This window comes from Silene latifolia, chromosome 6, assembly GCF_048544455.1.
Source record: "Silene latifolia isolate original U9 population chromosome 6, ASM4854445v1, whole genome shotgun sequence".
In the NCBI taxonomy this organism is placed as follows: Eukaryota; Viridiplantae; Streptophyta; class Magnoliopsida; order Caryophyllales; family Caryophyllaceae; genus Silene; species Silene latifolia.
In genome coordinates this window covers 3,416,725-3,556,610 of record NC_133531.1, presented here as the reverse complement: position 1 = coordinate 3,556,610, position 139,886 = coordinate 3,416,725, and the positions used below count along the sequence as shown (strand labels likewise).

At 37.1% G+C, this 139,886-nt stretch overlaps 10 protein-coding genes, 1 long non-coding RNA gene and 1 other non-coding gene across 15 annotated transcripts; 7 read left to right on the top strand and 5 right to left on the bottom strand.

Annotated features, from left to right (window-relative positions):
* Positions 1–23,799: 23,799 nt before the first annotated feature.
* On the bottom strand, positions 23,800–27,513 carry LOC141586009 (uncharacterized). 3 transcript variants are annotated; one of them, XM_074407101.1, is made up of 3 exons: positions 25,450–27,513; positions 24,214–24,478; positions 23,800–24,170 (listed from the first exon to the last, which is right to left on the bottom strand). In XM_074407101.1, the coding sequence occupies exon 1, from the start codon at positions 27,363–27,365 to the stop codon at positions 26,214–26,216; it is 1,152 nt and encodes a 383-aa protein (XP_074263202.1). In that variant the 5' UTR covers positions 27,366–27,513; the 3' UTR covers positions 23,800–24,170; positions 24,214–24,478; positions 25,450–26,213. The 3 variants fall into 3 exon arrangements, with proteins under 3 accessions (XP_074263202.1, XP_074263201.1, XP_074263200.1); XM_074407100.1 differs by having other exon boundaries at positions 26,161–27,464; XM_074407099.1 differs by having other exon boundaries at positions 23,800–24,478; positions 26,161–27,464.
* A 2,600-nt stretch (positions 27,514–30,113) lies between these two features.
* LOC141586008 (brefeldin A-inhibited guanine nucleotide-exchange protein 2-like) lies at positions 30,114–44,571 on the bottom strand. The gene is made up of 11 exons (XM_074407098.1): positions 43,207–44,571; positions 41,341–41,658; positions 40,641–40,986; positions 39,812–40,234; positions 39,421–39,710; positions 37,064–37,337; positions 35,635–36,131; positions 35,215–35,536; positions 33,709–34,090; positions 32,464–33,149; positions 30,114–31,120 (listed from the first exon to the last, which is right to left on the bottom strand). Exons 1-11 carry the CDS (start codon positions 44,463–44,465, stop codon positions 30,512–30,514), a joined length of 5,406 nt encoding a protein of 1,801 aa, XP_074263199.1. The 5' UTR covers positions 44,466–44,571; the 3' UTR covers positions 30,114–30,511.
* A 10,101-nt stretch (positions 44,572–54,672) lies between these two features.
* On the top strand, positions 54,673–55,305 carry LOC141586965 (uncharacterized). Its single transcript, XM_074408371.1, has one exon. It carries the CDS (start codon positions 54,673–54,675, stop codon positions 55,303–55,305), a length of 633 nt encoding a protein of 210 aa, XP_074264472.1.
* A 4,977-nt stretch (positions 55,306–60,282) lies between these two features.
* On the bottom strand, positions 60,283–62,942 carry LOC141586007 (uncharacterized). Its single transcript, XM_074407097.1, has 3 exons — positions 62,773–62,942; positions 62,546–62,606; positions 60,283–62,032 (listed from the first exon to the last, which is right to left on the bottom strand). Exons 2-3 carry the CDS (start codon positions 62,582–62,584, stop codon positions 60,935–60,937), a joined length of 1,137 nt encoding a protein of 378 aa, XP_074263198.1. The 5' UTR covers positions 62,585–62,606; positions 62,773–62,942; the 3' UTR covers positions 60,283–60,934.
* A 9,402-nt stretch (positions 62,943–72,344) lies between these two features.
* Positions 72,345–76,461, top strand: LOC141586006 (LOB domain-containing protein 19). The gene is made up of 2 exons (XM_074407096.1): positions 72,345–72,979; positions 75,863–76,461. The coding sequence occupies exons 1-2, from the start codon at positions 72,575–72,577 to the stop codon at positions 76,235–76,237; spliced, it is 780 nt and encodes a 259-aa protein (XP_074263197.1). The 5' UTR covers positions 72,345–72,574; the 3' UTR covers positions 76,238–76,461.
* A 2,476-nt stretch (positions 76,462–78,937) lies between these two features.
* Positions 78,938–81,300, top strand: LOC141586005 (uncharacterized). Its single transcript, XM_074407095.1, has one exon. It carries the CDS (start codon positions 78,949–78,951, stop codon positions 80,989–80,991), a length of 2,043 nt encoding a protein of 680 aa, XP_074263196.1. The 5' UTR covers positions 78,938–78,948; the 3' UTR covers positions 80,992–81,300.
* A 6,927-nt stretch (positions 81,301–88,227) lies between these two features.
* LOC141586004 (AT-hook motif nuclear-localized protein 7-like) lies at positions 88,228–93,621 on the top strand. 2 transcript variants are annotated; one of them, XM_074407093.1, is made up of 7 exons: positions 88,228–88,543; positions 89,402–89,860; positions 90,998–91,065; positions 91,201–91,332; positions 91,732–91,893; positions 92,822–93,108; positions 93,292–93,621. In XM_074407093.1, the coding sequence occupies exons 2-7, from the start codon at positions 89,509–89,511 to the stop codon at positions 93,299–93,301; spliced, it is 1,011 nt and encodes a 336-aa protein (XP_074263194.1). In that variant the 5' UTR covers positions 88,228–88,543; positions 89,402–89,508; the 3' UTR covers positions 93,302–93,621. The 2 variants fall into 2 exon arrangements, with proteins under 2 accessions (XP_074263194.1, XP_074263195.1); XM_074407094.1 differs by lacking the exon at positions 88,228–88,543 and adding an exon at positions 88,650–88,776.
* A 6,173-nt stretch (positions 93,622–99,794) lies between these two features.
* TRNAK-CUU (transfer RNA lysine (anticodon CUU)) lies at positions 99,795–99,867 on the top strand. Its single transcript has one exon. It is a non-coding gene; the product is annotated as a tRNA-Lys (tRNA).
* Positions 99,868–100,356: 489 nt separating this feature from the next.
* On the bottom strand, positions 100,357–107,037 carry LOC141586003 (uncharacterized). The gene is made up of 10 exons (XM_074407092.1): positions 106,655–107,037; positions 106,436–106,541; positions 105,369–105,429; positions 104,980–105,269; positions 104,406–104,545; positions 103,738–103,812; positions 102,845–102,935; positions 102,113–102,316; positions 101,416–101,460; positions 100,357–100,859 (listed from the first exon to the last, which is right to left on the bottom strand). Exons 1-10 carry the CDS (start codon positions 106,871–106,873, stop codon positions 100,774–100,776), a joined length of 1,317 nt encoding a protein of 438 aa, XP_074263193.1. The 5' UTR covers positions 106,874–107,037; the 3' UTR covers positions 100,357–100,773.
* Positions 107,038–108,045: 1,008 nt separating this feature from the next.
* On the bottom strand, positions 108,046–113,763 carry LOC141658475 (protein transport Sec1a-like). The gene is made up of 21 exons (XM_074465420.1): positions 113,544–113,763; positions 112,525–112,577; positions 112,150–112,231; positions 111,963–112,041; positions 111,622–111,672; positions 111,426–111,522; positions 111,313–111,345; positions 111,090–111,218; positions 110,824–111,006; positions 110,652–110,735; positions 110,476–110,574; positions 110,314–110,390; positions 110,030–110,126; positions 109,763–109,888; positions 109,577–109,672; positions 109,362–109,481; positions 109,188–109,268; positions 108,863–109,068; positions 108,693–108,774; positions 108,529–108,618; positions 108,046–108,436 (listed from the first exon to the last, which is right to left on the bottom strand). Exons 1-21 carry the CDS (start codon positions 113,620–113,622, stop codon positions 108,383–108,385), a joined length of 1,998 nt encoding a protein of 665 aa, XP_074321521.1. The 5' UTR covers positions 113,623–113,763; the 3' UTR covers positions 108,046–108,382.
* A 14,043-nt stretch (positions 113,764–127,806) lies between these two features.
* On the top strand, positions 127,807–131,903 carry LOC141586002 (putative protein S-acyltransferase 14). Its single transcript, XM_074407091.1, has 7 exons — positions 127,807–128,248; positions 129,413–129,635; positions 129,719–129,810; positions 130,584–130,707; positions 130,987–131,072; positions 131,253–131,318; positions 131,437–131,903. Exons 1-7 carry the CDS (start codon positions 128,039–128,041, stop codon positions 131,584–131,586), a joined length of 951 nt encoding a protein of 316 aa, XP_074263192.1. The 5' UTR covers positions 127,807–128,038; the 3' UTR covers positions 131,587–131,903.
* Positions 131,904–132,345: 442 nt separating this feature from the next.
* LOC141658474 (uncharacterized) lies at positions 132,346–134,411 on the top strand. Its single transcript, XR_012549272.1, has 3 exons — positions 132,346–132,388; positions 133,866–134,030; positions 134,194–134,411. It is a non-coding gene; the product is annotated as an uncharacterized LOC141658474 (long non-coding RNA).
* Positions 134,412–139,886: the final 5,475 nt, after the last annotated feature.

The following is a 139,886-nucleotide window of genomic DNA, read 5'->3' as shown; positions in this document are numbered from 1 at the left end:
CAGATTGTTTTTTTTTTCTTGAAGTGCATGAAGATTTAAAAAGGTGAAGTGTTAATTAAGTGGAGTTAATCTTAATTCAAAAATCTTACTTAAAAATTGTAGTTTTTCATTGTTGAATTTTTTTTGATAACCGTTGCTAATTAATATGAAACGACTAACGACTCGATAATAATTCGCATTTATATTACCTTTGAAAAAAAAAAGTAATTTTGCTACTATGTATCGACAAATAACAAAATTATTCGAAACTTTATAATAAGACGAAAATATGATCAAAGTAATAACAAAACTAAGCTAGTCTACTTAATTATCGAGGTTAACTCTCGATTTCTATTTTAAAAATTTATTTATAATAATCATTTATGTTGAGTTTGGAATCATCATATTTTGTATAATACTTCGTATAACAATTCGCAATTATATTACCTTTAAGGAAAAAAAAAAGTAATTTTGTTACTCTGTATCGGGTAATAACAAAATTATTCAAAATTTTATAATAAAACAAAGACATGATCAAAGTAATAACATGACTAGTCTTCTTAATTACCGAGGTCAACTGCCGATTCCTATTTTAAAAATTTATTTATAATAATCATTTATGTCTAGTTAACTAGTTTATGGTATCATCATACTTTGTATAATACTTCGTATAATGATTATTTTAACTCTTTATATTTTAATAATACTAGAAATATAATACTCTAATACATTGTTGGTCCTAATATTTTTATTTCTTCTAATTTCATTGGGGCCCTTAAAATACATGATACTTCCATATTATAGGAGTATGTCCTTGTCTTAATGCTTGTTGAATGATTGTGATTTGTGATTGATGCATTACATAGTAAGACTTGAGAGGAGTATATAAGACTGGATTTTGGTCATATATAAACATCCCCATTATCCCATTATTTCCCCCTTTTTTTTCTACCTCGTAGATTTATTCACATGTGATAAATTCAAAATTATAATATTAAATTAAATCATATATTATAATTTCTATGCATTTCTAGTCTTCCTCCTTACAAATAACCACGTTCAATTTTGCCACCCATATTATCACGAGTTTGGTGTACCATACTACATTTATGTATCAACTCTATTTTTTTTGTTACTAAAAAGTTTAGGCCTAAATTATTATTTGACCTCTTAGTTAAAAGAATTACATAAAAAGTACGAGCACAAACCGCACAAACATCCTCCTGTTGCGGTCTTGTGTGTTTTGAGAGCGTAATGTAAATCCAATGATCGAGTTTGGTTCAGGTCATTTCATTGGTCTAAATATGACATAAGGTGGCGCACTTGACACGTCCAATTTTACTCTTAGGGCGAATTATTCATTAGTATTAGTAAATGGACAACAAAAATGAGAGCCATTACTAATTAAGCTTTAATTCATGTTTAAAGGGAATTATTAATATACAAGCATGATTTCACGAGATTGGTTACTTAAAACCTACTTAGGTGTTGTTTGGCCTAGTTTATGTGAAATAGCTTTTACTTTCTAGAATGAATTTTTTCATAAACTACTTTTTGAAAAAGTTGTGGTTGTTTGACCTAACTTTTGTAAAAGTAGTTTCTTAACTGATGGGGCATATTCTGCACCCGCTGACCAGTCAACATATTGAGCAAGGTCAAAGATATCCACGGCAAGTCAACGGCTTAGACAGCCTAACCGACGTAGCCTGTCGGCCTGTCTCTTGGGTCCCGGCTGGGGCAACTAGCCAGCCGAGGCACACATCCGCGAACTCATATCCAAGACCCCTCGGCGGTGAGTCAACAGGGCCCGCCGGCTTCCCATGGGTCCCTCGGCCGAGGGTAGATCAGTCTTTCCACCTGCTAGCCACTTGGCCACTTGGCCACTACGTGACAAAAGGTGAAAGTCTATAAATACTCCTCAACTCTCATTGAGGAGGAGATCGACAATTTAACCTAAGAATCACTATTCATCTGGTAATATCTTCCTTATCTCTCTACAATACATACTTCGCCAAGTAACCACAACTTACCTCTCTAAGTTACTGACTTGAGCGTCGGAGTGAGTTCGCTCGGTCCAAAGCCGAGCCCTCAGTTTGTTCATCGTTTCAGGAGACCGCAAGGAGGATTCAACTAAAGACGTCATTCTACAAGCACGGGTGGTAACGTATAACTGCTCTGGAATTACACTCGGAATAATTGGCGCCGTCTGTGGGAAAAGATACTAGAAGCTAGTCACATTCATTCCCAAACAAAAAAAAACTCAAAACAAAAACCCACCCAAAAAGCTAAGAAGATGTCAAAACAACAAGAGGTATTCGTGGCGAATCGACGAAACCGAGTTACGCCAAGATAATACCGTCCACGATTCGGGTTGCGCGACCCTCCCACCGGCCGGGTAATTCAACCGAGTACGGGATGCCAATAATACCAGATCGCCGCGCACAACCAGTCACCATCATGGGACATGTGGTTGATGCAAAAAACCGGAAGCTACTCCCGGACCTCATTGGTAGTACGTCGGCTCACACATCACACCGACAAGAGCGGCGGAACCCGTCCGGGAGACCAAGGCCCGAATGTGACTCCAAGAGACTTGAATGGAGCACTTTGGAAGAAGGCGGCCCCGTCAAGACGCCGGAGGAGCCCAAAGTGCTAGTGGTAGACCTAAGTCCTTCCCGGACCCGCGGGAGGACGGCGTCGCGCAAGCGGCCGACGAGGCCCGCCTCGGAGGAGTGAGAGAAGTCCGACTCGCCGAGTCGGAGAAGGAGTCCGACTCACCGAGTCGGAGAAGAAGCCCGACTCACCGAGTCGGAGAGAAGAAGCCCTTCCCGCCACGGGGAGAGGAGCCGGACTAGGAATGCGAGGAGTCGATCGCCGCGTGTCGTTCGACACGTGGTCGACACCCCTCAATGCCTACGTCCTTGAAACCGCCGTGCCAACCAAGCTAAAGTTGTCGGCGTTCACATACAAAGGGGATAGCGACCCCACCGACCATGCCGAGGCCTTTGAGTCGTACATGTCGGTGTGGGAGCAACCCGACGAAGTCCAGTGCCGAGTCTTCCCAACAACCTTGCATGGGATGGCTCGAGTTGGTGGAGGGGTGCCCGACGGCTCGGATATCTTTATTCGCCGACCTAAGGGACGCCTTCTTAGCCCAATACTCTTGCAATAAAAGGAGGGCCGTGGAGACATCGGACCTCCCGACTATCAAGCGGGAGGGAGGCGAGTTTCTCCGAAGCTATGTAAAGAGGTTCGACGCCAAGGTTCAGGCAGATTCGTGAGTGAACAATGAGCCGGCGACCTTCGCGGCGATGAAAGGCCTCCCAAGGGGAGACTTAAAAAACGAGCTCATCAAGTGCGGCGGCTTGGGCTTAGACGCCACTAGGAAGATGGCCGACCAGGCCATCAAGGTGGAAGACTATCACAAGACCTGGGTAGGCCGCAGCGAGGCTGGGCACTCAGAAAAGAAGAGCCACCGGGAGGACAACCCGGATGAAATACGCCGTGACAATAATAGGTCACGGTCTGATAGATCTGCCAGGAAGCAGAACTCGGCGGGCGCCGGGGGGAGTTCAGGATCGTACTACCAGAAACGGTTCAATGGCCACACCCCCTTGGTCGTATCTGCCGCCGAGGTCTTCGCCCTGAGTAAGAACGAGCGCCAGAAGTGGGAAAGGCCCCCCAAGCCGAAGGGAGACGGTGACACGAGCCAATACTCTGAATATCACGGCCACACCGGTCACCTTGCGACAACTCCGGCATCGAAAATGCCATTGAAGAGCTAATCCGGAAGGGGAGCCTCGGCAAGTATGTTGCCAAAGGCCAAAAGATCGAGGCGGCGGTTCAAATAAGAAATCCGTCTTTGAACGGATAGGAGTGATCCATGTTGTCATCGGGGGCAACGAGAACGGTGGGTCCGCTCATGGGCACAAACGGCACCTGAACGAGCTGTATCAGGCCATCAACTTTGTGCCCAGCACAGCGATCCCCGCTTCCAACATCCCCGATATAACTATTGGGAAGAAGGACTACGAGGGAGTCATCGCCCCTCACAGCGACCCACTCATAGTCCACTTGGACATAGCCAACCACCTGGTGAAGAGGTGCCTGATTGACACGGGCACCTACACGAACATCATGTTTAGAGAGTGCTTTCTCGGCCTCGGTTTGAAGGTTGAAGACCTGAGTCCCTGCACCAATCCGTTATACAGCTTTTCCGGGGCCGACCTGGTACCCATGGGGTCAATCAGACTGCCAGTGATGTTCGGCGAGGGGAATGCGGCCAAAAATCTCCTATCTGAGTTCGTGGTCATTGACGGCTCGTCCGCCTACAACGTTCTCATTGGCCGAGTCACTCTGAGCAAGGCCGACGCAGTGATGTCCATCCGGGCCCTGACACTGATGTATGTCTCGGACCGGGGAGCGCCAAGCTCGTCTCCGGGGACGAAGGATGAGGTGGTCAACATCCAGATATCTGCCAGAGGGTGTAACATGCAATCCCTCAAAGTGGCAAAGAAATCAGAAAAGGGAAAGAGCCCATCCTTACAACAGGAGGGCGACCTCATGGATGCAACTGACGGCTAACCGGGAAGGTCCCGGCAAAGTGGCTGAAGAAATAAGGCTGGGTACACACCAGCTGACAGACATGGAGGATGGGCCTCGGATGAGCCATTAGAACACTATCTCAGGAAATATTTTGTATAGCGGCGGAGGTGCCCAAGACAACTGTGGGCACCCCGACGCATGTTTATATCTAATGAAGAATGGTCCAAGTTTTCCATCAAAGTGTTCACTCCCCCCCATAGTCACTATCAAGAAGCAGGCGCCGTCGCAGTCACCCCAAGAAGTAGACGCTACGGCAGTCACCCCAAGAGGTAGACGCCGCAGCAGTCACTCCAAGTGGTAGACGCCACGACAGTCACTATCAGGACGCAGGCGCCGTCGCAGTCACCCCAAGAAGTAGACGCTACGGCAGTCACCCCAAGAGGTAGACGCCGCAGCAGTCACTCCAAGTGGTAGACGCCACGGCAGTCACTATCAAGACGTAGGCGCCGTCGCAGTCACCCCAAGAGCGACGCTACGCGGCACCCCAAGAGGTAGACGCCGCAGTTAGTCACTCCAAGTGGTAGACGCCACTGCAGTCACCATCAAGAAATTGGCGCCGTCGCAGTCACCCCAAGAAGTAGACGCTACGGCAGTTACCCCAAGAGGTAGACGCCGCAGCAGTCATTCCAAGAGGTAGACGCCACGACAATCACTATAAGGAAGCAGACGTCATGGCAGTCACTACCAGCGCGGTTGATACTCGCGAAAGCGATCAGCACGCCCTAGGAACGTTAAACACAGTTGAGATACGCATTCTAACTGCCTCGGTCAGGCCGAGGTAGAAACAAAAGAAGCGCTCAATTAATAACGTAAGAAGACAACTCAGACGAAGACAAGAAAAGACCTCGGCCAAGCCAGAGGCAAAATAAGCAAACTCTTATTAAAAATTATAGGATAAGCCAAAACACAACCTACCAAAGTTGTACAAAATACAAGGGAAAGAAAGGCAAAAGGTTACAGACATATCATTTAAGCGCCAAAAGATGGCAGAGAGGAAAGGCTTAATAATTGGCCCCCGAACAGCTAAAGCCATCCGAAACGCCGGGTGAGCCTGGTGACGACCGCCCGTCTCCCTATGCCTGTTGCCGCTTGCCATCAGCAGCGTTAGCAGCATCGTCCTTAATGGGCGACCCGTGAAGTGTCTCGGCCGTCTCGGCTTTCTCGGCGGCCTCGGCCTCGGCCTTCTTGGCGCCTCGGCCTCGGCGGGCTCACCGCCTTCATCCTCTCGGCTTCCTCTTTGGCCGCCTTAGCCTCCTCAGCAAGGGCTGCCTTCTCCGCGGCCGCCTCTTCCTCCTTCTTCACCCTTACCTCCTCCTTGGCCTTCTCCTTCGCGGCTTCCTCCTTGGCTTCGAGCTTGTCATCAAACAGCTCGTCAAATTTGTCCCACGGAAAGGAGCCATCAAGAGGGAAGAGCTCCCCAATCACTTCCCCTCGGCGGCTTCTTCGGCCGGTCCCGTGTTGGGCGCACATCTTAGGGAAGAGAACGGTTTGGAGTGTCTCAATGTCCTCCTCCCTTTGGGCGATAATAGCTTCCTTGTTCCGAACCACCTTCCCCTGGACCTGGAACAAGCCCCTAAACTCGTCCCTCTGCGTACGGTAAAGGTCGGCGTGCTTCGAACAAGGTCACGCATCTCCAGCGACTTAGCGGCTTGGCCGCCGCGACCTCGGCCTTGGCTCTCTCAGCAAGGACTTCCTTTTCAGCGTCCTCCCCGAGTTTTCTCTCGACGGACTGCCTCTTCGACCTCGGCCTTGGCCCTCTTAGCCTCCCCGGTTCGCGCGTTGAGTTCCGGCCTTAGCCGCTCGAGCGTGGGGCGACTTCGACCATGGTCTTCTCTTGCTCCATAATGTGGGAGCCAGGCTTAGCCGAGTCCATTTCGCCCCTCTCTACATATTCTCATCCCCTCTGCCACAAGCTCGGTGGGGGAAACCTTCTAGAGTAGGGAATCGACGGTGACATTTCTATCACCCGCCTTCTCAGTCCGCTTCTCTAATTGCCGCACAGTGAGAACGGCGGCGCCGCCGACGATTGATCTACAAAAAAATCAATTAAAACATCCGTGTCGATATACGGGAACATATCGGAGAGCTTTGTCATCGGAACGCCTAATGAACTAGGCTAAGTCGAGCCCACTGGGTATATCCGTACCATGCTTGACCTTCTTGCTCGAGGACGCATCTCCTCGCGGCGGCCGATTCGGCAATAAGCGGCGAAGCATCGGCGGGTGGGGGCTCTTTCCTTTTTTACGGACAAGGGGAGATCCTCCGCATCGAGTCCCCCATCGGTAATGTCAACGATCACCACCGTCTCCTTCTGGACTGAAGGGATGGAAGGTGGGACGGATGTCAACGCCGTCGCCGCCGAATACTTCGCTTTCCGCGTTCGACGCGGCATGTTACTAACAACCCTCGCCTGGCCCGCCTCCACATCCAAGCTTTTCAGCTGTTGATCCATAAGATCATTCGGCGACGTTCTGCGATCACGGGCTAGAGCCTTAGGATGCAAATCAGCAACGGTCTTATCCTTGTGCAGCCCCATTCTCTTAAGAATACCCTCAGACAGGTCCGGCCCGAAGTGGTCTGCAAGGGAAACAAAGAGTTAAGTAGAAGAAATAAACCAAAATTTAAGAAACCAGCAACATGGAGAGCAGAGATGGGCCTCACACCGACCCCACTCACCCCGTGCTAGGGCCGGTATGAGGCCGACATGGCAGAGCAGCTCATCCTGAAGAATGATCTGCGTTGGGGGAATCCATCTTTTCGGCACCCCACTCTTGTCCGCCTCAAAAAGCCTCATCGCCAGCTTCTCATTCGCCGTAAGAGGGACCTTGCTGGCGTCCATCTTAAGCTTCTTCCGGGTGACCCATTTGTCATGCTCCGCCTTGGTCTCACACCGCAAATTAACTTGGTGCTGGAAGGACCGGGACAGCGGATAGTCATCCGGCACCTCAACGTACACCCACCGATCTTTCCAGTCTTTGCAGGACGAAAGCTTATCAACGGAGATATAGCCCGGCTCCATCTGCACGCTATACCACCCCACTTTACCGGAAAACGACGGCCGAAGGTGGTGTAGCCGACAGAATAAATTAACCGTTGGGATTTCCCCCTTGAAGAGACAGAGCCAGACAAAGCCGACTATGGTCCTAATAGCCAACGGGTGCAGCTGGGCCACGGCGACGTTCATGGCTCTAATGATGACCATAACGTATTCATTCAGCGGAAAACGGAGCCCGTACTCCAAGTGCCGCATATATACGCCGGTGCAACCCGGTGGAGGGCAACAAACGGCCTGACCCTCCTCAGGGATGACAATTTTGTATCCTCTGCCGAAGTAGAAATGGCCCTCGAAAAACGTCTCGCCGGAACAACTGGCGAACTTATGGGTCCAAGCACGGTCAAGGCGGACCTTACAGGCCTCGCCGTGGTCCATGACGTATTGCCTCCCCTCATTGGGATGAGCCCTTCCAGCATCCTCACCGTCATCGTCAACATCATCCTCATCCTCCCAATCCTCCAAAACTTTTGGATCGACTTCGGGAGAAGGCGACCTAGGACCCCCGGACCTTAGCGGGACGGCGGCCAGTGCCTCCTCTTCGTCAAGACGCGACGGGGAACCCCCCGGCGCACGGTTACTAGGACCGGCATCGATAAAGACATGATTCACGAATAAAACTTACAAGTTAAAAAGAGAAAATTTGTTTGTTTACCTTGAAGAAAAATGCTACGCCGGAGTAATGATTCTGAAAGCTAGAGAGAAGTTTCGTCAAAGAGGGCTAGTAAGAAGAAAATTTAAATTGGTGCCCAATTTCAGGGATTAACTGCCTTGTTTATAGGGGAAGGCCCATGAAGAAGGACCAATCAGGGCACAACCCATGAAACGCCAGCCAATAAGCAAACAGACACGTGTCGGACATGCAACCACGGAATGTCAATCGTTGCAACAGTTGAACGTCAATCAATGCAACAGTGACCAAGCGTCTTCAACACGCCCCTTCAAATCTCCCTGCCCATTCATCTTCCTCAACAAATTCCTAAGTATCCGTTTCTCTGCCGGCCACATGATCAACCAAGCCGTAAAGCACCGGCCGGGGGCAATCGAAAACAACCAAGACTTCCACCCGGTCTCGGCCAACATTGCCTTTTCCACATCGGATGTCCATTATACATCCATGTGGAGGGGGATATGGTACGGCCTAAGCGAGCCATGCCGGGAAGAAGAAGCCGGCGAAATTTTTACTTGCGCGAGAATATCGCTCAACATACATCGAGCCCATACCACGGCATAGACTACGGCGGGGGCAAATTGATGGGGCATATTCTCGCACCGTGACTATCAACATATTGAGCAAGGTCAAAGATATCCACAGCAAGTCAACGGCTTAGACAGCCTAACCGACGTAGCCTGTCGGCCTGTCCCTTGGGTCCCGGCTGGGGCAACTAGCCAGCCGAGGCACACATCCGCGAACTCATATCCAAGACCCCTCGGCGGTGAGTCAACAGGGCCCGCCGGCTTCCCATGGGTCCCTCGGCCGAGGGTAGATCAGTCTTTCCACCTGCTAGCCACTTGGCCACTTGGCCACTACGTGACAAAAGGTGAAAGTCTATAAATACTCCTCAACTCTCATTGAGGAGGAGATCGACAATTTAACCTAAGAATCACTATTCATCTGGTAATATCTTCCTTATCTCTCTACAATACATACTTCGCCAAGTAACCACAACTTACCTCTCTAAGTTACTGACTTGAGCGTCGGAGTGAGTTCGCTCGGTCCAAAGCCGAGCCCTCAGTTTGTTCATCGTTTCAGGAGACCGCAAGGAGGATTCAACTAAAGACGTCATTCTACAAGCACGGGTGGTAACGTATAACTGCTCTGGAATTACACCCGGAACATTAACAAATTGATGTGTTTGGCCTATTACTGCTTTTTAGTTTTTTTTTTTTTTTTTTTTTTTTCCATAATCGTAAAAGTTTTTGGGAGAAGTAGAAGCAGAAACATCAATTTGATGCTTCTGTTTCTAGTAGTTTTTTATTAATTTCTAACTTTTCAAAATTAGTTTTTTATCTCTCTAAATTATAGTATTTGACCTTGCTTCTACTTTTACAATTAGAAAAGCACTTAAAAAGCTTGGCCAAACACCCCTTAATGTATTACTCCCTCCAATTTCACATATTTTTTTACGTTTTATTAAAATACTCTTCACGAATGAATAAAAGTGTAAAAAATATATAATCAGAGGTAATACAAATGTACAATATTCTTATATGATATACATACAATAATAGACATAAAAATTTACAAGAAATAAAATTTACACACTTTTTTTTATTGATAATAATTCCATTTTGATCACTAAAATAAAACATTTTTCTCAAAATTTGTCAAAATTAAAGACATAGATGATGAAACAGAGAGTAAATGGGATGATCATGGGAAATGGGAGCGGTCTCCTTGGTGGGTCTGAGTCTATCCGTCAGGCCGTGTCTTATGGGCGTTTTTATGTGGTCCCACTTTTCTAACCCATTCGTTACTGTTGCTCTCGACATACCACGTGTCTCTTCCCTTGACCATGTCTCGTTTTTTGTACTCTTACCAACCTCTTCTTTGAATCTTTTTTTTACGACATTCTCATTTTTTTTTCTTTTTTTGGTTAATAAAAAAATTTTTGGTTAAGACGGAGAAATACATTCTTGACAAAAAAACGGATTGAGTATAGTAAATGAGATCAAAGAAATATGCCAGAAAATAATAAAAAGATTTATTCTAATCAGCTTCGGTTCAGACTAAAAGTAGAAGACTAAATCGATGAAACTCAAATTGAGTTTTAATCAAACCAATCACAAAAACATATCGAACAAACTCAACTTATTGGGGGCACAGACTAATCAATTCACTTTTAGTTAGAATAATTTGACCTAACGAAACTACCAAAATTATCGTTGGATAACTCAAATAAGTAGAAGCATGTTTTACTCAGGATTCACTAGATTTGTAATTGACCGTGTTTAAAATAACTCAACCTAATAAACCTCTCCCTAATCTCAACCTAATATCTCTTTTACAGTTGCCAAAAAAAAAAATGTAATCTCGATCGCACCCAATAACCAATAACCTAACCACAACTTTTAGCTTGATCTAAAATACAAGAAAGGTAATAAACTTAAAATGATCCAATGCAAACTCATCTAAACAGGCAATTTATTCGGGTCTCTCGAAAAAATTAGAATAAAATAGTATCGAAATACAATGAATAGAAGGGAGTAGAAGCAGTAGTCATTACTCATTAGTCATTAGTGAATGAATATTAAGTGATGCACGTGCGGGGAGGCCGGGGTAGTGAATGGGAGATAAAGCTCAGTGGATTGATCAGCTAACACGAGCCCTCCTTATGCACCAATGTCACGCCTTTGATGCTAACTTAAGCCACCAAAATAAAGGCCTAATCCGACAATTTTAATTACATCCCTCATCTAGCTTAATATATAAGCAATATACAAGCATTCTTTTTCTTGAAAATTACATTATTCTTGAATTATCTTGGTTCACCTAATATATAATTTAAAAAAGTTTTAAATTTTTTTGATGAATAAATTAAAGGTTAGATCAATTAGGTGATTATTTCCGAAGTGCATATAAATTGTATATGAACGCATCGGTAAGAATATTTTGTCCAAACTGTTTCCAGGTTATGAAACTAATCAAATAACAAATACTCCATCAGATATACTACATTCGAGTACCTTTTACTCTTATATTTATCCAACCACCAACATTTATATACAACAACCAACATTATTTTGGTGGGCGAAGATCAGTGAACAACCTGTTGAGATCTAACTTTTTCCTTCATACCCACCGCTCAGACGACCACCACATATACTTTTTTAACCTCTGCTCTAAAAGGGTTCACTAAGTCCAATTTTATTCAACCCCTTTCAGTTCAGCTTTGTTTAACTTTACTCAAATTAATTCTTAGTTCTACTCATTCATATATCCGCCAACTTCATTCAGTTGTATTATTCAGTTTAACTAAACTCATGTTAACGAAAAAGAACAAAGCCTAAGTGTTATGTAGTAAATCTAATAACAATGTGTTAGGGGAATATTACAATAATTGTTAATTGTTCGTTCGTCTCTCGAATGATTACATTGGCTCGATATTTATAGTACTCACGAGATCTAAATCGTATCAACTAATATCACAATATAATATAATTATTCTAATACATATATTATTCCGGTTACGATAATATTATCGTAATATTCCCCCAACACAATGTTGGCCAAACAACATCATAAACTATATAAATGGCAACCAAGAATGATACTCATACATACAAAGTGAAAGTGAGTGTAAAATGACAAAACAATGCATGAGAGAACTGGTCACTTTGTCAGCGACACCCACGCCTATTTATCACGCCCCCCAAACCTTAACTCTTAACGTACATACTTTCCTAGTCCATAAGTTTAACTCCCAACCACAATAATCCAATGTGCCTTCTTATAAATTCCCTTGATTTAGACTCATCAATCTTTATTTCATTTTCATGTACTTCATTTTTGTTTACACTATTTTTGGCTAAGTCTTAGGTTTTGGACTTTTCTATTCCCATTTTTGTGTGTGCCCTAAAGGTAATAAATGATGATAAAATGATTTGTCAGGTTTTTGTACGGTAAATATTGAGTAGTGATTATGGTACAAATTGACACAAAAAGTCTTATTTTTTCCCTAGATAGAAACTAGTCAGGTTTGGGTCATTATTTTACCTAATACTCCCTCTGTCCCGATCAATTGTTATCCTTTGGTTTGACACAAAGACCAAGGAAAAAGGAGATGACCAATAACTAAATGACAAGTGGAACAAATTGGATGAGTATGATCAAATTACTCATCAAGTCCATTCTTAAAATAGAAAGGACAACAATGACTGAGACATCAAAAAAATTGAAAAGGACAACAAATGACCGGGACAGAGGGAGTATACTACTAACTCATCCATTGAAATATGGCTTAAGGTTATGACTTATGAGTGGAGTGTTAGATCGAACCAACAAAATATGATGATTTTACTAAGATGTGCTCAAAACAAAATATGAGAAAATTCCTGAGAATTTGAGGAAGTATGTTGCAACAAATAAAATAGTGAACATACATTTTAGTCAAATATGATTAGCTTCATCATGCATTAATACAATTATCTCGACATATAAAGACTTTACTCATACATATTATAAAATTAAAAGATTTTTCATAAGTCGCCCAGGCGCCCACTCATTACGAGAATTCTCTTATAAGTACGATTTGTAATTAATTTGATCTCAATATGAGTTTCAGAAAATAACAATACAATATTTGAGAACACCATTAAACACGTACTAGTAAGTAGTAACGTATAACATCATTTCTTTATAGAAAATGAGAGAGTTTCACCCTAATAATTTAAATCGAGTTTCAGTACTATTTTTATTTCACAATTTACATATACAAAGTCCACCCAATCATTTCTACTTCTCTAGATAAAGTTTACAATATATACGTAACAGAGCAATACTAAAACTCAATACTATTCGATTGCGCTCTATCATTATCGATCATTTATTTCGTTACTCAATTCAAGGAAATTGTTTACATAACGCGTTCCAAAAATAGATGCCTAATAATCGAGGTTAATGAGACAAAACAGTTGTTATAAAAGAGGCAGTCAACGGTCCATTTCATCCAAATTTCCCACCTCATTGGCAGCTGAATTTCATGCTTGTTTTAATTTAATTTTATTTTAAGTATTTGATTCTCTTAATTTTTTAAAGTTTTGTTCAGACACTAGTGATCTTCCACGGTTTCCCATTAATGCTTAATTATGTCCATATCATATATACCTACTTCTATTAATTTCTTATTAACTTCCTCTCTAATCATTTTATGTCACTAATTTAACAACTTTCTTAATTATTGACCTATCATAACAATTAACAAGTCCTTCAACTAATGACATTATTTAATTAAGGGTTGTTTTGGTGATGATCCAAGTTAATTGGTACGATTTGAAACCGACAAAATAAATAAAGGAAATAAAAAAAAATCTAGTACAATAAGTTTAATACCCTAAACTTAATTTATCATGGTCGATATGGACAAGTTATATGTAAGTTACGCAAAAAAATTACATAGTTTGTTCGGTATATTAATCTATACCATAGGCCATAAATGACAATATTACTTAAAACAAGCTCCGGGTATGATTACTATATGTAAAGGTTAGTTATCAAATAGGATGAAAATTTTGTAAACCAATGTACATGTTTGTTATCTTCCTCCTCGAACATGTTAATGTTATAATCAATTGATTGGTTGATAAGATTTAGAAGCGAAAATTAATTATGGTAAGAGTTAATGTGTGAGGAGATGAGTTAAATAAATTGAGCTGGACTGAAATGCATAAAGCTAAGTTGAATTGAACTAAATATAGTTGAGCTGAACTTAAATGATGAGCTGAAATTAAGCCAGAATGAACATAACCAGCTCGTGTATTATTGTCTTATCGATAATCGCCTCAATCATGTATCATAAAAAGATCTTATTAATAAGTCTTTAGTTATTAGGTTTTTAAATATTAGGTTCTACAACCCGAAAGTACTGAAACTATATACTACAATATATAATCACACGTATGTTTAGATTAATAAAATAAAAATTGACCTAAGAAATTGATAAAATACACAAGGGCACCATACTATCTTTAATTCTTAGCCTTTTGGGTTGTATACTTATATGTAAGTGGTTACTATTATTAATTTCTTTAAAAAAAGTTTTTTAATCATTGCGTTCAGTTAACCAGCTAAATGATACAGTATGTTGTCATTTTATGTAATTTTAATAAATGAACAACTAATTTGGACGACAGTTTTAGTTATCTAATATATAAATCAACAACTAAGTGGTTATGCATGTAATTATCTTGAACTGCGAAGTACACTTTAATTATTAAAACATGATACCAACTACTAAAACAGCTACTTTACCTAACAAATTCAGTAAAAGAGACGCATTCAATTTGTAAGACGTTGTTTTGACTCGATTTTTCTTCATTTATATACATTACTACTTCTTTCTTTCAGAAATTATTTTAATTTTATAAAGACGTTTTATTTTTATTTTTATTTTTATGATGAACGTAAATATTTATCGTCATTTTATGAATTCAACTACTAGTTCAATTTATGGTCAAGATTTTAGGACTTAATCTATAAGTCAAACTATGGAGATCATTATGAAAGGAAAGAATGATTTAATTTTATAAAATGAGTAATATTTATATTTGCATATTAAATTTACATGGAAATAGATATAAATTGATCAAACATTACAGAAGAATGATAAATACAACCCTTAGGCTCCGTTTGTCAAGACATTTCAGGTACCTGATTTGGTCAAAGTAGCTTATTTGACCAAAGTTTCAGGTACCTTATTTTTTTTTGTAAGCGTTTGGCAAGTAGCTTATTTAATCAAATAAGCTACCTGAAATGAAATGCTACCTAGAGTAGCATTTGAGATTTCAGGTACCTGATTTGGTTTGATTTTCCGTTTTTACCCTTTAAATCTATACTATTAAATAATTATCATATCCTTTTACGTCATTTCATCAAAATCAGTTACCTTTTCAATTAGTTTGCCAAACATTTTTTTATATAATCAGCTATCTTATCAGTTCCTAATTTTCATTACCTTATCGATTACCTTTTTTCGATTTCGGTTAGCTTTTTCGGTTTTTATTCACCTTTTCAGGTTTCAGCTACCTTTTCAGGTAATTTTACCAAACATAGCCTTAAGGATGTATATAATGATCTAATAATAATTTCTTAAAATAGGTAGTAAATTGAAAATGTATGATAAATTTACAACTCATATCTACGTTTAGTTTAAGTTATTATTCCCTTTTTTGTCTCCTTATATAAGTCTAAGGCTCTGTTCTTTTGGGTTGAATAGAGTTGAAGTGGGTCAACTAAGCTGGAGTGTACTAAATTGAACTGAAATTTGCTGAGATGAATAAAGTTGGAATAAGTTAAGCCGAACTAAATTGAGCGGGATGAGAGCTGAAATTAAGTCGAAAAAAACATGGCCTATGAATTGTATTTATTATTACCCAACATTAAAACCTTCTCTTAAAATCACAAATTCTTGTATTGTATAACACAGCGTATTATAGTAAAACCGTTTTATAGAAGTCGACTTTTAAACAAAAAACATACGTACGGAGTAGATTAGACGAATAAGAAGCCAAACACACAATCCCCACTAATCAAATAAACTAATACAAGTCCTTATGAAAGCTACTTTTGATTTATATGCAAAGTTTTTAATGGGCATGTGTTGAGCACCATCAAATTAAACCCGGCTCGAATCTCGTATAATGTTTTATTTTTTATTTTTTCTTGCTGGAAAGTTGGTTTGAGGTTGCTCCAAATTTCTAGTCTTACCACTTATCAACCAATTAAAAGACTCAACTAGTATAAAAAGTTGTCTTTAATTAAGGTGGAGATTAGTTTAATAATTTAGGTTAAGAGGAAATTATTAAATTATTAGGGCACTTGTAACAAGATTATTAATAATTAAGGGCATAAAATGGACCGACCAAAGAAGATGATGAGGTCTCCATGTGAATGGAAAACGACGGGTGCAAATGGAATCATCAAACTTCAACTACTACTTTGTTGTCAATTGCCTTTTTATTTTATCGATCAATTTTGTTTAAGACGATAATATATATCCGTTTTAAAATAGTAAATCAGGGTTAAATATTACTACAATTTTTTATGATAATAAGACAAAAATTTTGCTATTATTTAGACAATTAATCTTGAATTTGTTTTGCTGTTAAAATGGTTATTGTCGTCTTAAATAAGAATTAGTCTTATTTTAATTATATATATATCTAATGTGTTTTGCTAATGTCATTGGGTGGCATTATGTCAACGGAAATTGCTGGACATTGATCATAGATTCCCTTGTCGCTATCCTTAATTTAACCTTATTGTTGAGTTTAGGTTCATTTAATGTTTAATTTTATGATGATAATAGGTTGAGATTGGTGATTTAATTTGTTAAGTAGGTCAGAGAGAAATTGGGTCGTGTCGGGTTATGTTTTGTATCAAGACCTTTAAAATGGTATTTCTCAAGCATGGTTAGGAGCCTAAGCTACACGTGTCATGTCGGGCAGTGTCGATAACAAAATTGAAGTTAAGGTCAACGCATAAGGCCAGTTCCTGTGTTGTTGACCTTCCTCGTGACTATGATTTATAGCCTTGAGACAAGAGTCACCAGTGTTACTCCCCAATTTAGTCCATTGACACCAATGGATCACCCTTAAAACTTGATAGAATCCTTCTTAAGGATTTATATATGATTTAGCAAAAAGATTCATAAAAAAAATACTCCGTACTACTAGAGAGAATTGTACTCCGTATTCAAAAGAAAACTAAAGAGAGAAACTCTTCCTAAGGATTCGAAATTATCATTATTGTTTCTCTTCAAGTCACACGATCATAACATTGATCGACAATACTCATTAAGTCTATAAATCCAAGGAGGTTACATTAGTATTATGGAAAAACCAATTGATATTTTATCTAAATAATCTACTTAAATATTATTCCGTATCAACTAACCATCACTTATATCCATAATAATAAGGGCATTAAGATCTATATTATATGGTTTTATAATATTGTATTACAATCGTTTTACAATAGATTTACTCATTTTGAATACCATAAAATTTTTTTTGGGTAAAAGAGAAGCGGGATTAACCCTTTACAAAAAAAGAGAAAACCAGAAAACGGGAAACTACAAAACATAAACAAACTAATACGCATAAAACGGGACTGAGCGTGGCCACGCCACCCCTCTTGAATCTTGCTCCACCAAACGGAATGGGTGCCCTCGGATATTAGCATGCTCCACAATTTGTAAACTTTACTCTTGTTCAACTCCAAAATTGACTAACCAGTCCACACAAGCATTTGCCTCGCGATACATATGCATAATTTTCGAGTACTATAATGAGAGTATATATTCTCTTAGCCTTTTCCCTTAGGCCGGTATCTAACCAGAGTTAGGAAGGGTTGACATTTTTTTTCTTTCTCAAAATACCTTTAATGTTGTTACAACTCAAATTAGAGCCGGGTAGGATAATTAAGGCGGTACAACTCTCCTTCATGAGTTTTAACATTGTTGTATTCCAAGGTCTTAAATTCGTACCCTCTAATTAAAATAGAACAACCATTTGACCTAATAAGTACCCTTGCTACATATGCTAGACCTTAATATAGTGGATACACAAGATCACAATTAACTCCACAAGGCATTAAGATCAACTCTAATGGTTGTATTTAAGGACCTGCTTGCAAATATTGTTAATTGTCAAGCAGTATGCTTACCATTGGAGTACAAAAAGTACGTCTTGCTTACGAGAGGGTGTAACTTTGTCAAGCTACGTAGCTTGGCCTTTAAAATAATAAAATAAATAATTAAAAAAACAATAAAAAAATTGTATTATAATGTTTATTTGTTAGAGCATCTTTAATGGTAAACTACATTGTATTGTAGCTTGACATGCCACATAGTTATTTTCAGCAATATTGCTCTCAAACTACATGTTCTCCCAATGGTAAGCTACTATACCTTGTAGCTTGAATAGACCCACTTCACATTAATCAACCAATAAAAACCAAGCAACAAAAATCAAGCATGTAGCTTGGTAGAGCAGGTGTAGCTTTCAAGCGGGTCATGATTTTCCATCTCCAATGGTGAGCAACCTGCTTGAAATTTTTACAAAATTGCAAGCAGGTCCCTTTTTGTAACCATTGGAGATGCTCTTAGTGGGACATTTTAAGCTGTAGCTTACCATTGAAGTGCATTGTAGCTTGAAAGTTTTTTTTGCTTAGAAAAAAATATGGGGCAAGGCAAGCTACAAGGTCATTGAAGTTGCTCTAATAAAATAATGATTTAGATCTATTTCATAATAATACCTCCCACTTAATTTAATAAATTATATTTTTCCAAATTCCTTCAAATGTGGAGCTACATAATAATAAAGCTCATGGAACAATCCACCGTACACATCGTACATTTCCTAGCATTTTATTATGCATAAGTAGTAGGCCATATTATGGATAAACTATTTTAACAGTTTTAATTTTGTAGTGCATTTTTAGTTACAATATTTTACTAGGATGCATTTACCTAATTATTATATTTACTTAAGAAACTATTTTATTTATACTTCACTGAAAAGTATGAACAAATGATGATCTCAAAGCAACATTATAAATAATTTTACAGCAGAAAAGGCAAATCATTGCCGTCAACTACTAACTATGTTCAAAGTCTTTAATCATTAATAATTTTGAAGATATTTTATTTTTATTTTCTTGATATTAATTGGAAATATTCTCTACCGACAGTTGGTGCAATCTCCTTTTAATACTGAAGTCTAAAGGCAACTGATCGATTTTTTCATTTGCAAGATACTTTATTTTTAATTAACTTCTTTATCCAACTTAATTAATTTAGTTGTAAAAGTGTACTTGATCTTGTAATAATATAAACATATATGTAACTTACATTTGTTGCAAATTAATTGTTATGTGACTTATGTCTTACTATTTCAAGAAATAGATCTTATCTTAATTCTTTAAATGGTAACAATAAATTAAATTAAATAAATATACCTAGGACAAACAATGAGACAATTGTGTTCTTTAGTCAGAAATGGTTAATTAATTAAGAAGGATGAATTGGTGATTAACTGATTATAAATCATGTATAGGAGTACTATTTATTTTTAAGATCAATAAATAAGATTATCACATTTGAAAACATTTGCCAAGTGGCTAATGCATAACCATTAATTAGTAACTTGTGTACTAAGGATGGAATTTTATTAAATTTGATGTTGCTACTAAGATCTTATTCAACCATTATTGTATTTGTTGTTGATTTGATCCATGAAATCATGAATCAATTAAAATTTGTAGGAGTATATATTCAATAAAGATTCTCACATTTTGGTTGGATTGAATTTGTTTTCTCTTTGAATCAAGTGACTATTTGGTTTACTATAATGCTTACAATATACGGAGTATTTTTTTATTTTTTTTGTGAATTAACAGACAAGGTCAGTATTGTTTGGTTATATAAACTACGGCTAGACAACAACACGAGTTAGCAGGTTCGCTCACCCCCCGAGGCTTAGATCCATTTGCCGAGCTGACCCGATCCCATATGGGGCCTAGCTCGCCCAAAAAAACCATAGAAGGCGGGTTTAAGGTAAATCTTGAGCCAGCCCAATCCTACCATCTTAAGACCCAAGTTTTTGGGCCTGGCCTGCTTCGACTTGTGGGCTAGTTTAATATAAACAGGCCTTTCAATATACTCCTCCTGCCCTCGTCCATCTTACCCTGCTTCGACAAACAACAAGGCCCACCTTCACAATGGCGAGGTCACGACAGTCGACAACCAACGAGTATGATAAATCTTTCTAACAGTCAAATTAAGGGGGCTCATACTTCCACGGGCTTAAACGCAAATGCCACGAATTATGTAAGGCAATATGTCAAGTCAACCAATTTCCACTAGATCAAATTTCGTGGCATTAACAAAATTGCCGGTGGCATTATCATCGCCCCAAATTAAAGGTGTTGGCATAACTTAAGTCTCAAGGGGACAATGGTTATGGCCATAGTGAAGATGACAAGTTTTGTGTTTGTTAGCATTCAATTATAGAACAAGTTTCTAAGGTCACAAGGGCCCAAATTTGGACCCATTTAAGTGGCCGCTTTATCTGACCTGAGTAATCGTTCATGTGATTTATGGACATTTTTGTTCCGTGATCTTAGAATCCCGAAAATGTGTATTATACCCTTAAATTTGAGCCGTTTGGGAGGTCGTACCGGGTCATGTTCCTTTTCTTTCTAGTTTTTTTTTACCACGTGTCAGGGGTCACTTCACGAGTTACTGTATTTGTTTTTCAGCCCTAAATAAGAAGCGTTTCATCTATTTTTAAGGAGTACTTAATTTTCATCCGAGACTTGTTTATCGCGTACCAACATCCTCAAATGTCTTTTATTCCTTCTCAAATTTTGCGTGAATGTTTTATCTGACCCGAGAAACCATCTGTGTGATTTGCAGAGATTTTTGTTCCGGAATCCTGAAATCTCCAAAACCTTGTATTATACTCTTAAATATAAGTCGTTTGGAGACTACTTTCAACCAAGCACGCTTAACTTGTACTGTGCAGTTCTTTCACATGGATAACCAGAAAAGAAAGTGTACTTTGTTGATATGAGTAGTACTTTCAATTCCTTTAAGCACTAGTCAGATTTTAAGCCAAACAATGAACCTCTTCAAGGGGTTACCCCACCCGAATAACGTCTTCGGTTCAGTGGAGTATTACAGTTACGTATTCGATTTTCAAAACTAAATAATAAATGTTCATCTATCTTTTCCTTCTAGTTTTTCAACCATCCGTGTGATTTCCAGACATTTTTGTTCCGGGACCCTGAAATTCCGAAAACCGTGTATTATACACTTAAATTTGAGCCGTTTAGGAGGTCGTGCTAGGTAATGTTGATTTTCCTCCCATTCCTTCTACCACATGTCTGAGGTCGTTTCATGAGTTATCGTATTCGATTTTCAGTCTTAAATAAGAAATATTTCTCTCTTTAAGACGTGCCCGATTTTCGCCCGAGACTTGTTTATCGCTTACCGGCACACTCAAATGTTTACTATTTCTTCTCAATATTTATGTGGATGCTTTATCTGACCCGAGAAACAATCCGTGTGATTTACGAACATTTTTGTTCCGAGACCTTGAAATCCCGAAAACGGTGTATTATACTCATTTAAAGTTGAGCCGTTTAGGAGGTCTTACCGGGCCATGTTTTTTTTTCTGCCGGTTTTTCCACCACGTGTTTGGCATCTATTCATAAGTTTCCGTATTCGATTCCATCCCTAAATAACAAGTTATCATCTATTTTTAAAGAGTGCCTGATTTTCGACCGAGACTAGTTTATCGCATACCAGCGCACTCAAATGTCTTTTGTTTCTTCTAAAAATTTATGTGGCTGCTTTATCTGACCCGAGTAACCGTTCATGCGATTTACGGACATTTTTGTTCCGGGACCTTGGAATCCCGAAAACCGTGTATTTTAATAGACTTAAATTTGAGGCCTTTGGGAGGTCGTACCGGGTCATTTTTCTTTTCTTCCTAGTTTTTCTACCACGTGTCAAGGGTCGCTTTATGAGTTATTGTATTTGTTTTCCACCTCTAAATAAGAAGCGTTCATCTATTTTTAAGGAGTACCTGATTTTCGTTCGAGACTCGATTATCGCGTACCGGTACCTTCAAATGTCCTTTATTGCTTCTTAAATTACACAATTCTTCTGGTCATGCCTTTTTTTCTTTACTTTCTTTCGGCAAGGCAGGTGCGGTATTCTATTGATTACAGCTTTTCTAGATTTCACTAATAGAATCAAAAAAAGAAAAAGATTTTTTAAACAATGTGGATGCTTTATTTGGCCCGAGAAACGATCCATGTGATTTACGGAGACCCTGAAATTCCGAAAACCGTGTCTTACACTTAAATTTGAACCGTCGGGAAGGTCGTACCGGGCCATGTTTTTTTTTTCTCAGATTTCCTACCACTTGACAGGGGTCGCTTCATGAGTTATCATATTCGATTTTGAGACCAAGAAATATTCATTTATCTTTAAGACATGCCCGATTTTCATCCGAGACTTGTTTATCACTTACTGATACACTAAAATGTCCTTTGTTGCTTCTCAAAATTTCTTTCCTTTTTTCATCTTAGGAGGTACGTACCGCACAGTTTCTTCGAGTTAAATTTTTTTTGTGGATGCTTTATCTGGCCTGAGAAACGATCCGTGTGATTTACAGACATTTTTGTTCCAGGACCTTGAAATTCCGAAAACCGTGTCTTATACACTTAAAGTTGTGCCGTTTCTGAGGTCGTACCGGGCAATGTTTCTTTTTGTCAGTTTTTGTATCATGTATCAGGAGTCGCTTCATGAATTATCGTATTCCATTTTCAGTGCCAAATAAGATGCATTCATCTATTTTTAACGAGTACTTAATATTCATTCAAGACTCGTTTATTGCGTACCGACACCCTTAAATATCCTCTTTTGCTTCTCAAAATTTGCGTGGATGATTTATCTAATCCGAGAAACCATCTATATGATTTAAATACATTTTTGTTCCGGGATTCTTTATCCGACCCTAGTCTCAGGAGGTACGCACCGCACCATCTTCTCAGTCTTTTTTTTTATTATTTTTTTAATGATCGGGGATGAATTGTGAACGTTCAATTATCTAATATATGAGCATGGGTATTATTTATCATTGAGGAGGGTTATCGGCCATTCGATATGAAAGTATTTGTGGTTGATCCTGATCAAGTACTGGATGGGCCGAAGAACGAAGATTTGGAGGCAGCTTCAGCCGCTTTAGCATTCTTCAATTCCAAATTCCCTGATGTAATCCCCCCACCCGCCTTCCTTCGTCTTGTTTTTAGTTTTTAGGAGGTTGTTCACTTGTTCGGTCCGATTCTTAACATTTCTTTTTCTTGTACCAAACCCCTTACATAGTTGAGCAAGTTTTCGGACAAGGTTTAAGACGACTATGACACTGTAATTGCATCTTCTTACCGTTGCCAAAAAAAAGTGTCTCAACACTTTCAGAGAATACAGATTTTGAGCGAGGCAGCATTAGACGAGAATAAAGGAGGTACAACTGATAGGAGGGACAAAAGAAAAAGACCCTGTACAAAGAGGAAATCCAATACTTTAACGGCAAGTTAACGGATTACCTATAAAATCTCAACCAGGTAAGACCAAATAAGAGCAGGCGCAGCATTACATAAGCAATCAGTCAGTATAAGATCGTCTTACTCAAGAATATACGGAGTATGATATTGCACAATTAACTATACGAATGAAATCTGGAAAAAAAAATACGGAGTATATGGATAATTGCATGGTTGATTTAGTCTCTAGACAAACAACCGTTGACAAAAGAAGTGCATCAATAGTTCCGCCAAAAGAAAGGTGGAGGCCGGAGGGCTCATTGATAATGCATCAACCAAAGTAAATGACGATAAAAAGATCGTCAAGAAATAACACACAAAACCGAGGTTATAGCCAGAAGCTCTGTTATTTCAAACGAAAGACTTATTTAACCTTTACACTAATTATCTGTTTAGTTTTCCTAAAAATGGCACAACAGAGCTGCCGAGATAATCTATATGATTCCGTATGCTTGCCATCCTTGCTACGAAACCATATGAACTAAACTCAATCATGGCTGACTATAGCAGCCACAAATCACAATCCAAGGTCTCCTTCATTTGTATACATTAGATTAGATTAAAATACTCCTCACAAAGAATTAAGACGGTCAATAAATGATTTGGACAAAGGGAGTATCCTGACAAAAAAATCCAACTTCTAAGATGATCATACATGAAATCAAGATCAACAGGATTGTTGCAGAACAGGACCCACTGATACTTTAAGCATTTCACTCAAATCCAACTTCTAAGATGATCATACCTGATCAATGTGGAATGCAGAGGGAAGAATCTTACCAGAACCGTCTTCGAAACTGCATATAGCCTGTAGTGTGGCCACAATGAGGGGCCCACGTGCTGCCAATTCTCTACGTCTCCTAGAACCTAAGGGAACCTTCCAGTGTAGCACTGCACTTTGGGATGACTGGATTGCCACCTCAGATGATGTTTCGATATAGGTATGAAGCACCTCTCGGCAGAGATTAACGAGGTAGGATTCTACTTCTTCCTCGTTGAAGTCTTGAGGCCTATTGAGCATCAGGTTTTGTAATAAAGTGAGGCACATTTGAGTAAGGGGACTAAGGAGGTGGTCAATCGAATTACTCATAGGTCATAGTCACTAATATGAGGAAAAATATGCTAGATGTACACTTTAGAAAAAAAGATAAACATTCCATAAGAACATGTCATTTCCATTTTCAATGGAAACAAAGACTTGTAATTCTGTGATGAAGATAGAATAAAAGTAAAATCACTCGTTAACCAGGCAATTGACTACACTCCTTCAAGTTTCAATCATAAAATAGCTCATGCAATATTCGACGGAGTTTATATTATGGGTCATTTGAAAAGAATCTTCCTTTCTATGCTATTAAGTATTAACAACTTAAAATACAGGTAAGACCGTAGGACAATGCAAATCCAAAACCCTTACTCCGTCTTTTTTGGTAGCCTTTAAGACATTAGGGTGGCGTTGTTATTCTAAAATGCTCAAATCTAAAAGGCTCATATGAGGAGAGCTTTATACAATAGGGCATATTGATTAAAATAAATAAAAAACAGTATGATGTTACAAATTAAAGTTGAAAAATTAAATAAATAAAAACTAATAAATTGAACCAAGCTCAGCCCAATCATCATTTTTTAGGGTTTGTGAACATTGAGCCAATTACAAGCTCGAACTTAAATTTATGACCCGGGTCGGTCACATTTGTAGCTATGGCTAGACCTTGGAATATTTATTTTTTTTTGGGATGGGAGGGGCGGTTATTCTTCATCGATTGTCATCTGAACTGGCCAATTAGAGAGCAGACATACTCATGAGACACTCCTGATATGTCCTAATGCAACTATGAAATATATAATGTAGGATCCGAACTGAAATCCCTGCCTCTTTGTCATTCACTCCTAATTCTTAAAGTTTTAAGTTAAACGCACATAAAGAAAGCATTCAAATCTACAGATATCATCCGTTGGATAAAAATCATATAAAACGAACCTCTCGCAACTTATCTAGGGTAAACTACGTGTATGAACGTCCTGAATCCCTTAGTACTGCTTGATGGCTGACGCTTCATAACAAGTTGATACAATACTCCAATTTGGTTTTAAAACCACAAAGACATTTCATCAGCTTCCATCGTTAGTCTCTCTTTAACAAGTTCTGCCGTTTATAGTCTCCACACTCCAACTATCCATACACACCTCCGCCATTCAAAAGCTGGCAAGCAAGCTACAACTACCTCACTCTTTCAATTCAAAAACAATCTCCACAATTCACACCACGAGGCCACCATAATATCCATTAGAAATCATTATATAGTCTCCATGTTCGAAAATCCCGAACCAGAAGCTCAAAAGAAGAAACAACCAAGAACATAAGTAAGAGAGATCATAGTTATACTCAAATTCATATGCTAATACTTCAACAAAGAAGTTAATGCATAGAAGACGAACTATAGAAGTTGGACGACAAGCACACAACACGATCAGGAAGTTAGGTAATTCCTAAAGAACCAGAATCGAAGACAGCAACCAGAGGCACTCTGGCTTCCAATATTTCTATACTAATAACAAAACAATGACCATGACAACGTGAAGAATGCACACCGTAGAAAACAAACCATGAGGAATGTCGTTTCAATCATATGTCATGTCATTAACCAAATACAGCTATAAAGCACATTTGACAATAGTTAGAACAACTAACCTTTGCTACTTTGGTAAATAACTATAGACTTGGCTACGAGCCTACGAGAGGGATTAGCATCGCTTCGAAATGGTGTTGCAACAACCTTTGCTACTTTGATAAAGTTCAAGAAGACCTGGTACATCCTCCTTAAAAGATTCAAGCATCTGTAAGAACTGCTTCTCATTTTTAAGGACCGCAGTATAGAAGGTGCAATCTAACAAATCCTTCTCCTTCAAAACCGACAACACCCGATGCCTAGGCGCCAATCGCTTCTCGAGGCTAAAACCCAACAAACAAGCACGTGTAGCTATGAAATCAGGCTTGTAACCAAGCTCAGTCATCAAAAAACCCAACTTTTTCCTCATATTTTCTTCAGATATTACGAAAAGATTAGGCTGTCTCCTAATTAATTCAGAAATATCATATTCAGTCCATCCAAAGCTTTTTAACAGCTGACATTTCGAGTCCATCGTCTCCTTACTATAATTACACAGCAAATACACACCATACAAAAACATCCCAGAATTTCGAGGAATCCCTAATTCCTCTTCAACCCTAATCAATATATTTCGAAAAAACTCGGGTTTTCTCAAATAAGATGCGGAATGATGAAGAATTCCATTCCGAATAGCGTTATTATCAACACCATACCCATTCTTCAACAATGCAATATTAATCAAACCAGATGAAGTCATGAAAAAATGAGATGATCTAAAAAGTTTCACCATGTTTTCATTACTGCCCATAATTTCCTTGAGATCATTGATAATTTTATCCATATCTGTTGATAAAAATTTAGGGTTTTTTGAAATAACAGAAATTAAATTAAACCCAGAACAACCATAATCTTGAAGAAGCTTAAATTTGGGTTTTAGGGTTTTATCAACATTATAAGTTAAGATTTGAGGGTAAGAAAATACAATCTTTATAATATGGGTATCATCAAAATCATGTTGTTTTAAGAAATCAACAACAGAATTAGCATTATCACAGAATTTGAAGTAATTACCATACTTGAAACGTAATCTAGTGGAAGCGGAGAGAGCTTTTTGAGGAGACAAACCCAGATTATTAACTAAATAATCAGAATAAATTTGATGATTTTCGGGTGAATTGTTTGATTGATTTGGGGATTTGGTTGAATAGAGATGAAAATGTTGGAAATTATTATGCACATAATACAGGCTTGATTGAAAGCTGTATCTGCAACGAGAACTCAGCATCTTTCACTTTCACACTTTCAATTCTAAATGAATTTTTAGGGTTCAACACTCTGAGTCTCTGAACACTAAAACTCAAGTAGATGGTCAATCTGGGTTGTATCAAGTATGCAAGAATTCGGATTAGATTGAGTTAAGTCGGGTTATTTTGCTTTTCGGTAATTTTTGATGATGTATTATTTATCTAGATAACGGTTAATTTGAGGGGTAAAAAAGAATATTTGAGCTAGGTCTCATACTTGTTCGGATAAATTTAGGTTAAGGGCTAATTTGGGTGTTGGGTGATCAGGCAGGTAATTTGGGCCAAGTCAATTTTGTGATCTCTAATTCGATGTAATGGTGAAAACAAAATATGGTTAAAGTTGAAATTTATTTTCTTAATATGCTTTTTGTTAAGCGATTTTTTTTTAGTATTTCTTATTTACATGTCCTTAACTAGGAAACCCTGAAAGTAGTCCTCTCACATAACGACGGAACTTAAACTCATCAAAACTATGCAATTATGGATGATAAAAATGTAATACTCCCTCCCAGTCACTATAATGTTCCCTCTTTCCCAAAACGGATTATTCAAGTAATGTTCCCCTTTCTATTTTTAGAAACTTTTACTCTTATTTTATTCATTTCTCTCTCCTATCACCAAACCCCACACAATCTTTTACTCCTATTTTATTACTTTCCTTTATGTTTTGGCCCCACAATTCTTTATTTAACTACTAATAATTCATCCCTCTCTCCTATCACCAACCCCACACAACTCTTTTACTCCTATTTTAATACTTTTCCTTAAGTATCGTGCCATTATCAAAGGGGAACATTATGACGACTGGGAGGGAGTATGTAATTATGGATGATAAAAATGTAATATGTAATTAATTCGTTAATTGTAAATTATTATCAGACTAGTTGTTTACTTTGTATCTTTGTAAAGTCTTAATAGAACCTTTTTTCTATGATTTGAGGTTTTGGGTTAGGGATTGGTTGTTGGATGACGATCACGAGGTCGTGTGGGTGAAGGGCAACAATGAGGGCGCGAGGAGGAGAAAGTCGTGGATGATGGCGGGTGTGCGCGAGGGGTAGCATGGATATGTTTGGGCGTGCCGCGTGAGTAGATTCGTGGATGATGGCTGTGGGAGCATGGAGGATGGCGGTGGGGGCAGGATGACTTGTTTTCCTCAACTTGTTACAAGGGAAGGAGTGAGGAGTGGTGCTCGATGGTCCTCACCAAGGCACAGTGAGTGGTAATTCGTTGGTGAGATTGGTCGCAAATGGGGTTTTAGAGGTAGGGTCTTTGATTGGAGGAAGCTGGGTGGGTTTGGATCCGATTATCATAGGGTGGCCGGAAAGGATCGGCGGTAAGGAAAAGTTGGTGATTGGCGATAAGAGCGGTTGGGGCCGGGGGAGGTTGATTAAAGGGTCTATGTTGATTTTTTTTATCCAATCATAATTGGGTTTAGGGCGAAGCTTGAGCCAGCCTGACTGTGCCCATGAGACTGGTCACTTTAGAACCCGAGTTTTTGGGCTCGGCCTGTGGCCAAGTCTAATATAAACAAGATTTCAACATACTCCTCGGGACCTCGTCCATCTTACTCTCTGCAACCACTATGAGCCAATCTCTATTCACATGAGCCCACACCAAACGATTTATATCCATCACAAACCGGCCAACCTCGACAACCAACAAAGGCTACCTACGGAATGCCAGGTCCCGCCAACCCACAAGTATGAGAGACCTTTCTAACGGTCCAATAAAAGGGGACAATGGTTATGGGTGTGGAGAAAATGTAGAGTTTTGTGTTTGTTACCGATTCAATATGGAACATGAGTTAATGATTCTAAGATCACAAGGGCCCTTGTCACCAAATTTGGACCCATTTTTTTGTAAGGCTGACTTCTATCAAATTAGTAGATGAGCCATACCTTAACTGTCGTGTGGTCTATCAAAAAATCAGAGTTGCTGGAGATCATCAGAAGCGACATCCCTCGAAGATTCATGTCCATGCAACTGCTTTTAATCAGTTGAGTTTTGAATATTAATAGTAGTTGTAGATTAATCAGAAGCATCGAAGCCGAGACCTGGACAGAGACCCTAAATATGAAACAATGCTAAAACTTGCTACAGATAGCTTCATTGTCAGCATGACCAACCCGACTCAAATTCAGATTTAACCAAATAACAGTATTTCAAGCCTGTGCAAAGGGCTCAATTTCGGACTAATGATACTTACCAAGTTGGCAAACTACGAAGCCAGGCCGCGACCATTTTGCCCAATGTTAAGCACTACAAAAGTCTGTACGTTGAGAGGTTTTCAAAGAAATTTAACATTCTTCGACGGCTAGAAGCTTGAAATGGAGCAATCAGAACTTCACAGGTCTCATGTGCTATCATGTCTCTATTGATCAACAGAAGAAACTTTGTGCAATGTGCATAGGCAAAATCTCAGCGAAAGTAAACATAACAGCAGCATTACATAAAGCAGTCAGTATAAGATCGTCTTATGAATGAATATATGATACGGGAGTATTCCACAATTAAAAATACAGATGAAATCTGGCAACAACAAAAAAGTACTCGGTATATGGATAATTGCCTAGAAGATTTAGTCTCCCGCCAAAAAAAATGTCGTCAACAAAAAAAAGTGCATCAATGGTTCCGCCATAGGAAAGGGAAGGGTTAGATTGAACAACCTTACTCCTCCACTTATAATGCATCGACCAAAGTAAATGTCCAAAAAAATCGACAAGAAATAACACACAAAACCGAAGATCTGATATCTCAAAAAAAAAAAAAAAAAAAAAAAAAAAAAACTTCTTTACACTAGTTACCTGTTAAGTTTTCCTAAAAAACATACAACAGAGCTGCCGAGTTAATATATGGTTCCTTGATACGAAACCATATAAACTAAACTCAATAATGGCTGACTACAACAGTCAACCACAATCCAAAATCTAATACACTCCCTCCGCCTAGTTCATTTGTATACATTAGATTAAAATACCCCTCACAAAGAATAGAAAGGTAAACAAATGATTTTGACAGAGGGCTGAGGGAGTATTCACTAAAATGTATATTAAAAATACAGACGACAACGAAATCGAAGTTGTAAAATGATTATACATGAAATCTGAGGGATGGGGCTGAACCAAGATCAACAGGATTGCAGAAGAACAGGACCCACTGATACTTTAAGCATTTCACTCAAAGCAACCTGGACATCCTTTGACCCATGTTCACATCTGATCAATGTGGAAAGCAGAGGGAAGAAACTTACCAGATTTCTCTCAAATGAACCGTCTCTGAAACTGCATATAGCCTGTAGTGTGGCCACAATGAGGGGCCCACGTGCTGCCAATTCTCTACGTCTTCTAGAACCCAAGGGAACCTTATAGTGTTGCACAACACTTTGGGATGACTGGATTGCCACCTCAGATGATGTTTCGATATAGGTATGAAGCACCTCTCGGCAAAGATTAACAAGGTAGGATTCTACTTCTTCCTCGTTGAAGTCTTGAGGCCTATCGAGCATCAGGTTTTGTAACAAAGTGAGGCACATTTGATAGGACTCGTTTTCGAGGCGAAGTAGTGGTGGGTCTTGCATTTGGGTCATAGATCCAAGTTCCAGGAGCTTAGTGCATAGCTTGGCATCACTGTTTATCTTATGTGCATGTGATGCCACGGCGTGTAATGCATGAATAAGGACACTGACATTTTTTGCCAAAATCTGGGTTCTATACATCGAGTACATCTCCATCACAGCCTGCCAAATAAACATAAAGAACAATCATTATATCAAGATAAAGAGTGTTGATTTCTGATGATGGCATTGAGGAAAGTTAAACTCGGCTATCAAAAAATGAGAAGAGCTTTAAACTTCTTCAGTTCACCTGCATAATAATTATAATAGCAATTACTTCCTCCACTTCTAAATGTTCTTCCGTATTCTTTATTGGGAGGTTTCATTTCTTCTTCCGATTTTCTTTTTGAGCAAGTACCCGATTTTTTTGTACAAAATGACAATTTTGTCCTCTTAAAGTGGCTATATGAGCACACACTCTTCTAAAAGCAAGCTCACTTTCTCTTTCACCGTACTTTTATATAATTCTTTGATCTTTGAGCCAATATTGTAAGAGCAGAACACTTAGAAGTGGAGGAAGTCCATTATGCATCCCCTCTTTTGAAATAGATTAGAATTGATACAAATGCACTGTACGGATGCTTTTATAGCAAGGGGATAAGGAGGTGGTCAATCGAATTACTCATAGGTCATATTTGGAACAATCTGCTGAAAGTACTATCAAAAAAAGATGAACATTCCATAAGAACCTGTCCTTCCATTTTCAATGGAAACAAGGACTTGTAATTCTTTGCTGATAATAGAATAAAAGTAAAATCACTCACTAAACAGGCAATTGACTACACTTATTTCAATCATAAAATAGCCCATGCAATTTTTGATGGAGTTTATATTATAAGTCACCTTGAAACAATCTTCCTTTCTATGCTATTAACAACTTAAAATAGGGGTAAGACAATGTAAATCCAAAACCCTTACTCGGTCTTTTTTGGGAGCCTTTAAGACATTAGGGTGGCGTTGTTATTCTAAAATGCTGTGACTCTGAGTGTTTGGGAAATTAGTGCTCACACAAAATAAAAAACTAAGAAAGTTTATAATGACAACTTTAAGAAGCCGTATTTGACGTATGTCTACTTCATAAGCTAAGAACTTCACAACCCTCACTCAGACACGACCGCCCTAAGAACCCAAGGATTTGATTTGGAAACATCACATTAAACTCACTTTATGTTATTGCTACGCACACCACACTACCAATCCTCACAATTTGACCCTATAAGGATCCTAGTACATTCATAATTCTCATTCAGTTAACATCTCACATATATGAACTATACCTTAGTCATTAACAAACTAATACATGTACACTACAATACATGTATCAACATAGATACATGTTCTAACACATTCGGGTGCACACCAACATACATTGTATGTACAGATAGATGCTTTAACAATATGAACTGGTGTATTAACTGATCGACAACTAGTTTAAAAACAATTAAGATACTATCAATAATGCTTACCTGGATCAACAGAAGTTGAACAGCAGAGCGGCACTTGACATCAGATATGGCAGCATATAATTGCTGCGTGCTTAAGCTCTCAATATCAGAATCAGGTGTATCAGTCTCAGTTGACTCACCGGCGCCTTGCCTACCAACTGACTCTTCGTTAGTACTTGCAGAATTGTTCTCATCAAGGATATAGGAGAAGTCCGGAAGAGTAGACACGGCTGCTTCTTTCAATGATAAAACTACATCAATCCACTTTTCTTCTGAAAAGAGATCACCAGCATTGCTAATTAACCGAACAAATGCAGCAATACCAATTCCAGCTAGGCTTTGATGGGGACGCTTGATGAAGTCCACCAAGAGCATCAAGACTTTCTTTAGAAGCGGATGGACAGTGGAATAGAATTTGATAAAAAGATCGACAATTAGCTCGAGAGACAATCTGCAAGTCTCATAGAGCCATGAATCTTGATCGAAGTCGGCTATATCACTATCAACACACTCCCCAGATGAGTTTTCTGAGGTAGGGTCAACAGCATGACGAATATAATCAAACATACGAAACAAGACAGATTCAAACACCTTCTCCCATAGAGAAAGTGAAAAGTGGTGGCCATAGTTTCTTAGTGTGTCGAACAAAATCTGCAGCGCACTTTTTCTAATTTCAGGTCTTGGATCAAAGCTAAGCTCTGAAAGTCCTGTAAAGGAGAAAAGACATTCATACAAGTCAGGTGTACTCACTGGCCAAGCTGTACTCCATAAACCACAATGTCGTATTCAATGAAAAAAAAAGACAGTGAAAAACTGGGCAGTGAATTTTTTTAGCAAGACAAAAGTCATCATGCAGGAGGGGGACAGAAAATCGATCAGACAAAAAGCTGTTGGATTAGAGTAACAGACAGATGATCAAACTAGCTCACTATAACTAGTTTCTCAAAGTAGATTAATGTAATTCCCAAGTTTTATTCTAGGAGTAAAAAGTGTAGCCACCCCACCCAGACGAATCTCCTTCCGATTATGTTTGAGTAATCCTTTTATTTGTATTTTTTCTTCTGAAACTATTAAACCTTTTTCCTGAAGTATGTTCACTGAAGCCAAGATATTTAACTAGTATATAGGTTCAGGTGCATATAGTTCAGCTGTGCAAGACCAAACAACAGCAGGACAAATGTCAGGTAGAAGACTGTCATTTAGTTCCACAGTTGGTAGAATTTAAACTTGGATTTGTTTGTTACTGTAGTAGGTATTAGCTCTTACCGGCCAGTAAAGGGAACCAAAAATATAAATGATCACCCTTATCTACCAACTCTCCACTATCCGCCTTTCCTTCCTTTGCTGTATAGGTGAAAGATGGCGAGATGTCTCCTGAGCTTTCTTTGTCCTTACTTTTTCGTGTTGAGCCAAGATCTCCTTGAGCAAGCTTAGCTGCACAGTACCGAAGGAAGCCAATAGCGCCAAGGCTGATGTCCTTATCGAATCTGCTATTCGTAAATGCAATAAGACAATTCACACAATCTGTGAAGGTAGTAGTCTCTGTCTCGGTGATATATGGAAAGTAGTCCCGAACAATCTTCTCTATTATCTCAAAGGCCAAGAGAACTATACTTTTGTGCTCATCATATGCCGCTGTGGTGAAGACCTGCACATGCAAATGCCGGAGGTCACAATTAAATGTTAACTGCAATACAGTTAGCTTCACATTACAAAATCACAATGATTTTCGAGCTCCAAGTATCCTCGGACATTCGAGACAGCACTGAATTGTCAGAAGAAAAAAAAAATGTAACTGCAGAAAGAACTATTAACAAGCAGCCTTGTTATAAAGATGCACAGCAGAACCAAACAACACCAAACAACTCTGGAGATTGCTAACCAGCCCTTCCACCATAACTTCCAATGCCCAAGAGAATATCAAATGCAAGAAAAGGGAAACAAAATACACAACAAATGGTAATATACATCCCTAACTCTCCTACCAGCCACTAGTAGCTCAAAGGAGAAACATACAGAACATATATCTTGATGGACAGAAATATGATAATATGATTAATAAAAAATAAAGGACAAGAGATATTACAACTGTGCTAAATATAGGAGACCAGAAATCCCTTGACTGTAACAGCGGAAATTGCCCATAAAGGAGCTAGATTCATAGATACACCACCTACCCAAAATATAATTCAAGAATAAGCGGGAATTATTCTTCATCGGTCACTTACAAGAATGATAAAAGCATTTGATGCACCTTTCCAAATGATGTAGCCCCTTTTGGTTCTTTAAAAGGGGTGTGAATAAAGATCACTAGAATATAGCCAGTAGTGCATAAAAAGTCATTACCAATAAAAAAAGAGCAACCGCAGAGATAACATGCTTAGGTACACTTAAACACAGCCAGCGGAGGACTCAAAATCATCAAACGAAGCAGGCTGGCTAAACTGGTGACAGTTTCAGTGGCTATACTTACTAAAAACAGAAAAGAAAAGGTCAGATACACAAAAACATGACCAGCAATGCACAAAAATTCATTGAATATGACCCGAATGGGTGGAGTAGTCACTCATAGCAACAGACAAGAGAAACAATATTACTCAAACTTATTTAGTACTGGTATTAGTTAGCTCATACATTGAGCAGAACAAAATATAACATCTTCAGTTGGCTGCACTAACACCACATTATGGGGAAAAAAATCAATAGAGAAGCAAAAGATAAGTTAACATAAATACATAATGTAGCAACGTGACAAGTCAAGTAAGCATATACCATGAACATGCTCTTCCAACCAGATTTGACATTATTCACACGTGACAAAACCATCTGGGACACACATCTTATGATTAGTTCCCTGATCTCAACAGCGTTACTCTTCCGCATGACAATGACAAAGGGCTTCATGAACTCATTTTGAAAGTTATAGTTAGTCAATTCTTCACGTTCCAGGAACTTCATTGATAATTGACGCAAGGAATCCATAGCAAATATTGCGATTGATAGATTCTCAGAACAACCGATTGTTACAAAGAAGTCGGCAAGCACATGCCAGATGCTTGACCACACAAGCCTGATGCGATTCATATTGTAGTGCCTGATTTAGGAAACAAACAATAATAAGAGACTTAAACAGCACATAATTTAAATAAAATAAAATAAAAAAGTAGCTGAAAAGGTGCAGAAGACGCTTACGCAATCTCGACAATCTTAGTCAGGCTAAAAACTCGTGGATCCGAAGCAGATCGAAGTTCCTCCACTGAGACTTTGCATAACGCCTTCACAAAATCGACAATTGCCTCACTGTTTAATTTCTGACTACGAGTAAATATCCTACTCATTTCACTGCTTCCAACTTGTTCAAGCATGTTCAGATTAGACACCAAGTTACTCATCTGCTCTGATGTAACAGAAGCACTGCCTCCGATACTAGCACTATCATATGAACCTCTTCTCACAGCTGCAGCTACAGATTGCATTTTCCCAGGTCCCTTCTTCAAAAGCGGAAGAATATTCGACTTGGACTGTTTTGACTTATCTTGATCAAGTTGAGGGACCGCAAAGAATGTTGCATCAGGAGGAGCACCCTCACCAAGGAGGTGCAAATGCTCAAAACGAGAAACACATGTCAAGATATGCTCCCATGCTTCTTGCAAATAATTCCCATCTTCATCTGCAATGGCCACTATAGCCTGAGGGAGCATAGAAGTAAGAAAAAACACTTATGTGAGAAAGCAATGTGAAATAATTATAATAATAACTGGAATTTTACTTCAAATAATAGTACTCCACAGTATTTAATCTGTGATGTAAACCAAATTGATCTTTCCAAAACACCAGCAATAAGACTGATTTATTAGCAGGCATTGTAAAAGAGCAAACATTTCCAGAGAGCAAATTTAACGCAAAAGTTTGAAATGTAATAAAGCAGACGCACTCTATATGTGAAAACTTAGCATGAACACTTATCTTTGCACTTAGTTCGCAAATTATAGTTTAAAAAGCAAACAATACTGTCAAAACTTCAAATTTACAGGTTAATCGAAGTGGATAGTTAGCAAGAACGGTGTCAACAGTTATTTAGGGAGGCTCAAGAAAAGATCTGAAACCCTCCATAAGAAGTCAACTATTGTTTCTCAAGCCAATATATCAATGGACAAAAGAATTTCATACACCGCAGATGTTAAATACAGGAAAGTCAACGAAAAGAATAGCATCAATCACGGCTTTTTTTCACCTTCACAAATTTTTGGTAAGTGTTGCCTATTATGAAAATTGTGCGCGCGCATTAATTGTGGTAGTGATCTAAGCATGAGTACTGACAGGGTGAAAGTAATTGTGCTAAGACTAAGCTTCCCATCTTACACAGGTAGGTCTGAGGCAAGAACCATTATAAATTAGATTAGATAACTAATTCAATGACCTAATAGTTCATGATAAATACGGTTACATGTAAACGATAACTTTACACAATCAAGATAATATAGTCCACATTCACAGCTCCAATGCATACTTATATTACACTTATTATTATTTGGCCAAAGCAGTAACCAATTTTTAGCTACAACACGAACCCAAACTATTTTTAAACTGCTTAGCATGGAAATTCAAGTATAAAACTAACCTTGATAGCATATATGTTCTTCTGTTTGATATCAGCAGGTGAATGAAGAGAGGTGAACTTAGCAAGGGATGTCACAAAAGCATCCCTATGAGTCTTCATAGACATCACGGAAGTAACATGAATTGCATAACGGAAACCTTCCAGACACAACTCTATAATAAATTCATCTTCGGTCTGATCAAGAGGAACACTGAAGGCAGCCAGCATAGGAGCCCAACAAACTTCGATCATGAATCTGAGAATTACAGCGTCTGTTGCTGCATAATAAGCTGACCTACAAATTGTTATATGATGTTAATAACTGGCAATGAATCAACAATACAATCGCAGTAAGTCTTGTTTTGAGAGAGAGAGATTTAAGACATGAAACATGAAGCATGAAACCAAGAAGGATATAAACAGTCAAGGACAGCCAAAACAAACAAATCAACTCAGTGCTTGAATCTAATTGTCAGATAGTATAGTCAACAACCCAAAATATTCAAAAACGATACCAAAACCACTCCAATAGACGTAGCCGAATTCGCACCTCCAATACAATTGAAGAACAAGCAAGCCCTCTCCCTCAGATTCTCTTTACCCCTTACCACCTTTCAAAGAACTTTCTAATTCTACACTTCTTTATCAACACATAACATTCAATGCTTTGTGTGTCTTTAATAAGCATTCATCAGGACAAATTCATATTCCCACAACTAATTAATCTGATATAAACCACATGAAAGGGAAACATAAGCCCTATGTTGCCAAATTGACATACACGTCATAAACAAACTTAATACATAAGCAGTCTCAAAGAAGATTTGGATCCTATATCTCAAACAGGCATTATCATCAGGCTAAACTCTCACACAATCATATAATTAATCAACTATCAATTTATCCAATGACACAGCCGAATACTATACAAAAAGATATATTGACCCAAATTATTTCTTTTGTAAAGAATTTAACTCTAAAAAAGAGGGGAAAACGAATTTTTCAGACACTACTTAGTTATTAGCCTATTTTGAGTTTCACAGCCTAAAATATTTTCGCACACAATCCGACTTTTTTTCCGAATACTACCAAAATCTAGCATATGGCAAAAAGAAAATGTTATGTTTCACACATTGACTTTCTAGAGTCCCGTGCTTAAGGGCGTCGTTTTGCCTTTTCCCTCACTTTTGCTCCTAAATTCATAACATGATACTTTGATTTTTGGGTGGAATAGGGGAAATAAATAAACTATTTTTGGATGAAAAGAAAGAGTAAAATAATTCAAGAGGACAAAGGAATGAAACTATAAAACCGCCCTCTAAACAAAATACTCCAACAAGTCAAGCTGAAAACATGTATTTTTGGGCCGGAATAGTAAATTTGGTAGTGTGCAACAATTAAAAAAAAAAAACTAACGCCAGTAGTTCCAAGCGACCAAGTTTATGTTATGTGGTAGAACCATGATTGCATGGGTCGATCATCAAACCGTATCTACCGCTCTAGAACGGAGTTCATTCACTAAACTAAATGGCTAAAATTCCTTATATTAATAGCATTCTACGAACTTAAACCCATTCCTGGAACCGAATTGAACACAAAACCATGCAAGTTGCAACCCCGAGTGAAAATGCCCTTTTAATTTTGGGGACGTCTATGATACCTGGGCCACTGCCACTGCCACTGGGGACTGAGATTCTTTAGACCGGTTGGACAAGATCTTCTATTCTGGTTCAGTCCGGGAAAAGAATAGGAAACGAGGCCCAAAAGTTCCAGGGTGGACAATTAGCTAGAGCAGCAGGTGCTGTGGAAGAAGGTTCTCTTTAAAAAAAAGTTTTGCTATCTTCCGAGGTACCATGACCCTCACCAAAAAAACCAAACTGTTACAGTGTTACATAGTGACTGGCAAAAATTAACCATGCTAAAAGTGTCACGAGCTTCTGTGTAGAAGCTCTCCTATTTCTCTTTCAATGCCTCATTAGCTCCCTTTTCCTTTCTTTGCCCTCCAAACCTTCGCTCACAACAAGCCTAGCCCAACAAATTTAATCAATCCAGATATAAATTATCTTTGTCCATGGGAACACAATCACTTATCCCCCATACCACTCTCAGTGGCATATGCCATTTTACAATTTATGAAGTCCACTTTACATATTTTAGAAACTGAGAGAAGTGCTGTTATTTAAGTCCAAGATAATGAGCTAAAGTGTTAATATCAGATTGTAAGAAAAAGTTTGGTTCACAACCATAAAACAAAAAAGGGGATCACTGAACGTGAATAATTTACAGAAAGGTGAGTCTCGGTGAAAACTGAAGTGACTGAACAAAAGAATTTCACTAACTGTTCATGCAAAAGAAAATGAAGCAGGCTGAAAGCTTACTCAGACTTGCGGGCTTTTTCTTTAAACTGCTCTTGCATGTGCCTGATTAGGTCATCGCTGGACTCCATATAGCTTTCATCTCCTCCTTTACGAATCACAATATTCAAGATACTATCTAAGCCTAAGATTCTATTGGTATTTACAGATTGCTTCTGTTGAGAAGCCAAGTCATCCTTCAACTTTATTTCATTTTTAGTAATCCGCTCATACAAAGACCTCAAATACACCTCAGGAAGATCTTTTCCATCATCTATTCCACGATTGTTTCTAATAAAATCTTCAGGTGACATCTGCATTATTATTAGAGAAAGTAGGGGGAAAGAGAGGTCAGTGACGACCAATTTAAACATCTGACGAGCACCTAAAGTGAATTACATGCATCCAATATTACCTTATTTTTAACCATGGGATTATGTGCATCAGTGTTAAGCAATATAACAGAATAGGCAAGAACATAGGCAGTGTCCGCACTCGAAAATGCTTTTGCATTACATTTCCAGTAACGCTCAGCAAACTTCTCCAAAATTCGATCAATTTTCTGGGCCTCACCAGGCAACCTGAATCCTTGCAGAAACACCCTAATCGCTTCATCTAGCTCCATACCTTGAAACTCAAAAGAATCTATATAGGCATGCATCACTTTCAATGCCATTTCTTCTCTTTCCCCAAGATAATCACCGATCATCGTTTTATTGAGATTGGAAGAATCTTTCAAAAAAGTTGCTATTTCTTCGGGTGAGCTGCCTACCTTGTTAGCATTAATAAGAAACTCAATCCCCTTTTTCGGCTTCTTATTAAAAAGAGAAATACCTTCCTGTCACGAAGTACATATCAGAAATCAAACCAAAGGATAATAGATCGTAATTCGCAACTTCGCAAGTTATATAGGAGTTGATGTATGTGCAAAGAAACACTTGGGTTAACTATACGGACCCAATACATTACTTAAAATACCACGATTCGATTTTCAGCCTCGTGGGTGATATACAGGAAGAAGCATGAGAAATGTTGATTCGTCAGATTACAACAACAACATCAGAGCCTTAATCCCAAAATGATTCGTCAGATTCGTTAAAGAAAAACTCTCATTGCTCAGATCATATGACAACTTCGTATTGAGAAACAAGAGACGCATCCGTTTCCATAGCATCTCTCTCTCTCTAATATCAGCATATCCCTAGTCCCTCCTAAAAACGGTGTACATGTGGCACGAATTTTACCTGAAGTTCAAGCTTGTAAGCTCGACGCTGCTCTATAGTTTGCACATCAGAAACATCAGTGCAAGATTCTGAATGACTACCAGATCCTTCCGTAGGCTCGTACCCAGTTCCATTTGCCAAGTGAGAGCTACCACCTTCAGGACTGTTGTCAGCTGACACAGAACTCTTAGCTAAATGAGGATCTGGGATGCGCAATTGCTTGTTCATCCAGTCACCCATAGATCTGAGGATAGCCACCAAGCATTTCATTGCTTCAAACTTCAAACTTTCTTCTTGTGGAGGTAACAATGTAGTAGTAGCACCAGGTGGAATACCTTGGGCAGTTTTAAGAAGGCCATTTACCATTCTGTAGCATAGTCAACGAAAAATAGAATCACTTTCAACTCCAGAAAACAAATGAGAATAACTCTGAGGATCAGCATTTATTACTATGCATATATACAGAAATTAAAACAGATTTTCACTTTAACTAACTAAACAGGTGGGACACACTGGGGGGTCTTAGGAAAGCTGTATAGCATTCTGTAGCAACATAGTCAATAGATAATGAATTCACTTCCAACTTGGGAAATAAAAGTGAACCATCTCATCGGATCAGCAATAATTACTAAGCACAGATATAGAAATTGAAGAGGTTTTCCCAGACAACCTATTGGCATGACCCAAAGATGATGCATTTTAACGCAGATCTAAAACGTACCTCTCAAATATGTTAGATGAATTGACATCACAGTCATAATTTAAGAAAATGTCCACCAAGATTTGTGAATCATCGCAGAGTCTTTCTAGAAACTTCAGCACTATCATCTTCTGCTGGAAATTAGGTTGTGCCACATTTTCCAAAACTCTTAGAACTATCATAGGGAAAAAGACACCAATCTCTGCCTTCAGTCCAGCTCGAAATCTGACTACCAAACTCATAAAGATGGAGCATGAAAGCTGGAAGACAATCATAAGGGTCGAGGCGCTGTTCTTAAGCAACGATAAGCATAAATATTGCTTGATAGCGCCCAAAAATCTGCTACATCACAAAAAAAAAGGACGGTATGAATTAGAACCTCAAACATAAACAAAAAAAAATGTACAAACTAAATTCACAAGAAGCAACATCCGATAACCAATGTCAATGAGAATTGCTTTAAAAATAGAAGGCCAACTATTCGAAACCAAGCAACGGTGAAATGGAAGACCAGGAAAGTTCACAACAGCCATTGTTCAAAAGTATGAGGATATGAAAGCATTTGAATAAACAAGAAATATACTACACAAATCGGTGTAAGTAGGTTTGATGGCACTTTCAACCAGGCTACGGGCAAAATAAATCAATTCACGAGCCATCTTTGCTTAGTACATGAGAAATGCAACGCTAGAACAACTCTAAACCAATTATCTATTGAACATTAACTTTCCGTTAACAGTTAGACAGACTAGTAACAATCACAACACTTTGATAAGAATCAGCCTTCATTTCTTTGCTCCACCATCCTGACCCCACTTTTACACATGAAATAAGCTTAATATACTCAGCCTCTAAGTCAGCTAACCACCAACACTACTTTCTCCACAGAGCTTTCTACATATAGCAAAGATTACCAAAGAATCCCAGCCCTTCTTCCATGAACATTATAATTGACTCTCGGCCAAACTCATATCCTTAAGCCATGAGAAGACTAGTTCAAATTTCTCCAGATATTTATTCAAATCGAGACAGAATGGTGAATATGTAATTGGTGTACAGGTACCTATTTGATAAAAGTTCAGATTAATACCGACCGAGGTTCCTGTGGAACCCTTGACTATTGCATTCACCATTTCACCCACCTTATGAATGAACCAACAATTTTTTAGCTGTTTCGTCCACTTCTATCTTATTCCATTAATTATTTAGCCCAATCCTAGGTGATTCCTTTCAATCAGTCCATGCTAGGTTCATATCACTAGCATATCAACTACTCAGTTCAACAACTAAAAATCGATCATACCATTGTCTAACATGATTACAATTAACCAAGTACAAAACATCTGAATGAACAATAACTTTCATAAGGCGGTTTAACTAGACTATTTCCCTAAACCAAGAGGTTCCAAAATAAAAGCTGTGAGGTTAAAAATAAAAGGGCTGCTATAAACATTGAACACACTAATAATTACTATTACTCCCTCTAGTCCAATTTTATTGTCTCATTCTTTCTCCCAATTTTTTCCAAATTAAATGTCCTCCTATTTTTGGAAAAGAGTGGATTTTCAATATTATCCCCTTCTACATCACTGTTTCTCAAATGCTTCTATAATCGAAAGTAGGACGACAAAAGTGGCATAGAGGGAGTATCATAAAACCTTGCACGCTCATCTTCAGAACAAATACACAGTACAAGGTTTGAAGGCAGTCTATTGCAGAATTTCTCATCGGCATGACATTTATTTGACAGCATACAATATTACAGTCCTGTTCTGGGTTTCTGACGCATTGCATACAAGGAGACATCACCATCTATGGTAATAAGTACTAAAATCAATCTGCAATCGGCTTTCATACACCAAATCGAGATTAGGCTCAGAATTATACCTATCACTGGTCCTAAAGATGGCACCGGCATTCTCCAACAAAATCTTAAGCAACTCCAAAGCAACAATCTTACCCCTCATCAACTGAGGATCATTAAGTGCCTCTTTCGGAGGCGTCTTCATAGACAACTTACACAACGCCCTAAACACCAAAAACGCATCTCTCCTCAACTTATTCCCAATCTGTACCTCCAAATCCTCATCCCTCTCACTCCCACTCACACTCACCACCGCGGTCTCACCCTCCCTTGTCCCTGTCGTCTCACCATCCTCCAACTCGCCTTTCCTCCCTTCCAAGGCCGACTTATACATACTGACCTCCCAATACTTGGCATCCAACATATCCTTATCAGTCGAATCAAGCAAATCAGCTGGATTTGTCCCTTCCACTGTCGCATTCACCTTCGTCTCAAACGCTCCATCATGAACCACCACACCAGCTCCTCCATTCGCCTTCTCGGTACCTGCAACAGTACTCAAAACACCATCAATATCCTGCATAATCCTAGTAATAAATCCTTGTACCTGAACCGTCACACCGGTATCACCACCACTACCGCTGCCGTCCTCCGGCGGCGACATGAGCTCCGCAACAACAATCGGCGTCACCGGAACAGTCGAAGAATCCGCCTCCATTCTCCGAAACACAATTACTAACATCTGAATCAACGACGCCTTCGCCGTCGTCTGATTAACAACATTCCTACTCCCTAAATACAAATCATAACAAGTCCGTACAATCTGAAGCAAACAATCTCCATGAATCCCGATACTCATGGACGTAACAGCAGACAACAACGTCTTCAACACCAGAAGCTCAATCGCCTCATCTTCGACACAAACTTCAACACACTTACACACCGAGTCAACAACTCGTCTTAACAACTCGGACTCGTCCGCGTCACCTCGGAGATAGCCATGGGAGATGAGCTTCTGTAACGCGGTAACTCCGGCGGCGGCAATGTTAGGGTTAGGGTTTCCGGCGGCGGTAAGGAAAGGGGAGAGGATTAGGTCGGAGTCGGAGAGAGAGAAATCGTGTGCGGCGCCGTCGTTGAGCGGTCCCACGGCTGTGTCGACGGCGTCAGCGGTGATGTCATCGGTGGTGGTGGTGGCGGAGGGAGAGGAGGTGAGGTGGTCAAGGAGGGATTTGGATTGGTGGACGAGTTTGGTGTTTTTGCGCCAAGAGCCGTTGTTGATGATGGTGTGTAAGGAAGGGAGGAGGACGGAGTTTAGTCGGGATTCGGGTTCCGGTGACGACATCGTTCACAGCTTACACTGGGGAAGTCGAAATGAATCGGAACCGGAAGGAGTAGTGGTGGTTTAGTGATCACTGATTAGTGACTATTACAATAGAATTGGGTAAATTATACCATGCACCCAGGTGTATGGTGCATGGTACTCTCACTTAAATTTATTTTTTAATACTTTTAAATCTTTAATTTTATAAATTAGAAAAATATGAAAATTATACCATTATTCATAATTTTCATTTCTCTATAAGTAGAGATCACATTTGATATATATTTTTGTGTTTAAATTAATTTTACTCACTTATTCACATCACATAAGTAACATATTCATAAGACTGAGATATTCACATCACATAATGAACATATTCACACAATTAATATAGAATATTCACGCATTTTAACAAATATACTCACAAATTATCAATTCATAAGAATAACAAATGTATTTACTAAGCTAATCATAGATATTCATTTAATTAAACAATACATATTCACACAAGAACACATTCAAATATATATAAATTTACTTTCACAATAGATAATTACATATTCACAACGTATAAATATTACATTCACAAAGTATTATTGCATATTCACTAGATACAACACGTGAATATGTCACCTTAATTTTGTGAATATATATTTATATATCATAAATAAGCATTAAAACATATTATATGTGAACTCTATTTAAAGAGTAAAAAAAACTATGAACACTAGTAATAATTTTTAATTTTTTTAAGTAGCATTTTTTTTAGAAAGTCATTTAAATTAATGTACAATTTTTTTAAAACTACCCACTACAATAGAAAAGATCATGGGTGAAATTATGGGAGTACCATACACCATGTGCATGGGTGTATGGTATAAGAATTGATAGAATTGTGAGGAATGAAAAACTCAAACTTGCGAAGGTCAATCCATTAAATTGTCACCCGGTCAATATCAAAAAAAAAAAAAAAAAAAAAAAAAAAAAGGAAAAATGTACGCGGTGTTCTTGAAGTTTCAATTTTTGTCCGAAATATCCAATTTTTTTGTTCCAGAATATTGTAAGGGCTTGCCTGGAATCCATGAAATTATTAAGGGGTTAAGTTTTATTGGGTGATAATTACTGGGGAAATTAATTAGTGGGGTAATGAGTTCCTTGATGATATGTTTGGCATAAGAGTAAGAATTACTGAGTAGATCTTTTACTCCCTTAATCATTACCCAGGGGGAGGGTGGGTAATGTATTACTCCTTCACAAGGGTAATAATTCCAGGAGGTGAATAATTACCCGCATACCAAACATGGGAAATACACCTCACATATTACTCCCCTATTCATTCCCCTCCTATTACCCTCAATCCAAGCAAGCCCTAAGAGTCTATAACTCGTATCTACGAGTTCAGAAAGTGATATTTTTTTTTTCGAATCGATTATCTTTTCGAGAGCTACGATTTGAAAAAAAAAAAAATATTGTTGTATTTGGATCCCGTGGCTATGAGTTTTTGTAAGTCAAAGTTTTTTTACCGAACAAACTTTGAGTGACCATATCTCTTGGACACTAATTCCAAACTCGACAATTTTTTATTTCAAGTCGTAGTTCTCGAAAAGACAATCAATTTGAAAAAAAATCGTCACTTTTTGAGCTCCTAAACACGAGTTATAATCTCTTAAAGTTTTCCGGATCAAAAATTTGGTTATTTCGAGCAAAACATCAAAGTTCAAAGACAACACCGTACATTTTTCCAAAAAAAAAAAAAAAATTGTGAGCAATGACCATGATGCACCCTACTTCTCTCTATAATTTTAGAGAGAGAGTGAAAGCCAAAAGTCTAAAAATTCTTAGAAAGGATAATGAGCTCATGATTTTCTTCTCTCTCTAGCAATTTTCCCCCTTTTTTCTAACTCTGGCAGAACTTTTTTTGAGAGTATTATTTTGTGCCGTTTGTTTCCCTTGTGTTTTATGTTCTTTGAGTAATTTGAAAGTTTGTTACTTTCAATTATCGTTCTCATTCGCGGGGTTGTTATGGTCGATTTCGATTGATTAAGTTTCCTCCGCTTATAAAAAAAAAAAGAGTATTGACTATACTGCTCAAGACATCTGGTATGCACTGGGTTAGTGAGTTGAAAAAAGTTCTACTCCCTCTGATCCAGACAAATGTCTTATGATTAAGGTGTATTATTATGTACCAAATACGCTTACAAATGTTTCCATAATTGAAAGACGACGATAATGGACCGTTTCCAAGTTTTCAAACTTTATGCGAGGACTCAAACTCAATTGTTTATAGTTTAACAAGTATGCAAGGGAATGAATGGGTGACAATTGACATGCAGGTCATTTATATAGTATTAGAAATGCGGTTAAAGAATTTTGTTATGTCATGTACTTTTTTTTTTTGACAACAAGGTTGAATAACTTACATTATTCCAAATGATACAAAGTAAGCTATTCGACTAAGTAACACCAGAGACCTACCCACCAAATCTAGTGTTACCAAGCCAAGACTAAGGATTACATAAACATGAAAACGATAACAACAGCTAGAAGAGCGACAAGGACGTGATGGTGAATGCAAGCGAAAGAGCCATGGGCCGTAGAACGAGCTTCATAAACACGGGAGACCTCCAAAATACGCCGATACAGACGAGCCGCAGAGTGACAATAGCAAGGTATACTTACAATCTTGCGAAAAGATCGTAGAAAGACAATGTGGTAAGCGAGACGACTAAGTCCGCCCCCAATGGAGATAAAACTCCTACACCTTAGAGATTGAACCCTTTGATCGTAGGACCAACATACAAAGAAATCCGACATGCAATGTCCAACACGAACACGAACCCAAAGGGACAGGACACCCACGCTCAAAGTCGGGTACGAAGACACCATAACCCTAGTTGGAAAAGGAGACATGGCACTACGAGCCACCCCAAAGATTAAGGGACAGGACACCCATAACCCACAGGATGTTATTATTATAAACAAAAACATATAATAAAACCACAACATGAGATAAAAGACAAAGACCACCGAAGCCATCCAGTCCAACGCCACAACCAACCCACCTCAGACCAACCCGAACACACCTCAAAACGACTCTAACACCAACACTGACCCACACCGGACAAGACCACAGCGGTACATCACAACACTCAAGGCAGACATAGGAGCAACCCACCAACGCCAAAGAACCCCAAACGCCAAACGATGACCACAAGAAATCCAAACGAAAACCCGACATCACCAAAAAGGACATACATGCAACCCCACTAAAGGACAGAGACCTAGACATAGACAAAACCACGCAGAAGGAAATAGAAACACTACATCGAAAACCATTTCACCAACCGGCACCTCCCAGGACCACCGTCAAACAACCAACCAGACCCGAAGCAAAACAAACGCACACGAGAGGTGGAGGAAAAGGGAACGAAATGGTGGGGGAAATGGGGGGATCACCAAAACAGACCCAAGACACACCCTCAAGGAGCCACAGACGGATGAGCTATACCCATCGACTCACACGGAGAAACAGACAAAGAGAATCAGCCAAGAGGTGGGGGAAGTGGGGGGATCACCTCTGGGATGGAACCAAAAGCGACGGTGACAGGACAAGGTGACGGAAGGGCGGTGACGACAAAGAAACGAGACTCAACTCGAAGGGGAAACACTCCCCAAAGACCGAAAACACCTTACCGGGGGCGGGGGAGAAACCCAGGGGCCGTGAATCACACCTCACAACCGCATGCATGTCCGAAGGAGCAAGGAAAGGGAGAACGATGGGGGAAAAGCGGGACACCGGGCAACCACCACAAACAACACCCACACACACCCAAGCACCACCCCGGATCAAGAAACACCCTGATGAACAACCGTCAAATCCAAAAAAAATTGATTGTCGGATCAGTGAAGGGAAGACAAAGTCGCATAGGTGAGTGTTCACCGGAGATGGGCCAAAGGAAGACCCCATCTCCGGCGAAAGGGTGGCAGCAGGTGGGAGGTTGGGGCATGGATGGAGGCGGCGACGGCTCAAAGAAAATTAGGTTTTTGGTTTTGGGGGTTTTTTGAGAGAAAAAAGGAACTTGTTTTTAAGACAGAGAAATTTTTTTGTCATGTACTTTAGTACACACTACCTTTTACGTAAATAATTAGATGTTGGACGTTTGTTAAGAAAATGTCTTATGATTAAGGTGTTTTCTGTTTAATTCGTTTTGTTGTATGTTACCATAGTCCCTATTTTGTTATTGCTTGTTTGTCACTTAAGTACGGAGTATTGTTTTTCCTCCTTTGATACATCAAGCCCATTTTTGATGTAGACAAACAACACACGCTTAATATTGGTCATAATTAAACAGGTCCGTGAATTTTTACGGGCTATAAAACTAGTTTTAACTTTTAAGTTTTAAAAATCATTCACATACCCTTCTATACATATATAACATGTTAATAGAAAAACAAAGATTAGTCAATAAAATTCTCTCTTATTTATTGTCTTCAAAACTCTAATAAATATCAAAGTACATCAATTTTGAAAAAAAAATTAAACAAAGATTTATAATTGTTCAAAACTACCTACATAAAATTACATAATGTAGATTAAAAAATATTGGGTTTTTCTAACCTATGGCCACTAGGCATAGGATAAAAAATCCAAAAAGGAAAGAAATAAATGGTGTTTTTATGGGAAATTGTAATATCTTATTACTTTTATTTTTCCTTACAAGAAAATACATTTCTTTCTTTCCTTTTTGAGTTTCTTATCCTATGTCTGTTAAATTATGTAATCTAGAAAAATCTAGAAAAATGTAAAGAAATATCTCAAATAGAATGGTTGGAGAATTGTGTAGACTATGAACATAAATCAATATGCTAGAAAAATCTAGAGGAAGGAAGGTAAAAATATGGCCATTGTAACCGGCATAGATGGCCTATAAATAGGCTTGATGTACTGCAATTTGTAATAAAAAAAATAAACAAATCAATAAATAACAAATCATTCACATACAAAAACAATCAACTCTCCCTCATTCGAATATCTTGCACACACTTACATACAGCATAAAACTAACAGTGGTATCAGAGCCACTAGAAAACTCCGACTACCCAAGTACTCCAAATAAAAAAAAATACATTCACAAATAAAAACTAGTCCCAAATAAAATCACACATTCAAAATAATGTCAAACCCATTACAAGTAAATTGGGTACCAACATTCAAAGGCGAGAAATACGACCTTTGGAGTATCCAAATGAAATCAATATTTATCTCACAAGGACTACGGGACTTAGTCCAAACAGGGTACGAAAAACCCAAAAATACCGTCGAGGAAGCATCATGGGATGCCACAAAGAAAAATTTATATATCGAAAATCAAAAGAGGGATCACTATGCCCTTTCTTTGATTTATCGAGGACTCGACGAGACAATACTCCCACGAGTCATTTCCGCTGCATCATCAAAAGAGGCTTGGACGATCCTGGAAAATACATACAAGGGCTCTGGCAAAGTAATTACTATTAAACTTCAAACTTTATGGAGAGATTTTGAAAATTTACTAATGCCGGAAGACGAGAATATAGAAGCATTCTTTAATTGTACCACTAACATTGTTAATCAAATTCGTTCATACGGTGATATGATTGAAGACACAAAAATTACTCCAAAAATATTAAGAAGTCTTCCGAAAAAATATGAACACATAGTGGCCGCCATAGAAGAGTCAAAAGATTTAAAAGAACTTACAATAATTGAATTAATGAGCTCACTACAAGCTCACGAAGAAAGAATGAAAAGATTTTCCGATGAGCCACTAGAACAAGCATTTCAGGCCAAATTAAAATTTAACGGCCAAAACAATAATAAAAATTACCAAAACAAAAGAAATTCAAATATTCACATTAGGGGGAGAGACGTTTATAACAATCTAGGGAACCAACCATATAATCAAACAGAATTTTATTGTCAACTATGTAAGAAAAACAATCATAAAACAGAAAATTGTTGGTATAAATGTAAGAGGTGTACAACACACCCATTTTGAAAAAGATTGTTGGTTCCAAAAAGAAGATGAGGCAAATTTCATTGAAGAAAATGAACCTAGGGGACAATTATTTTACTCTTGCTTAAATGCGGAGGAAAAGTCCACGGACATTTGGTATATTGACAGCGGTTGTTCCAACCACATGACTGGCAATAAAAATGCATTTGTCAGTTTAAATGAAAGTATAAAATCTCAAATTACTCTTGGTGACGGGAGAATCCAAGAAGTTGCGGGTAAAGGAATTGTAGCCGTTAAAACAAAACACGGCTTTACTAAATTCATTCATGATGTCTTATATGTCCCGGGCCTAGCACAAAATTTACTGAGCGTTGGACAACTGATACAAAGAGGTTATATGGTGAAATTTGACAGCAACAAATGCCTCATTTACGACAAGAAAAATGGTCAGCTAATAGTTTCAGTACATATGACCGCAAACAAAACATTTCCATTAAAAATGCCCTTAAACACACAAAAATCAATTACAAAAAAACAAACACCTCAAATATCAAACATTTCAAACTCCTCAAAAACAAAAACTTTAACCCCATTTTCAAAAAATCAAAAATTGTCAATCAAACAATGTTATCAAGAAAAACCACCTCCGAGTTCGCAAAAAGACTTGGATTGTGGCCAAGCCATCATGGTACTTACCGCTCGAGAGGCAACGAGTTTACAAGAAGCAAATAAAAAAAGAGTTGAAGTCAAGGAAGAAGAAATAAAGAAAAAGGCCAAAACAAAGAAGTTCAAAGACAAGGAAGATATAAGGCAAAAACAGGTATACAAGAGCAAGAAGAATGTCAAAAACTCCATTGAAAAATGCAATGCTCGACTCGTCGCGAGACAAAATCATCGTGACTACAATAAATCTCGTCTTTCACAACCGGTCAAAGCACCTCAAGATACATCATCATTTTACAACTGGTGGAAGACCAAGCGATCGAGTTACAATTCACCAAGACGGGGGAGTAGTCAACCAACAAATTCACAAAAGTACTCCCGAGAAGAAATTCTCCGAATTCAGTCAACAAATCGGAGGTCAAGATTTTTCAGATTAGGGGGAGTGTTAAATTATGTAATCTAGAAAAATCTAGAAAAATGTAAAGAAATATCTCAAATAGAATGGTTGGAGAATTGTGTAGACTATGAACATAAATCAATATGCTAGAAAAATCTAGAGGAAGGAAGGTAAAAATATGGTCATTGTAACCGACATAGATGGCCTATAAATAGGCTTGATGTACTGCAATTTGTAATAAAAAAAATAAAAAAATCAATAAATAACAAATCATTCACATACAAAAACAATCAACTCTTCCTCATTCGAATATCTTGCACACACTTACATACAACATAAAACTAACAATGTCTAGTGATCATAGGTTAGAAAATCCGAAAATATTTTATCAAGTTAAAAAACAAAACAAAAAATATAAGCAATGCATTGCTTAAAATAAAGTTTCTAAAAGACGCGCTTATGAAATTAGTTGTGATCGAATATTTATAAATATATATTATTTAAAGATGTAGGTGAACCAATAGCAAATATACACGTCTTAATTTTAACAAATCCGCGATTTCCGCGGAATTTTAGCTAACCACATCATCAAGTATTTATTTTTTATTTAAAAAAACAAACAAACAATATGTTGAAATTTTTTGTATGTAGCATTAAATACAATCATTAAATTTTTTTTTTCATTTTAAAAGTAAAATAAACAATCATTAAACATCAAAACAAATACTAAATTAAATTTGGCATTTTATTGTTAGAATAAATTTTACGGACAAATTCATCATTTATTTTTTCATCGTTTGTAGTTCGCACATTAGTTTTGCAAAGCAATGTTTACCTTTCAATCTACATTGAATTATAGTTCACAAATAATAGAAATTTATGTTTTTAAAAACTTCTATTTAGTTGAAATAATTACGTATCTCAACTGTTTTTAATGGAAGAACAATAAAAGGTAAACACATAACCGGAATGGAGGTAATATATTTAAAAAGACGAAAAAAATCGAAGATAACAACAATAATAACAATAATCGTAGCAATATTTGTGGAAAAATACTAATAATATGTGACAAAAGTTTAGTAATTGTGGTTATATACATAACATAATTATATTTTAACGATATATTATGTCAATAAACGTATTGACTACTATAAATTTTTTCCTTACAAAATTATTGTGTCCTTAGGATCTGTGGGATCGCAAATCTGAGCTTGCAGAGCACTACCAATTTCACAACATATTTAGCCCCGTAAATTTCACGAGAAAATATAACTAGTTGTTGGTTGATTAAGGAAAAGTAGTTATCACAACACGTGGATATTTATGATGATATTTGGCGTCAAGTAAATGCAACAAAACAATTTTTTTTTCGACAACTAATATGAATTATGGGGGTTTAACCTTTTTAAGGTTGTAACTATATGTAGTTTGCGGCTCAGAACATGAACTAATGTCCTTTGTGTGAATAAACTCCGTCGAGTTACGATGACATTGTCAAAAAAACAAAGATTTTGAGTTATGACTCATGACTCCAAAAGAGGACCTAATACATCCAAATAAACAACATAGAGAATTTATTAAATTTCGAATCGTAGAAATAGATGGTATCGGCAGCGGATCTGGAGCATGTTGACAGGCGTCTTTAACTAAGTAGAAGACCGTTCTAATATCCATAGGTATACAAATTTCATTAGTCAAGAGATAATTTTGGTGGATAGGCAATATACATTATGCAATCATCCGAATATACTGGAGTGTGTTAACCTTACACATCCTATTTGAACTACTTTTATTTCTAACAAAAGCATAGAATCTTTTTTTCTCAAGAAAAACACAATTTACCGCTCTTAAAGAAGGTAAATAAATAGTGTTGGACTTAATCCATATGTACTAGCAGCTTGCAGATTTTCAACCATTTCAAAATGAGACGCATCAGCAACTTCAAACATTGTATCATCAATAATTTTCACTTTTACCTTTTTCGGATGAATGCTTTTACGCTTTCCAGTCGTGCGCCCGTAAGATTCCGCCATAGAAGTGGCTATGCAATGAGAATTAGAAACCCGGATCCGTCGACAAATAAAGTGTGAGACGAGAGATTGAGAGGTACTTAAATCGAAGAGGGTGAGATGAGAGAACCCAGTTGAAAGTTAGTAGAAGTAACTAAAAAAAAAGCTGGTTTTGGGATTGAAAGATGTAGTGACGGCGAGTTTGGGGAAAGCTCTATGCAGTGACGGCGAGTTTGGTGTTCGGGTAGTTTGGTAAATTAGGGAAAACTCTTTTGTTATCTAGAAATTTATTTTTCTTTTTTATTCAAAATACACAAACTAGAATAAGTTGACCGCGAGTTGATGTTCGGATATTTGGAATATTATTATAGAATAAGTTGGTTTTATTTGGAAATTGGGTAGTTTGGTAAATTGGGGAAAGCTCTATTAAAAATTATTTTTCTTTTGCAATGGAATTTGCGACGGAATTTTAAAAAAAAATTGATGGATTTTTTTTTTTTTTACCAATTTCATTTCTACTCTCTATCAAGTTCATTATTTTACCAATACACACTTGCACATAGACCCTTATAATCTTTCTTTTTATCAAGTTCTTTCATAACCATCAAATTGAAACAACACTTGTATGATGACATGTCCATCTTTTTAGAAGTTTGTCTACAAACCTTCTATTGTTGGTGATGGGGGTTGAAGTTCATGGATGAAATGGGTTACAAATTAGTATCCAGGTTTGTGGAAAGAGAATGTGAGAGAATAAATAGTATAGTGGACCATGTTATGAACCTTCAAGAGGTTTATCTATTGTTGGTATGAGGTTTGTGAGTAAATGAGTTTTCATATTATCTTATGTGGCATGAGAACAAACCTATTGAAGGTTTGTCTATTGCTAATGCCCTTATAAACTGTTAGGAATATCGGTTATACCGATATTACGAGATTATTATGCGATCTTATTAGTCAACAATATCCCGTAATTATAGGCAAATATCATCACAATATTATTGTATTCACACGTTGGATTGTAACTATATAAGCCAGTGCATTCATCAATAAAACTCAACCTTTCCCCTCATACGATCTTAACATGGTATCAGGGATTTTTTCACACACAACCCTAAAAATTACACAAAACTAAAACCACGAAAATCCTCAAGTCGGTTGCCATGGGCGACAAGCTCGATTCCACTGTCGAATTTCCAAAAATCGACCCTTCGAGCCCGTATTATCTCGGATCCCAAGATGGACCTGGCGCAAAAATATCTCATATCATGCTTCGTCGTGATAATTACCATGACTGGCAACACTCCATGACGATGTCTTTGAAAGCTCGACACAAATTCGGGTTCATAGACGATTCGATAAAAAAGCCAACAAGCAAATTTGACCTCGACAATTGGGAGGTCGTTCACTGTACACTTGTGCAATGGCTTCGTAATACAATCGATCCCTCCATTCTCCATAACGTCTCCTATGTGGCGGATGCATCGGTGTTATGGGCAGAATTAAAAGAGCAGTTCGATGTCGTCGACGGCACCAAAATTCACGGTTTGAAAACTCAACTCCATAACTGTAAACAAATCAAAGGTATGGACGTAACCACTTACTATGGTAAATTGAAATCTCTCTGGGATGCCCTTATTGTGCACGAACCACCATTTGCGTGTCAGTGTGGCAAGTGCGAGTGCGAAATAGGTCTGGCTGCTCTTAAGCGTCTTGATAATGAACGATTGCACCAGTTTTGTATGGGTCCTGATTCGTCTTTGTATGATGAAGGTGTTAGGTCTCAACAGTTCTAACTAAATCCCCTCTCAAGCCTAAGCCGTGCCTATAGTGTGGTTGTTCAACAGGAACGCTTGCGGTCAGACCCCACTCCTGACGTGTCTGAAGTCGCGGCCTTCGCTGTCCCTAATTCCTCTGTCGACTGGAGGGTGTTACGGGATCAGAAAAGGGGTGAGCGACGCCAACTATTTTGCTCTTTCCGCGAGACAAGGGGCCACGAGGTCTCGAAGTGTTTCTTAAAAACTAAACGGTTCCCGGATTGGTGGGGTGAAAGGCCACGAACGGTGGCTGAATATCGACGTTGGAGGAAGGAAGGCCCTCGTGGGAAAGACATGGGGACCTCGAGTGCCTCGAGTTGAGGCTCTGGGCGTGACAAGGAACCCGCTGCACATGTAAATGCGCTCATATCCGGCGCTACTGCTCATTCTCTCCTTGCTAATGATCGTTTCAGTGGTATGTGTTCTTGGATACTCGATACATGAGCCTCTAACCATGTTACAGGTACCCTAAAATATTTGGAGGACAGGTACACAATTCCAGGTAGACCCGTTTGTCTACCAAACGGACAACAAGTGACGTCCACGATAATGGGTTCCGTGTATATCAATTCGTCTCTCACCCTTCGCAATGTGCTATTTTTTCCAACTTTGAAATGCAACTTGATTTCTATATCTTAACTTACGACAAACACTGACTATTATTTTGAATTCTCCCAAAATTGTTGTCTCATACAAGACCGTTCCCTGAGGACGACGATTGGAGTCGGTGAGCTAAGGGATGGACTTTATTGGATTTGCGCGGGGGAGCGACCTTTGGTGGTTCATAGCATAACCGATCAAGGTACCTTTGATCTTTGGCATAAGCGTCTGAGGCATCCGTCAGATAAAGTTGTCAAGACCATTCCCTCTTTGAGTAGTTTAATTTGCAATAAAGACTCTGTTTATGATGTGTGTCACTTTGCGAAGCAACATCGTAATACTTTCTATTTGAATAACAAACGTGCTACTGCTATTTTTGAATTAATACATTGTGATTTGTGGGGTTCTTATCGTGTCGCATCCTCATGTGGAGTGAGATATTTTTTGACAATCGTAGATGACTACTCCCGAGCTACTTGGGTCTATTTACTGCTCGATAAAGTTGAAGTTACAGATATGTTCATGAGTTTCATTAATATGGTCGCTACTCAATTTTCTAAAACTATTAAAACTGTTCGTAGTGATAACGGAACAGAATTCAACTGTATGGCCGGGTATTTTTTCTCCAAAAGAATTCATTTTGAGACCTCTTGTGTTGGCACGCCCCAACAAAATGGACGTGTTGAACGCAAGCACCGACATATTTTGAACATAGCACGGGCCCTTCGATTTCAAGGTAATTTACCTCAATCTTTTTGGGGTGAATGCGTCTTTTCCGCTGCTTATTTGATTAATCGCACCCCCACTCCATTGCTTAATAATAAAACCCCTTATGAATGTCTGTATGAGAAGCCACCTACTTACACAAACTTGCGGGTGTTCGAGTGTCTTTGTTTTGCGGATAATCAAAATACTAAGGGAGATAAATCTGAAAAGAAGGGTCACAAGTGTGTTTTTGTCGGGTATCCTCACAATAAGAAGGGATGAAAATTATTTGATCTTGACACAAAATCATATTTTGTATCTCGGGATGTCGTTTTTCATGAATCCGTTTATCCATTCAATGACATGGCTGAACCCACTACGTGTGACCCTCTTGCACCCGAATTCTATGACTCGGACACGGATTATACTTATTTGGAGCAGCCTGTCGAGACCGACACAGTCCCAAATGACGAGGCCACTGATGACACGACCTCAGGTCCCTCGGTTTCTGATATGGTCTCTAACGAACCCAACCATGACATTCCCGAATCTAGCACAACTACGAGCAATACCACGGATGAAGCAATGGGTCGTGGCCAGCGTCAGAAATTCCCTAATTCCAGACTTCGTGATTATGTTCTCGAGACCGCGCATAGTCCATCTCCACCATCCAGCGAACCGAGCTCCCCCACGTCGCCCTCAGGTACATCCTATGCCCTCACTAATTACATTAATTGCAATTCTTTTTCGGACAAACATCACTGTTTTTAAAGCATATCACAAAGAGTCGAACCCCGACTTTCAAAGAAGCAATCCGAAATAAAGAATGGTGCGATGCTATGAAATCTGAAATTGAGGCTTTGGAAAGAAATGAAACATGGGAGCTTACAACACTTCCACCCGACAAGAAGGTTCTTGCGTGTCGGTGGATTTATAAAATTAAATACCAATCCAATGGAGAAATTGAGCGTCTAAAAGCGCGTCTTGTTGTGTTTGGAAATCACCAGGTGGAAGGTTTGGATTTTGGAGAAACTTTTGCCCCAGTCGTAAAAATGATTACGGTACGCACTTTTCTTGCCGTCGCTGCAATAAACAAATGGGAGCTCCGCCAAATGGATGTACACAACGCCTTCTTGCACGGTGACTTGGATGATGAAGTATACATGAAAATTCCTCCGGGCTTCAGTCGTGGGAAAGACGGTCAAGTGTGCCGACTCAAAAAGTCATTATACGGCCTCCGACAAGCGCCTCGCTGTTGGTTTCCTAAGCTCACCTCCGCTCTAAAAGAGTATGGTTTCAAGCAGTCCTATTCGGACTATTCCCTATTTACTTACTCGCAAGGGCAGGTACGTCTCTACATTCTCATCTATGTCGACGACCTCGTCATTGCGGGCAATGACTCTTCTGCTGTTGCTCAATTCAAGACGTATTTGGGGAACTGTTTTCACATGAAGGACTTGGGTCCTCTTAAGTACTTCCTTGGTCTCGAAATAGCACGTAGCACCGAGGGTATTTTTATTAGTCAACGGAAATATACGTTAGATATCATCTCCGAACAGGTCTTCTAGGCTGTAAACCGTCTGCTACTCTAATAGAGCAACACCATGCTCTCGGTTCAGCCACATGGCCTATTCTTGAGGATGTCGAATCATATCGACGTTTGGTTGGGAGACTCGTGTACTTATCTGTCACTCGGCCTGATGTGTGCTACGCGGTTCACATTCTTTCTCGTTTTCTACAACAGCCACGCCAAGAGCATATGACCGCCGCATTGAGAGTGGTGCGTTATCTTAAGGAAAGCCCAGGACAGGGAATTTTATTGAGTTCTAATAGTAGCACGTCCATCTCGGGTTGGTGCGATTCGGACTGGGTGGATGCCCCTCTTCGCGCAAATCCGTCAGTGGGTGGTTCATCTTTTTGGGTCACTCGCCTATATCGTGGAAGACGAAAAAGCAAACCACGGTGTCACTTTCTTCGGCTGAGGCAGAATATCGGTCCATGGCGAATATCTTGTGTGAATTAAAATGGATAAAAAGTCTCTTGTATGACCTCGGTATCGATCTGTCTCGTCTCCTATGAAGGTTTTTAGTGACAAAGAAATCGCTATTGACCTCGCTCGCAACCCCGTATTCTACGAGCGTACGAAGCATATCGAAATCGATTGCCACTTTATCGAGATGCTATCATTGATTGCACGATTACGACGACTCATGTTTCCAAAGACCGCACGATTAGCCGATATCTTCACCAAAGCATTGGGCGCGCCTCGGTTCAATCTCTTCTCTCAAGTCGGGCATTCTTGATCTACATGCTCCAGCTTAAGGGGGGGTGTTAGGAATATCGGTTATACCGATATTACGAGATTATTATGCGATCTTATTAGTCAACAATATCCCGTAATTATAGGCAAATATCATCATAATATTATTGTATTCACACGTTGGATTGTAACTATATAAGACAGTGCATTCATCAATAAAACTCAACCTTTCCCTTCATATGATCTTAACATAGACATATGGAATGAGTGTAATTATTCCAATGTGGGATGGAAAAAAAACCTAAGGTTTGTCGCAAATTCCGTCGCAAAAAATAAACTCCGTTGCAAATTCCGTCGGAACATATAATCCATCACAAATTATGTCGCAAAAATAAAGTCCGTCGCAAAATCCGTCACAACAATAAAGTCCCTCGCAAATTCCGTCGCACAAATAAAGTCCCTCTCAAATTTCATCGCCAAAAAAAATCCGTCGCAAATTTTGTCGAAATGTTTTTGGCGCCAAACTATTTTGTCGCAAGTTACATCGCAAATACAAGCCGTCGCAAATTCTGTCGCAAATGTCATTTTTGCGACGAATTTTGGTTTCCGTCGCTTAGTGCTCTCGCAAAGATCCTTTTATTTTGTAGTGTTTAATGTAGACAACAAACTAACATAAGCTCTCCGGGACTGAGATGGAGAGCAAGTCAATGTCTACAAAAAAAAGAAATCGAAGGAATGAGCAAGAAACCGTAATCCAAAAAAATCAAATCCTCAACACGTACATTTTTTTAACCTATAATATACAACGAAAAAGGAACTTCTCTCTAAAAAAACTAGAGATGAGAAATCCCAAAAAAAAAGAACTCCAAATTCTGAGAGGAGCGAAAAATTGTAGTCGGACGCAACAAAAGAGACGAAATCAGAGTGCAAACAAAAGGGACAATCCTCTTTTAAAATAAAACAGGTAACAAGAACTATAGCAAGGAGAAAGGAGAAACCATGCTCTTTTGTTAACTCCAAATTCTGACCATTGGGGGGACTAACAATGCTTTCATCAACACAAATTCTTATTTGTGACGGGTATATTCGTGACAAGCTTGTGACGGGTTAAATACTACCCATGTGGAGTACATAAGACAAAAGCAAAGTGCCAAGGAAGTAGAAAACTGTTTTGTCTTATCTATCCACATGGATACTACTTGACACGTCGCAACTCGCAAACTTGTGACGAATATGTCCATTATAAGGGAGACTTGTTGTTCATCAAGAGCTCCTCCAAAAAATTGAATACTTGTAATTATCAAAAAATAAAGGGAAAAACTAAAATAATAGGCACACAACCTACATAGAGCAGATAAATCATCAAAGATTTTCCGAAATACTAAAACATACCACACAAAAAAACATTTGATTATCAAAGAGATAAACATTAACCAACGTTATCAATAATCAAAACAAACTTATCTATGAGATTACTAGCGAACGTACATAAGACAAAAGGTCTAGGAGTGAAGTGATTCCATTTCAGAACAAGTGACCAAATAAGGTCAAGGCTATAAAAAGTGACAGTAATTTTTGGCTTGGACCGATCCTATGTCATGACAATAACTTGCAGCACAACTAGACCTGGGAAAAGCAACCCGACCCGAAAAGACTGACCCGAAGTACATCACCCAAATGTGACTCGTAAACCCGAATTGGACCCGACCCGAACACGACCTACCGCTTGACCCGAAACAGACCCGACCAACAAACCCGAAATGACCGGCCCTGGCCCGAATTAACCCGAAATTAATGAGAAACCCAAACTGACCCGACCCGAATTGTCCCGACCCGAGCCCAACGTGTTGACCTGTTCTGCCAAGTCTGCACAACTCATCAAGAAAGCATCCTAATACCACTTGCTTAACCGCAACCGATGTTTGCAAGTTCTCCACACAAATTTCATCAGGAAGAAATATCTAATGATTACTCGTCGTATGAAGAAAATTACTTTTAGAAAAAGAGAATTATTACAGTAGATGAATTGGTTGAAGTCGGAATTTAATTAACCCAATCTTTATCGGAGATCATGGAGGCAATTGATTTATATCCACAATCTGGGAAAGCCACATATTTTTGATACTTTTTGAGGTGTCTGAGTTCTCGAAACCACGAATTCTTCCAAATGATAGTAGGATTCTTCAAAAGCCTACGCATAACCTTGTCAAATTTATTCGAAGGAGGGTAGGCAAGGGCGTCAAAGTCGGCCTCAGGGAGGAGCGTACCACGGTGAGCATACCTCAGCCCAAGCCATTTAATCTCCACTTCCTCAATATGAGCAACATCTCTTGCAGATATTTCGTAGTGAATGAGATCCAAGTTATACAAGCGGCGAATATCACCGACACTAGAGTCTAGAAAGGCTACGATGTCAAGGTCAGCAAGATCATAGTTAGTAACGGCCACAATGGGCATGTCTGGGAAGCAGTCCCTGAAAAGCCTGAGGAACACATATGACAGTAAGTCGATACCAATACGAACAACCACGTATCGTTTCTCCTTGCTATTTAGCTCATACAGTTTCTTCAAAATACCATCATTGGTAGCCAAAAGGACGGCAGAAGCCGAAGTGGCAATAGAAGCGAAATCCCAAACCTTGGAAACAGGGATTGGCTGATCATTATCATCCATCAGCTCAATATCACCATCAATGCCTAGGTCTGCCATGACAGCAAATTTTGGTTCCTTTGCCCTCTTACCTTTGTAGTAGACAGGACACATATAACCGTCATTATCATCCTCTTCATCATCTTCTTCCGTGGAAGACGGCTCAACATACATGTCAGGGTCCTTTCTTTCAGGTATCCCAAGCAGCTCACCATTAGCATCACACCAAGGAGGAAACAACACCGTCTTAATGGTGTTGGGAATGCACATGTCATTTCCAGATGCTCGATTGACTATATCTGCTAGGGTAGTGTCCGGTCTCAAATAGGGTCCATAAAGTAACTTTAGCATCCATCCCTCCTCCGGCTGAGGACATAGGATGCCAAGATCCTTGAATCTCTTAACAATTTCATCCAAGACATGGCGAACAGTAACCGACAAACTTAACCCCTCCAACTCAAATGCTGGTGCCCAGGTGGGTTCTACGTTTACCTGCATGTGAGCCCATAAATATATATCAATCAGAGAGTAGGTCTCCTGAGAGACAGTCTTTCACTTAACTTACTGAGAGACCTATAACTTCATGGAAAAGTGGTATAAAAACTATAGGTACGTATGCTATAAAATCAGCTACTAATAAAAATGGTTACAATATATGATAAAATAGGTACGATTGTTATGAAAACATGTACCGTACGAAAGAGGCATTTTGAGTCACGACCAATAATAAAAGAGGTACGATAAAAGTGGTCTCTCAATAAGTCTTATTGAGAGACCGTCTCTTCAAAGTTTTAGTGTCAATCAGAAGCACATATTACATAATTCGTCAAAATAAAATTTACAATACGAAAAGAAACGGCAACAACTAGACAAAGACTTGTTGCATACAAATTTAAGTTCAAAATCGATACCAAATATTTAATAGTTTGAAGAATTACATGATTAATCAATTAAATTAAATTAAACCTAAAATCACATATTTTATGAAGGCATAATGATATTTACCGTGATTGATTTTTTTTCGGGCAAACTGCTAGCATCCATCTCTCGACCAATCACCAAAACCCTGAAGAAAATCAAATGGATGTTGTAAAAAATGCTCCGTCGTTAGTAATAGTAATAGTAATAGTATATTAGTACTACTTCCTAAAATTCGATTTGAATATTATGATGATGAACCCTAATTTGGCAAAAAAGAAACAATACGATACGAACGAGAGAGAAGATATTACCTTGCTCGAAAGACGATTTGTGTAGCGGAACAGAGAAACTACACGGGGATGTACTGGGTTGTTTGGGAATTAGGGTTGATTTCAGGGATTGGGAATTAGGGTTGGAGGATTGGTAACTACAGTTACGCAGTCATGTGTAATTAACAATTTTTATTTTTTTTGAAGAACATATGTAATTAAGATTTGAGAGTCTAACCTTCCACCAAAAAATTAAAAAATAAAAATTGAATGTCCGAATTATTTAGTTACGGTTTTAAAAAAGTAAAAAGAAAAAAAAGGTTTTATATTAGTCGTTGTTCCGAGATAAGCGGTTTTAAAGAATATCAGCATCTTCTGAGTTAGTAGCTAGAGTTACGATGAGTCAAAATTTATAATCTCGAGTTGATTAAAAAAAGTGAGATAAGTCTAGCAAGAGTGTTTTAAAAAAAGTCGATTAGGAAGAAAAAAGTTTCGTAAGTTTAGAAGTTACAAATAAATAGATACTCGAATATTTTTTTATAGTTGGAGCTTTTGAGTTCTGATAGTTCACGAGTTTTTAATGCCAAACTGAAAATGTGCTCGACTTGGCTAGTTATATATTTTTTTATAGTTCGAGCTTCTTGAACCGTCTTACTGTGGGAAACTACCTAAATACTTAGCTTGTAGCAAACAATTTACATTCAAACAGATTCATTGTTAAATGGCAATCTGCTATTGTTTGGCCGGCTTACCGTGCTAGCGCGCTTCATAAATATATCAATGATGCAACAGACAAACCAGTAAGCTCAGAAACTCAGAATGCACATCAATTTCCAAAGGACCTTGTGCATGAACCATTGATAGTTGTCGATGGTGTTTGATGTAGGCGCGACTGTCTTAGATAATAAGACATCCGCCAACACATCTATCTATTGTCTAGGGGATCAAGGTCTGATTACACGGTCTCAACACATCGATCTAGTGTTAACTAGTTTTGTATCCGGTGTAAGTTGTTTCTGTTGCCAGCATACGAAAGGTGAAGAGTGTACAAATTTCGTAAGAGAAAAACAACTTACACCGGATACAAAACTAGTTAACAACACTTAGACAGACGATGGAAAACAAGAGACAACTACGTAAATCGTAATGCTTTTCAAACGATTATCTGATTAAGGAAAACAAGAGACATGGTTTGAAAATACTCTCCAGCAAGTTTCATTAAGAAGAAAAATCTAAAATTAGGGCTGAGCAAATTATCCAATATCCGAACAAATATAAAGCATATCTTAAAAATAACATAAAACATTAAACACAAACAAAAACACACACACAGTAGAGGATTGGTAATAAAGTTGGCTGGTGTGAGTGGTAAAAGCTCTCATCTGTTAAACGAGTGGTCAGGGTTCGATTCCTAAGACTTGCATATGATAAAGTCAAACTTGGGAGAGGTCAATCCATCAAATTGCCTTCAGTACCTCGAAGGAGATTACTCCAGCTGTGGTGATGATTGTCTCGACTACCATAATATTAGAAATGTTGACAGGCTGGTCGTTTTCGTCTAACAACTGAATATCACCGTCAATGCCTAGGTCTGGCACGACAGCATATATCGGAATATTTCCCTTCCTGCCTTTGTATTTCAGGGGTATATATTGGCACGACAGCATATAAGTTTAGAAGTTACTATTAGTCAATATCTTATATGCTTAGTATCTTGGTGTATATATTTTAGTTATTTGTATATATTGTTATTAGGCTATAATATAGGTAACAATATAGTGTAACAAACAGTATATATATATATGCTATCTCACAATACCCTAAATAAATAGATACTCGAATACTTATTTGCCTTTTTTGGATTTTACATTTTTTAAAGGATGATTCATGTAAGCCGATCTCAAATCATTTTGGGTTGTTGTTGTCGTGTTATTTCGATAGCTTCTGAGTTATATACCCTCTCTGTCCTGGTCAATTTTTGTCTTTTGGTTTTGGCATAAAGATCAAGGAGAGGAGGGGGCCAATTACTAAATGGCAAATGGAACAAATTGAGTGTGAATGATCAAATTGCTCATCAAGTTCATTCTTAAAATAGAAAGAACAACAATTGACTGAGACATCCAAAATGGAAAAGGACAACAAATGATCGCGACATGGAGTAACATCTTAGAATAATGAAATTTTATGAACTACAAATGTTAATTTGACATTAAAACATGAATTTAATTATGTAATTGTAAATTATTATGCAGCAACAAATACTTAGGGTGTGTTTGGATTGAGAGATTTAGAGAGAAAGGAAAGGGAGGGAAAGTAATAGATTTAAAATCTTTTGTTTGGATAATAAATATTGGTAAAGAGAAATGGAGGGGGAGAGATTTGGAGGGATTCATTTTCCTTTCTCCAAGGCCAATTAAAATCTCTCCAACATAGGAAAGATTTGGAGGGAAAATGTATCCAAACAACCACTTCCTATTCTCCCTCCCCTTCTCTCCCCTCCCTTTCCTTTCCCTCTATCCCTCTCCCCTCCCTTTCCCTCCTATTTTGCTATCCAAACAAGTCCTTAGTGAGAAAATATGGCTGACGGCAGTAATGAAAGGGTGGTTGACGGCGGTGGTAATGATGGTTGTTGACTATGGTGGTAATGACAGTTATGGTTGAGAAATTAAAGGAAAAATAATTAAGAGGTGAAACGCTAGAGAAAAAAGAGAAGCAAGGAGAAAAATCATGCTTAACCTGGTCGAAATACAAGAGCTCTAAAATTCAATTTGAAGATGAACCCGGAATTGCGCCTAAGTTGCATGTAACTGAGATCCTACTATGATTCACAAATCACAAGTACGGATGATTTTTGTTTTAAAAAAAAAAGTCCACGAATTCAGTGGCGGAGCCAGGATTTGAACTTAGGGGGCGAAAAATTTTAGGGGGGGCGAACGACTAATTTCATAAGGCACCCCGAAAAAATTAGTTAAAAACTTCGAAAATTTCATCCGTCAGGGGGGCGACCGCCCCTGCTAGCCCCCCCTAACTCCACCACTGGTCGACGATTTCCTTACATGATAAAGTTATAGCCATTTTTACTAAACTAATGATGTACTATAAATAGAGCCTTAAACTAATGATGTGTCCTTCATTTCGTATCAGTATAAAGTAGTATTCCATGTATTTAAGTCAAGCATAAAAGCGAGTGACCGATTATATGTTTGATTGTGTGTAATGGCCATCCAAAAGTTGCGTTGGCCTGTACGATGATAAATCGACTACATCTGCTAGGGTAGTGTCCAGTTTTAAATGAGCATTTTATCTTCGAAAGATTATTATAATTTGTATTAATAAATTGAATGGATAGTAACCCGTAGGAATAGGGTTGTTCATTGGACAGTTCGGACCAAAGACCGGACCGGACAGTGTAATTTGATCCAGACCAGATCGGACCATACTTTTATTTGGTCCGGTCCACGGCCCTCCTATTTACGTTAGTTTGGTCTGGTCCTGGACCAAACCGAATGGACCGCGGACCGGACCGTGGACCAAACTTATGTAACGAAAATCAATAAAAATGTATAATTAACAAATATTTCTCTTAATATAACAATAGTATTTTGTTATGTATTTTTTTGACATATTTTACTATCATACGGATTAACAAACTAAACCCTAACTTCCTAATATAAATTAAATACATAATAAAAATAGTAAATCAAAGAACCCAATCCATTGTTTGGTCCATATGGTCCGGTCCATGCTTTTAAACCAATAAAAGTATGGTCTGGTCCACTATCCAACATTTTACCCTTATTTGCTCTTCGGTCCATAAATTTTGGTCCGATTCGGTCCCAGACCGATGAACACCCCTACGTAGGAATGGTAGTGAAGCGGTGGGTAAAACAATAAAAGTAAGTAATGAACATCCAAGTAGGAAGAAGAAGCATATCGAGTTTTAGTGGCCGTCAAGGTAGAACGGGTATCAACTATCAAACAGTATTCTAAGTTTCTAACTACTAGTGTTAGGGGCACTAGCAGAGTTAGGATTCGAATTCAGCTGCGTGAAATATTTTAGCAGGGATAAACGAGTAACGATAATAAAAACCTTACATTTTCCTCCACCGACCACAAACCTTTTGGTCCGATCTCTAGGCAGTAACAATTCAAGTACACAAGCAAGTCAGCCAGTCTTGTTTAAGATGGATAGTCCGCCTTGTGCAAGTACACAACTAGTAAGAGTACATCTCCTATCTTATTCTAGCTACTCTGCCTATTTAGGAGAAGTGTCACAACACTCACAAGACTCATACTCACGAGATACAAGATTTCAACTTTCAACTTCAACAGACATTCTCGTGCTATACTAGCTTGACCGTTGAATAGTTTTGTGACCCGCAATTCTCAATTAAAACGGACACTATTTTTCGTCACAAGCTGCAGACCGATTAAATATGGTCATTTTAACGACAAAATGTGATCATTTTAATGACAAACTGTTATAGCTTAGAAAATTGTTATGGACACTTTTTATCTAAAAATGGCTACATTTTCATCTTAAATGAGTCACATTTTACCCCGTATTCAGCTTGTGACGAAATGTTACCCGTCTTCCGCAAAACTTGTTTGTTGGTTAACAAATTAAAGACCATTACCTAATTACTTACAGGAAAGTGGTACCTATACGGCTATGCATGATTAATTTAGGGAGAAGTACATAATTAGCAAGCTCACAATTATTGTGTCATAATTAGCTCGAGTTTTAACCTAATTTTACGACCATGACAGACAGGACCCCATGAAAATGATCAAAAGTTTACTAAAATAAAGCATGTGGTGCGTCAAAATGTTGTTCTATGATTACGGATTAAGGGACCGTGACATTTTTGTGTCTAATAATAATAATAATAATAATTATTATTATTATTATTTAATTTATATACCTTGGCTAACAAGAAATGACCGTCTATGTCGTATGTCTCATGGCCCTAACCAACTTTTAGAAGCTTCTAATTATGGAAATCATTACCAAATAAAGTTAATCATGTTTTCTGGAGTATCTTGTTTAAGTAATTTGCACCAATTTTCGATAGTTGTCAATTTATATTCCATGAAGGACTGATCCATGCATGGTCCATGGATTCTTCGAGCAATTGTGAGGTTCTAAACCTTATATTTATATGGTGTAGGTCTTATAATTTGTAGCGCATTTAACAGACGAAACAATAAATTATTTACGGCGATTTATAAATATAACTAATAGATATTTTATTTAGTAGTCTTATAAAAGTACTAGTATTTGTTATATTGAAGTCTTGTCAAAAACCATAAAAACTTGTATATGAGTGTTTTAGGTAAATTTTGTTGTAAAATCTCCTTTTATTTTACTTACTCGTAGTTAATAATTTTATGAAAGCAGCTACGTAGTAGTAAATTATTTTATATCAAATGTTCCTGTACTTTTATATACAGTTATTCTCTTTTAATACCGCTTTATAATAATAATAATACCAACCAAAGTTGGCTGGTGTGAGTGGTAAGGGCTCTCATCTCTTAAACAAGTGGTCAGGGGTTCGATTCTTGACTCTTGCGAATGAAAAAGCCAAACTTGGGAGGGGTCAACCCATTAAATTGTCTTCAGTACCCCGAAGGAGATTGCCCCAATTGTCGGTAGGGGATACTCCTGGTCAACACAAAAAAAAAATAATAATAATACCATAAACGCAGTGGTGCCATGGTGGAGTTATGGTGGCTAGCGGGGGGGGGGGGGTGGGAGCGGCACTTGTCCCGGCGGATAAAAAATTCAATGTTTTTTTGTTAATTTTTTTAAACTTGTTTTGAGTTCTCTTATAGAAGTAACATTATCCGTTCGCGCTGAGTTCAATTTATGACTTTGCCAATGCATACCCTTTGTCTAATGTCACAAGTTTGTGACGGGTTTTGTCCGTCACAAATGTGAATTTATAATCTCTATATATGAGAATCGGTAAAAGTAAAATAATTAATTGTTTTGAAAGTGAAAGTAAATTCAGTAAAAAAAAGACATGGATGGGATGTCCGACCCACGTGAGGCAGGACGCACGTGGACACTCAAGACTCAACAGCTAAAAGACTAAAAACAAACAGTGATGCAAGTATAGGCAGTACTTCAGCAGTTGGAAACAAACAAAACTCCAACTAAATGCCTTACTCTACTTCTTGCTTCCCCCGTCGGACCTATTCTTTTACCCGCTTTCCGTCAAAATAAGTACCGTTGATTTTCTTCCGTTGGTCTCTTAATTCGATTATCACAAATTCTTATTTATTAATGGTATTTCTTTCATTACCTTAAGACAGCTCAAGTATCATACATAAGATAAAAACAAAATGCATTGAGATTAACAAAAGGTTTGTCTCATCTACATAAGTGATTTTTTATTTGACCCATTTTATTCATAAGACTGATGTGGAAGACCTATTATACTGTTATATCAGTTAAATGAATAAACGGGCTAGATATTAGTCACAACGTAAACGCGTAATTCTTCTATTTCAAATGATTTGTCACCTCTTAAGTCTTAAGTCAGTACAATTATCATTTTTTACCATTAATTCCCAATTATGTGTGAGAATACATTGTAGACTTATCGAGCTTGATATACGAAATTGAATAATATTATATATACTTTTTTATAATAATTACGAGTACACATTGTGGGAAGATATATAACTGTATGTCAAAAGTGATTATCAAATATCATATGGGACGATATAAATGAGGTGAGAGATCAGTTAAATTTTAAAAAAAATTGTCTTTATCGGTTCATCGTATATTCTAATTAAAGGCACGTACATATAAACCTTTTACGTTCTATTTTACAATAACAAAAACGAATTTTTGGTAATAACATTTTCGTATGAAACGTGAAAAAATAGAGTTAACTCGAACTCTATTCGATAAACCATTATAGTACTCCCTCCATTATTTTATAATATGACGTTTTCGTTTTACGAGATAAGCCTTTGACTTTAGTTTTTATGAAAAAAATACTTTAGAAAAAATTATAAAAATCATATCGTTAGATTCGTCATGAAATTTGCTTTCATAAGAGTATACATTTCATATTATTAACTCATATATTTTGAGAGATATTGAAGAGAGAAGTGACTGTCTCGAAATGTGAGAATGACATATATAAAATAATGGAGGGAGTATAATACAAGTAATTAGTATTGTAATAAATCTTTCAATAAATAATTTGACCAAGCAAATGTACATGAAATAAAACAACAATATGTCTTCCTTAAGACGAATATACCATCTTAAGCTTAAAACGGGTCATACATCACCCAGTTGAGAATATAAGATAAATTTATTGTTTTTCCTTATGCATTCTGCTTTTGGCTTATTAATACTACTTGACATGTCTTAAACTTAAAACGAATATACTCGTCTTAAATGATAATTTGGGATAAGACAAAGCTAATAATATCCAGAAGTTTTAGACAAAATTTGATAGATAATATAGTTGTACTATTAGACTAGTAGCAATATACAAAAAATGAAGAGAAATGTTTGCTTCACGCAAGAGTATATCCCCTTTTCTCTTGATATATTCTCCTGCTTGTCGTGGCTTTGAAGTTTACTTCAGTAAGCTAACCCTTCCATTTCTCAGCCATTTTTCTTCTTCCCATTACCATAATCTTTCCTTCTTTTGCCTTCTTCTTCCTTTGTGTCTTATGTCACGTCTACTCTCTTTTTTGTCACTTCGATTTTGGTGCATGTTTGCTAAAACCTATACATACATGTATTGATAACGAGAGAATTTACAGTTGTTACCTTTTTATCGATACATATAAAATTGCGTACCTGATATTTGAAAATTACGTAAACTTGTATGGATACAGATAAGTCATAGATGCATTATATGTCATTTAATTTTTAAAAAAATGTAGTGTTGAATTTAAAATATTTACGAGCTGGTTTATTTATACTTCGTATATTATATGAATTTCTGTTGAGGATATAATTTTAAAACATTTTAAATAACAATTTTACTTTTGTACAAAAAAGGTTCTAACCAATAAAGTCGAGTTGTCGATGATCAAATAATTACCATAATATACATTATTTGTCATATGATCGGAATAGTATACAAATCTAAGACGAATCAAACAATTATTACAACTTGACGATGTGATAGATGCATTATTAATAAGATGTATCTAACTAGCAAGCTACGCGTGGGTTGATCATAAGAGTTATTAACACGATATTTTTTGACAAATTTCTAATTTATAGAAAAAAAATAAAGCTCATTTAGACATTTAAATAACCCCATTGCGAAAAAAAATCGAATATATTCACATATTTATTTATTTGAGGGATATATATAGAAAAATAAAGAACAAGTACTATACTACTATACACCGGCGGTGTGTGTCTTGTAGACACATATAAATCTTTGAGAATTAAATTGCAAAAAGATACGATAAGACATTGGAGTGTGGTTTATGTAAAATTTCTTGAAGATGTAGAAAGGTTATTTGGCATCATGTATTGTTTCCCATGCCTACAAGCAACTATAGGGTAATCTTCCACACCAAAGATTTCTACTGTCCTTATATACGCATAAGATATTACGACTACAATTTTACATTAAACTACTTTTTATCTTAGCTCACCATTATTTTCAAATATGTTTAACTAACCATCTTATTATTTACGCGATCTATACAAGTTTGTATATTATTTACGCGATCTATACAAGTTTGTATATCGGACTCGGTATTAATAAAAGGGACTCGATAATAGTACGTTTTGGAGTAGAGAGAGTCACGAGAGCGAATTTGTTGCTGCCAGGATTTAAACTCAGATCATAATATTACAACCTGGTCATGATTTTACCAGTTATGCTGGCAATAATTGACATATCTGCATTATTGAATAGTTGAACTTAGTACTCGGTGTTTTATAATGGCTTATTTTTCATCATTGCATCGTGTGCATAATTTGTTGTTAACGTGATTTGAATCCAGGTTATCAATACCACTCTTCATGACTTTGTGAGCTATGCTAGTTGATCACATCTGCAATGCATAAAAGGACTTGATCCTCGAGTTTTGTAGTGGTTTATTTCTCATCCGTGTATCTAGTGTATAATTGATCGACCTGTATTTCCTTATCTCATTAGTTGGACCATAACCGGTGACATAATAACCCTCCGATCGAATTTCTTCCATCATTATAAATAAGTACTCTCTCTACCTAGTAAAACACTAAAACATGTAGCCGATACAATGAAACAATGATATTGACATAGTATATAAAAATGGAAATATAAAATGGAGTATATAATATGCTCACTAAGACGTTGTTTATCCAATCGTTAGTTGGCGCAGTGGTAGCATGGGGCTGCGCTTGGTAGGGAGCTCTGTGGCTCGATCCCCCACAACTGCGATTGGGAGGGGTTTAAATACCGTAATCCTTGGACACGCCCCGAAATCCGAATTAGTCGATCGGCCCAATGTGGTTCGGATTACCGGATAATTTAGACCAAAAAAAAAGACGTTGCTTATATTTATTTCTACCAACAATGGATTGTTGAACAAATAAAACACACCTCCACAAATTTATAAATTCCCTAAAAAAATGACCCACCACCAATATTATAAAAAAAAAAAAAAAAAAAAATCTCACATGTTCTTAATCTCAACAAGTAATCAATACAACCTTTTCAATACACCCTTCCCTTAACTTCTTTATATACCCTTCTACACTCTCAATCTCCTTTCTTTATTTCTTCCAATCTTTCTCCAAACTCTCACCCCACAACTTTGTCGTAAAACCGTCTCTCGCAATAATTACTGTTTAAAAAAAGTCATGAGTAACAACATTCATCATCATTGGCAAAACAACAACATTAATAATATTAACAATAACGAAAATATTAGTAATAGTAATAGTAATAGTAATAATAGTAGTAATAATAATAATAGTAATAATATTAATAATAATAATAATGGACCGTGTGGAGCATGCAAGTATCTAAGGAGAAAATGCGTAAGAGGTTGTGTATTTGCACCATATTTTGACTCGGACCAAGGAACGGCTCACTTTGCAGCGGTTCATAAGGTGTTTGGTGCTAGCAATGCGTCTAAACTCCTCCTTCGTATTCCGGTTCATAAGCGGCTCGACGCGGTTGTCACTCTTTGCTATGAAGCCTTGTCTAGGGTTCGTGATCCTGTTTATGGTTGTGTCTCTCACATTTTCTCCCTTCAACAACAGGTATTTATTTAACGTAATTTTCATTTTGAGTCATCTGAACGTATTATTTAGTTGAAAATGTGTACATGACACTCATTGTTTTGCTCTAGGCGGGAATTTTTGAGGCGTTACTGGTGGTTTTAGAACTTATGGTAGGATTAAAGTGTCAAATTATTTTAGGTTATAAATTCTTGAAATTTTTAATTACTAGTCTAATTAATTAAATTTGTATTTCTTTGATTTAATATGAAATTAAAATTCTTGTATAGTAGACAACAATAATGATTAATGAGCTTGAAGTAAGGATTTGACTTAGCATCATCTTGTAAATATTTGAATTATTTTTCTGTCTCAATCATTTATTTAACTTTAGTTAAAATATCCTCCAGAGAAGATAAATGGTAAGCAAGTAATTGAGACGGACTATTATTTTAGGAGTTTTGGTGAGTAAATTAAACTTTGAGGTAAGGTGATTAGGTCTAATTAAGCTTATTGATCAATGCTTGATAATATCACTAATTATGTAATTATACAATCACTCGGTTTTAAAGGATGATTGATGTTAGTCGAGTCCAAATTATTTTAACATTAAGGTTCTAAAGTTGTGTAATTATGCTACAAGGCAAGAAGCATTATTTGATTGCCTCAAATTATATTGAAAAGACACTTGATAGGATAAGGTGATGATGGGAGTTGATTGTAAGCTTTTAATTCATTTCTTTTAGTAGTATGACTCAAAAGAAGGACAAAAGATTTGACATGACATGAGAATTCCTACAAGGGAAATGTTTAAGATTCTTACTAGTACGTTTCTTTTACAAAAACAGTACAAGAATTTCAAATGTTCTAACTTCTAATCATCACTTTTATTTCAATGATGATATTAATACAATCAAAGCGTTTTGCTTATGACGGGCTAATCCCGTCATTGAAGACATCTCACAAAAAGGGAGAGAGGACAAGATGGGGCACACCCCATGTGCTTCCCCACTCACTTCTTATGGGTATTTTGTGAGAGAAAATGGTATCGCCGTCTTCAATGAGATTTTGTGTAATACAATAGGAGTAACTTCATTGTTGTCAATTTTCATTATTGATTAAGAAATGTTTTATTTCTCCTAATTTGTAGTATATTTTTTCAGTGGTTTATTTGAATTCGTGCCGTGTAGGACCAGTAGAATGGTAAAGTTTTCTCGTGAGTCTTAACATGTACTCCGTATGCATTATTATGAGGGTCTTAACACAAGATCTCTGATTAAGCTGGAACAACCGCTTTGCCAGTTATCTTAGTACTCATAAGTATAATTTGCATGTAATATTGATAGGAAATAGACCCGACCCTAGAATGTAAACATCGTCCTATATATCTAGATCACCGTAATGGGAAGGTATTATAAGAGTTAACAATTAGGTCAATCGAGTTTGTTTCATTAAAGATGGTTCAATTCAAACTAAGCAATACTCGAAATAGTTTTCATCATGGTTCATCTAGGAACGTCTCTCAAATGCGTATCCACGGTAAAACAATATACATCTAGGGTAGGATCGGTTCTATCAGATTATACTTAATAGTACAATTATACTAATTCTATTCCCCCCACCCTAGTTTTTTTTTTTTTTTTTTTTTTTTTTAACCTAGAACATTTATTAAAATTCAATTGAATAAAGTGGTCAAACATACAACTTAATGCAAGTAGAAATTCACAATTTTGGGTTTGGTACGTTTGTTATTCCCTAGATCGAACATTTATTATTATGAACATGTATATGTTGACAATAGTTGTTATTCAGTCTTATTTTCAAACATTACAAGAATTTCATGAGACCGACCTAAGTTTATATTAAGTCACTAGTCATGTCTATTTGTTTGGAGTTGTATATATGAATCTTACTTAGCTCATACTCCATGTTGCTTGCCGGAACTAGCAAGTTAATTATATTTGCCAGCTCGAGAAAATTTTCCTACATTTTTATTTTTGTTTTTTTGTTTGACTTTTGTCACCAATTTTGGTTTATCAATTAGCAAAATCGTAAAGTTTGGGCAATTGATTTAATTTGCATTATTGGGTGAGTTTTAATTGTTTTTACTTCAATGTTTAATTCAGATCGCATTAATTAGTGGGAGTTGAACCGTAAGGTCATATAACTCTCTTTCAAGATTTACAAGAGTCTAGCATTTTATAGGCTCTCGGAATATAACCCATAAAATAAAATGTTCTATACAAATTATCATTTCAGATCGCTCTGTACGTTGTTGTTAGGTAAACGGACTTAACTCATTGAGTTAATAATCATATGAGCTAAGTAACTTCTAATTTTGAGTCGGATAGAATAAATAATTTTACAACTTTATTAATAGCTAACTAACTTCTAAATTAGCTCATAAATAGGGTTTTTGGATCCATTTTATAGTTGTAAGATATATAAAATGGTTCTATATGAGACTTGTTAGGGTCCTAAAGTCCTTTCAGAAAAAATTATGCGAATTTGGGACGTTTTTTTCCGAAATGGACAATTTTCACAAATTAATTATCAAAATGGGTTAGTTTTGAAGTTTATTACCCAAAATGGGTCAACGTCATCACCGAAGCTAGGTTCGGAATCAAGTCGCCAACCCGGCTGGCGACTAAGGCTATTTGCGATTTTTTTTGGGAACGAATCTGGGAAATGGGAGGGGGGGATTATACTTCGAACCAAAACGCTACCCGCCGTGTGGCGACTTGACCTCTCCCCATAGGTTCGGTAAATCCGATCATACGTGGACCCATTTTCGACAATTAATTTGAGACTCGACCTATTTTGATAATTAATTACTGAAAAATGCCTATTTTGGAAAAAAATTGCGAATTTGGAATTGAAATGTTGGTGAGCTCATATATGTGTTTTTACCATGCATGGTGGCAGGTACTTAACATGCAGGCAGAACTAGCCTTCGTCCAAGCCAGGCTTTCGACCTTACAACGCGCACCACCACCGTACCCAATGCTAATGGACGATCACGCTTCCCCGGAAGTCTTACTAGATCAAATCTCGTCATGTTCTACAGCCACGACCACTTCTACCACGGCCACTTCTATACCATTTTTCGACAATATGTTACATTCTCAACTAGTAACATCATCAACAATACCACCAACTACTGAAATGGCCGCTTTTTACAACACGGCCGATCAACAATACGATGATATGTTGTTAGAGGACGGTGATCTTCAGACGCTGACTCGTGAATTCGTGTCTAAGTACCTGCCCGGGGTTAAGTTCAAGTCCGAGCCTAACTAATCGTGCAATTTAGAGCTGATATCGCTCTCATTATTTTGTCTCGTCTACGATATATTATGCTGATTATTGTACGAGCCTAACAATGTATCTTTTCTTATGGAAATCAATACATTTGTAGATCGAAATTAGTGGTTAACTCCTTGTATGAAATATTAAACACTTTGCCTAGTTATTACTCATACTATGCTCGTTTGTTTTGGGTTGTGGGCTCAAAATTAATTGTATATGGGCTGAACAAAAACAATGGGTCTGCTATACGTCGTCGACAATTTACTAATTATCGTCGACAATTAATGTAAATTTTCAAGTTTGCCCTCCATAACATAACTCCATTTTCGTCTCACTAAAATGCAATTTCCGTCTCACTAAAACACAAGTCAATTTCCGTCTCATTAAAATCTTTCAAACAAAAAAAAATGACGGTTTTTCAAAAAAAAAAAAAAGCGGGATTTGTAATTAACAACATGAACGAGAACTTAGCGATTATCGATTACCGCACCAAAAATTAATCTAAGTCAGAAAATGATTTTTTTTTCAAAAAAAAAAAAAAAAAAAAAAAAAAACGAAAAACATTTTCGTCCTGCACAGGTCCGGACAAAGAAAATTTTCGTCCCGGACCATGGTCCGAAAAGAAATTTTTCGTCCGGACCAGTCCGACGGAAAATATTTTCGTCCTGCATTCCGTGTCCAGGCGAAAAATATTTTCGTCCGGATTTTTTTTTTTTTTTTTTTAAATTAAAAAAAAAAAAAAATTTTTTCCCGGAGGAAAATATTTTTCGCCCGGACCTGGGTCTGGACGAAAATATTTTCCGTCTGGACCTGGGTCTGGACGAAAAATATTTTTGTCTGGACCATGGTCTGGACGAAAAATTTCTTTGTCCGCACCTTGGTCTGGACGAAAAATTTCTTCATCCAGGCCTTTTTTCAACAATTTTTTTTTTTTAAAAATTATTAATTTCCGTCTTAAATTAGTTTTGGGTGCGTGGATCGATAATCGCTAATTAAAATAAGTTCCAATAAATTAAAAAATTAAAATAAAACGAACTATCCCCGAACGGGGTTTATTAGTAATTATTAATTATTTTTTTACGAAAACAAAATAAGACGAAAAAAATATAAGGGGGAGTGTGAGGGAGGGTTAGTTTTGGAAGTTCATTAAAATTGTCAACGATAATTAGTAAATTGTCGACGACCTTTAGCAGGCAGGAAAACAATCGCTGCTAATGTGTGAGGTGGGCTAATGTTGGCCATGAGGCCCATGACTGATTTTTGAGACAAGTCACAACTCACAAGTTTAATCAAGAGATCACAAGTTCGATCCATTTAGAATGCTCTTAATTGTTGATCCAATGTCACGTTCTTTTGGACTGAAATTGATTTGACTGAACTGAATAGATTTAAACTAAGACGATTTGAACTGCACTGAACTCCAACTGAGGTGAACTGAACTAAATTTATAAGAAATGAAATTAAGTCCAAAAAAATAGGGGCCTAAATCTCTCTACGAAAAGGGTGAATATAACAAGTCGACCAACAACAATAATAACATTATCTTAGTGTTTCAGCGCATTGAGTATGAAAAAACTAAACTTTCAATAAGAAAAACATCTCACAAGTCAAAACTTTCTTTTTTTTTTTGAAAGGAAAGTCAAAACTATTTACATGGGTATAAAATAGACTTATAAAAGAGCAACGAACTAAAGCTTCTTAGATGGTCTATCGTAACACGAACATATTCATCTAATATTTAAACAAGTCAAACAACATCACACTTCACCCTTGGATATATGAGACATGTTTTTTTTTTGTTAGTTCTCAACTCTCAAGCATTCCGCTTCTATTGTTTTTACGATTATTCAAAAATTGAGCCTACTCGATAAATTTGACTGGACCAAACGCTTGCTCTCCGAGTCTCTGATCCAATCTCTCGACTCTTGCTCCCTAAAATTCAGTCATCCGACCTCCAATATGTTCTAGCCAAAGCAACTCCTTCATTGTGTCGAAAAGCTTACCCCTAAATGACTAAATCGGACTGGTATGAACTGACCGAGTCGGCGTGATTTGACTAATCCGATATTCACATTCTTATTTTTCGTTCCGGTATCGATCCACTCAAACATTGGATCAATAAACTTTCATAGTACTCTATAGAGATGGTAGTGGCCACGTAAGTCATTGAGCCGGCACGTCCCATGGCCCATTTTTAGCACGACACGAGATTGGCACGACCCAGCACAACACAACAGACCATGGGCCGTGCCTGGGCCGAAATTTGAGAAAAATGACCCTAGCCCAGGCACGACACAACCCACTTGGGCACGACACGCTCAAAATATGAAGAAATAAGGTTAAATTGGAGGTTTTGCATAATTGCATGGACACGAGTGCCTGTGCATGACACGTAGACACCTCCCGGAACGCCATTGGTTGTGCTTAGACCGCCATTTTCAATTCAAAGTTACTACCGACACAAAGCGCACCTTTGCATGCCTCAACGGTCCAGCCATACCATTTTCTTCTCCCAACACGGTGGACTGACACAAACCACAATCCACTTATACCTCTGGTACTCTGTTATCTATTCTATTTGATCAGTTTTAATTTCAATCAATATTTCCATAATTCCATGAACTTGTATATGAAAATACTTACAAGTTACAAGGATAAAACAACAAGTAAACAAGTCAAAGTAGACAAAAGGAAACACCCATATGTCCCACCACCAACCTTCTCCCCCTCCCTACCTTCCCCTCCCCTCTTTCTTATGTCACCCCCACTCTTTCACCCATACACATTACACAACACAACCTCCTCAAAACACACACACACCTAACTCCCTTCACACCCACACCCACACCAACACCAACACCAACACCAAAAATCCCACCAAACACACAAACACTTTCCTCATTTCCCTCTCAAACTTAATGAATCCAAATAAACTTGAACATGATCCATTCCCCCAATCCCATCCCCACCCTCACCCTCACCCTCAAACCCTAATCTCCCCTCAAAACGACACCGTTTCAAAAATCAATCCACTCCCACACATCTCCTCCCAATTCTACACCTTCAACAAAGACTCCCACACACTAATGCTCACCTGCCTCTCCCAAAACCGGCTCGCAACCCCTGACGAAATCCGAACCGTGACGTCACCTGACGTTTTAAAATCATGGCGGTCCGTTTGGAAAGACCGGAACGAAGATACCGCGTATTTAACCGCTTGGAAACGGATTCAAGATAAACTCCAAACTTCCGTTGACGGTAACGGTTTCCGTTATCTTTGTTTTAAGAATAATTTAAGTCAGTTTATTTCGCATATTAATCAATGGCAAGATATCATTATCTCAGCACATTGTAATAATAATGATAACGGTTTTTTCAGTAGTCAGGGTGATAGAGCGAGGCATTTAGGGATTAGGGAAACGATTGATGGGATTAAGCGGGTTTGGACGGTTGGGGCGAAGTTTTATGGGATACCCGAGAGTTTTATTAGGGTTTGTATTGGGTCGTGTCGGGTTTGTGCTGGGGTTGGGGAAGGGGGAGGGGAACGGGAGGGGGTGTGTAGGAGGGGGAAGAGGAGGAGGTTTGAGTATACGGAATCGATAGAGGTGGAAGCGAAGGATGTTGCAAATAGGTTGCAAATGTTGGCTAAGAAGTATAAAGTTGTGTTGTGTATTAGGCAGAAGTATATTAGGTATAAGCCGTTTATGGCGGAGGTTAAGGATTATGCTTGTCATAGGGCCGGGGAGCCGGTTAATAGTGGGAGTGGGAGTGGGAGTGGGAGTGGGAGTGGGAAGAAGAAGGTTTTGAAGAGGGAACCGTATGCGTCTAAGAGATGTGGGTGCGGGTTTAGGATTAGGGCGATTGTGCCTATTAAGGATTATAATGAGAAGGATAAGAGTTTTGTTTATGAGGAGGAAGGTGTAGCGGTTTTTAAAATGTATGCTGTGCATTCGGGGCATGAGCCTGGTCCGTTGGATGGGAATGCTAGGATTATGCATCGGGTTGTTGGGCATAATGGGGTGTTTTTGAGTGATCAGGAGGAGTATGGGGTGGATGAGGAGGAAATGGAGGGGGACGGGGACGGGGACGGGGAGGGGGATTGTGATGATGGGGATTTTCGTCGTTCTGTGATGCAGCAGGTTCATGAGTTGAAGTCGGTTGTTGGGTCGCTTGAGAGTAGGGTTATGAAGCTGCCTTTGGATGTGTTGGAGTCGGTTTCTCAAGATTTGTGTGATATTGTGAATAAGATTAGGTTGTTAGGTGATGAGACTACTAAGTCGGATTTGTTGAATTGTGATAAGCCGCTTTCTGATGATATGTTGGTTGGGGATGTGGAGTTGCCTCACTGGAATGACCCGCATGATGACCGATTATATGGGGATGGGAAGGATACTGATTTGATTGACGAGGAAGATGACAGCTTTACCCGTTCGTTGCATGATGTTGTACCTTGGGGATCATTGAGGGCGCATTGTAGAAGTGCAAAAGATCTGATTAGCGGAAGTTGTAAAGATGATAAGTGGTTAGTTAGCAGCGAGTTTGACGAGAAGAGCATTCTTAACTGCGGTGAAGTAAAGCTGAGTAAGCCTATGAGGCATGACAGTTTAGATGAAGATGTAGGTCTCGTTAACCTTCAAGTAGATAGTTTCTATCAAGAGAATCCGAAATGGTATGATTCTCCTTGTGGCTTGGACTCGGGTACAGATTGCGGGGATAGTGAATTCCGACATGGGGAGATTGTGTAGATTCTATAGAGTTGAATTGACCACCCAATTTTAGCTCCAAATTTTTTTTTTTTAATGATTGCCGCATTGTTAGCTGTGGTGGTGTGTCGTAGGCATTGTAGCCTGTAATTTATGCATACGGAAGTGTGAGATTGTAACCGTTAGCTTTTGAATTAGGTGCCTTTCTTCAGTGTAACCATGTAAATTGTGACCTGTGGTCTGTGCTGCACATATTTATTTAGTTACTGTTGACCCTCTGTAATCTGTCGAGACGCTTCAGCTCGAATTGTAATCGCTTATTGTTGATCAATGTTCTTTTATATTGGAAAAGTTGGATCGTTCAAAGTTGCCTCATTCCTTGGCTATATTTCAGTGTCCAGTTTGTAATTCTTTTGTCGTAAAGCATTTGTATTCCTTTTTTCCTGGAGAATGCGTCATTTTGCTTTCTGATTTAAGCATCGAAACTGGGTCTTGGATCTGTAAGGGTAACTCTAGTTCTGCTTAAGCTTGCTGATGCCATGGGTTTTCAGTTGATCAAATGCTCTAATGCATCTCTATTTGCTTTTGGAAGTCTATCTTTTTGAAGGGTGCTACTGCATTCGTATCTGTCGGTTGACTTCATAATCGGTAAGTGCCTTGAAAATTTTTACTCGCGTAGCTTTGCCTCCATTTTGTATCAATGTGATTCAGTAGCTGTAGTTATTGAGAAATAGTGTACTGGGTATGTCAGATATAATTAGTCGACGTCAGATGGTTGCTTTTGATGCTACATTGCCAGTTGAGCGAGAACCTATGTTACTCCGACACTTCACTTAACTGACGTGTCGCGTGTCAGACACGTGTAGGTGTCCGACACGACACGACACTTTGACACTTCAATTTAGACCACAAAATAGGAAAATTCACCCAAAATAGCCGTGTCCGACACTCCGACACGTGTCATACACGACACCGTGTCGGAGAGTCGGAGTAACACAGGCGAGAAATCAATTTTTGGAGGTTCTGGTGTAGATGCTTTTGGCACTACTTCCACAATGTCTCCATTGCTCGTGTTTTCAACTGTAATCATTTTAGCGAACTATACATCTTTTAGGAGAATCCAGTGTGCAGATGCAGTGCATTAACTAGTGGTATTAACTATTATATTGAAGTTGTCTGTAATAGCCAATCAGCCGTTTTGTACATTATAGGGTACAATAGATAAAAAGGCGTACGACTTTGTGATTGGATTTTCATGTCCAGTTGTTTGTTGGCGGTGTATAGGAATTAGGAAGCCATAAGGCTTGTTCTAATGTTGACGGTCCAAATCCAGTTAATGAGTACGACTTTACCGACTAGCTTAGCTGACAGGATGTTTAGTTCTGGTGTTTCTTTTTGTCTCCCAATTCTTAGAGTTCCGACAGGCAACTGGGTCTTACGTGACTCAAGGCAGCATTCTGCAAACAAAAGGATGAGAACTCTATCTGTAACTGCGAGTAGTTACTTGTCGTCGTATATTGCTTTGCTTACACTTTGAAGTTGACAGATATACTAGATCTCATTGTCGTTAATCATTTCAAATACAGTTGTAATTTTTCTTATAGTTCCTGATCAAATTACATGTGGTAAAAAGTTGGAAACTGAATTTGGTACTTTCATATCATCTCATAAAATTCCAGTCTTGTAATTTATCAGAAACTCAGGGCTACAGATAATGCTCCTGCTCCTGCTCCTGCTGCTGTGACCCGTGAGCTTGTTCCTCATATTTTGGAGCTGACTTTTACGGTGATTGACTTAACCAGTGGAAAGGCCGCACAAATTACTCTGGTATGTTTATGTTATCTCCTCTTCTCAAATTTGTTGCAGAAATGCCGGCTGGCAGCATGGCTGTGTATTTGTGGTTTGATTTGGAATTTTGTTGCCTGATCCTTGAAACGAATCGTCTGTACTAGACAGTCCATCTGCTGAATCATGAAACACCGGCCAAGAACACATCCCACTTTCTTACAACTCTTTTAATTTTTAAATTACGGTGTACCTATCGGCGCTTTTTATCTTAAAATCTCTCAACTGTTTTCTTTTGTTGATTATAAAACGCTACTTCATGTGTCCATTGGTCGATTAAGAGATGACGGAACTTAGTAGATTGCATATTATACTTCGATGATTGGTCCGTATGTAACGAGGATACAAGATAGCTGAACTGGAGTGGAGTACTTGTCCAATAGCTGAATACAGGTTTACTAATTTATACTTGTGCTTTTCTTGTAGGCTCATACGAAGGTCCGGATGTCACTGCATATGAATTAACAATTAATTCGGGTTTTTTTCCTTTTCGATTATTTTTTGCGCTCTCACACCTGCACCCGCACCCGTACCAAGTAAGCAAGATTTTCATCTATACTCCCCTTAATTTTCTTTTCTTTTCTTTGCTTTTTGTTTAAATTTTTGTGCCTTGCTGGTCTCTCGCAAGTCGCAGTGCACCCATACCAACTACCAGTAAGCAAAATTTTCCTTCCTACCCCCTTCACTACTCATTACTTGCGAGTGTTAGGGATTTCGAGTGTATAGTACATGGTTTTCGGGATTTCGAGGTCCCTTAACAAAAATGTCTGTAAATCATAGACGGTTCCTCGGGTGTAAAGCAGCCCCACAAATTTTGAGATGCAACAGATAACATTTGAGGGTGCCGGTACACGATAAACGAGCCTTGGATGAAAATCAGGGAATTTTTAAAAATAAAATATTTCTTAATTAGGGCTCAAGATCGGAAAATATGGGTTGTTTAAGAACAGAGAATCGTTCGGTAAACTCATGAATCAACCCTTGATGCGTGGTTGAAAATCTGGAAGGAAAAGAAACATGACCCGATATGACCTCCCAAACGACTCAAATTTAAGTGTATAATACACGGTTTTCAGGATTTCAAGGTCCCGGAACAAAATTGTCAGCCACACAAAATTTGAAAAGTAACAGAAGACATTTGAGTGTATTGGTAAGCGATAACCTAGTCTTGGACGAAAATCAGGTACTCTTTAAAAATAGATGAATACTTGCTATTTAGAGCTGAAATCGGATATGGTAATATATGAAGCGACATGGGGCACATTGTAGAAAAATCTGGAGAAAAAGTAACATAATACGCTACGACCTCCCAAAAGACTCAAATTTAAGTGTATAATTCACGATTTTCTTTGATTTTAGGGTGTCGAAACAAAAATGTATGTAAATCATACTGATGATTGTTTGGGTCAGGTAAAGCAGCTACACAAATTTTGAGTAGCAACAGAGGACATTTGAGGATGTCGGTACGGGATAAATGAGTCTTAGACGAAAATCTAGTACTTAAAAATAGATGAATACTTGTTATTTAAGATTGAAATTGAATACGATAACTCATGAAGCGACCTCAGACACGTGGTAGAAAAACCGGTAAAAAAGAAACATGACCCTGTGCAACCTCACAAATTGCTCAATTTAAGTGTATAATACACGATTTTCGGGATTTCAGGTTCTTAGAACAAAAATATCTGTAAATTATATGGTTGATTCCTCAAATCTAATAAAACAGTCACACAAATTTTAAGAAACAAAAAAAGAGACGGACTAATTTAAGTGGGGGAAAATAAATACCCCACTTGTCCACCCACCTGCATTTTATGAGGGTCACTATCCGTCTTCAGCTTATGACGGATAATAGCCGTCTTCAATGAGACGGAGTGCCCGTGTTAAACATGTACAAAGCAAATCCAACCCATTTCACAACAGAAAAGGGGAAGAGGTGTACCAAATTTACTCTCATATCCCTATCATTATCATATATGAAAATCGTACTCAAATTGCCCAATTGAGAAAGGCCAGTTAAGTATCCACTTTTACCTAACTTTCAACGTTCCTAATTATTTAAGGGTGACTCTCCCCTTTCTTTCCTTATTTAGTAAAATTTTATACTTATTTTAATCACCTTACCCCCACAACAATACTTATTTTAATCAACTTACCCCCACAACAATACTTATTTTAATCATCTTACCCCATAATAATACCTTTCCTCTCTCCAATTACCTTACACCATCACAATACTTTACAATAAAATAATCATACCCTTAATTTACGTGCCCTTTTAAAAGGGGAAAGTTAAAATGAATAGGAGGGAGTATTTAATACAGAGTACCTTTATACTTTTAAAAAAGTGTGATCTATTAATGCTTGGAATAAGACTTAGGTAAAACGATTTTATAAAACATTGTAAAACCATGCAATTAAGGATTAAGGATTTCATGCACTTATCATGAAAAGATTGTGATCGATGGAAGTTTTTTTAGTGGGGTTATTATTAAGGTAAAATATTAGTACCTGGTTTTATAATGTTACTCATATAAAATGGTCTTATATAAGAATGATTGTAACGCTTATTATGCTATATGAATTGAGTTTAGACACCTACTTAATGTATTGTTCGAAAAAACTGGTTTTGGCCTCTAGGTAACCAAATATCAAAACCGACTTTTTTAGAGCTCAAAAATTCGAGTATCCAATTGATAATCTGAATCAATTTAGTTTGTAAGAATGGTAACTTTAAAAACCGAGTACTTAAACCGAATTCATATTCCGATTATACAACTTACGAAGTACTGTGTACATGACTTACATTTCAAAATGTAACAAGAAAAGCTCTTTTTTCTTCAAATGATCCATCATGAAATTACCCAAGATTTTCCATAATATATACTCATGATTTCTATTATTCGATAAATTATTTAGTTATTCTCAAACAACATCAATTTTCACTGTATACGGATACTTGTCGTCACAAGGTGACGGAAGACATGCCAAATGTGACCCATTTAAGACGAAAATGTAACCATTTTAATGACAAACTGTTATAACTTAGAAAATTGTTTTGGTAACTTTTTATCTAAAAATTATTACATTTTCATCTTAAATATATCTATTTTATCCGTTTTCAGCTTGAAATGAAATATTATCCATTTTCACAAGACTTATTGCTCACATAAAAAGTGTGATTTTGTATGATTTTTGTAACAAAGGTACAAAATTGAATTTCTTAGAAATTCAAACAGTCAACGACATGGTCACTAGCAAGTCGCAATTTGCATGTGAATGACAGCACAAAGTACACATTTACCAACATAATTCCACCACTTTAATTCCTCACGCCTTGTATTTTTTTTTGTAATTTCATCATTTCTATAGGGGTATTTTCGGTACCCTATTTAACATTGACCAGAAAATGACAAGAACTTGGTCAACCATGATCAATAAAATATTCTCTAAAATATTTTCCCGTGCTCCTCTTCACCAGCTTTTTTCCCTCTCTCAATAATATTTTCCAATGATATAATTAATTAATGAAAAATGATAAATACAGCCCTAATTTAAAGTGTCAAAAAAGGAATGAAAATCGTAAATTAAACATTAATGACATTAATTTACGCGTAATTGTGTCTTAAATTCCTAATTTTATTCCATTTTAAGAAGTAATTTAGTTCTTAAATACAGCCCTAAGGGCTGTATTTATCATTACCGTTAATTACTTAATTAAATAAATAATAATTAAAGAAGAGTGACAATTACGAGTGAAGTGTTCATTTTTCCTTCCACTTATTGTCAATTACCTATAACCTGTTTTTTCTAGCTTAATTTCAACTTGTTTTATTTCTACTCGTTGCTATTCAGTTCAGTTTTAATTTAGCTTCATTCAGTTCAATTTACTAATCTGTTCATAAATTAACTCTTACTTCAACTCTATTCAATTTGCTAAGTTTCATTCAATTAAATTCATTTCAGTTTAGCTCTATAAATTTAATTCAGATTCTTTCAATCGAAAAAAAATAGGGCAAGACTCTAATAGCTTCATATTACTTTCATCCATTAGCCGTGACAATTAGATCATTTTCAAAAACAATTTAAATCTTTGAAACAAATGATGAAGAGGGGTAATGGAGATGATGAAATTGCACATTTAGGCCCTGTTTGGTAAACAGCGGATTAATTTCAACATAAGCAGATTGCAAAAGCAGATTATAAATGATAGATTTTATCAGAAGGTTTGACTAGCATATTATAATTAGCATAATTAATTTGAGTGTTTGGTAATTGGCAGATTACGATTAGTATATTGTTACTTTTCTTTGTAAAATGGAGAAAAATTTCCTATTTTACAATATGCTAACCAATATCTTTGCAGAAAAAGATATTGTAAAACAAAGATATTGACCCCAAATATGCTGTTTCACTATGCTATTTACCAAACACTAAAATTAACATATTGATTGGTCAAACATGCTAAAACCCTTGAATATGCTAAAAATTGGTCAATATGCTGTTTACCAAACAGCGCCTTACTCATTTCTTTTCACACAAATTTCCTAAAATTTGGATTCTTTTTTTTTTTTTTTTTTTTTTTTTTTCCTCTCTTCATTTTGTTTCTAATACACTCATATTTTAATATATTTTCTCTCTTCATCCATTAAAACTTTATTTTTATGAAACAGTTACAAGCATTGAATCATTACAAGAGTTGATCAACAAATCATTTATAGAAAATGGAGATCCATTTCTTTTGAGGAAATGGAGAGAATCCGGACCGGATTTCCCATATTACTCCCTCCATTATTTTATATATGTCATTCTCACATTTTGAGACACTCACTTCTCTCTTCAATATCTCCCAAAATATATAAGTTAACAATATGAAATGTATACTATTTTGAAAGCAAATTTTATGACGAATCTAATGATGATTTTCATATTTTTTTTAGAGTATATTTTTATATAATTGAAAGTCAAAGGCTTAACTCGTAAAACAAAAACGTCATATATAAAATAATTGAGGGAGTACTTTTTATGCAGATACGAAGTAATTGGCTATAATTTTCGACTTTACATGTATTTTTATTTTGTTCCAAGTCTATTTAAATTCAAAAGAAAAGTATTTTTTAATAATAAAAAATTTATTAATACTACATCATAAAAATCTCTAATTTTATACTTTATTTATAATCAATGCTTAAAATCTTTGGCACAAAAAAAAAAAATACAGAAAACCTACAAAATAAGAGGGAGTAATTAACTAATCATCCACACTTTAAAATTTCCACACTACTTTTTAATTTTTTTTCAATTTCCTTTTTTTTAGGCTTTTTAACCTTTTGTCCACGAAATTCAAATTTTGGCAAACTCAACAAAAATACTCTCTTTTAATTACTAGTATAAAAAATTTCCTTTTTGAACAAATTAATTAATTATTACTGTTACCACTGTTACACTATTTTAGTACCCCAACAATAAATTAATTTCAACCATTTTCCAAAGTTTTTTGTTTCATTTTAACTCTCTTTTTAATGGATATTTACCCTTTTTCCCTCTTTACTTCTTATCTTACTTGTAAAAAAAGCTGAAAAATTTCATCTTTTTTTGGGTAATAATTTTCTGGGTTAGTAATAAAGTTAATATTAATTAATTTTGTTAATATATTTTGGATATTTTGTGATGATCTTCACAAGTTTGATCTTGGGAACTGTGTAATTTGGTGGCATTGAACTGATACTAGTACTACAACTTAACTGTGGTAAAGTTTTGAACCTTCTTGTTTTTTACTCTGTAATTTTGTTTAATTAGCTTTTGAATTGTTAATTCATGCACATCTTACTTATTTTAGTTTAATTATTATGTTTTCCTGGTTTGTTGTTGTTGTAAAGTTATGATTCTGTTGTTTTTTTGGTGTAAAGGGAGCCACAAGAACGATTTTATATTTTACCAACTAAGCTCGTTGACATCTGCAGTTATGATTTTGTGTGATTGGTGTGTGTTTTTTGTAGAGTTTATGTTATGTGGCTTTTCATGTACCAAGTAATAATTAAAATGAAATGTGCAATTTTCATGTGTTGATCAAGCTTCAATGGTTGATATTATATATTACCCCCACTGTCCCGATCATTTGTTTACTTTTTATTCTTTGGGAGGGCATTTTAATCGAAGATAAACAAATGATTGAGACAGATGTACCAGCATGTTAAGTTATGAGTAGGATGTTAGAAGATTTCTCAATTATTAAGGTTTTTTCTCCGTCCCAATCATTTGTTTACCTTTTTATCCTCTGTAAAGGGTATTTTAATCGAAGGTAAACAAATGATTGAGACGGAATTAGTAGCATGTTAAATTCTGAGTAGATGTTACAAGAATTCTCACTTATTAAGTTTTTTTTTTTCTTTCCAATTTACAAGGTTTTTGGAGGAGTAATTCTATTTGTGTTTGTGCATCTTAGGGTACATTTCTTAGACCCACATGATAGGAGACATTATAAATCTACAATAGTGATTGGATGTACATAAATTTTGGTGATAGTTGGTTAAAGATTGATTTCAGAAAGCAAATTTTGAGCTAATTTTGACAATGTTTCTACTTTCTGTTCTTTGAATCTGTGCAGGTAGGGCTAAGGTTTGAGTAAGACCTTTGTAGTGTCTTACAAAGTGACTAATATATTCGGAATATTTTCATATCTGCTTTTGAAGAGTATATATAAATTGTACATGCATGGAGTCGAAAGAGAATATGTCGTTAGGAGTGACGGTCATAGGAGCGGAAGCTCCATCAAATTATCATGTAGCACAACGGAGTGAACCCCCGCATTCCCAGACAGCATTAGCTTTGCCAGCTGGAGGTGTAACCCCGGTTAGTGTTGACATGGCGGGGTCCATGGAGAAAAAGAAGCGGGGTAGGCCCCGGAAATATGGTCCAGATGGGAATGCGCAAAGGCCGTATTCACCAATGCCGGTTTCAGCATCAGCTCCACCGGCTATAGGTGGTTATTCAAGTGGGAAGCGAGGTAGAGGGAGAGGTGCTTCAGAGGCCAAAGACCAGCAGAGATTTCAGATGGCTACTATGGGTAATGCAGAAAATTTCTCTTGTTATTTATGATATTAATGTGATAGTTTCGTGATCTAAAATTTGATTTATCGAAATCTTTGTTTAGATGCAAAAAAGAGTTCATTAATACTTTACGACTAAGCTAAAGTGGCACATTGAGCAGTGTCTGAGATGGTCTTACAAGTGAGACCAACTCGAATATTTTTGTATTCCTCATAAATTATATATATGCTTGATTTCTTGGTCTCTCTTATGCCCGAAAGTGTCATATAAGGCTTTGATGAAGAGGAATGGGTTCATGTTTAGTGGTGGATTGTATTATTTTTAAGTGAATTGAACTTCACATTTTTGAGGTGCGCATTCACCCATGGACGGTTCTAAAGGATGATTCATGTCAGCCGACCCCAAATCATTTTGGGATTAAGGCTTTGATGTTGTTGTTGTAATTGAACTTCACATTCAAGGAATTTTAGGTAGTCTAGCTGTAGTTTAGTGGCGTTGGTTAATTTTGCTTTTGAGTTTTGACACGCTTATAAACTTTCGAGTCCACCCTAAAAAAGCTTCGAGTTATATCAGTTGCTTAAGTTTCAAATTCATATACGGAGTATTATCTTTATGGGTCTCATTTACCTTGACTGGTTGACTATATGGTATAGCCGATGTTGAATGTTAGTTATGTGCTTTTGAAGGGCATTCTATGTAAGTTGGAATGATCAGTAAGCAATGCATTACAAGTGGTAAAGAGCTATAAAGGCTTGTGAAATTTTGCACCCGTAGTTTGTGGAGTCTCCTGGTCATTGTCTCGATTATATATACCAAGACGTCTTAATCACTTTGTTTGTTATCTTTTTTTTTTTTTTGATAAGGTAAGAAAACTAGATTGATCTTCTGGGATAGGACCAACCTATCTCATCCTTTCGAATGAGAGAGGTAAGTTGAAGCCACCGGCTTTCAAACCACCTCGAAACTTTGTTTGTTATCTGTTTGTACACCATGTCTTACTAATTATTCAAGATGGCAAGAGATTTTTTCAATCTATGACGCAAGAAAATGGATAACAATTTAATTTATTGGAAATTTAGTTATATTTTACGATCAATTCTTTAGTTTCCCTAGTGTGCTGATTTTTTTAGATCTTAAATCGCCCTATGAGCAGGTGATGAGTTTGGACGTTCTGACGGAGCTAACTTCACTCCACATGTAATAACAGTTGATGCTGGCGAGGTATGTCTTCATCTTGTGTAGCTGTACGCAGTTGTAACTTGTACGGATGTTGCTGTAAACCAGGTGGGTTATTTCTTCGTTCTGGTGTTTGCTGAATAAGAAGTCACTGACCATAGTCCATACTGGTATGTGTAGGATGTTACAGCAAAAATCGTATCTTTTTGTCAACAAGGACCACGTGCAATTTGCATTCTTTCAGCTAATGGAATGGTCGCCAGTGCTACACTTCGTCAGTCCGACTCTTCTGGCGGTACATTGACTTATGAGGTACATTGCCTTTTCTTTTAAAAAATGTTCTGTAAGCCAATCGGGTAACATGGAAAAGAATTTAGAGCACACTCTCCCATTCCTTTTCCGGGATACAATCCGTGCTTAATGAATTCAATGTTCCATGAGCCAGTTTTTTTATTTTCTACGGAGTAATATTTTATTTTATCAGATTCAAAACTCACCCAACACCTTACAGTAAATTTAAATAATCAGGTGGTTAACAGAATTCAATGGAGTTAGGTTTACATAAACTATAATTTGCAATTTTCCGCTTTCTTGGCGATATGAAATATCAAGTTGTTTCTTTTTTATTATAGCATTTGTTTCCTTTATTGTCGTTTCAAGTGTCCTGCTATTAATCGCATTCAAATGACTCATGGTTCTCATCTAACATAGGGACGCTTTGAAATAGTAAACTTGTGTGGGTCTTTTACTCCTACCGAGAGGGAAGGTACAAGATACAGAGAAGGTGGCTTAAGCGTGTCTTTGTCGAGTCCAAATGGTCAAGTTGTTGGTGGATGTGTTGATGGTTTGCTGATTGCTGCAAGTCCTATTCAGGTAAAAACTAAATAGTTGATCTTGTTTAGCTTGACATGAATTCCTTCCGAGCAACAACAACAACATTACCCCAGGGCCTCAATGGCTCCCGCAAATTGCGGGGTAAGGGCGGGTCGGATGTACGCAGCCTTACCCTTGTGTTAGCAACACGAAGAGGCTGTTTCCAAATGACCCAACATGAATTTCTTCCGATCATCACAAATTTTTTGTTGTTGTTCACCTCTTAAAGTTATTAATCAAGTGGTATTGATCAACTATGGTGGAAGTGCGGAACTATTTAATGTGATAAGTCTCTATGTTGTTAAATGGAGCAAGACTTTGCATCCGATCCCCATATTCCATGTGCGGTAGCCATTGAGACAATAAGGTAATGTTGTTCCGTCGACATTGGAGTGGGTGTGCGTGTCACGTGCCAACATGACAACCCCCCACAACCCTTCTACAAGACACCACTAAAACACTCCAGCCTAAAAACATGAAATGTTTTCACAAAAATAGCCGTGTCTCACAAAAAATAGCGTCTCTCACAAAAATAGCCGTGTCTCACAAAAATAACCGTGTCTCACAAAAAATAGCGCGTCTCCAACACATACACCCATGCCTAACTCTTTCTGCAGAGTATGAATAACATAGCTATAAAATGAATAATTATCCTAAAGAATTCACTGAAGTCGTAAGTAGTCGAGGGATTTGGATGGGAGGAGAGGGAATTTGGATAGCAAGCTTCGCTGGAAGTAAATTGAAAGATCCATTTTCCCTCCTACGAGGCAAATTAAAATGCTTTAAAGGTAGGAATGATTTCGGAAGAAAAACATAGTGGTGCATTCTTTCTCTATTGCCTTCTTTGAAATTTTACCCAAATAAAAGCCAATCCATTATTATTTATTTGTCGTAACATGGTTGCATTCTGGTTCCTTAATTGTATCAGATAATTGTGGGGAGTTTCTTACCGAGTATGCCACCTGAGGTTAAGCCAAAGAAGCCTAAAGCTCAACTACCGTCTGCTCCTACTCCTTTCACCATAACATCTGCTCTGCCTCCACCTGCAAACGTTGATAAAGAATCATGCAACGGCCAGGGGCATAATACTCCGGTTCCTCCAATGCAGAATCTCACTTCACCACCACCATTCCGTAGAGAAAACTGGCAAAACACACATTCTATGCAAGAACGAAGGACATCAACCACCGATATTAATATATCCCTACCCGGAGGGTAATTTTTTTAATACTCGGGTTTTGACTCTTAAATGTTGAGACGGTCTTACATGTGAGACCAACCCTGATCCTTCTTCACTAATCATGTAAGACCGTCTCGTACAATTTTTTTTCCGTCGATAACTTAAAACTCACGATGACGAGAATTTGACAATTTGTGAAACGTACTCGTATAATGCAGGATGCAGTAGGGTTCTCAGATGCTAGTCTGACTTGTATGCTAATCAGCTAATCTCAGGAGGAGCATTTTTATCTTAGGATGAATACCCTTGTTTGGGTTTCCCCTTGACCGTGTTTTAGGGACATTTTCGGAAATTCCGTGTGGTATAAGGTAGTAATATTAGAAAACTACTTATGTGTGTTGTAGGTGCAATTATTGTAGGGAATTGGGTGTAGTTTATTGTATTCTCTTCAATAGAAATTATGTAGTTGAACCTTTATATATTATGATTATTAAGGTTTCCACGTTCCGGGATCTAATCCTGCCTATGTAATGTAATCCTCCATAGAAGTAGGTTTTCGAGGAATTTGAACAGCAATTATATTTATCTCGATTGTTTCGTGAAGTCGTGATCGTGTTTCTTTTCCGGTTCAGCTGAAAATCTTATCAGAGCTCGATGTTGTCTACAGACTGACACAAAACAAAGATAGCATGTCCAGTTCTTTATCGAACTTTCAGGCTTACATAGCTGCAATAATCAGCTTCCCAAGCAGCTGCAGCGCGAGTTTTTCTCAGGATGCTCATATAGCTCAGGTAGATTGTATTGGGCAGTAAGGATTTATTAGCATTCTACCTCAAAAGCCCTATTTTCCAATGCAACCCAACAGGGCTAACGCCCAAATGCGAGTGTAACCTTATGAAAATCTAGACAACTAGTTTTACATCCGTGCAGGAAATGCACGGTTAATTTATAATGTAAGCAAAATATAAATATGGTCATGTTTGGTAAACATATATTAGGTGATATTAGGTGAAATTGGTAGATTTCAGCTTAAATAGTAGTTTGACCAATCAATCTACGAATTTCAAGTATTTGGTTAATGACATATTCTGATAGCATATTGAATTTATACATGAAAATGATAGATTTGTCACATAATCTGCTAATTAACAAACACGTTTTCGTAATTCTGCTAATTTAATATTATGGTCAAACTTGCTACTAAAATCTGTCAATCGTATTCTGCTAACGCAATCTACTAGTATCATAAATCTGTTTCTGTCATTTGCCAAATAGGGCCATAATATTGTAAATATTATATTCAGCTAGTTTTCCTTATGAAAGAGGTATCCGTCTATCGTATATATTTTTATTAAATGAATCCGTCTTATATAAAAATTAATAAAAAAAACGATTTAAAATAACATAGAGAAATCTTCTATACTTCTATAAAGAGGAGGAAAAATAACACAATATTATCAAGAAATATTATAAAAGAAAATGTAATCCATAAACTACGCCGCAAATTTACAATGTTGAGACCAAATAATCCAAATCGGCTCAAGTTACAATTGGACCGACACTATCACTACTTTAAGAGCTCATATTGTTATATACACAAACTATTATCTGTGACCGTCTTAAGTTAAGACGATATTTACAATTGATTTAAAAAAAAAAAAGATGTGAAATATTATGAATTAAGACTATCACTCCTTGAAGTCACGAGTCACCGCCATTCGTCACTTGAAAGAAGGGATGCTCACCGCAGAAATTGCCATGCGCGTTGTACACATGGAAAACAAAAAGTTTCTACAACAAAGACGAAACATTGGCGTTAGAGATGCTATTGTTAGATGCAGAGGTATTACTTGTTTTAACATTAATTTACACATTTTTTCTGTGAAACAATATGTACCATTAAAATTTGTCACCGTGTGTTTTTAACAGTACATGGTTGTTTCACAGAAAAAAATGTGTAAATTAATGCTAAAACACGTAATACCTCTGCATCTAATAATAGATGCTCTAACGCCAATGTTTCGTCTTTGTTGTAGAAACTTTTTCTTTCCCATATATAACGCGCACGACAATTTCTGCGGTGAGCATCCCTTCTTTCAAGTGAGGAATGGCAACGGTAGTGAAGTTGAAGGCCATAGGGGAGTTGTGAAATTTTCTCTTTTTTTTTTTTTTTTGAAATTTATGAAAGATGAACGATGGTGATAGATGAAACGTCTGGGTTGATACTGAAATTTGTAATGATTTAGGAAGTAGGGTTGAATTGATTAGCAATATTTTGGGGAGGATATTAATTGATTTCATTTGTATCTTTTTTTTTTATTCCACTCACTATCACTACTACAAATTTAGGCAACTACAACGCCCCTTTAACAACGATTATTCACGAAAATCACAATAGACGTTGTAGAATGTATGGCGCGAATTTTACTAAAATAAATTACAACGGGTATGGTTATAAAAACCGTTGTTATTAGTTTTAACAACGGGTCACACATGCACAACCGTTGTTAATAATTTGGCGCAAAATTGGCGCAAAGTTAGTGAAAAGTAATTACAACGGTTATTTTTGAAACCCGTTGTTAAAACTTATTCAACAACGGGTGTTTTTTACAACCGTTGTTAAAACATATTTCACAACGGTTGTTGTTTAATAACCGTTGTCAATACCTTCCATACTATAAACCACACAAACAGAAGTCTGCTGCAGCCACAAAACACAACCCTTAATACACAAACACAAACACAAAGAGACAAACAAACACAAAACACATACACACTCTCTTTCTCTCTTTCTCTATTTCTCTCTTTCTCATCGTCGCTTTATCTTCTCGCCATTGTGATTTCATCGTCTATTACGTTCGTATTTATCAGGTAAATCTCGCCACACTGTCATCGTCATTATTTTTTTTTCTATTTATTTCTTTTGCATATATGTGTTTTTATCGACCATTATGTTATTTGTTTAAGTATTGTTCGCATAATTAGTTACTAAAACAATGAAGAAGCAAGATGAAGAAGTAAGATAAACATAATTAATATATATATATATATATATATTTATAAATACATAAATTAAAAAAAAAATTACATATGTAAAAATGCAATTCTTATATTTTCATGGAGAATCTTATTGTGCTCTATCGTATCCATCCTCTCCTCCTTGGCTATTTGGAGGTTCCGTTCAGCAGTTGCTATATCGTCATATAGCCGCAATCGCCGCCGCCCGTCAAGCCATCTTCTTTGGCGTGCTTCAGTGCGGATCGAGCTTCCGCAAGGTAGCTCCTGAAACTTTCCTCAATATGGAGGAACCGGCGGATGAAGTTGTTGTTGTTCTCGATCATGGTAAGAGTCTTTAGGATGAAATCATTCATTTTCTTAGAGTTTTTGAGTTTGATTTGAAAGATTAAGTAGAGTTTGTTTTAACAGTTAGAGTTTGGAGATGAATATATGAGATAATGGAAATGTTAGTTGAGATATGCAATGTATTTATACTAAGCAATGTGTGGGTTGAGTTAATTGCTTTTTAATTAATATATATGTTAGGAAGTTGTGCCATAATCATCATCATCTCTCTCAATAATGCTGCTTCAAATCCTATTACTAACCCTTCTCATTCCATATTATCCGTTCATATGTACAAAGTGAATGTCGGTAATAATGCATGCATTGGAATTCTAACAGTAGTAATTATGCATGCATCTAGTAATATTTAATTTATTTATTTTTTATTTTTTAAGAACAAACAACAACGATTATTTTAAAACAACCCGTTGTCTTTAGTTATAACAACGGTTTTGTATATTACAACCCGTTGTTATAACTTTCCCCCCAAAATTGAGTCACACTTTCCACAACGGTTTTTTATACATAAAACCGTGGTTAATAGTTTTAACAACGGTTTCCTTAAGTAAACCAACCGTTGTTAAAACCTTCTACAACGGACGCTTTAACAACGTCCGCTTTTTTATATAACAACGGTTTTTGACCGTTGTTATAGCCTGTATCTGTAGTAGTGTATCTTCCCTAAAATATGGGCAATTAGTTATCAAATTTTATAATTTTAGTTTTATTTTAGGTAGGATATTAATTGATTCTCTTCAATATTTTTTTTTTGAAATTACCTTGCTTTGTTTGAGAGAAATCACCTTGACCTGAATCAGGAAAATTATCATTATCATTCGGTATTTTTTTTATTTATTATTATACTCACTCTCTTCCCTAAAATATGGGCAATTAGTTGTCAAATTTTATAATTTTTGCTTTATTTTGGAAGGATATTAATTGATTTCCCTAAATATTTTTTTTTTAAAATCAAGTTGCTTTGTGTGGGAATATCTCATTATTATCCCATCCATCATCATATCAATAATCATCATATCATATAATCATATAAAGATATGGGATTTGTACAATATTTCCACATTATTCACGTTGAAATTTCACGTTGATTGACAATTTTGATTTTTTTTTAACTGATGCTAATAAGCTGCCACATAGCGGATGTGGCTATTGCATTAGAGAAGTATATGATGATTCCCGCTATAATGCACAACTAGTGTTCAAGCCCGGGCGTTGCCCGGGGTCATATCCTATCAGTGGTTTCTGAATATTTATCATGAGTTTGTTGCTTTTTAGACTGACTGTTTACCATTGTTTTGATCACTTTATATAAATATTAAAGACAACGGTTGTTTGATTGTTCATTTAAAGCAAAACCACTTAGTATGAACATGTTAACGCGACCTAATAAACTTGAGTTGAAAAGAAAATGACCCGCTTAATTATATTAAAAATAAGTGTAATGAGCGTCCACAAAGATCGAATTAGTCTAGTACGATTATCATCGAGTATTAAGTTTTGTACCAATTCTACATTGTAAGCCTTTGACCAATCTACACGTATTACTCTTGTATATTTTGCCATGTTTATAAAGTTTTTACTCCCTCTATTCAATTTTATTCTCTTCTTTTTCCTGGTCATTTTTGTATAATAATTGTGCCATCTGTAAGGATCACTACACCACCTATCTTAAATTGTCTATATTTTTCTTTTTACCAAGGATCGCGACTGGTTAATACTTTTTAGATCTAAATTTTGAGAACGATAATTAGGGTTTTCAATGAGTTCTAGCAAATGTTTTAACTAATATAAGAAACTAAAATATTCGTTTGGACACTTATTTTGATTGACCTCTTTCTTAATTTTGTATGATAAATTAGTAGATTATCACCAATATACTTAAATTTTTAACCATCATTCACCCTATCAAAATTATATTGTCCATATTTTTTTAATTAAAGGGGTAGAGTAATAATTTTAGGAAGTAATCCGTATATAAATGACAACAAAAGGTAAATTTAAGCATCATGAAAACATAAGATAATTACGTATTTAACAAATAGACAAAGATAATAACTTAATTTGATAATTGATATATATTCTTTTCTTATCATATTTAGCAAGAGAGAATTTTAGTTACTACTTGTCTATCAGTTTCATTATAATTAATGTTTGGTCGCACAATGATATGATCTATACGATATCACTCAAGTAATTCACACTCAAATAACATAAAAAGTTTTAACTTGGCGTAGCTTAGCGCACGTGATTGGATTAGCATAAACACAACATGAAGATGGAAACTTAACTTTCTTACATGTTTGACTACTTAAATTTGATATATGTGCATGAATAATAACGCGATGGGGTGATCACGGGTGGCACTGAAATTGGGTGTCACCGGGTGCATCAGTAAGTGGATTATACATCTGATATAGTGATATAGTTTTTGAGCATTAAGATAAAAAATTTGAGTTTTAATTTAAAAAAATTGAGTATTATTATAAAGTTTTCGAGTTCATTTTCTTAAACATTAAACGCGAGATAATGTGTATTTACAAAACACATTAGATGTTTACGCATTCAACAATCATAATACTTTGAAGTAGAGGACTCATTATAGAGGGTAGACGTAGAATCAGAAATATTTTTGCAGAACATGAGAAAATATATGATGGATGATTATAACTCCATGTAGGAGACTTGCTTATACACATTTTAGACTATAATTTTACATAAAATTTGTTAATTATAACTATTGTGGCCTTTGTGGGCTAATTTATTATTCAATTTATATATATCCAATTCTTACAAAATTCTATCCGTAGTATTATTGTTGTAGTAATACTCCATAATAGATAGAAGTTTATAAGTCTATCTTTTTATTTAATCTAATTTTACATGATGTCTATGAAAAGTAAAACTCTAAGTCAAATGGGTCTATCAACTAAAAGTTTGTTCATAGTTAAAGTCTATTTTTTTTATCCGTAGAAGGCCTCTATTTTTTAAAAATTTTATTTATTCAACAAAAACAATAGCCAATGAAAATTCAACAAAAATAATAACCAATAAAATCGCTTCAAAAGTTCCTCTTTTAAGTATATATATATTGATGTACCGGTGAAAAGTGAAAACATAACCTTTTTATCTTATGAACTAGTGGCTCAGTGGGTGAACCGTAAACTTGCATTTCGTTCAATGAAACGGGTCAACCTAATGCAAGATGAAGTTTTATTTCTAAAACTAATTTATTGAGATTTGGATTAGTTTATGTAATTTTTAACATATAAATAATCTACATCCCTTGATAGGTTTCTTTGGTAAACTAACCGTGATACTCTTTTACTGAATAAGTTATTACCGTGCCGTTAGTATACAACAAGCCCGTCTAGCTCAGTTGGTAGAGCGCAAGGCTCTTAACCTTGTGGTCGTGGGTTCGAGCCCCACGGTGGGCGATTCTTTTTTAAAAATGTAAAACAATTTCCTTTTATTTTATTTTACACATGAAACAATATATCTTTTATTTTAAAAAATCCTAGTTTAGAATTTAGATGAAGACCTTTTTAAGCCTTTTGCTCCTATCTGATTACATCATATACTGATACCGCCGATTGTAATTGGGATATTAAAAATGCAGCGATACATTTGAGTTTTTTTTATCAAGAAAGAAAAAACTCAATATAAACGAATCCTCTAGGTGAAAATAGTTCAATTATAAAGCTCCAATTCACATGTTAAGGACAAGTACAAGTGTACAACACATCCTCTCGATTGTCGGTTAGCTTAGTTAGTAAAGTCTTCCTCTTATTACATTTCTAACTTCGGTGTGAAATCCATTAATCAAAATTGTCCTGCTGCTTCATTTTGTACTAGAAGAAAACGACCGTGGCCTTTAAAAAAAACTCAACGAAGCCAACAAAACTTGGATTGAAAGACTAGACCCATTTATATCGAAATTGTAATCTTGTTTCATTTGCACGAAAACAAAAAAGATCCCATGCCTTTCGAAAAAAACTCGACAAAGCCAACAAAACTTGTCTATAAGCGATCTCAAACTACTGTTCAAAATCCGATACAAAACAGTAATACTGTAGTCCATGTTGAATAAAGTCCTACAAGATATCATCAACATCGACAGTAGATTTTCAACATTCTAAAGGATTGATCGATCTGGTCTACCTAGATCAACCGGTTCTCTAAAGTTGATCACGAAAACACTAGCATTCTCAAGTTCAGAGAAAGGGACATACGAGACTGCTCAAGAAGTTAGCTTTAAGAAGGAAAGTATATCAGTGTCGCACGACGATATTGAGTATATTTGTAGGTTTCGAAGCTGTTGGCACTGGTGCCGCCTGATTTCTTCACGCTGGATGAGAAAGAGGTGCCAGCCATAATTTGACTTTCTTGTCGACACCTGATGTTGCTAAGATCAAGGATTCCGAGTTTCCTGTGACATTATTCAGACAAAGGAGAATTAGTTTTTGACAAAATGCACAATTTTTGATTTCATTCATGTTAGAAACACTTGGACAAAGGAGTTATCCACTACAATTAATTAGGACTCCTTCAGGTTAAGTGATGAAATATCACCACACCTTGGCTTGATGAATTACAGAGAAAAAGTATTGTACATCAGATGTACTATCTCACACTTAATGATTTTTTGAGCTTTTGTTTATTTTTTTTGAGTTTATAGAGTTTATAAATTATATTTTAGTTTTATGATGTCAAAAATCAAATTTTTCTGAGCTTATATGTAATTTTTTTGAGTTATAAGGTAACTTTTTGAGATTAAAGTTGAAGTAAATAAACTCAAAAACTTTATAATAAAACTCAAAATTTTTAAATTAAAACTCAAAAAATTTAACTTGATGCTCAAAAACTATGAATTATAATCCACATACTGTGAATTACATGCAGCGATACTGCATTACCGTTTTGATTATCTTAAGGAAAAGGAAAAGGAAATGGAAATGGAATAGAGTATAAATCGTGAAAGTTACCAGTAGAAAGCGTCCTTGGTGCCCAAGTGATGCAAGTTATGTCTCCTGCAAGAATAAACAAATGCTTCAATCAAGTGATTTCATGGAAGACGAGCACAGTACATGTAGTCACTAGATAAAAGCAGTAGACATCGGTTATTAAGTGTTTTCCTGGAAGACGAGCACACAGAACATGTCATCACTAGATTAAAGCAGTACATTTTGAGATAAAGAGCACGTGAAAATTTCCATTCTATGACTACCTAGACCCAAAAAAAATCGTTACCATAAGATCTGACATTGCTAACATACCACACATTGCTAACATACCACAACAAAGAGTTGGGAGGAGAAGAAAAACCACAGGCGACATTTCATACCTTGATAGACACCCAAACTAAACTAGAGAGAATCATACGATGAGCAAGTAATCCTATCGATACTCGAAGTCCTTAAAGTAACATAAAACATCCTTTCCATGCAAGAAAGAACTGAAGAAAGAAGGTATCTCATGGGATAAAATTGTACAATGAAACGGTAACAAGGCAGCAGAGACAGGTGCTAGAAATTAGAGTGTGAATTTTCATAAATTAGGCGTTCTGTATTGATGCAAATAGTAACACTAAAATAAAAGCATACTAATACAAAGAAGGCACTGTACCCCCTGCTATTTGAGCAACTCATAAAAGTAGGCAGACATCTCATACAATGGGCTTACCGTCATGTGCCTTTTCATCGGTGTCCAACACTTTCCCAGTTTCAGGACATAGCCACTGCAATGTGGGACCGTGAGTGGCGGCCAGTATTTTTCCATCGGGAGATAAACTGAGATGATCATAATGCAAAGTGGCACCCTTTGAATCCTGAAGAGGAATTGGATATCCTTTCAGAATCTTGGGGTCTTCATCCATGTGGTAACGAACTGCAAGAAAACTAATGAAGTCAGCGTCCATTGGAAAAAAATGTGAAACGAATGCGTAATAATATTTATAATAATAGCTACCTATGCATAATTTTAAGGACTACAATACTCAAGTAGTGCACATCCGCACATTCTAAACATTATTCCCTCCATTCAACTCCAATCTACCATTTCTCTTTCACGTGTATGTCAATGCGCATTTTACATCGTCAATATCTTTCATTACATGATTGTAAAAATTATAAAAGTTTAATGAGTATTCTTGATGTACACATAAAGACGAATAAAACAAGACCTCACATGACTATGTTTTCTATACATTAGAAAGAATTGAAGACTCTCTATACATGTGAATAGTGTCAAAAAGAGGAATGGGTAAATTGGAGTTGAATGGAGCAAGTACAACATTCCAGAATGTTTAGAATGTGCAAATGCTGTTATAACTAAATTTTATGGTTCCATACCCACTGTAAACATTCCTACAATATTCCAGAATGTTGTAATGTCTAGAATGTACAAAACACGCACCATTAATATTCCATACTTTCATGGTTCCGTCCTTAGATGCCGTTATAATTTGCTCAGAGTTTGAAGAGAAACATAAACAAGTTACTGCACTCTGAAAACAAAGAAGATAAGGATAATGTCAATGACAAAAGTGAAGAAAATAATAACTTTCATGTTCAGCAGCATTGGTGCCAGCGTGTCACCAATAAGCAACTAGGCAAGTGTGGCAGCTATAAGAATACGAATAAAAGTTTTACTAGTGGTCTAATGTCCTGTTACTTGTGTTCAGTACCAGCTGAAGTATCATAATCTCAAAAACGAGAATCAAAGTACACAAGAAATCGAACACACGGAAAAAAATGCGTCACCCGAAAATGAGGGGAGGGATCAAAGTTTCATCCAACATTGTTTATTAGGTAACAAATTAATTGGGTATGGAACAATTTTGAAGGAAACTCTTCTACTCTCTACTCTCTTCCAAGTTCCAAGTCCCTTCTCCTATCTTCCATGGATATTCTCTCTCACCCCTCTTTCTCTCTCTTCCGTATCCATCCCATCTATTTTCTTCATTCACCTCTTCTTCTCTCAATTAAATATGTTGCCTTGACAAGTCACTTTGCTTGTATTTCACGCATCCAACATTCCAACTTCAGAACAGTACGATTTAGGCCAAAAACATAAAACTGCTTCATAAACTACCCTTGTCCTACCCTCCTGCATGTGTTGCAAGTGTTGTAACTACATGATAAAGTCATGTACACTATAACTGCCCAAAGCATGCATGTAACTAATGTTACACTCAAATCTTATTGTAGAGCAGAACTATTTCTAGAAATTCAGGCACACATTGGATAAAAATCAGTGAACTCAAGCACATCAAAATACAATGACAGAAGAGAGATAAGATGCAAAACCTTGTGCCCCTTCAGCTGCATAGCTTTTATGATTTCTTTGACAGAACCATCCTTTGAGTATATGATCTCCCATATCTACCAAATAAAACCAACAAAACAAGAAGCTCACGCATTTCAGTCCAGATCTACCATGAAAATCACAATATCATTGCCCTCAGATGCACATGATGAAGACACTACTAAAGAGGCACTTGCAAGGAAAAGCTAAAAGCAAATTAAAACATCTTCTTTCAAGAATTTAAACACGAGATCAAATGAATAATAAGCCAATATTCATCAAAAAAGAAATACGAAGATAAATGTAAAGATTTATGCTAGCTGGTACAAATATATATGGACCAGTAGTTGACCATCTTGCCTGATGATGGCATAAAATAATACTCCCTTCATCTCAGTCAATTATTTACCTTTTTAATTCTTTGAGGGTTATTTCAATCAAAGGTAGCAAATGACTAGGGCGAAGGAAGTACTAAGAGACATCATGGTGTGGATAGAGACTCAGTGTAGAAGTTAAAACTGAAAGCACGTTACAAAGTCTGGTGGACTAAATAAAGGAAAACAGAATACATTAACACTAACACTCACAAACTAATAAACTAGGATAATAACATAATTATTACAAACCAGTATTGAATGTAGACTTGTAGAGCAATTTTTTCCTAACGCACCTTCACGTCAGCAGTAAATGCAGCAGCAGCCATAAAACGACCATTAGGAGATAAGGAAGCCATATGGTTCTTCAGCTGATTGGTGTCAACCGTACCCAATGATTTTCCGGTTTTTCCATGCCAAAGTGTAATTTCAGTTGCTGAAAAAAAAGTTCACATTCAGATCTCAACAACTGAGAATCATTATTTACAATAGATAGTCTGGTAATATCATTGAATGCTAAGTTACAGTACTGTAGAAACAAAACGTTGGTTCAGCTTACGAGAAGGGAATGAAGATGTTAAGCATAAATGGACAATATAAGCTTTTCACCAAACCAGAAAACCAAAGGCACAAAAGCGTCTAACAGATTCAAATTTGATTATACATAATACTTCTTTCCCTACAGGCTACATCCCTCAGTTTACAAAAACGCCTTCGTTTCAGGCTTTTAGTAATAGCCTCTCTAACCCTTACTGGTCCGAGATATAAGTACACACATATACTGAACTCAAGCTTGGTGGTGAAGGTTAGAACAATTTTTTTTCAACAGAGAAACTAACAGGAGGAAAAAAGTATCACGACAGGAAATACCTTCCGAACAAGAGGCTACAATGGTACTTCCATCAGCACTGCCAAAACTTGCAACAGTCGAGAATAGACTTAAAATTTCATGTTTATCATGCACTTTATGATGTTGCCACTTAATTTCGGGAAGAGGAAGCTTCTGTTTACTTCCATCAGAAGGTTTAGCCTTGTCTTCTCCATACATGTACAGTGATGAACCAGTAAGAGCCTGAGTAGCCACTACAATTGAAGACGCATCATCTACAAATGCAACATCTACTGGCTGGTTTCCAGCAGGCAGGTTTATACGCAAAAACCTGCAATGTACGAAAGAATTACTGATTTTCAATACCTCTACTCTCAAATTCTAAATAACGGATACTCATAGGGCATATGGAGTAGTACACAGTACATACTTGAAACTTTTGTTGGAAACATCATCCAGTTTAAAGATACGGACTACACCATCAGCACAGGCTGCAAGACGACAAAAAAAAATCATTACAAACATGCGAAAAATTCTTTTCATTAATGAAAATGGAGAATAATTCATCTAAAATAAGAAGGAAACATGAGCCAACATTTTTAACAAAGCAAGCGAACCATGATTAATCAAGATCGTCGGACCACTCCTACTGGGTTTTAATAGAAATACAGTAGAAAGACAGAAGCGCGATTACCCCATAAAACCTTATTAAAGGCTTAAAACAGTCCTTAGCTACCAATGCAACCATCAATATGAAATTAGCGAGACAGAGGGTGTGAAAGGAACTACTACGCCAGCTTCGAGGAGATACAACTATACATGATGAACACAACATAATCTGCAGAGTGGGGGGGTTCTTAAATCTGGTATATAGATAATAAACTTGAGTTCAAATTCGTAAGAGAAGAAGGAGGCCTAAATGACCAGTAAGCAATATAAACAACTTTAGAGTAACAAAAGACCAAAGACCATCATAAAATTACCTACGCTCCTAGAATCATCAACTATATAAACATACACAAACATATCAACATTCATCGACAACAGTCTAAGGCCTCAGACACAAACTCTCAAAAAATATAAAATGATCGTTTTCTGTTACATTGAACCCTGCACCATGCAGTCTCATACTCCCTCCATCCCATTCATTTCTTTACCTTTAATTAAAATACCTCTCAGAAAGAATTAGAAAGGTAGACAAATGAATGGAACAGCTACTAATGCAACTAATTAAGGACGACGACCTAGTTCTCTATTGTCAAAGTTCAAACTTGCTACGACTATAGTACTACTGCTACTACTACTACTGAGATCATTTCATCATACGTGAAATTGTTAATTATCGCCGCGTATACCTGTATACGAAAAAACTCAATATGATTCAACATAACGCCTAACAAAAGCTCAAACCACAGGCATACAAATCAACAAAACAAATTTCGAAGATATCAACCGGAAAAAATAAAATAAAAACTAATTAGCTCAAAAGATCATCACCTGTAGCCAAACTCCGACCGTCAGCCGAAAAACAAACTCCGCCAACAGAATCACCGTGACCTTTCAACGTATTAAGATCCAAAGGATGATGTTTCTTGTTATGTTCCTACACAAAATTCAATCACATTTTCAAAATTCACAATCTCCACAACATTTCACCAATTCAAAACCCTAATTAGCAACAATTAAACAATAAATTATCATAATCAAGATGATCACCTTATCAGCAGCATGAGAATGATGCTTCGATTGAGATTTCTTGGAAACATTACCAGATTTCGTAGTTTTTTTCGCGTGATTACCGTCATTAACAGGCTCCGCTTTCGCAAGAGATTCAACCTCGGATTTTTGCTTCTTGTAGTAATTGCCGAAGATCAGAAATGCGATGATTGCGGCAAGAATTGTTGATAGGAGTATGATCGGAAGTAATGGATCCATTTTTTCGATTTTTTGGCGTAAACCCTAGAAATTGATGATTAATGATTTATGATGATGATGATGATGATGATGATGATGAGAAAGGGGGAAAATGTGTAGTATAGACGTACAGTGAAGTGTGGTGAGTGCAATTTGGAGATAACCGTTTGGTTAGAAAAAAAAAAAAAAAAAAACAAATAAATGCGGAATGGGCTGTGTTATTGAGATTCGGTTAGGGGTGGTAACGAGCGAAGCTGAGTTCGAATTTCACGTTTCTAGACTTGTGCTTATGAAACAATTTCGAGCTCGAGTTCACCTAACCTTTGAAAAAATGTGCATACAAGCTTGCGAGTTTAAAGTTGACCTTGAAAAAAATGTGCACATTATCAAGCTTGCGAGTTTAAACCCAAGCTCGAGCTCAACTCGAGCCTATATTTCTTAAATTTTTTTTTTCTTTTGATATTTTCAATAAACGGATTCGAATATTATATATGAATAATTGAATATGTTAGACGAATTAGTGAGACCATTTGATATGGTGAGACAAAGATATAATCACGATACGGAGTAAAATTATTATTGTTATTTTTTTTTTACAAAATAAGAGGAAGATCTTATCTAACCACACAAGTTCGAGCTGCTCGCAAGCCTTTCGAGCTGAGCCAGCGTTAGTCCGATTTGACTCGTAAGCTCTCGAGCCGAGCTTTAACCCAGTCGAAGTTGACTTGCACGCAAGCTGTCTCGTCATAACGGTAATTCGGGGATGTGGTGCTTAAAGGGGCCAAATTTCACCATTGAACAAATTGAAGGAGTGAAATTGCCACTTTCACGATTTAAAAAGACGAGTTATTTTTATCATCAGGGTCATTCATAATTCCAACTTAAAGTTGGTGATAGGAAGGCTGTGACTCTGTGAGCCTGCGATTCAGTCGTTTTGAGTGATGTTACACGGACACACGCTGACACGCGGTGGTTTTAGGCCTGTTCATTTACTTGCAGTAGTGTTCTGATCTTATTGCTTTGATGACTTGATAATACTGTAATACAATGCAGTGTTTGTCAATTGCATTGTGCTATGGTGAAGTTGGGTATGGCGGCGTTCAGTAGTGTTCTACGCCGGTGTTAAATTCACTTGTATACCGTCTGTTATGTCTTCTTCACTTTTACTTCTAACTCATTAGCTCTATGAGATGGGAAGGAATGATGAGCTGACATCGACTGCAGTGAATAAGAAGTTCGCAAAGTAACAAGCTGTGGAAGAGATTTTACAGGAGAAAATGACATCGACAGACGACAGCTCCTAATCTCCTATCTGTACTAATCCGTATATCAGCCTATATCAAGCACTTTCAGTGCAGCTGAATCCTACTGTTTTCGGAACACTCTATATTTGAAGAAAGAGACGATACAGATAAAAAATAAACAAAATTCTATAGTTACAGTACTTTGATCATGTACTAATGCGTCTTTCCTGCGCCTGTAAGCGTCTTTACTGCGCCTGTAATCACTTGGGGGAATTGCACAGATGAATCAGATCCTAAGGCCATCCATTGAGAGACCTTTCTCTTGAAACATCTTCAGTTTCTGCACAGTAACGATCAAGAACATGAGCGACACTCTATTATATGTACGTGGGCGAGACAGATAGAGCAAGACAGGGGGCGAGAGAAACGTACAGTGATATACTGAGGAGGATCATCTATACTAGTAGCACCAAGTACGACCTCCCTCCTAAGTTTCGATGTGAGCTTGTAACAAACTCGGATCTAAAAAGGGCAGTGACATACTGATCAGCAAATTAATCACGCACTGTAGTTGAAGATGAATGTAAGGAAGTTACCTCAGATCTAGTAGCCCCTCCGATGACAAATATGAAAATACGTGATCCCATCATATTGGCGGCATGCCTCAGTACCGAGTCACTGAGTAAAGAACAGAAAGTTAAATTGTAAATGATGCTTATAAGTTCTAACCTAGAAATTAAGTCTGAAGAATAAGAAGCAATGTTACCCGCTTCCGTCATCAGAATGATGAGGACGTGCCCATGTTGCTGTCCTTCTTGATCGTACTGAACGAGGGCCAGTTGTTGCAGTTGTAGTCGGGGTACTTGACGTACTCTGACTTCGACTATGGTGATTGGTGTTTGAACTTGGTTCGTTTATGTACTGATAGTCGTCTTTTGACAACTCGCCTTTGTTAACTTCTTCTATCAAATCCTGAAAAACAGGATATTGCCATCCGTCATACTGAGCTTTTACAATGCGCCTTACAAGCGGAACACTAATTTAGTTCTGACACTAGCCGAAACTGTAACCTTTCAGTATGACAGTTTTACCTCAAGCATAGGGTAAAATTTGGACAATGCCCATGATTCCTCCTCAGCATTCGTTTTATCTTTTCTTACAGAGATTTTCTTCTGATAATGCATAGATCAGGAAAACAAAAGTTAGAAAATCCGATGCCATTCAAAGCAGCTGTTATGATAAGCATCTGAGTAAACTTATAATACCCTTTTTCCATCAAAAGTTAGCGAGAAATTTCCGCTTGATTTCTTTTTAGCATCCGGCGATCCTGCAAGGAGTCTCATGTTTTTCACCGACTTCATGTCCTCAGTTGACAATTTAGCTAACTGGATACACATAAAATATTTTTCACCGAGCAGTCAATTTCAGACTACCTAAGGTTGCGGATATGTATAGCTAATAATCAGAAAACTCGTCTTACCTGCATTATTTTTGTGGCCTTGTCTCCTTCAAACTTATCGGGGTGCACTGAGGCATAAATCATTAGCAGGCGCAATTTATTCTCAACAGAAGCATCCTAGATACAGCCGAGTTTATTCAAGAGGTTATATAAGTAGATATCTTATATCTAATACGGAGTATCAAATATGAGCACCCGAGGCAAAACCTGATTTGCCCTCAAATAGGTGATGACCTCCTTTGTTGCTGCATCTCCAAAGACGATATCCTGCTCCAACTGTCCAAGGTCCCGGAGCCCCATCTCCCGTATTAGCTTGTTGATTTTTCCAGCAATCTGCACTACAACAACATCAACCCAGTGACTCAAAGCCTCCCGCTCATGGCAAAGTAGGGAGGTCGGCCTGATAAAATTCTGACAGGCAATTCAAAGTTATTTCAAACTAATGAAACTGTATATGTAGACAAAGAATCCGACCTCTACGTGCAAAGAAAGCCTCTGCATCTGTTCCGTGTACTGTGGTAAAGCTTGAACCATCTTTTGCAAGTCCCTAGTAGAAAGTTCAGCTCCATCCCTGCATGACGTCAGCACTGTCCATGAGCATTTTTCAGCGACGATTCTATTCAAATCTGAATATAAAGGATCAAGCCTCAAGGGTATAATAACCGATGCAAGATGGTTATCACGAGAAGCTAAAATTGGAAATTTATTTACATATATGCTAGAGAAGTTTCCAGGAGCATCAAGTAATCTCTCCAAACCTTGAGGCTTGACTCAGCTGCGCAGCTTTATTCTTCGATGTAAAGTTGGTCATTTTTTCATGAAGCCGTTCACTAGCCTGGAAGACGCGAGGTTTGTTAAAGTTAAACCATTTAACTTGCAACATTAAACTTGTGAAAAAGGTTCGACTTCAGGAGACGTACTTCTGCTATATGTAAGTGACGGATCTCTAGCCATACAGGATCAGTATCATCCAAAATAATTTCCTTTCTCTCTGGTTGACCAGTTGCTTTGTCAGTCACCTATCGAATACCACGCCTCAGGCATCATAAGTCAAACTGGGACAATATAAATGGGATCGAGTTACTACGAGACAAACCTCTATGATCAATTTCTTTCCATCCACCTCCAGTAAGTCATGACACATGGCATCATAAGTCCACTCGTGTATCACAGGCGCAATCTGAACACGAAATCGCACAGATTGTGGAAACTGAGAATTACAGCAAACTACATGAAAATCTTGTGAATTTGTGAAATGTTCAGCTAACCTGATCAACAGATCTGTCTAATATAAGCAGTTCACATGTTTCCTTCTGCGGAAAATTGGGAATCGTTGTTTTGTATTTTGTCAGACAGTTCCAAACTGAGTTAGCAAGTTTTGATGGGACTAATTCATGAGGAGGTGCTGTGTCAGGATCCTTAGCAGCTCGGTATCGCACATAGGGTAGTTCCTACAGAAATGAACACATAATTACTGATGCATTATCCTGTAAATAAAGCAAAAAGACTACAGTTATGTAGTACTCATATGTACCTTGAGTGAAGCAAAGACTGTGGCAATTCGGGTAGCCATTAGATTCAAACAAGCATCGAATTTCCGAGCATTTTGTGCAGTTTCCCCATAAAGTTCTTCTAAAGCCATTTCATGATCAGTAACAAACACCTATATCAGGATCACTTGGATTAATCAATTAAGCATCAGTCTAAGACGAGGAAAAATGAACTCCGAAAAACTGAAACATGAATGCTTAATATACCTGGCTGTCCAAGGGAAAGTACTCCAGATTCATCTGCAAGATTCATAAGAGAAAAGGCAGATTAACAATTGACATTAATTTCTCCAATAAGTGAGTAAAGGAATGCCTCTAACCTCTCTTAATGCGCCTATACGAGGTACCAAGCTCATATCGCTTTTTAAATGATTGATTAATTCCTTTGGCACTGGTACACTGAAAAACACAAATGCTCTGCAGATAGAGACGAAGACATCATCAGGCAATTATAAGCAAATAACAAAACTGAGTTTCAACTTTCAAGATACTGTGAATCGTGACAAGGAGACATACTTTTTGTACAGCGGTTCTCTTCCTGACATATCGGACATGAACATTACGAGGCTGCAATAAACAGAGAACAGACGGTCATTCAGAGATCCAGGGCTAACTTCCAACAATCAGACCATCTATCTTAGTACCCTTACTCATCCAAAAAGAAAAGTTAGGTCGGTCAGATTCTAGGGGATTAATCGAGTTCCATTTTCTTGTCGAAAAGAGATTATTTAGAGCTTGATATTGAATCCCACACAACAAATTTTACGACTTCAATTGTTACAGATTAGTCTAACCATTGAATATTATACAATATAGTTATTTAACATAAATACGAGAAACTGAGCAGAAAACAGTACTTCTCTTTTGATGGCTGAATGAAGTAAACGGCATCCATTGATGGCATTGGTTGTCTTCTCCTGAACAGATCTTCCACCACTGATAACATGTATAGCAAAGACATTCAAAGTCAAATTTTTTGCCAATTTCATGATAGACACCGATAATTTAGAAGGTCATACGATCTTATAAGCCAAGAATGCTCACGAGAAATCCCCTGATCGGTGATATCTGCCATCTGGCATGACGAGGACATGACTTTTACAGTGACCTTGTCCATAATTAGTACCTAGAAGGAAGAAAATAAACGGTGACCATGATTAAGCAGACCAGTGAGGAGACTTTCCGTTCTATCAAGGAAGGAAATAAACGGTGACTGATATATTCCTTGTGAGCGTAACATATGCACAGTACTTAGGCTTACTGTTTTTACTGTCGCAATTGACTGAGGGCATCATCGTTTTGTGTTAGTAAGCGGTTTTGTGCCCGTCATTTTCTCTCATTCTAAAAATAAACTTGATATTGAAGCAAGAATCAAAGCTTATCTAAATATAGGATTTTGTGACATAGACTTAGACAAACCTTCCATGCTTTTGAATCAGCTGAAGTTGATTTCAGCATCTCATATAACAGTCCTGCAATCAAATAAAATCAAACGAAAAATCATTTAGCTTCTTATTTTCGCTAAATTCTTGCCTGTGCACGATGGTGTCCCCACTAAGCGAGGGTTTGGGGAAGGGTCCCACCACAAGGGTGTAATAGGGGTAACCTTCCCTTGCCATTTTGGCAAAAGGCCGCTCCAAGGACGGTGTCCCCACTAGGCGAGGGTCTGGGGAAGGGTCCCACCCCAAGGGTGTAATAGGGTAAGCCTTCCCTTGCCATTTTGACAAGAGGCCGCTCCAAGAACTTGAACCTGTGACTTCACGATCACAAAACAACACCTTAACAGGTGCGCTAGGGCCCCCCTTCAAACTTTAAGAACTTACTAATCATGAAATTTTTTTCAATCACCAAATTTTATGGTTTTCTAGTCTTGGGTACAAGGAATTATAATCCGCAATACAACAATATTACCCCAATGCTTCACAATCTCGTATATCGCCGGATTCTCTAATCTCAAGCACAAGGAATTATAATCCGCAATACAACAACATTACCTTAGTACTTCAATAATCTCATAAATTGCAGGGTGATGGGGTTGGATATACGCAGTCTTACCCTTTGTTAGCAATACATAAAGCCTAATTCCACATTATTATCCAAAATGAAATGAAATTTGTGTCAAAGATCATTACTTTATCATAAAAAGAAGCCTATTCTTCATTTTATCTATCCTTATTGTAATCCTAAATAACAAAATAATGAGTCTTTGGCTCCATTGAAGCACAAATAGTATAAGTCGGTTTTACACAAACTTATTGTAAAACGAGGGCCTTTAATAACTACATTTACCCACTAATATAGTTAGGGTTGGATCTGTTTTACACCGTCTTTGTGTAAACCCGCCTCACAAAAGACTAATTGACATTGCCATTGAAAATAAAATGGCAATAAACTTAAATCAATCAAAATGTGTATAAAATTAGAGAAAAAGAACGCACTATCACGGCCAATCATGCGAAAATTCTTGTACTCATTGGAGCGTCCGCGAGCAGAACCCTCCGAATCGGAAACCGACATCGTTTAATTCAGAATTTGGCCCAATTTGCGATCAAACGAAAGCTTGGTGATGGTATAACAATGGAGAAAAATGGCGAACATAATTGAAAATAAGAGAGAATAAACAGAGAAAAAAAAAAGAAGGAAAAAAATTGGAAGAGATGCGAAGGTGGGACGTAAAATAAGGCGGGGTGTAAGAGGAGGTCGTTATTTTTTTGTGTGGGTGTGGGCCCCTCATCTACTTCTTTTTTAACTACTGACCCCATCGGTTTTGATAAATAGTAAACACAAATTCTCATTATAGACGGACACTATCCGTCTATGCGTATAGACGGATACTATTTCCCCTCACAAAATACTCATTTGCCATAAAGTGGGAAGCAAATGGGGGTGTCCCACCTTATCCCCTACGGCCCTACCTATTTTATTAGAGGTCTTTATCCGTCTGTTCGCCTCACCCGTCTATACCAAGACCTATTAATAGTTAAATTTGAAATTTGTGAGGAATATCACACAATGATAACTATTGAGTGCGAAAATCCACTTTATCCATTATTATTAATCTTGATGACTTAATTATTTATTACAATAGGTCTTGTTATAGACGGGTGAGGCGAATAGACGAGTAAAGACCTATAATAAAATGGGTAGGGGGGACAAGGTGGGGCACCCCCCATGTGCGTACCACTTTATGGCAAATGGGTATTTTGTGAGGGAAAGTGGTATCCGTCTATATGTATAGACGGATAGTGTCCGTCTATAATGAGAATTTGTGTATTTATTAACATTTAATTAAATTATTTCTAAAAAAAAATTATAATAATCAAGTGATGAATCATTTGGTCTTGGTTTAGGAGTTATGACTCACATAAGAGTATAATTGTATAAGACGCGTGATTTTGAGAGTGTGTTATATAGCTGATTTGGTCTATGTTTTATGTCACATGTTCTTAATTAACGAAACTTGTTTGAGTTGTCTCATTATGATAGAGACGAGAATTCAATCTCATACTAGTTTTAAGCCCGTGCAATAATTGCATGGGATTAAATATGTTTTTTTTTATGGGGTGAGCGTGCAACTTTAATTTATACAAAAATATATTCATCCAAAAATTGTAAAACTACCATTACTAATCTTTATAGAAATAAAGAGCTTTTACACGATTATACATTTTCATAATATTTACTCATATATATCAAGAACTGTTGGACATATATAGAAATGAGTGACTCGGAAGTAAAAACAACCAACATAAAAAAATTGGGTATTAAAATCTTGATTTGGCCAATACTAAATTTGGTTCATCAGCCCAACAATTTAGTGTGGATGACCCGTCCAAGTTAATGTGTGGCCATACTCCATAGTGTTCCGCTCATTCATTCACATTCGCTCGTCTTTCAACTTCTCATACAATTGGTCTCCCTTGTGACGGGTTACCATTTGTGGCGGATATTTTGTGAGTAAAAATGGTAACAAAATGGGTTAGTGGAGAAAGGGGACCACATGAATAGTGTTGCAGAGAGAGAAAAAGTGGGTACTTTGTGAGGTAAAATGGTATTCGTCACTCAAGAGTGACGGATATGTGCCGTCACAAACAAGAATTTGTGCTTCTCATATGCGTAACTTTCTTCCTTACTACCTTATTACCACTTATATATTTACTTTCCCCATTCTCAATTACTATACAGAAAAAATTAATCCATCCTTACGTGAACAACATCGACATGTTATATGATGTGATAAAATTTAAGAATTCCATCTATTTTAGGATGTTTGATAAAATTATCATCTATCTTTTTCGATTTTTATTTTTTTCGTAGCATTTGCTCATGAGATTTTGTACTCCATTTTAGAGCAATTATATTTGCAATTGATAATTCATTGTTAAAATATTAATAATAAATTATTTGCGTTTCCCACTTCTGTAGCTTTTAATATTTAGATTTATCACATGCATTTGAATCTTGTTTTTTTTTTCAACCTTATTTTTTCGTGTATTATGAATGTGATGATTTGATTTTGGAAAAATAGAAAATTTATCCTATTAATAACAGATTAATCGGTTTATTAATTTGGTTGTAAAAATTGATTTAACCACTTATATGTTATATCAGGTATCGAATTCCTATTATATGATGTGATTGTTAAGATAAAATTATTTCATCATCAAATCAGAGTTGATCACATTTGTTATATCACATTTATTTGGAGTAAAAATGTTAGAACACACTTGGTTGATGATGCCAAGTTTCATTGTTATTTAATTGTTTGCTTCTTAGTTATAATGTTTAGCATTTGAAGCACTCAATGAATTTCCAAAGATGATTCAAGAATGATCAAGATAAAGTTATGATAAGAAATCCCTTAGCCTTAGTCAAATGTTGTAAACGATTACAAATGCTTAGTGATTGAAGCAATCAAATTGACTCTCAAAGACGGCTTACCATGATCAAGATGAAGTCAACAAGAAGTCAAGACAATGATATGATCCTAGCATTAAGTCGAAAAATGTAAGAGTAAGTGTAACATTCCCATTTACGTCAAGTGGTCATAAAACCATGCAACAAAGGTACGCATGTGGTTTCTGATACTACCGTATGGAGGGACTTTTATTCGAAATGTTTAAGTGTCAAAATCTTTACAAATTTCATATTCTCAAAGATTTTACATTTGAATTATCCCAGTTTGAAAACAAATCTGAAAAAAATCAATTTGCAAAACTCACATGTGACCCCTCTAAAGTTGTGCATCTACTTTTACATAAATGGAAAGTTGATTTAGTCAAGTACTAAAGCACTTTTCCATTTGTGGTAAGTTGTCACTTGTCAAATGTGTTGAAGTTTTAAATCTGAAATTTTAAGTCATAAATCCACATTGATTAATCCTCTAGATTTGTGCATTTACCTTTTACTAAAATGGTAAGTTGAACTTGTCAAAGTTTTAAAGCTAGAAATGCTTTTTGCCATTTTGGTAAAATGTCACATGTTGAGTGTTTTGGGAAGAGTTTTCTGATTTTGATCAATGACTTGTGCTCCAAGCCTATAGCCTAACACTTACAATCACTCAAAGGCTATCTATTTAATATTGGATTTAATTAACCTAAGTTGTACCACTTAGATGATCAAATCCACTATAAATAGAGTGCCTTTGCATCATTTATTACCCAAGACTTTTATGAGCATTAATTGTTAAAACACTTTGCAAAACATCGCCTTCTTGTTCTTCAACTTATTTGCAAAATTGTTTTCTATTTTAAAAGTCTTCAAACGTTTTTCAAAAGGGTCAGAATCTCCCTCAGATCGTTCATTTGCTAGACTGCAAACGTCAACCGGGTCGGGTTCGGTCGGGCCGTTTGGGTCGGGTCATTTCGGGTTTCTCAAATTTTCGGTTAGTTCGGATCGGGTCCGATTCATTTCGTTACTGTCTATTTCGGGTTTGTTGGTCGGTGTATTTCGGTCAAGCGGGTCGGGTTAATTCGGTCGCCATTTTCGGGTCAAAGATTAAGAGAAAAGAGACATTTCAAGTCTATTAGGGTCAATTAAAGTTATATTTTGTCGGGTCATTTTCGGGTTGAGTGGTTTCGGATTGGTCATTTCGGTCGGTCATTGCGGGTCCATGAAAGCTCAGGTCATTTTCGGGTCGGGTCGGGTCACTTCGGGCTTCGGGTGTCATTCGGGTTGACAATTGGTCGATTTCGGTCTCGGTCATCCTTTTCGGGTCGGGTCAATCGGGTCGGGTTGATTTTGCCAGTCTATTCGGCTGCACTGTGGCATATGAGCTTGTTCCATGATTCTCGTGTTTAGGTCTTAATTGTGATCTCCATGTTCATTAAGTGAACGATTGAGATTCAAAGACTCTGTAAACTTATGAGATAGAACTTAATTAAGTCTTAAAGCGGAGTAGCTTTGAGCAAGTGAAAGTCTTGAAGCGGAGTAGCTTCAAGCAAATGCAACCGGAGTAGGTTGGCGAGTTATTTTCATTGTAAGGGGTTTAGTTGTTTGAGTAAATTTCTAAACAAGCAATAAAATAACGGTTGGACGTAGGCCTCGGAGTAGAGGCTGATCCAATTTTTTAAACATCGTCTTGTTTGTTCATTTACTTTTACGTTTGTTCTCCTTATTTATATATTGTTTATCTCGCAACTGCCTCGTGTCACGTGTTCAATCGTGGCTCGGACACTGATTGATTCAATCTTGTGAACTTAAAACGACTAAGTATTTCAAGTTTTCAACTTGAAAGAGATTCACTTAAGATTTTCATTGCTAAGAGTATTCAACTTAAAAAGTATTCACTTAATATCTTCATTGTTAAGTTGAAGAAAAAATACTCTTTCATTCATACTTTTCTCAGTGCAGGCAACGATCGACTTTCTTGTGACATATCTTGAGTTTGAATTCGTGTGTATATACTTCTAACTCAAATAGTTCTAAGTATAAACACCTCTATCATTTAAAGTATTGTCCATATCAGTTTAGTCTATTGTCCTAGATTTCAAAGAAGCTTAAGCTTAAAAATTTTAAATTGGACACCTAATTCACCCCCTCCCCCTCTTAGGTGTTCTCGTCCTTGACTCTTCAATTGGTATCAGAGCCTTGTGCTCTTGATATTGGTTAATTACCAAAGAGTTGATCATATAGTCATGGACGGAAAACATACTAAGCATCCTATCTTCATTGGGGATAACTATTCATGGTGGAAAAATCGCATGGAACACTATGTTAAGAGTACGGATTATGAGTGTTGGTTGATAATCCAAAAAGGGCCCCTTGCTATCACGGTTACTAGTGCTAATGGTACTAGTGCCCCAAAAAGTGAGGATAAGTATGTCGAGGCTGATTATAGAAAGGTCGAGAAAAACTCAAAAGCCATGTCCATTCTTCAATATGGCATTGGTGAGCAAGAAGTAAACCGGATTTCCGGATGTACCTCGGCCAAAGAAATTTGGGACACCTTAAGCCTTGCTTATGAGGGGACGTCTCAAGTGAAAAAGCATCGTATTGACCTTCTCATGCAACAATATGAGATGTTCAATATGATGAAAGATGAGTCAATTAATAGTCTTTCCTCTCGCTTTTCTAGTATTGTTAATGACCTTAAGAGTCTTGGTAGAAATTTTGAATCCGAGGATATGGTCCGTAAAATCCTTCAAGTTTAACGAAACATGGCAACCGAAGGTTACGGCTATTGAGGAGGCCAAAGACTTATCCACTTTAACCCTCAATGAACTAATGGGCTCACTTATGGCTCATGAGTTAACTCTCATGAAGCGTTTTGGTGATAGCTCTAAAGTAAGAGGGCTTGCTTTCAAATCAACCTCAATTAATGAGGAAAATGATGGAAACGATGAGTTTGCAATGTTCACTAGAAATATTGCGGATATTGTTAATGGTCATAATCCTAAGAGGTTTAACAACAATTCTAGTAAGAAACATTTTTCAAAGAAGAGATCTACTTCCATTGTTGGTTGCATTAAATGTGACGAAAAAGGTCACCAAATGAATGAATGTCCAAAGTGGGGTAACATCAAATCTAAAGAAAAATGTGACTTGGCTAAGAAGGAATACAAGAATAAAGTAATGTGTGCTGTTTGGGGAATGTCTGATTCCGATGAGGACGAGATCCTTGAGGAAGAATTGGATGTCAAGTTGTGTCTTACTACTCGTCTTAATAATGATGCCCTTCGGTCTCCAAAAAGAGAAACATTCAAATGTCTTATGGCTCATCCCGATGATTCTGATTCTGACTTCGAAGATGAGGTAAATAATCTCAAGACAAAGGTTCGATCCTTCTCCAAAAGCAAAGTATGTTTACTCTTAGATAAATTCATTGATAAATGTCGTGTCCAAAACAATAAACTTGAAGCTATGCAAATTGAAATTGAAAACATAGCCGAGGAAAATGTTGGTCTAAGAGAGTGTCTAAAGGAGCTTGATAACATTTCACCTTGTCTTGAGAAAGAAGTAAGGAAACTGAAAAAGCAAAATCGATTCTTGTAAATAAGGTCAAATGCTTTGAATGTCACAGACACCCACCGTGACATATGATGCTGAAAAGGAAAACGAGTCTTTAACCAAACATGTTTCTATGTTAACACAAGAACGAGACTCACTTTTAATTGACCTAACCTCTTGTAAAAGTCATCTTAAGGAACTTGAACAATTAGCAGAAATGCTACACAATGAAACAAGTCATGCTAAGAGCGCCTTTGAAAATGTGCAAACATTAAATCTTGACTATCTTGCCAAAATTGAGATTTTAAACAAAGAGTTAAATGATGCAAAAGAGTTTTACAAGAAAAAGGAAGGAAGTCAAACTGTTTTAAAGTTTTCTACGAGTCAATCACAACAAAGTGAAAAGAAAGCTGGACTCGTTTTCAAATGCAACAGTAACATGCACTGTTGCATTCGAAACCAAGAAACAAGCAAAACATATTTCCGAAGAAGAAAACATGTTGGATTTCCTGAATATGTTATTTGCAATTATTGTGGCAAGACTGGTCATGTATTTAATGGTTGTACAAAGAGAATGAATGGCATTAAAAGAAACATTAAGGTTGTCAAGCAAGTGTGGATCCGAAAAGACTTGGTAAAGGACATGATTCACAAGAAGGGACCCAAATTAATTTGGGTTCCTAAACTAAATGTTTGATTTGTTAAAGGCATTAGTGAGAGGCAGCAGCAATTGGTACTTTGATTGTGGACGGAAGTGAAAGCCAATCTCTCTCACTAGAAGCCTATAAAGGTGGCACCATGACGTTTGACCATAACAAAAAGAGGTGAAATTGTTGGTATTGAAAAGTTGGTAAGTCATCGTCACAACGTGTCGACAAAGTGTTGCTTGTCAAAGGTTTGAAGCACAATCTTCTTAGTGTCTCTTTTTTGTGTGATCATGATAATGTTGTTGAATTTCTTATTAGTGAATGTAGAATTCTTGATGCAAAAACAAGGGAACTTGTTCTTGAAGGAAAACATGCTAATGATGTTTACTTGACTAACTTTTGTTCATTGTCCGGTCCAATCATGTTTTGTATGTGTGTCTTAAAGAATGACTCGTGGCTTTGGCATAAACAATTAGATCATGTAAATGTTACAACATTGAACACCCTTAGAAAGCTTGACCTTATTGATGACATTCCTAACATTAAAATTCAATTTTAAAGAGATGTATGATGATTGTGCTAAAGTAAAACAAGTAAGATGCTCCTTAAATCCAAAAATTATTTTTCTTGTACTTCTAAAAACTCTAAAACTCTTTTGTATAGACTTGTGTGGAGCAATGTATATTAAAAGTAGAGGTAGAAGTCGGTTCTTGTGCATGTGTGTTGATGAAATTTTATGATATGTTTGGCTACTTACTTGATCTTTAAAGATGAAACATTTGATGATTTTCTTATTTGGTTAAAAGTGTGTAAAATAAATTTGATATTTTTTTTTTACCCGACCATGGAATGAAATTTAAGAATTCATCATTTGAAACCCATTGTGATAAACATGGTGTTAGTCATAACTTTTCCAACGTAAAACACCTCAACAAAATGAGTTTGTTAAACGTTTGAACCGTATCTTGAGAATATGGTTAGGATCATGCTTCTAAGTAGTAAGTTGCCAAAGAAGTTATTTTTTAGCCATCAACACTTTTATGCTTAATTTATAACCATGTTACGATACGTAAAATTCTTAATAAAACTCCCTACGATTTGTTGAAAAGAAGAAATCCCAATATTCCCTCTTAAGATGTTTTGGCTGCAAATACTTTGTTCAAAAATTGGGAAAGACAACTTGGATAAGTTAAATGTTCATAATGACGAGGTCATCTTTATTGGATATTCGGATCATAACATGGCCTATAAAGTGCACAATAAAAGAACCATTAAAATGGAAGAAAACATTCATTTCATATTTGATGAATCTAGTCCTTTTTGTGTCTAATGAACAGGCTGAAGAAGATTAGGATAATGATTTCGAGATTGGGATGATTTGTTAAGATATGGATCAAGTGGTGGAAGAGGCCGAGCAAACAGATTGGAGCCATCACTTGTTGCTGAGGATGATATCCAAAATTCAGGGGGAACTAATCGTCCTCCAACACAAGAAGATGCTAGCTCATCCAGGGGGAATGTGGATGGTGAAAAATAGCCCAACCAAATAATGAACGAATCACAATCATCCTCTTCAAATAATCCCCATGCAACAAATACCACTCACCTCACACAAGAACAAACCGATTCCTCAAACCCACTTATTCCAAAAAGGAAAAATGGAAACACCAAAGCTCACCCTATCTCAAATCTAACCAAGAATCTAAATTTTGGAATGAAAACCAAATCCTCACTCCAAAACTTTTGTGCCTTCAATGCATTCCTCTCTCAAAATGAACTTGTCAATGTCACAAAGCACTCATTTGTTACATACCGAGTGACAACCATGAAAGAGGAATTAAATCAATTCGAAAGGAATGAGGTATGACATCTTACCCCTAGGCCAATGTACTGTAATTGGTACAACATTGGTCTTTCGCAATAAGCTTGATGATTTTAGCGAAATCGTAAGGAACGAAGCTAAACTAGTGGTGCAAAGTTTTAACCAATAAGAGGGATTCGATTATGATAAGACCTTTGCACCGGTAGCTTGGCTTGAAGCCATACGTATGCTTATAGCTTTTGCATCTCATGTTGACAAAAACTTTTTCAAATGAATGTAAAAACTGCTTTCCTAAATGGATATCTTGAAGAAGAGGTTTTTGTCGAACAATCACTGGGCTTTATAAATAATGAGTTCCCTAACCACGTTTTAAAACTTAATAAAATACTTTATGGTTTAAAACAGGCTCATGAGCCTGATATGATAAGCTTTCAAAGTTTCTATTGGGAAAATGTTGTTTACGTGGTTTAGTTGATAAGACATTATTTATCAAGTCACAATCAGGAGGAACCGCTGACCTTGTGAAAGGATATGTCAATGAAATTATTTTTAGTGCAACAAATGACGTCCTTTTTAAATACTTTTTTGGATCTAATAACTTCTGATTTTGATGACCATGATGAGAGAACTAGGATTTTTCCTTGGTCTTCAAATCAAACAAAGTGAGAAAGGTACAATGATTCATCAACAAAAGTGTTTGAAGGAAATGCTAAGTATGTTTGGGTTGGCTAATGTTAAACCTCTTGCTACACCAATGATTTCTAACATCAATTCTGACAAAGACGAAAATGGTAAGAGTGTTAGTGAAATCATGTATAGAGGTATGATTGGTTCATTACTTTATTTAACCGCTAGTCGACCCGACATACAATTTAGTGTATGCTTGTGTGCCCGCTTCCAATCAAGTTTTACGGAATCACATTTCAAAGCCGTCAAAAGGATTTTTGAGTACTTGATTGGAACATAAACCTATATATTTGACATCCATCTCATTACGATCTTGATCTTGTAGGTTTTTGCGGGTAGCACGGTGAATACAAAGAACACATTAAGTATTGACACTTTCTTGGGTCCTTGCCTCATTTCATGGGCCTTCAAGAAGCAAGAAGTTGTTGCACTATACACGGCTGAAAATGAATACAACAAAGTGCGAGACTGTAGGCGCCGATTCTTTGGGTATGACAACAACTGCATAACTATGGTATTATCTTCGACACAACTTCTATCTTTTGTTATAATACTAGTGTAATTAACACCTCAAAGAATCCAATGCAACATTCTAACACTTAACATATCGACATAAGACATGATGTTTACGTGATCAAGTTGTAAAAATGAATATTTGTCTTAGTTTTTTGTAGAACGGAAAATCAATTAGCGGACATTTTTACAAAACCGTTTGAAAGAGAACAATTCGTAAAACTTCGGTTGGAAATTGGTTTATTGGGTGATATGTGATTCATATTATTTTATTTTCCTTAATGATTGACTAAAGATGAGGACATACATGTGATGACCCTAATTGTTAATTAATTTACTTCATGCAAAAAATATGGTTCGAAAAATATGAATAATTATGCTTGTATTTGAATTGTTGTTGCATTGAGCCACTCAACCCACATTCAAAAATCAAACCTTTCCACCCTCCGCATGTCACTAAAACTATCCGAATCAACACTTCAAAAAATGCCTCCAAAACCCTCATACGACCGAGACTTCAAAATCTTCAAGATTCTTATGACCCAAAGAAAAGAGAAAATTCAAAGAAACAAATGACTTCTCCCATTAAATCCGCTGCCACAAATGAAATGTTGAGAAGCTCATATGTCCAATTACCCACTTCCTCTAAGAAATCCAAGGTTATTTCTCCTCCCAAAGCTGATGCCACAGCATGTGTCACTGTGACACGAAAGAAAACCACAACTCTAATTGAGGAAGATGACCAGAATATTGGGGTTAAAAATAAAGATGAAATTTATGAAGATATTGGTAATTTGAATGAAGATAATATGTTTAATAATAGTCTTGACCCATTGCCCTTACCACATGCTACAAATGAGAAAATCTTTGAAATCTTTGATGATGACTTGGAAGAAAACTAACATGATAAGCTCATTGTCACCAAGCGTTTTCCAAACAAAAGAACAAAAAAAAAGGGTTCAAGTTCAAAATCAAATTCAAAAAAAAAAAAAAAAAAAAAAAAAAAAAAAATGGAAGAAGAAGATTTATGCCACTGTCAAAGTGAATGTTGCATCTGGTACCTAATATGCAATCATTAATCACCAACTCTTTTCCTAATCATTGAAACTTGGGTAAGACTCTTGTAGCCATTACTCAATTGGTTAGTGAGAAAGTTCGAACTTGAAATGAAGAATTTTTGGAACTTATGCAAACTTTGAGGGGGAAAGCTCCAAGAAAATTGATGATGCCTTGCTTAACCCCATTTCTAGCCCTGTTATCCATCAACATAACCCATTTTGGCTTAATGTTTTCCATATTCTTTTGCAAACCGTACTTATTTTATTTGTTGAACCTTGCCTTGTTTATTGTTAAACTATGTCAAACTGTGTTTGTCACTATGTTTTGTCCTCCCTTGATGATGTCAAGAGGGGGAAGTAGTTTAATTATGTCTTATGTGTGACCCCTTAACTCTTAGGCTTGCGTTCACCGTAATATGTCTTGCGACCTTGGTTAGATGTTCTACTTATACTAAGTATATTGACTCTTTCATGCCTTGATCATGTCTTGTATGTTTTATGTTGAATGCTTAAAGACCGGCTAACCATAGGTTAAGGGGGAACTTCACACATTATTAAAACTTGCCATCATCAAAGGGGGAATTTGTTAGAACACACTTGGTTGATGATGCCAAGTTTCATTGTTATTTAATTGTTTGCTTCTTAGTTATAATGTTTAGCATTTGAAGCACTCAATGAATTTCCAAAGATGATTCAAGAATGATCAAGATAAAGTTATGATAAGAAATCCCTTAGCCTTAGTCAAATGTTGTAAACGATTACAAATGCTTAGTGATTGAAGCAATCAAATTGACTCTCAAAGACGGCTTACCATGATCAAGATGAAGTCAACAAGAAGTCAAGACAATGATATGATCCTAGCATTAAGTCGAAAAATGTAAGAGTAAGTGTAACATTCCCATTTACGTCAAGTGGCTGCAAAACCATGCAACAGTGCACTGCACTGTGGTTTCTGATACTACCGTATGGAGGGACTTTTATTCGAAATGTTTAAGTGTCAAAATCTTTACAAATTTCATATTCTCAAAGATTTTACATTTGAATTATCCCAGTTTGAAAACAAATCTGAAAAAAATCAATTTGCAAAACTCACATGTGACCCCTCTAAAGTTGTGCATCTACTTTTACATAAATGGAAAGTTGATTTAGTCAAGTACTAAAGCACTTTTCCATTTGTGGTAAGTTGTCACTTGTCAAATGTGTTGAAGTTTTAAATCTGAAATTTTAAGTCATAAATCCACATTGATTAATCCTCTAGATTTGTGCATTTACCTTTTACTAAAATGGTAAGTTGAACTTGTCAAAGTTTTAAAGCTAGAAATGCTTTTTGCCATTTTGGTAAAATGTCACATGTTGAGTGTTTTGGGAAGAGTTTTCTGATTTTGATCAATGACTTGTGCTCCAAGCCTATAGCCTAACACTTACAATCACTCAAAGGCTATCTATTTAATATTGGATTTAATTAACCTAAGTTGTACCACTTAGATGATCAAATCCACTATAAATAGAGTGCCTTTGCATCATTTATTACCCAAGACTTTTATGAGCATTAATTGTTAAAACACTTTGCAAAACATCAGCTCTTGTTCTTCAACTTATTTGCAAAATTGTTTTCTATTTTAAAAGTCTTCAAACGTTTTTCAAAAGGGTCAGAATCTCCTCAGACGTCATTCGATTGCACTTTGTGGCATATGAGCTTGTTCCATGATTCTCGTGTTTAGGTCTTAATTGTGATCTCCATGTTCATTAAGTGAACGATTGAGATTCAAAGACTCTGTAAACTTATGAGATAGAACTTAATTAAGTCTTAAAGCGGAGTAGCTTTGAGCAAGTGAAAGTCTTGAAGCGGAGTAGCTTCAAGCAAATGCAACCGGAGTAGGTTGGCGAGTTATTTTCATTGTAAGGGGTTTAGTTGTTTGAGTAAATTTCTAAACAAGCAATAAAATAACGGTTGGACGTAGGCCTCGGAGTAGAGGCTGATCCAATTTTTTAAACATCGTCTTGTTTGTTCATTTACTTTTACGTTTGTTCTCCTTATTTATATATTGTTTATCTCGCAATGAATGCATGCGTGTCACGTTGTTCAATCTGGCTCGGACTGACCGATTGATTCAATCTTGTGAACTTAAAACGACTAAGTATTTCAAGTTTTCAACTTGAAAGAGATTCACTTAAGATTTTCATTGCTAAGAGTATTCAACTTAAAAAGTATTCACTTAATATCTTCATTGTTAAGTTGAAGAAAAAATACTCTTTCATTCATACTTTTCTCGTCTCAGGTAACAACGATCGACTTTCTTGTGACATATACTCGAGTTTGAATTCGTGTGTATATACTTCTAACTCAAATAGTTCTAAGTATAAACACCTCTATCATTTAAAGTATTGTCCATATCAGTTTAGTCTATTGTCCTAGATTTCAAAGAAGCTTAAGCTTAAAAATTTTAAATTGGACACCTAATTCACCCCCTCCCCCTCTTAGGTGTTCTCGTCCTTGACTCTTCAAAAAAAATTGAATCTTTTGAGTTTTTTCCATCTAGATATATATTAAAATCCGGGCCTATGTTAATTTTATGTATAAGGATGTATGACGATATGAATTTGCTTGTGTACATTTTAATTTTATATGTCAAGTTATTCAAGAAGTCGATTTTTTTGGAATTGTAATTTATTACTCCCTCCATTATTTTATATATGTCATTCTCATATTTCGAGACAGTCACTTCTTTCTTCAATATCTCTCAAAATATATGAGCTAATAATATGAAATGTATACTCTTATGAAAGCAAATTTCATGACGAATCTAACGATATGATTTTTATAATTTTTTCTAAAGTATTTTTTCATAAAAACTAAAGTCAAAGGCTTATCTCGTAAAACGAAAACGTCATATATAAAATAATAGAGAGAGTATTATTAATTTGTCGTCGTTTAATATAAGATTTAATATAAGATTTTTTGTGCAAATTTCTATTTTTTTTTCTATTTTATTTTTACTGTAAGATTGAATGTAATTAATTTTTTTTTATCATAAGCTTTTTTAACATATGAATATATGGATGTATATGAAGTTTATGTAATATTGTAATCTATTTTTTTTTGAAAGGAGTAATATTGTAATCTAATCTAAAATGTGAAATGGAAAGCAAAAATTAAATCACTTCAAGTCCTCAATCCCACGTTCTAATTAGCTTTGAATAATTATTTTTTTTTTTTCCTCAAAATGAGGAACCAATAGGAAGGCAAGAAAAAACCCATCTTTTATATTATGTAGATTTTCATATTGATTACCAAAGTTGGCTCGTGTGAGTGATAATTACTCTCATTTCTTAAACAAGTGGTCAAGAGTTCGATTCTTAACTCTTATAAATGAAAAATTCAAACTTGAAAGGGTCAACCCATTAAATTGTCTTTAGTATTCCGAAGGAGATTGCCCCAACAGTCGGGATCTCGGTCTTAGTTGACATGTGCAATTCGCAATAGAGCAACGTGTTTATACTTAATACTTGTCCACACTATATGGATTAGTACATAACTTGATCGTTTATTTTTCCCCCAATTTCGGCGCGTACACTTCTACGCGCCACCAAATCATCTCCTTAAACCCATGTTTTCCCACTAATTAACCCCAAATCAAGCAAAATCAACCATAACCCAATTCAATTAAGTTCAATTAAACCTTAATTAAGCCCAAATTAAGTTATAATTTAACCCAAAGATCCAATCTTTCTTACTAAATAATCGATTTTTCTAAGGAATGTACAGATCAAAAGTAACAATGGCATGGAATGTATTCAAATTTTGTACAGCTTTAAAGGGTTTAGGTTCAATTATGATATTATTGGTGCTTGGTGTTGTTGGTGTTACTTATTACGCTGTCGTTTTGGCTAATTATGGTCCTAATTTGATTAATGGTGGTATTGATACTATTGTTTCTCTTGCTGTTTTGATCCCTTTTCATGGATTGGTAAGTTGACTTTCGAGTACTCCCTCCGTCTCAATCATTTATTTATCGTTTCTAACTTTCTATTGTTTGTGAATTGTGAGCGGTGTTTTAATCAAAGGTGAATAAATGATTGAGACGGAAAGAGTATTTTTTTTTTTTTTTTTAATATTGTGATGGTTAATTTTGGGTTTTTCTTGGTTTTGCTTCTATTGCTGTATTGATATCCTGTTATTGTATTCCCTCCGTCTCATGAGCGGTGTTTTAATCAAAGGTGAACAAATGACTGAGAATTGGAACAGAAAGAGTAATTTTTATTATGTGATGTTCAATTATGGGTTTTTATTGATCCCCTTGCCTTCATGGATTGGTGGAGTCAACTTGATAGTACTTCCTCTGTCGCAATTATTTATTTATTGTTTGTATTCTTTGTGAGCCGTATTTTAAAACAAAAGTGAACAAATGGTTGGAACAGAACTAGAAATTGAGAAATTTGTATAATGAGGGTAAAAAAATGTTTAATTTTGGTAAAAGAATTGATTTGGGTTTGCTTGAAATGTTTACTCCCTTTTTGGATTGAACAAGTGGATATGAAACCCGGATTTTGTTAGGTGCTTTCTTCTGTATTTCCTTCAGTAATGGCTTGTTTTGGTATCATCAGAAAAATTGACACTTTTTCGAGTTGGTTTAAGCTAATTTGTATGCTCACTGATCATCATGTATAGATGTAGTCGTAGTTGTGATTTATTTTATATGAAAAGTAAATGTATAGAAGTTTAGCTCGATCGAGTCTTAGGATAGGATAAAGGTGGTGGTGGGACTGTGGGAGAGGGTTAAGAACCACGGTTACCATATTCAAGAGGGTCACCCAACCTAAGATTTTTATTCAGTTAACTGACACGGGAATTCAATGGAACTACTAATTTTGACGAATTCAACACAAGTTCTGGTGGTTCATGATTTTGAGCGAACTAATTTGCAAATGGTCGCGGAGTGCAAGAATCTTTTCACAGTAACGAATCTAGTTATCATGCTAAAAACATGTATTGTAATTTTTTTCCTCGTGCATCTTAGTTTGAAGAAACACTATTCGTGGTCTTGGCATTGTAGAATAATGACTGTAGATTAGCTAGTTTGAATGATTAGGAGGCATGACTAACTTATGGAGGTTGCATTCTTAACTTGTAGTTAGCTATGCTCCTTTGGAGTTATTTTTCTGTGGTTTTTACTGATCCTGGGAGTGTGCCACCTGACTGGAGGCCTACTATAGACGAGGAGAACGGTGAAAGTGTTCCGTTAAATGTGCCAGAGTACAGTGGAGTGCAAGTTGGTGATCCCTCTCATTTGAAAGTCCGATTTTGTCGAAAGTGCAATCAGCTTAAACCTTCCCGATGCCATCATTGTTCTGTTTGTAAGTATTATTATCGTCTTTGTATGTTTATATTGTCGTGCCAATCTATATCAGAATTATGACATGCTGCTGCTTAATACCAGGTGGGAGGTGTGTTCTTAAAATGGATCACCATTGTGTTTGGGTTGTCAATTGTGTTGGTGCCTTGAACTACAAACATTTCCTTCTCTTCCTGGTATGGTCAATTGTTTAGATTTGCGCTTCTATCTGTCTCAAACGTTGGCATATTTCCTCATTTCCATGTTACTCTGACCCGGTTATTTAGTGAATTTTTTAAAAATGAAGAAACGCCATGTTAAAATGTCGTGAGAGGTTTCATTTTGTTTGAAAGGGCTATCGATTACAGAAGCCCTCCTGGTGATAGCAGATAACTGCAAGTCTGTAATTATCATACTTAAGGAGAATTTCGGATGCCTTATAGATTTATAGGATATCTACCATACATAGTTTTGGTCGTCGCTCTTGTGGGGCTCTACTGAGTTATTTTTTGTTTACCGGCCCTTTTTTGGGGTCGGGGTGGAGTCCGTTTATTGCATTTTCAAATACCTGCTGATACTATGCGCCCTAAATGGTTACTGAAATTCAACACGTCTTGTTGGACTTCATGTTGGAGCTATGCAGTAACTATTCTGGGACACACAATATAGAAATTGACATTGATCTGAATTAAAATATGTTCGATGTTAAACATACACGTGCTTTGTTATTGGTCCCAGTTGGTGACAAATTTCTTTACAGCAAGATGAAGCAAAGACTTCCCGCAAAAATGAGAAGAAAAAGTGAGGCGTTAATGACATTGATATCTTTTGCTTTCCATAAATTAGCTAGTATCTGCAATTTCGATGTTTCTATCAGGTTATAATTGTGCGATGGAATATCATCTTTGTCGTAGTTATTAGCAGGAATGATGATAAATATATACTGATCTTTTCGTATGTTTTAATGCAGTTCTACACATTTCTGGAGACCACTCTTGTAACAATTTCGCTGCTGCCACAATTTATAGCATTCTTTAGTGACGAGGAGTTACCTGTAACGCCAAGCAGCCTAGCGACTACTTTCCTTGCATTTGGTAATGACCAGTGAGCTTCTTATATGAGAGCCGTGTTTTATACATGCATGCACCGTATTGTATCAATTTTGCGACACCGAAACAGGCCCTTTTTCTGGACGTTTGATTATTACCTATATACTGCGGCCACATTTTACTAATTTCAAGGTGATATTGACTATATTAAGCGAGATTAAACCACAACAACTGATACTGTGACTCTGATTGCAAACGAGATTCAATACTCTGCTCATTTGTATTTTTAGTTATTGTTTAATTACAGTTTGTAACTATTTGCAGTCTTGAACATGGCATTTGCATTGAGTGTTATGGGATTCCTTATCATGCACGTATCTTTGGTTGCCGGTAATACCACAACGATAGAGGTATTGGATCTAGAATTACCCTTTATGGTTGTTTGTTCTTTTGGTAGAATGTTACGGTTATTTTCTTCATACTCGTCATGATGGTTTTTCTTCATCTTTCGTTTCTCTAACACCCTATGATCTGCAATGTTTTCATTTTAGTAATTTACTTATTTACAAACTTGTTTGATGTTTGATCAGGCATATGAGAAGAGGTCAACTCCGAAATGGCGTTATGATCTTGGAAAGAAGAAAAACTTTCAGCAGGTTGTTTTCTACAATTTCATGATGCTTCTTTTGCATGCGAAATATGTCATCCGTTATTTTTAAAGAATTCAATTAATAGTTGCGGGTTTTCATTTTAACATATTTCGGATCTTCTTAGGTATTTGGAACAGACAAAAGATACTGGTTCATCCCCGGATATTCCGAAGAAGATATAAGAAGGATGCCAGAACTTCAGGGTCTAGAATATCCATCAAACCCGGATACTGATACACAAGTGTTCGGATACCCGTCAACTCCAAATCTCTGACATCTGTACTTTTCTGTAACAACAGTAGTTTCAGACCCCTCAGAGATTCATCAGAGGGCATACCGTCCGTGAAACGGGTTAGAGTTGAAACAGGAATATTGAACTACAGGGAACAGGAAGCCAACTATACATGTGATGATTATATGTATTGTATGCAAATTTGGTAGGTGATGAAATTCATGGATTTTGCTAATAGCATGTCGATTGTCGATAGATAGATCATTTTGTAAATTTTTTTGTACTAATATCATTTGGTGAACATGCTTCATTTTTATTTGTCAATCTTGTTTTATGATGAGCATCCTGATTCGGAGAAACGAGGAAGTAACGTGGTGGTTTATATGATAGATAACTCTCCTGTTTTCCAATAAGGGATACTCACATGTGTTTTTTTATCATGGTGAGCTGTATCTTGACATAATGTCCTATTATTAAGATCGGAACATTACGACATTTTTATTATCGATGAAATCGGTTATAATTTATTGTAGGCTATCTTCGACAATACTCCAAGAATAATTTCTTTTAAACATACTAAAGTTATTATGCAAGGTAATTATTATTCACCGTGTACAATTAATCTTGTGTAAGGCAGTTTTACACGTAACATTGTTTCGATACGATTTTGTGTGTATTATATACTTTATTATAGTTAATTTTTTGTCACTTCCTTCCTAGTTCAGGTTTATGTAGGAATTAGGAAAAGTTTTGACTTCTTTAAAAGACTAAATTCCCTGAAATTTAATACCCCAATATCAAATCAAAATCAACTCGTACTCCAGAACAACGCTTAATTTCTCAGGTAAAACCCTAATTCTCTATAATTTTAATAATTGGTCTCCCTTGTGACGGGTTACCATTTGTGGCGGATATTTTGTGAGATAAAATGGTAACAAAATGGGTTAGTGGAGAAAAGGGACCACATGAATAGTGTTGCAGAGAGAAAAAGTGGGTACATTGTGAGGTAAAATGGTATCCGTCTTCAGCTTGTGACGGATATGTCATGTCTTTAATGAGAATTTGTGTAATTTTAATCGCATGCAGTTCGATTTAATAAATCAGTTTTATTTGATTTAATTCGTATTTTATCTACGATTAATACTCTATTAGTCAGTTTGATTGCATAATTACTCTATTGCTTAGGGTTTCAAAATTTTATTACTTTTTATTTAGGTCGTACTTTTTCACATACGGATTTTACTCTTTCATATACGTATTTTACAATATTACCCTTGTCATTTTTTTCATTCAGCCACCCAACTGATTTTTTCTCCCTTCCCTCGTCTCCTTTCACCACCAACACCACCTCTCTTCACCACCTATACACTGCCAGGTCCTATCTATGTACATCATTCATAATCTTTAAAACAAATAATTACTTAAACCTGTGTGTATAACCGTTCCATTCTCGAGGAAAAAAATTTGTGCAATGAGTTTTAACCGAAATAATTTATGTTGTTTTTGGTTCTATGCATACTGATTTTTTTTCTTAAAATTTGGGCACAAATAACATTATACCTCCAGTGGTACAATAGCATCATACAACCAAGTTATATCTTATCGAGCTTATGTGTAATTTTATTGAGCTTTCTTAAAGTTAATTTTTTTTATGTTTAAGTGAGTGAATTCAGAAATTTTATTGTATAGCTCGACTTCTTTAAAACAAAACTCGAAAACTTTATTATATAGCTCGGATTCTAGAGCATACAACTGGTTGTAGGATCTTTTAATCGAAATTTGGGGTGCGTACTACTTGCTTTCTTATGAGTAATTGATAGTTTCTTGAAGAAAACTTGTGTAAAAGAGCACTGAGACCAATTCTCAATCCATTCATGGATAGATTCTCCGATCCATTAATGGAGAACTGATTATTTCGCAGCAAGGAGCCTACGAAACCCTTCACAAATCAATATTCTAGTTGAAAATTAATTCTGATAAACAAAAATTATTAAATCAACTTAATCCACTTAAAATTAAGGTCATTTGTTAATAAAATGATCTAATTATGTGTTCGGTATAAGAATTAAAATCCATAATTGAAGAATTTGGGAGCGATTTGATTTGGATTTAGGAGAAATAAAAATTTAGGTTATTTAATTTGGGGAAGGGTAATATTTGGAAATTTTATGGAAAAATGTATGTGAAAAAGTAAATGTCGTATGTGAAAAAGTAACTCCGGTGATCAAAAGTTTTTAGACTCGAATCTTAAAAGTCAAACTAGGAAGATAATAATTTTAAAGAGCGAGTTATTTAATCTTGTTTATTATTAATTAGCGCAGAATCGATTCCAAGATGACTAAATATCCTTGGTGTTTTTTCGTATTGGGGGCGGCATATTGTTGGTGTACGGACGAAGACGGCGGACTTAAAACGTTTCTGAAAGAGCGTGCAGCAAAGAAGGCGGAAGCTGCAGCGGCCAAGGACAGTCGTAAGAAACCGGAATAGTATGGATCCGAGTATATAACACTAGCCCAATCTCCGTTTCAATCAATAGTTTACGTTTTCTTTTTTTTTTTTCTTTCTCACAAAATAAAGTAAACTAAGTAGTAGTAAGATTATCAGTATCATTGTTGTTGATAAAAATGTTTATCTTTTAATATCATGCAGCAATTATGGAGAATACGATGATATTCAGGAAAAGCGGTTGGAAGCGGAGATAAAGAGTATGCAGAGAGAGTTGATTGAATTGCAGAAAGCGAGGTTGGCACGAGAGGAGAAGGAGGCGGATCAGAGGCGGTTTTAATGGGGGTGCGGGGGTTCACCTACAACCCCTTTGCTCAGAAATATTTACAAGTTAGTTTTAATAAGGATCATCAATTGATGAGTGGTGTAGTACTTTTTATTTGATTGGTCATGAGTTCGAACTCTATGATTGAATTTTTTGCTCTTTTATCTCATTTAATTATAAATTGTGGTTTTAATGTTATTTAATGCCTAGTTTTAGTCCTTTATTTTCAAAATTGTATTATTTATAAATTCGTTCTATGATTTTTGTTGTTTTTGGGTAGTTTCATCAATTTTTTAATAAAATTTATGTTAAGGAAATCAAGAGTTAAAGTATGTCGTGACTTTCCAATATCCTCTTATTTTTAATAATAACTAGTATTGGTGCCCGGTTTCGCCTTGGCTACCTCTACTTACCATTAATTTTTTTTTTCATTAAATAAAATTACTTAAAGTTGCATAACCCATAAATTTATCATTAATATATTTTTTATGACATATCCTAAAATTACAATTAAATAAATTTTGAGACAAATTTACTACTCCCGCTATTAATATTTTACTCTTATTAATGAAACAATAGTAATAATATTTCACTACTTGCCCGTAATCAGTGTTACCTTCACTGTTCCCGCCGTAATTATTGTTACTGTCACTACATTAATATTGATTTCACTACTCTCGTTGTTGTTTCTACCACTTTCACTAATCTCGCTGATAATATTGTTACTTTTACTATTCAAATGAATTATTACTATCATATAACCATATCTAATGTTACTACAAATCTTTTCTTTACTGACGAAATTACTTTTACTACTTGGAGGCATGCAATTTTAAGAGGAATCTATATTTATATAAATATATTACATATATCCATTAAATAAATCAAATCGAAACAATTATGCAATATTGTATATTATGGAATCTAACTTGAATTATTTATAACCTACTTATATTATATTTTTGTATGTTAAATAATTAACATCTCTATAAATCTAATAAACTATAAAGTTTAATAAAATTGCATAGATTTTAAATTTAATATATAATTTTATGATGATAATAATTAATAGCATAAGTGTACATGTTTATACTAATAAATTATTTTATTTTAAGAGAATTAACCATCTTCTAGTCTTCTATAAATATTTAGGAAAATTACCAAACATCTTATTTCTTTTGGTCTCCTTGAAATTGACCATCTTAATTAATTATTTTATTTTAAGAAAATTGACCATGTTTTAGTCTCTCACAAATGTTTAGAAAAATTACCAAACTTCTATAATTTAATTTTAAACCAAACTATATAATATTTGCATTGAGATCCCTTAATCGGGTCCATCACACGGTGCTAGTGATTTAAAACTATATAGTATAATTAATTTGTATAACATTCTTTAATTACATGGAAGTCCCTTGGTTTCTGGATTTAATATTGATGGGGCATATTCTGCACCGCTGACCAAGTCAACATATTGAGCAAGGTCAAAGATATCCACAGCAAAGTCAACGACTTAGACAGCCTCACCGACGCTCTCTGTCGGCCTGTCACCTGGGTCTCGGCCAGGCAACTAGCCAACCGGGACACAGATCCGCGTACTCATATCCAAGACCCCTCGGCCGGCCTACCATAGGTCCATCGGCCGAGGGTAGAATGGTCTTTCCACCTGCTAGCCACTTGGCCACTTGGCCACTACGTGACAAAAGGTGAAAGTCTATAAATACTCCTCAACCTTCATTGAGGAAAGGATCCACAAATCTAACCTAAATACACTATTCATCTGGTAATATCTCCCTTATCTCTCTACGATATATTTAGCCAAGTAACATACAACTTACCCCTCTAAGTTTACTGACTTGGGCGTCGGAGTGAGTACGCTCGGCCAAAGCCGAGCCCTCAGTTTGTTCATCGTTTCAGGAGACCGTAAGGAGGAGTCAAGCAAAGACGTCATTCTACAAGCCACGGGTGGTAACGATACTTGCTCTGGAATTACACCCGGAACAATTGGCGCCGTCTGTGGGGAAAGACACTAGAAGCTAGTCATAATCATTCCCAAACAAAAAAATAAATAAAACCCAAAAAACCCACCCAAAAAGCCAAGAAGATGTCAAAACAACAAGAGGTATTCGTAGCTGACGAAACCGAACTACACCAAGATGAGACCTTCCAAAATTCTGGAATTGCGCCACCCTCCACCGGCGGAGTAATCCAACCAGAATTTGGGATGCCAAATATGCCGGATACACCGCCGCCCACCGACCAGGTCACCATCATGGGACATGTGGTTGATGCAGCAAAACTGAAGATGCTCCTGGACTTAATTGGGAGTACGCCGGCTCACACTGTCACGCCGACAAGAGCGGCGGAAACCGTCCAGGAGACCAAGGCCCAAAATGTGACCCCAAGAAACTTGAATGGAGCATTAGGAGAAGCTGACCATGCCAAGACACCGGAGGAGCCCAAAGTGGTCGTGGTAGACCTAAGTCCTTCTCGCACTCGTGAGAGGACCGCGTCGCCGCGGCACAAACGAGGCACACCCCGGAGGAGCGAAAGAAGCCCAACTCGCCAGAGTTGGAGAAGAAGCCCGACTCACCGTAGTCGGAGGAGAAGTCCCTCTCGCTACGAGGAGAAAAGCCGGACTGGGAATGCGAGGAGCCGATCGCCGCGTGTCGTTCGACATGTGGTCGACAACCCCTCGGCCTATGTCCTTGAAACCGCCGTGCAACCAAGCCGGTTGCCGGCACTCACATACAAAGGGGATAGCGACCCCACCGACCACGCCGAAACCTTCGAGTCATACATGTCGGTGTGGGAGCAACCCGACGAGGTCTGGTGCCGAATCTTCCCAACGACCTTGCATGGGATGGCTCAAAGTTGGGACAAGGGGCTGCCCGATGGCTCGGTATACTGTTACGCCGATCTAAGGGACGCCTTCTTAGCCCAGTACTCTTGCAATAAGAGGAGAGCCGTAGAGACGTCGGATCTCCTGACTATCAGACAGGAGGGTGGCGAGTCTCTGCGAAGCTATGTAAAGAGGTTCGACGCCAAGGTTCAACAGATTCGGGAGATTAATTCCGAATTGCGCCGATCGATGAAAGGCCTCCCGAGAGGAGCCTTAAAAACGAGCTCATCAAGTGCGGCGGCCCGACTTTGGACGCCGCTAGAAAGTTGGCTGATCAAGCCATTAAGGTGGAGGACTATCACAAAATCTGGTTAGGCCCTTGCGAGGTCGAACCTTCAAAGAAGAAGAGCCGCCGGGAGGACAACCCGGACGAAAAACGCCGTGACAATAATAGGTCGCGATCTGATCAGTCTGCCAGGAAACAGAACTCGGCGGGCGCCGGGGGGAGTTTGGCACCATACTACCGAAAGCAATACAATGATCACACCCCCCTGGTCGTATCTGCCGCCGAGGTCTTCACCCTGAGCAAAAGCGAAGGTCAAAAGTGGGAAAGGCCCCCTAGGGCGAGGAGTGACGGTGACACGAGCCAGTACTGTGAGTACCACGGCCACACCGGCCACTTAACAAACGACTGCCGGCATTTGAAAGATGCCATTGAAGATCTAATCCGAACGGGGAGTCTCGGCAAGTACGTTGCCAGAGGCCAAAAAACAGACGCCGGCGGGTCAAATAAGAAATCCGTTTTTGAACGGGTAGGAGTGGTCAATGTCGTCGTCGGGGACAACGAGAACGGTGGGTCCGCTCATGGGCACAAACGGCACCTGAATAAACCGTATCAGGCCCTCAACTTTGTGCCCAACACAGCAACCCCCGCTTCCAACATCCCCGACATGACTATTGGGAAGAAAGACTACGAGGGAGTCATCGCCCCTCACAAATGACCCACTTGCATCCACACCGGACATAGCCAATCACCTAGTAAAGAGGTGCCTGATTGACACGGGCGCCTATACAAACGTCATGTACAGAGAGTGTTTTCTCAACCTCGGCTTGAAGGTTGAGGACCTGAACCCCTGCACTAACCCATTATACAGCTTTTCGGGGGCCGGCCTGGTACCCATGGGAAAATCGATCACGGTTAGGTTCGGCGAGGGGAGTGCGGCCAAGAATGTTATGTCTGAGTTCGTGGTTATTGACGGCTCGTCTGACTACAACGTTCTCATAGGCCGGGTCACTTTGAACGATGCCGACGCTGTGATGTCCATCCGGGCCCTGACATTGATGTACGTCTCGGACCGGGGGGAAGCGCATAAGCTCGTCTCGGAGAACGAGAGGGATCCCGGCGTGTGGGAGGTTCACACTAACGGCCTTTCCACGACGAATAGCTCGAAGGCCGGCATCGTTATTATCAGCCCAAACGGAGACGTGTTTGAGCACGACTTGAAGCTTACCTCATTGGCCTCAAACAACGAATCCGAGTACGAGGCGGTGATAACCGGAGTCGAGCTAGCTAAAGCCGCCGGGGCGGAGCATGTCGTGGTAAAAACAGATTCATTCCTAGTGACCAGCCAGATCAGGGGAGTGCGAAGCTCGGGACCATGGGACGATAAAGTATCTAGAGATGGTGAGAGCCGGCGCTTCAAAATTGAAGTCCTTCCAGATACAGCACACCCCCAGGTCCGGAAACGACCGAACCATCGGCACGGTCGAAGGAGCGGAGACCGAAGATGTTGAGATTGACCCGGCAAAGACCGTGAATCGCTTGGTGTCAACAACTGGAACCAAAATTCGAGCCGACCTCCTCGACTGCCGAGAAAAATAAAGATGTTTTCGCCTACTCAGCGGCCGAGATGCCAGGCGTGAGCCGGGAGGTGATTGTTCACAAGCTAAACGTACTCTCCACCGCTCGCCCAGTCAAGCAGAGAATGAGGAACTCCTCAGCCGAGAAGGATGAAGCCATCAAGGCCGAGGTAGATAAATTACTAGCGGCGGGCTTCATCATGCCTTGTACTTATCCTGAGTGGTTAGCCAATGTTGTAATGGTGAGGAAGTCATCAGGGGCATGGAGAATGTGTGTAGACTTTACCAACCTTAATAAAGCATGCCCCAAAGATTGTTATCCCCTGCCTCGGATAGATAGTTTAATTGACTCCACGGCAGGCTACACTATGCTGAGCCTGCTGGACGCCTTCTCGGGGTATCACCAGGTATTCATGGCCGAGGAAGACATGCCTAAATGCGCGTTCATCACTGCTAACGGCACGTATATGTACAAAATGATGCCGTTTGGTTTGAAGAACGCCGGTGCAACGTACACAAGACTGGTGGACAAAGTATTCCAAAATCAAAAAGGGCGAAACATTGAGGCCTACGTCGACGATGCTATTGTAAAAAGCAAGTCTGACAGCGAGCACTTAGCCGATTTACACGAGACATTTTGTTCACTAAGGAAATACAAGATGAAGCTCAACCCAATGAAATGCAACTTCGGTGTCCGGGCAGGTAAGTTCCTCGGCGTACTTGTCGGCGCCGTGGGGAATTGATGCCAATCCAGACAAAGTCCGAGCAATACTGGACCTACCGGAGCCGAGAAATCGAAAAGAGGTTATGATACTAACTGGGAGGATGGCGGCCCTAGCCCGTTTCATCTCTCGGTCGGCCGACAAGAGC

Coding starts and splice junctions, on each gene's coding strand:
- LOC141586008 (XM_074407098.1), bottom strand. CDS start 44,465: ATGTCGTCACCGGAACCCGAATCCCGACTAAACTCCGTCCTCCTCCCT. Junction 36,132..37,063: donor AGAACATATATGCTATCAAG/GTTAGTTTTATA, acceptor ATGCTCCCTCAG/GCTATAGTGGCCATTGCAGA. Junction 34,091..35,214: donor GTTGGAAGAGCATGTTCATG/GTATATGCTTAC, acceptor TTGCATGTGCAG/GTCTTCACCACAGCGGCATA.
- LOC141586007 (XM_074407097.1), bottom strand. CDS start 62,584: ATGGATGCTAGCAGTTTGCCCGAAAAAAAATCAATCACG. Junction 62,033..62,545: donor CCGAAAAAAAATCAATCACG/GTAAATATCATT, acceptor GCTCACATGCAG/GTAAACGTAGAACCCACCTG.
- LOC141586005 (XM_074407095.1), top strand. CDS start 78,949: ATGTCCCACCACCAACCTTCTCCCCCTCCCTACCTTCCCCTCCCCTCT.
- LOC141586003 (XM_074407092.1), bottom strand. CDS start 106,873: ATGGATCCATTACTTCCGATCATACTCCTATCAACAATTCTTGCCGCA. Junction 105,430..106,435: donor CGGTCGGAGTTTGGCTACAG/GTGATGATCTTT, acceptor GTCGTCTTGCAG/CCTGTGCTGATGGTGTAGTC. Junction 102,317..102,844: donor GAAAGTATGGAATATTAATG/GTGCGTGTTTTG, acceptor GTTTTCTTGCAG/TTCGTTACCACATGGATGAA.
- LOC141658475 (XM_074465420.1), bottom strand. CDS start 113,622: ATGTCGGTTTCCGATTCGGAGGGTTCTGCTCGCGGACGCTCCAATGAG. Junction 109,069..109,187: donor AATTTTACCCTATGCTTGAG/GTAAAACTGTCA, acceptor CCTGTTTTTCAG/GATTTGATAGAAGAAGTTAA. Junction 108,437..108,528: donor ATCCTCCTCAGTATATCACT/GTACGTTTCTCT, acceptor GTTACTGTGCAG/AAACTGAAGATGTTTCAAGA.
- LOC141586965 (XM_074408371.1), top strand. CDS start 54,673: ATGGGCGACAAGCTCGATTCCACTGTCGAATTTCCAAAAATCGACCCT.
- LOC141586002 (XM_074407091.1), top strand. CDS start 128,039: ATGTACAGATCAAAAGTAACAATGGCATGGAATGTATTCAAATTTTGT. Junction 128,249..129,412: donor TGATCCCTTTTCATGGATTG/GTAAGTTGACTT, acceptor CTTAACTTGTAG/TTAGCTATGCTCCTTTGGAG. Junction 131,073..131,252: donor GTAATACCACAACGATAGAG/GTATTGGATCTA, acceptor ATGTTTGATCAG/GCATATGAGAAGAGGTCAAC.
- LOC141586009 (XM_074407101.1), bottom strand. CDS start 27,365: ATGCTGAGTTCTCGTTGCAGATACAGCTTTCAATCAAGCCTGTATTAT.
- LOC141586004 (XM_074407093.1), top strand. CDS start 89,509: ATGGAGTCGAAAGAGAATATGTCGTTAGGAGTGACGGTCATAGGAGCG. Junction 91,066..91,200: donor TAACAGTTGATGCTGGCGAG/GTATGTCTTCAT, acceptor TGGTATGTGTAG/GATGTTACAGCAAAAATCGT. Junction 91,333..91,731: donor GCGGTACATTGACTTATGAG/GTACATTGCCTT, acceptor CATCTAACATAG/GGACGCTTTGAAATAGTAAA.
- LOC141586006 (XM_074407096.1), top strand. CDS start 72,575: ATGAGTAACAACATTCATCATCATTGGCAAAACAACAACATTAATAAT. Junction 72,980..75,862: donor TTTTCTCCCTTCAACAACAG/GTATTTATTTAA, acceptor GCATGGTGGCAG/GTACTTAACATGCAGGCAGA.